Source organism: Diceros bicornis, chromosome 26 (assembly GCF_020826845.1).
Source record: "Diceros bicornis minor isolate mBicDic1 chromosome 26, mDicBic1.mat.cur, whole genome shotgun sequence".
Taxonomy (NCBI): Eukaryota; Metazoa; Chordata; class Mammalia; order Perissodactyla; family Rhinocerotidae; genus Diceros; species Diceros bicornis.
Genome location: NC_080765.1, coordinates 5,571,446 through 5,710,286, shown reverse-complemented (window position 1 = coordinate 5,710,286; position 138,841 = coordinate 5,571,446). Strand labels below are relative to the sequence as shown.

Here is a 138,841-nt window from a genome sequence, read left to right as displayed (position 1 = left end):
TAGATGTAGGACAAGAATAATCAAATAAAACTCAGAAGTTTTGACCCTGCGAGGTTTCAGAAATTTCGAGAGGGGCAGTTAACGAGAAAGACGTATCTGGTTTGAAACATGTAATTTGAAACTTTCAGCAGTCCAAGCGTAAATGCCCTGCATTCTGCTCGAGACCCAAGACTGGAGCCTGGGAGAGCTCAGTACCACACACACAGATTTAAAACTCATTTGCATAGTGGCCAGCCCGGTGGCGTAGCGGTTAAATGCACAGGCTCCGCTTTGCCGGCCAGGGTTCGGATCCCGGGTGCGCACCAACGTACCGCTTGTCATGCCATGCTGTGGCGGCATCCCATATAAAGTATAGGAAGATGGACATGGATGCTAGCCCAGGGCCACTCTTCCTCAGCAAAAAGAGGAGGATTGGTGACAGATGTCAGCTCAGGGCTAATCCTCCTCAAAAAAAAAGAAAAAAAGAAAAAAAAACTTATTTACATAGAGGTAATAGTTGAAGCCATGGGAGTAAATGGGTTCCCAGGATAATGGCACAGAGACAAACTCATACTATGACTGAACATCAAGGAATGCTCAGTTTGGGACTGAGAAAAGAGGAATCATTATGGGAAATAGGAATAATCAGGAGAATCAAGTAAATAAAATATTATAGTAGTTCAAAGATATTTAACATTTTTCATGCAATCGCCCTGATCAGTTTCAGGTCCCCCTGAGACGCTCTGAAGGAAGTCAGGAAGCCTTTTTGGGGCGGGGGAGGGGGTTCAGCATCTGGGCAGAGAAGGGGCTGATCCTTCATGTATAGTGACTATTCATCACCTAGCAGTTTTACCTGTTCAAGGGTCTTTTCCGGAGCTCCACAACAGGAACCTCCACATCAGTGGCCATGCTCAGGCCCACCCCAAAATGTCCTGTCCAGAAGCTCCACTCCTTACCACAGATCATCTGTCCTGTAAGACCCAGCGCAAGTTTATCACCTCCTGGAACTTTTCTCTAACTATTCCATTACTATTTCCTCCTTCTCAGCATAAATTTTTAGGCTCTATCCTCAGAAACTATTTTATAGGTCTGATTTGGGGGACAGAAACCTGCATTACTAACAAGCAGCCTAGTGATTCTAATATGGATAGTTTGTGGTCTACACTTTGAGAAAAAAAGTTTACTTGCAAGTATGTGGTGAATCACGTCAAAGAAGAGCCAAAATGCTGAGTTTCATTATAGCTTTAAGAAATTAAAAACATATTAGATGGTCAATCACAATATATGATCCAAAATTTTTCAGAGGCCAGAGTTCCAGACATTTCCTCATCTTCTCCATGACTGTAACATCCTCCCACCAAACCAAGAAATCTAAATACGCCCACTGCTACCCAGCTTTTGTCAGGGACCCTACCAGTAACACCTTTCTAGTTTGAGTTGCTGGTCCTAAGTATCGTACCACAGAATGATACGCAGCACGTAAAATCCTACATGTGTGTATGACGGTGGGAGCAACTGTCTAAACGATTTAGTCTGTGGCAGTATCTAGAGAAATACAATGGAGTCTCGAGGGAAAGAGGTCATGTGTTTGTGACTAAGAGAAAAGGTCTGTCTGTAAAAAAATGTTTTAACTGAAATAAATCTGGCCCCTGCACAGAAACACACTCCATCTCTCCTTCTGAAAAACTATTCTGTTTAATAGTGCACTTCATTTACGCTACAGGATGAGCAGGATTGGGAAAACTCAAGGAGAGGTCACCCCTTCCACTGGGAAAACTCAGGAGCTCCACCTTCACCCAGCAAGGAGCCCTGCCGCCAGGCTCAGGCCAGAGCCTTCCTTCTCTGGGCTTTGCTCTATGTTCGCATTCATACTCTGCTGCTGACGTCAGAGGCGCGGTCAGGGGAGGGCTGGCTGCGGGGCCAGATGTCACAGGTCACAGGTAACATGGGACAGGGCAAGCTGGTTGAACGAGCTCCTTAAAAGCATCCTCAGTAACTAGAGGCTCAGATTAAATCACTTTTCATCACAGGAGTGGTGAGAGAGAGAAGGGAGGAAAGGAAACAGAGGCCAAGGCTAAATGCTTTTGATCCTCTCCCTCATGTCAGACTCACTGATTAGATGGATTTCCCAGTTAGTTCTGTCACAACAGGGAAGGACAATGGGTTTCCCAACAAAATTGCCAGACTGCTGTTGGAAACCTGGTCTTGCTGCTCCAAGAGCCCTAAACGATAGTCACCACAGAAAGCCTCTCTTGGGCTCTTCCCCCCTCTTCAATAAAATAACAAATCCCTCAGGACCAAATTTCCATGACTAATGAAATCATGAAACAAAATAGCACATTCCTTATCAAAACTTAAAGCTGGATTAGGAATAGTGGCTTTGAAATACAGCCTCCATTTCCCCTTCCTAGCAAATAACAGGACCCAGAACATTCTTTCTACTGCCTCCTGTGCTAACTATACTGACTCCACCTAGAGGAATCCTTAGAATCTTATTCCTACTGTGCTTCCATCCCCACCTCGGAAAGAAAGGCTCCCCTGGTGTGAGAAATATGGTCTAGTGCAAATTCCCTTCCAAATGGAAGGTGACTGGTCCCAGAGCTTCCCTCTACTCCCAGCACTTCATCTGCTGCTTGCCTCCTAATTTTTCAAGGCTGCTATCATTCCTGGGGAAACTGACTAGGTTGCTAATCACGGTGCCAGGATGATTGGCCCAATTTGCCCCATTCTCTAAAGTAAAAGGTCTGAGTTGGAAGGGACACATTCTAAGTTGTTCATACTTGTAAGGCAGGAGCTCTTCAGACTCAGCAGAAGTGAGGAAAACAGGTGTGTGGCTCTCTTTCATGTAGACTCTCTGATATTTAATTCAGCAGTAACTCGGAGAGAACTTTTGCTCATTCCCATTCCATTCAAAGGCTTCTCTCCAGTGTGAATTCTCTGATGGCGAACAAGAGCTGAGCTATACCTAAAGGCTTTCCCACACTCACTACATTCATAGGGATTCTCCCCTGTGTGGATTCTTTGATGCTGAATAAGGCCTGAACTATAGGTAAACTTCCCTCCACATTCCATACATTCATAGGGCTTCTCTCCAGTGTGGATTCTCTGGTGCTGATAGAGGTGTGAGCTCTGGCTGAAGGCCTTCCCACACTCGTTACATTCATAGGGCTTCTCTCCAGTGTGGATTCTCTGATGATGAATGAGGGTGGAGCTCCTACTGAAGGCCTTCCCACATTCATTACAAGCATATGGTTTCTCTCCAGTGTGGATTCTCTGATGATGAGTAAGGGTGGAGCTCCAGCTAAAGGTTTTTCCACACTCGTTACATTCATAAGGTTTCTCCCCAGTGTGGATCCTCCGATGCAGAATGAGGGCAGAGCTACAACTGAAGGTCTTCCCACAATCGTTACATTCATAAGGTTTCTCTCCAGTGTGAATTCTCTGATGCTGAATAAGATGTGAGCTCTGGCTGAAGGCCTTCCCACATTCACTACATTCATAGGGTTTTTCCCCAGTGTGGATTCTCTGATGTTGAATAAGGTCTGAAGTTCGATTAAAGCTCTTGCTACATTCATCACACTTATGGGGTCTATCTCCCATAGGAAGTCTCTGATGTGAAATGAGGTTGGAACTCACAGTGAAGCTGTTCCCCAAATCATTATATTTCTCACTTCTCTCTCCCATGGGGCTTAGCTTTTCCTCAACTGTCACTTGATCAAAATCTTGTATCTTCCTATTCAATCTTTCTCCAGAGGAGCTCCCCAGCTGCCCCTTTAGAGTGACTTCTTGTTCATAGGCTTCTTCAAACTTAAGACCCTGAGAAATATCCTTTTGGAGTCTTCCCAATAGCACCCCATGTGATCCCGTATCTTGAGAAATTTCTTGCTTGTGCTCAGTTCTGGTCTCACCATCTGGCACAATACAAAATACAAATGTCACTTGGTCCTTGTGGAAGAATCAAAACCAGAGGACAGGATAATCACCTGAGTAATGTTTACAGGGCTAAAAGCACATGCCTCCTCTCTGCGTGCAGAAAGGCCCGCCCGGGCTGTGTGCAGCTGAGGCAGAATAAGAGAACTGGGTGGAGGAAACAGGGAAGGAGTGAGGCAGAAAGCAAAAAGAGCTGGAAGTACAGAGAAAGCTGGATATGCAAGGAGAGGAAGACAGATCAGGCAAAGGCAGGGAACGAAAACTAGAAGAGAAAGACATGGTGTTTAATGAGGTGACACAGTCCTCAGAGAGGTCAGAGAGTATATATATAACTGGGGACGTGGTGACTACCATAACAGTTGAAGAATGATAGGGGAGAGCAAATACAGAAAACCAAACAGAGACAGGTATTGAGAAAAGTGGGGAAGGTGATGAGAAACAGTAGCAGAGCAGGAAGAAGCAACAATAGTAAGGCCACTAGTAACCCCTAAGCCCCAGGTGAAAAGAACAATCATGTCTACAGTTGAGCCACACATGCCAAATCCATGGAAATGCGCAAAAGACGGAGTTCAGTCTATCTCTGGGCCCTAGGCCTAGAAGGCTACGCTAAAATGTGAGGATATGTCTGACTTCTCTATTGTCACTGCTTTGGGGTTTCTAAAGGGAACTTCAGGCATAGAGGATAAGGGTAAACGGTCTAGAAAGTTAGTTTTTAATTTGTCAATGTTTTAAAAAGTAAAAACAAGGCAATGCGTGTTAAGGACAGAAATAGCTGTTTCTCCCTCACCTGAACAGGACCTCTCTGCTCTCAGTTCCCTTCAAACCCAGGACCCTCGGCTCTTCCTCTCACTCTAGCCCAGAGATCATGTCAAAATTCAGAAACGGGAACCCTGCTCACAGGGAAAGACATGGGACAAGGTTTATCCTGCTCATACTGAGCAGTCCCAGAGCTCAAACCCAGACCCCAAATCTGCAGGGGACAGAAAGGAAATGTACAGGGAGGTCTCATGGGAGTTAGGAAGACCCCCCTGGCAGTGCTCAGAAAAATGTTCTCCCTGAGAGTCAGTGAGAGACGAGGAATTCACAGTCCACAGACTAAAGGTTAAGAAGCTAACTGCTCCCTAAAACCAGCTGCAATTTCTACAAGAGCAGCAGTGGCCCTAGGTCCTGAACAATGCGACAGGTCCCTAGAGGTAATCCAACAGAGATGGGGAGGAGACAGAGTTCCAGAATGTTCACGCATTCAGGGACCCCAATGTGCTAATCTTTTGGAAGTCTCTGAATTATATGTTAAGTCCTAAGAATAATATGAAAAAAACTACCAGACTTGGAGTCAAAAGACCAGGGCTTGAGTTCTGTCACTCACCAGCTACATCACCGTGTGTAAAGCATTTAACACCTCTGACCTCTGTTTCCTCACTTATAAAAGGAGGATAATTCTAGCTACCTCAATTGCTGCGTTACTGTGAAGATTAAATGAGAATCTATATGTGAACACTCTTTATAAACTGCAGGTTATTGTACAAATGGGAGTTACTATTGTTAGAATTTTCTGAGACTCAGTCAATCCTTAGCTAATTATTTTCAGTAACTCAACTGTTACTAGCAAACAAAGAAGTAAAGAAATGCCAAGGGAGTTTTACTGAGAAAGCGTAACTCCTTACCCAGTGAGAACACATTCCCGTAATTCTCCAGCATCACATCCCTATAGAGGTCCCTCTGAGCAGGCTCCAAACGCTTCCACTCCTTCCGGATGAAGTACACAGCAACATCCTCAAATGTCACCAACTCCTGAAACGAGACGTGTTCGCGTGCAATTTCACGGCAAGGGATGCGACTGGCAGTGCCAGAAAAATAACTCCGGATGCGATGGAACAATGCACATTTGAGAAGTGGGGAGAGGAGGAGGTTAGGATAGAGGAAGAGATGGAGGTCCTGATGGAGGGAATCATGGTTTAGGGCACTGAATGCAATGTCACTGCACAAAGAATTTCCACAAACTGGGAAGGAAAAGAAGAAGGATAAAGGGAACTACAGCTCACCTGGGACTTTGCCTTTAGAAGTGCAGCTGCCAGCATCTCATCCCCCAGGCTGTCCTTGTCGGAAAATGCAGGAATTTTTGAGGAGGGAAGAGCTGAAGAACAATAAAAGGGTCCATGAGGGAGTCTATCTCTGGCCTCCTGAGCTACAGGAAACTCATGGGGTCCTGGAACAACCTCAGACCCACTCCCTCTTACATTTCTAAGTTCCTTTCCTCTGCAGCCACGAAAAGTGCTTACAACAGGCACATCTAGTGTGGGTCCATCCTGTCGGAGAGATGTCCAAAGCCCTGTTAATTCTTGCTTCCAATCTGCTCCAGGTCCTTTCCTTTCTCTCCAGTCACTCTACTCTCAATGAACCTAGGGCCACTGTTAGTGATTAGTGTCTTCTTGTCCATTCTCCGAAGCTTGACCAGAAACACAGACTATCCTGTTCATGTCCCTTCAATCATTCTCTCAACTCAAACTCACAACTGCATGAAGCTCTCTTAGACCAGAGGAAGACTAGGAGCTTCACCTCAATCCTGACTGAAGACATAATGCCCATGGCTCTTCTCCTTTTCCTCCATCCCTAGATCAAATCTACACTACAAATGTTTTCTGTTTCTGTGCTTGATCATGTTATCTTTTCCTGTAATTCTTATGTTAACATATTTGTCCCTTAGAGACTCTAAACCCCTAGAGACACTAGATTGTATACAATCACCCAGAGAAAAGAGTCTTTAAATGCTTTTCCTGAGAAGCATGGGAATACCCATTAGGATTGAAACCGGCTCCAAAGTCAGCGGCAATCTATGAAAGCAAAATACAAACAACATTCATGGCTTCCTATACATTTTATCCTTTTGCCTGTGACCTACAAAGCGATTCCCAAGAGCTTTCCTAAGTGCATCTTCCTGAAGAGCACAAAGCAGGACTATGAAGTCAGCTGTTACAAAGTGCCTGGAAAATGGAATTCAGTGATTGTCACAGTTTTCTTAATCCTGCACAAGGAACCCACAGCCCTTAACAAGGCCTCAGCTCTGAAACCTATCAAGCTGTACATTATTATTGTCTTCAATCAGCCTTCCTCACTAGTGAGCCACTGAATGGCAAGCACTGTGCCTTATGCACGCCTGGACTCTAGGGATTAGCCCAGTACCCAGTGAATAAGAGATTTCAACAGATGATTGCTGAATGACTGAAGAAAAGAATGAATGAATCCCTATTCCTTACCACTCTCAAGCAGGGCCTGAGGTTCCTGAGATACACGATCAGTCTGAGTTTCCATGGGTAGGGCTGGAAGCTCTGGTCTCCTATTTGCAGACTTGGCAGGAAGCAGGTGAATGAGAATGAGGAAGTGCTGCAGAAGCAAAAATTCAAGGTTCAAAGACAATAAAAAAAAAAACACCTCCTGAATACAGAAAGAAGGGAACTAGCAGTTCAGTTAGCACCCAAGAAGAGCAAGAGGAAATGCAGCAACTGGAACTAGTCTTTTAGATCCTGGTGAATATAGACACCTACTCCCTGTAATGAGACTACACGAGGACCACAGAGAGGGCCCAAGGTCCTCAACAACATCCCACCTTTAGGTCCCTCAACACACTGAGTGATATTTGTTAACAACAAAAAAAAGGGAACGCTGGTGCCAAATAATATTAACAGAATGAAATACTAAGCAACTATTGAAGTCACAAATATCAGAGTAAAGTGAAAAAGTGTGTACACAAAGATTGCAAAATGTTATGTATCATACCAACTTTAAAGAATATTTGGGATACTGGATAAAACTAACTGTTTAGAGATTAAAAAAAAAACCTCATAAACAACAGAATTAGTAGAAGGAAAATAAACTTCCTTTAGTAGGTTTCTAGCTGTTATATTAAATCTGGGTGCTAACCTTAGAGGAAAGGGGCAATGAAATAGCCCCCAATAACAGAGACCAGAGGAAGTTTCCACGAGATCTCTGCCTCTCATTTTAAAAACTTGGAGAGGGCCGGCCCCGTGGCTTAGCGGTTAAGTGCACGCACTTGGCTGCTGGCGGCCCGGGGTTCGGATCCCGGGCGCGCACCAATGCACCGCTTCTCCGGCCATGCTGAGGCCGCGTCCCACATACAGCAACTAGAAGGATGTGCAGCTATGACGTACAACTATCTACTGGGGCTTTGGGGGAAAAAAATAAATAAATAAAATTATTAAAAAAAAAAAAAAAAAAAAAAACTGGGGCTGGCCCGGTGGCGCAAGCGGTTAAGTGCGCGCACTCCGCTGCGGCGGCCCGGGGTTCGCTGGTTCGGATCCCGGGCACGCACCGACGCACTGCTTGGTAAGACGTGCTGTGGCAGCGTCCCATATAAAGTGGAGGAAGATGGGCACCGATGTTAGCCCAGGGCCCTCTTCCTCAGCAAAAAAAGAGGAGGATTGGCGGATGTTAGCTCAGGGCTGATCTCCTCACAAAAAAAAACTTGGGGAAACAACACCTGTCTTACAGAACTAGGGCAAATGGTTCAGATCTAGTTAATGAAATCAGATAAATTCTTTCTTCTCTTTCTTCTAAGACAGTTTTCTGCTCACAGTCCCAGTCAAAGGTGGGATATGACTGAGGAAGTGGGGCCTTTCTGTGGTCCTGGAGAGTCTCATTATAGGCAGCAAGTGCAGATATTCATGAGGATCTAAAAGGCTGGGAGTTGGGGCCGGCCAGGTAATGCAGTGGTTAAGTGCGTGCGCTCCCCTTTGGCGGCCCAGCGTTTGCAGGTTCAGTTCGAGGGCGCACACCGACGCACCACTTGTCAAGCCACACTGTGGCGGCGTCCCATGGAAAATAGAGGAAAATGAGCACGGATGTTAGCCCAGACCAGTCTTCCTCAGCAAAAAGAGGAGGACTGGCATCAGACGTTAGCTCAGGGCTAGTCTTCCTCAAAAAAAAAAATAATAATAATAATTAAAAGGCTGGGAGCTGTGTTTCCTCTCACTGGTAAGGTAGCAGCAGCCTTCTTTTTATCTCCCTTCTCTCATAATACATTTCCTTGGATCAGAATGTTATGTCCCTAAAGCAGGGACCAATACTTTTTTAAAAACACACGGTTACTTATTACTTCGTTTTTATCCCTACTAATGTCCCTACTCCCCATTTGCTACGACGATCAAAAGAGGTCTGTTCTCTGTGGCTCTAGTGAATAATATACAACATTAGGAGCTAGACTAAGGTTTGGGTCTCAAGTAGAAGTTTCTACTTCACACTTGAATGCTGTAGCAAGAATCAACAGATCTAGATTAGGTGCAGCAGCCACCAGAGCATCTTTACACTTAGACAAGAGCAAAGAAAAAAAACCTTGGACTTTGTCTACCTCTCTCTATCTATTTATTTGCTCATATAACAAACATTTGTTGAGTACCAACTATATTGCAAAGCACTATTGAAAGGAATAAAAAGTCAGGAACACAAAAAGTATTTGCTTCATCATTAGAGACTGTTGCATTCACATAAGGCATAAAAAATGGAGGGGCCCTGTCTGAGAGCCACTGAGAGTTCAGAGAAGTCCAATCTTTGGGCAACAAGGGGGTACAGAATGCCCACCACTAATGCCATTACACAGTGAAAACCACTGAATCAGGTGTGAGCCAGGCCCACCGGCAACCAAGGTGCCACAACTTCTTGTCACCATCACCCTGCCTGCTGGGTCCCTTCAACAATCTCAGAGCCAGTCATCTTTTTGTTCCTATCAAGCAACTTCACAATTTCCAGGACTGTTTATAAGCAGACACCTCCAATAAATCAGCTCTCAGTCCAAACTCTCCTTAGAGAGGAAAGTCAGAGGCTCTGACTCCAGAGGAAAAAAGCCAGACACTCTCCTCACAGCTGGGTTAACCAAAGCTGGAACTCAAAAGCACATTGTTGAGAACAAGTCCCCAGTGTCAGGATCAGTAAACAATGTTTCTCATAGAAAGAAAAATCTCCATTGTGCCCCACAGCTTCAGGTCCAGGCAGGGCCCTTCTCCTGCTCTGCTGCCAACCCCTCTCCCTGGAGCTGTTCCTGGGCACTGAGAAAGATGACCTGGTGGTGAAAGCAAGTCACCGAAAGCTTTACCTGATGGATTCTTTCCTTCCTTCTTTGGAGTTAGTCCCTAGAAGGCTAGAGTAGCAATTACTGGGAATTTAGCAGCCTCTGTTCAAGTTCCTAGGAATTCTGACTTTAGTTGATGCCAATGCTGTATGATTTAAGGAAAAAAAAGAAAAGAAAAAGGAATTTAAAATATTCATGTAAACTTCACCTCTAATCTACATATCTAAATATTCACAGACAAGAATAAGAGAGGACATAGTCTAATAAACACCAATTAAGACCACAACTTGGTACTGGCACTGCACCCCTGGAGAGAGCTGAAAGGGGACCGAAGGTTCTCCAGGTCAACCTTCCCCCAGTGTAAGAATCACCTTCTCAAGTTCCTACGTTCTGTCAGCTAATTTGCTAGATACTCTCAACTACTTCAGCAGGGAGTCTGTTCCACGGCTGCACAGCTCAGCCATTAGAGAGGTCTTCGGATGGTAAGCTGAAAACCTATCCCCCTGGACTTTCACCTCACAGAGGCCTACTGTCCTACGGAGCTTCAAAGAAAGATCTTCTCCTTCCACATAACTGTTCACCAAACACTGGAAACCAAATGATGCCCACTCTCCACAAACTTCTTGGGGAATAACACCTTTCGTTCCTCTAATTATTCCATAGATTTCAGGCTCATCATCCCGCTTATCCTCTGTGGAATTTACGTACGCTCCTCAGAGCATACACACCGGTCTGTGTTCAATCCCACTTCAAAAGCGGATCAAATCAGGGATCTAACACAATTGGAAACGGGAGACAGACACAGCTGTACCACTCCCCGTAAGAGTCTCGGTTTACAGGGCGCCAGCGGGATTATTCCCGGCAGCTGAGTTTGCACTCCCTCCCAGACCTTGTTCTAACTGCGCGGACGTCGTAGCTCTCCTCACGCTCTGATCCTCAGACCCAGCTAAGTAAAACTGACCTCCTCTCTTGAGGCGGGCGCGAGTAACCGTGTTAAGGTGAAATAAAAGCATCTCGGAGAACTAAGTTAGGGTCGCTGTCATCAGCTGTTTTAAAGAGGGACCCCTCCACAGCCATACTGGAACTTTTAAGTGATCGCGCTGGGCGCTGTTTAAGTCACAAAACCAGACCGGAGCCCCTTTCCTCCCCTCCTCGCAGGGCCCCGTTCGGGGGGCGCGGGGGTCCTCCGGGGGAGCGGAGTCAGGGACCGGCTGCGGGAGAGCGAGCGGCGCCTCCCGGCACCCTGCTCCGGGGGGGCCTGGGGACCCCGCGGGCCGCAGCAGCACGGCCACCACCCCCTTCCCCGGCGACCACAGCCTCCGTCTCACCGCGCGCCCCGGGGGCGGCCGGACTCACCCTGGGGGCAAGGACGGGAGACTAGGGGGGACCGGACACAGACCAGGCCCTGCCGGACCCTGTCACAAACCCACACACCAGGGACAGAACAAAGAACGGAAGTTCTCTCCGTTTCGCTTCCGGGTCGGGCCTTTTCACCACCCACCCCCCCACCCCCGGGTCCCCCACGCCCACTTGTTCTCTCTAGGAAAATGGGAGGTCTTCGCCTCGGTGGTTTGCTGACTCAGGGCCTCTGACCCGCGGCCAGGGCGCAGGGCCCCGAGCTGACGCGGCACTCGGGCCTGACGCTCCCGCTCGCCGCGCCCCCTGCTGGCCGGGCCGGGCGGGACGCCGCGCACGCCGCCCTCAGGGCGCATGCTCGGGCGCTGCGGGCCCAAGACGGGGCGGAGGGCGCGTTGCGGGGCGTGGGCACGGTGGTCGTCCTGCCGGCGCTCGGCTCGGGGTCTTCTGCTGGTCGCCGAGGGCCGTGGAGAGCTCACGGCGCCTGAGCGATCCCGGAGGGCTCTTGAAGGATTCATCGATACAAAAAAAATTCACATTTATTTGAAATTGCTTCCAAATTAACCAAGTTTATGCGTCCAGAGTTTTTTGTTTCATGTAAAAATGCGCCCTTTAAATTACTAAAATCTGAAGTAAACGATCCAGCCTTTCAGGGAGTTCACGTGAGGACAAAACCCGTACAAGTGATGAGAGCAGACAAGACCTGGGAAATCCCATTGGTGTGACTAATGTGTGAAACTCTTGAGGGCAGGGGCGGCGACTCTTCGCGGTTCACTCACGTGCACTCACTGTTACGTCCTCACACGAGAAATCCTGTAAGTGTCCGAATTAAATCCTTACAGATTATATACAAAAGGAAATCTTGTGATCCTGAGTAACCAAGGCCCTCCTGAGTCCCTTATAGGCCCACCTGGCATTTTATCCCAATTTTTACCGCATCCAATATTTGTAGCGCATCCAGTCAGCTCTTCGAAGGCAGCAGACCTTACCCTCTGGTGACTTCAGTCTAAGGACAGTATTTAACCAGTTCCTGTACAATATGGTATGTGCTAGGAAAAGAGGACCAAGAGCAGGGCCCTGTGGGGAGGCAAGAAGACGCTCCAAAAGTGAAGCAGGCTGATGAGGGGAAGGAGAGTGTTCTGCATAGATGAAACAGTCAGTGCAAAGGCCCTGAGGCAAGATAGAACAATGCACAAGTAACTAAGAAAACTTGAGGGTGGCCTGAGAGGTGTGGGTGTGTGACCCATCTCCAGTTCTTCTAGACCCAAGTGAGAGTTTGAGCAAAACTTGGAATAGCCAAGCCACTCAATAAACTCAATCCTCCCCCCCAACAAAACTGGGCATTTTTCCTTTTCCTCTTCTCGATTCCTTATTCTTCCACTCCTCCCTTTAGGACAAGAACAGAGATGAAGAAGGAGGCAGTGGCAAGAAGAGGGAAGGAAGGAAGTAGAGTGAGGCTCCTCAAAGTGGGATTGTTTGTTTTGTAAAAGTTCTCTCAGTGACAATCTTCCGGGAACAGCTCTTAGCCTCCCAGCATCTTCAATACAATTTTATTACTCTGGGGCTAAGTCAATTTGCAGTTTACCATTCGTTTTTGCCACAAAACCCAGCCACCTCGAAAGCCACCCAGTTAATGATTATTCTTCTGAGTCTGTGGTCTGCATAGTGCCATTGTAACCAAACTCAATGGGTTGGTCTCTTGGTGAGTTTGGAGCCAAAAAGCACAACCGAAGCAGACGTAGGTCAAGAAAGGGGTTATTGCTTGTACAAGCAATGGTGAACACTGGGAATATCTCCCAAAGCAGTGTCTCACGGAGATCCGTGCTGGTGGAGACTTTATACATAGGAGAGCAGAGGATAGCAGGTTTATTTGTAACTACTGTGTAACAGCTGTGTTCATTTAGGGCGCATGTGTAGCAGGTAAACATGTTGGTACATGCATCGCATGATCTGAAAATGGCTGCTTAGACCCTCCTGGAGAAGGAGAATTTAAGATGCTAATGAGTTTAAGGTAGCTTGGGGCTGGAACATTTTGCAGGCATCTTGCTGTAGACGTGTAAGTTTCTCCGCAACATAGCAACATCTGCAAAATCAATTTCTGCAAAACTGAACACATAGTTTCTTCTTGTCTGAAAAACATTTGACAGACACACCGTGAGTCACTTGGGATGCTCAAGGCAGTCCACCAAGGTGGGGAAGAAGACATTTATGCTTCCCTTATAGTTCTTACCCAAAAGAAAGATAAAAGGGTAGTAAAACAAAAGTAGGCTTTGTAAAAAAGTCAATAAGAAGAAGGGTAGTATAGTACCGTCCTGGGGGTCTCTTGTCAGACTGTAGCATTCTTCAGATAAACATATGAGAACCCAGATAGGAGAGGTGGGAATTGAGAACACTCAAATCTTCCCAGATGTGTGTGGAGACAGAAAGTTTTGAGAGAATCATATTTCTTATGATCCTTATTTTCTATCTGTACACCTTTAAAGCTGTTTCTCTGGAAAACATCCCCATGGCCAGGCTACCCTTTTTCACGGTTGCCTTCCCCACCTGACAGTAGATAGTCAGGCTTGTCACCCCCAAATCTTACAGCAGGGCCTTTGGGGTGTCACAACTTCTGGGGTACCAAACTAAAGGATTCATTTGAAATATTGCTGCCAGTACTAAGTGATCAGGGGGCCGGCCCTGCGGTGAAGTGGTTAAGTGCGCGTGCTCCGCTGCCGGCGGCCGGGGTTCGGATCCCAGGTGCGCACCCACACACCGCTTGTCAGGCCATGCTGTGGCAGCGTCACATATAAAGTGGAGGAAGGTGGGCACGGATGTTAGCTCAGGGCCAGTCTTCCTCAGCAAAAAGAGGAGAATTGGCGTGGATGTTAGCTCAGGGCTGGTCTTCCTCACACACACACACACTAAAATAAATAAATAAATTAAATAAATAAATAAATAAATAAATACTAAGTGATCAAATCCTTTGTGATTCAAGTGGTTGCCTGTTATTTCCCTCCAGTAAAATGAGAGGAGGACAAGAGCATCTGTTGATAGATCACCATGTGATTTGGGCAGATAAAATTGACATTGCTATAACTATATTCCTTTCACCACTCGTCTACCCATTTCTGTGAGGAGGATTGCTCCATATTTACATCTATAAACACAAAAGGAGGAATTGACTTAATACTTCATTCCGGTAATAACTAATGCCCATCTATTGAGAAAAACAGGACAGTCTCCTCTATCTCACTGAGATAAATCTAATAAAAATAACTTTTTATGTTTGTTAATTTAGATCATTTTGTTATACATTTATATTTTGATAAATTGTGAAGTACTACTTATAATGATAACCCAATCCAGGAGAAAATTTTTAATACTTAAGGCTTTATGTTCATAGAAAACTAAAAATTGATTGAATTTCAATTTATATACAATTTTTTTGCAGCAAATTATACTGTCAACCAATTATCAATAAAGTACCAATTATGTTTCATCTATAGTCCCACTCATCCTCCTCCTGATTATTTTGAAGCAAATTCCAGACATAACATCATTTTATCTGTAAATATTTCGGTATAATTGCCTATATGATAAGGATTCTTTAAAAAAATAAGTGATGCCATTATCACATCTAAAAAATTTTAACAATAACAATTTAACATTATATATCGAGCCAGTGATCACATTTCCCTGATTGCCTTAAAATTTTATTAATTTTGTGTGTGTGTGTGAGGAAGATTAGCCCTGAGCTAACATCCATTGCCAATCCTCCTCTTTTTGCTGAGGAAGATTGGCCCTGGGCTAACATCTGTGCCCATCCTCCTCTACTTTGTATGTGGGATGCCACCCACCACAGCATGGCTTGATAAGCGATGCATGGATCTATGCCCGGGATCCAAACCTGCAAACACTGGGCCGCCGAAGTGGAGCATGTGAACTTAACTACTATGCCACCAGGCTGCCTCTTGAAATTTTATTAATTTTTAAATTAAAAAAAATTTTTTTTTATAATTCTGTTTGAATTGGGAGCTGAATAAGATCAATATTGACATCAGATGATATGTATCTTAAGTGTCGTCTAATCTATAAATTCTCCCTTCATCTTATTTTTCCTCTTTGTGATTCATATATTTAAGAAAAAGGATGGGCCACCCCATGGCTTAGCGGTTAAGTGTGCGCACTCCGCTGCTGGCGGCCCGGGTTCAGATCCCGGGCGTGCACTGACGCACCGCTCCTTCGGCCGTGCTGAGGCCGCGTCCCACATACAGCAACTAGAAGGATGTGCAACTATGACACACAACTATCTACTGGGGCTTTGGGGGAAAAAAAAAAGGAGGAGCATTGGCAATAGATGTTAGCTCAGAGCCAGTCTTCCTCAGCAAAAAGAGGAGGATTAGCACCGATGTTAGCTCAGAGCTGATCTTCCTCACCAAAAAAAAAAAAAAAAGAAAAGAAAAATGATGATTTATCCTGCAGAGTTTCCCGCTGTCTGGAGTCTCCTGTCTCCCTGCGTTGTCCTTTAGCACATTCCTTAGTCCCTTGTATTTCCTATAAATTGGTAGATCCTATACCAGGGCCTAAAACAGTTTGATTAATTCAATTTCTTTTACACTTCTTTAGTTTTGTGAATTTTGAATAATAAAATTTTAATTTTAATTTTTTATTTCAGTCAACTTTTGCCATCTGTAATCAGAGGGATTACTATATATACAAGACTTTTTATCAGCACATATGAGTTGTAGACATAGGGTTTGTGCACACTGCTGTTTGTATGTTATACCTCGGCAGACAATAATAAACAATGGTCGTCACCTATAAAGCCTCTCAAATCTGCACACATAAAATACAATTTTCTAACCTATTTAAAAATATTCCAATATTAGTAGCTGAAATTATTTTGTATATCTATCTACTTTCTCATTATCAGCTTTCCCCCTCCTCCAGCCCTTTTGAGAGGCCTTGAGAGCAGGGACATTGACTGTCTTAGTTACCACTGTGACCCTCCAGAATCTAGAACCCTGCCTGACACTCAGCAAGCCTGCAACAACAACTGTTCAACAGCTGACAAATGAGCAAGTGAATCTTTACCGAATTCTGTGTTTACCTCCATGCCCTCAAATATATACATCCTGCCTAAGTGACCCTAAGAGAGAGGCTTTTTTTAATTGTCATAGTTTAGTTGAGAGAACTTCTTCATAAGAAGTGCAAAAAATTCTTCATAAGAATTATAAAAAATAAATATACATCAAGGTCATGAAAGACAAGGAAAGATTGAGGAAATATTAAAGTCTGGAGGTAACAAGAGACATTACTCCAAACTGCAACGTGGATCCTGGATCAGAAAAAGGACATTAGTGAACTGGTGATTTTATTTCCAATAAAATCTGTAGCCTCAACGACCTGCTTGACCCACTGAAGGTCACAGCCCATCCACAGCACTGGAGCAAAGTCCACAGCCTGCCCCTGGGCACTCTTAGGAGAGATTAAAAAACAATTTTTATTGAAGTAAAATATACATAACATAAAATTTCTCATTTTAGCCTTTTTTTTGTTTTTTTTTCTTTTTGAGGAAGATTGGCCCTGAGCTAACATCTATTGCCAATCTTCCTCTTTTTCTTTTTTTTCTCTCCAAAGCCCCAGTACGTAGTTGCATATCCTAGTTGTAGGTCCTTCTAGTTCTTCTGTGTGGAACGCTGCCTCAGCATGGCTTGATGAGTCGCGAGTAGGTCCGCTCCCAGGATCTGAACTGGTGAACTCTGGGCTGCTGAAGAGGAATGTCTGAACTTAACTGCTATGCCACCAGGCCATCCCCTCATTTTAGCCATTTTTAAGTGTAAAGTTCAGTAGCATTAAGTATGTTCGCATTGTTGTGCAACCATTACCACCATCCATCTTCAGAACTTTTTCATCTTCCCAAACTGAAACTTTGTGTTCATTGAACAACGCCCCAATTCTCTTTCCCCTCAGCCTGTGGCAACCACCATTCTACTTTCTGTATATATTTGACTATTCTAGGGACCTCAAATAATTATACAATATTTGTCCTTTTGTGACTGGTGTATTTCACTTAGCATCATGTCCTCAAGGTTCACCCATGTTGTAGCAGGTGTCAAAATTTCCTTCCTCTTCAAGACTGCATAATATTCCATTGTATGTATGTACCACATTTTGTTTATCCATTCACCTGTCAATGGACACCTGGGTTGCTTCCACCTTTTGGCTATCGTGAATAATGCTGTGGACACAGGTGTACAAGTATTTGTTCAAGTCCCTGCTTTCAATTCTTTAGGGTATTTCCAAAGAGAGATTTAAAAAACATTTTTTGTTTGTTTGTTTTTGTTTTTGAGGAAGATTGGCCCTGTGCTAACATCTGTTGCCAATCTTCCTCTTTTTCTTTTTTCTCCCCAAAGCCCAAGTGCATAGTTGTGTATCATAGTTGTAGAGTTGTAGCTCTTCTATGTGGGATGCCGCCTCAGCGTGGCTTGATGTGCAGTGAGTAGGTCTGAGCCCAGGATTCGAACTGGCAAACCCCAGGCCATCAAAGCAGAACATGCGAACTTAACCGCTACACCACCGGGCCGGCCCCTTATAAAACGTTTTTGTTGTCGTTTTTCTTTAGCAAGAGAGGTGCCACTTAGGGACAGAAAATCCCCATCAATTCCTGGTCTTTGTTAGTGAAGCCCCCAGAGTGGTCTCCCCGAGTTGTGTAAATGTGGGCTCCCTTTGTCTGTGGTTTAGCAAAAGCTTCATCACCCCACAGAACTGGTTGCAGGAGAGGAAGTGGATCAGTTCAGGTAAGAAGCCCTGGCTCTCCAGCCCTGCCTGCTTCCTGAGATGGTTCCAAGGTAGAGAGACCTATCAAGATCTCAGTTGTAGCAAAGGGCACTGGGCCACTGAAATAAACCTAGAATGCTTGGAGAGAGACAGGGCCATTAGGGGAAGGAGGAAGAGGGGGAAGGAATCTTTGAGGCGGCAAACACTGGAACTGGTCCTCTCCAGGCCTCCTTGAGTCCTGGGAAGGGTGTGTATGTGTGTGTGTGTGCGCGTGTGTGTACCAGAAGGGCTGATGCTAAGATTTGGGGCTGGATAATTCCTTGTTGTGGGGGGCTGTTCCGTGCATAATAGGATATTTAGCAACATCCCTGATCTCTACCGGGTAGATGCCAGTAGCACCCACCCCCAGTTGTGACAAACAAAAATGTCTCCAGACATTTGAGACCATTTCAGACCAAATGTCCTCTGAAGGACAAAATCACCACCGGTTGAGAACCACTGGGTTAGGGTGAAAAATGCTCTCCCTGAGCTTAGTTCAGGACGGGTGCCTTCCCTGAAAGGACTGTTGAGGATGAGGAAGGGCACTTTGGCTCCAGAAGTAGCTGCTGGAGCCAGTGACCAGCTTCTATGACCACACTCCAAGCGTGGCTTGGGGAACAACGTCGTTGCTCATACAGTTGGCATCTCCTTTGGGAGAGATTCGACCACATTCCTCAGCTGCCTTACCTCAAGCTGCAGCCCCATTCCTAAGGGACAACTGACATGGAAGCCTCCCCACCTCCACTACTCCAGGGCAGTCTAGCACCCTGGATGTAAAAATAAAGCGCTTTAACCCATCTGTCCGGGAGCTGCCTTCACTGAGTGAAACACTGTGGAGAGGGCAGAAGGCTTGCCTCAAGGCCAGCCCAGGGAGAAAGACCTCTCTCCAGTGTGCTTGGGAACCCCCACCATTCGGCCAGTTGCTTCTCATGGCCTGGCCCCTCCTGTCCAACATCCCAGAGGACTCAAGATATGTATCTAAGTCCTCGGGAATACTGCACAAGTGGAGAGGGTGCAGGCTGAAGCTGTTGAGATAGACAGACAGGACGTCTGGATCACCTTCTCTTACAGCTCTGTGGCTGTAAGCATTGCAGTAAAGGCTCCACCTGGATCCCAAACTGAATTAGAGGGACACTCCGGTTCGTTGTTAGTTGTTATTGGAAATGGATGCATGATTCTATAGTTCTCTTTCACCTTTAAACCAGGTGCCCTGAGACTCTGTATGAAGATGACATTCTCTGCAAAACCTGGAATAAGAGGGGCCTCTTAACCCTTACGTTTGGTCAGAACTGCCCTGCTAATTCCTTTGGATCTCTACTTTACGACACACATCTCCATGGCAACAGCAGCTCCAGGCATCACGGTGTGTTTCCTGCCCAGTAATCAGAGGTTGATAGTGCCAGGGAGTTGTCAGCGCTGCAATCCAGTGCTTCATTGGTGCTTATAATTTAGCCTCTCCAGACTAACTCTAGGGAAAAGTGGAGGAAGGGAGGGTGATGTAGGGCCGTGGAGAACTCACAGAATCTAAAGGCAGGATCCAAGTCACAGTTGGGGCTCACGGGACTGCAAGGGAAGCAGGCACTCTCTAATCGATCTGACCCCTCCTCTGTGGGTCCATTCCGCCCTCCTTTCTGCACACAAGCCCCCTCTGCTTATTCACAAGTATGCACACGGGACCCCAGGATACTTTTGGAGGCACAACGGGGCTCAGCCACACCTTCTTGTCTACAAGGAAGGCTTCCCTGAGGCTAGAGGAAGGGAGGAAAGTCAGTTTTACATCCAGGACTGGTTCCCATCGATGGCCACAGGGCAGGGAGGCCTCAGCTGGGATGTGGGTGCTGTGCTCTGGGGGAGCTGGCAGGTGAGGTCAACTCACTCCGAAAACAATTATTTTCAGCTGTGGCAAAAATCCATATGGGTTTATGCAAATGAAGTTTTCACTTTTGAATAAATAGCCAGAAGCCCCCGTGAAGGCACGTCCAGTCTCTCTGCTTCTTGCAGGTGGAGGGTGTGGCCCACCTGCTCCCAGCAGGTCATCTCCCAGTGGCCACCACTTGGCTGCGGCCCATCCATTTATCTCCACCGCTGCTTGTTCCACCAGGCACGCCGGTAGCCATCGAGTCATGATGCTCCTGCAAGTTGTTCCAATGAAACTACAGGTAAATTTCGTCCTCTAAAGCTACAAGTGAGGAGATGGATATAGATGTATATACCTTCTAGGTCAGGTGAGAGATCAGGAAGTTGAGGTAAATCATACCAGAGAGCCTCGATTTTCCATTAAGCAGGAGGCAGGGCGAGAGTGGAGGGGTCAGGGTTGTGGAGATCAGGGCTTCCCACCACGTGCCCCAGCCTGGGTGCCTCAGATGAGTTACAGGTGAGCAGAGACATCCTTGGTACTCAAGATGGCCCAGCCCAGCAGGCTGCGTGGTTTTAGGGTACTGTCGTCAAAAACAGGAGAAGGTTGGTATGGAAGATTTCATAGAGGCAGAAACAAGAGCACTTGACAACTGATTAAATGCCCAGGACGAGGGACGTGAGGACAAGAAGAGACAATTTTTTGACCTCAGTGCGCTGGGATGGGCTCAGAGTGTACTAGTTCCTACAACATCTAAATACTACTCACTCTCTTTTTCAGATTGTAACTCCTACGGGAGAGGCACGAGGACAAGTTTATCTTTGTACCCCCAGAGCCTTGATCAATTAGAAAATTAATGATGGTTTATTTATAGATTAAACCCTTCTAGCCACCTCCAAGCCTAAATGAAGAGTGAACATCTTATCCTTTCTCAGTCCCTCCTCCTGGGTAAAGAGCGGAGTCATATGTGTATGTGTGCATGTGTGTGTGTAGGGTTTGATGGTGATGGGGGTGTGTGTGTATGGTTTAAGGGTATTGGGATGTGTGTGTGCACGTGTGTGTGTATGTATGTGTGTGTGTGATGGTGGTTGTGGTGGTTTGGGTGGAGAAAGTGCCCACACGCTGTGGACTGCCCACAGATGACCAACCTATTATGGGTTATAGGAACATACTCTAGGCCAGCCCCTAGGACAGGGATTCTGTGAGCTGCAGCTGGCCAGCTCATCCTCTCCTCCCGCCACATGGGGCACTGCCAAAAGTGACTGATTCAGGAGGTCTGTCCAGTCCCAACCCAATAACTAGGCTGCTAGTTTTCATTAATGTGGGCCTGGAGGGAGCAGTCATAGGAGGCCTTTGTGAGACATTGCCCCTCTGTACAAGGCAAGGGTGTCTGTACCGTTATCTCTGGCCAGTGTTGCATGCAGGTGGCCTGCGTGTCCTCTGGGCTGGGCTCACAACCCAGCTACAGAACCTGGTTTCTGCTACAAGCCATCAGTATGGACAGGGTGCTGGGCACAGGGGTGGCTGAGGTGCCAAGGACTGCAGGAATGCAGCAACATGCATCGGTGCAGAAAGAAAGGGTTCCTTGGGCTAGGGCATTTACAGGATGCCAGGAAGTACCACCTGACCCCACGAGGGAGGAGGCAGTACTAAATCGTGAGCGCTGACCCTAAAGTACAAGGACACAGAAGGAAAAAGGCTGACAGTTAAGTCTCCCCTCTGCTGCCTCCAGCATGCCCTGCAGGCCAGCTTCCCTCTCTGCCCTGCGCCCGCAGCCAGGGGGATTAGAGCGGTGTCCTGATGGTTGTTGTTGTAGCCCCTGACAAAGATGAGTTAGATTTCTTGGTCCTTGTTCCTGTAGGGGAAGAGGCGCCTGAATTCAACTGATGGGGTTGGACAAGGTTTGCAGTAGAGAAATGAAGCTAAAGTGATCTTGTGTGGAGCCCGATGTCTTTGCTGCTTCTACACCTGAATATGTCGCAGGAACTGATGGATTATATGCTTGCACTTTTCTAGTCCTTTAAGGGTTAGAGGGGATTTTCCCATTCAGGGACTGCTGTATGTAGAGGGTGACAGTGGGACTCACAGATCACTCCCCAACCCGCCTCTCTTTCCCCTCCCGGATGGTCCAGCATAAACAATAAAGAATACGAGGTTAAATCACAGCTTTTCTTAAAAACTTGATTGCTGCTGCCAGTGTTCGCAGAGGCCATTTCTCAGTGCAATAGCGCCGCCTGTCGGATGCAGACACCCGGTACACCTGCTACTGAAGAACTCCAGGCCTAGGAGGCTTTGTAGCTCTCCAGCCTAGTACCCCCATTTTGGGGTGAATCAAGTCAAACCCGATGATTAACAAGATGGGAAGAGCCTAAAACACCTCGCTAGTCAAGTGGAAATGGTATGCTAAAGAGGGCAGTCAGCGTGACCCTAGAGGAGTTTTTCATGAAAAAATGGCAGTTACCGCTTTGGGAGAAATCACCTAAAGCAAAGACATGGATCAATAGGTCCCTCAGATCTCAGAGGTTCCCCTAAATGCCTGGGCTTTGTTCACTGATGGCTTAGCTGAGTTGAAAACTGCTGGGGCCCATTGGGTGGCTGCTGCTGTCCAGCCTCAGGGCCAACTATACAAAACTGAAAGTGGACATCATCACTCTGCTCAGTGGGCAAAACTCAAGGCCATTCTCAGCCCAAGTCTGGCCAGCACTCCCCTTGATGAACCTGGTTACATTTCACTGACTTGGGTTGTTAGCCAATGGCCTGGCTGCTTGGTTCGCCACTTGGAAGATGACAGATATGGAAAATTAAAGACACATCCTTTGGGGCAGTGAACTATGCAAACACACCTTATCTCTATCTGACAATTGGGTCATTCATGTGGATGCTCATGGTGGGCACCTGGTCTCTGATAAGACTGACTGGCACCAAGCTGCTGATCAAACTTGCACCTTCCAGAAGCTCCCTTCCGCTCCTGGTAAACTGACTCCAGCGAACCTTTGACACCCTTTCCCTAGAGAGGCTCCCCTGGTGCTGGTGTTTTTGTTCCAGTCTGATCTGCTGACTCAGGCCACATCATTATGCCCTGGAAACTAAACTGGTCATGTTTTAGGGTTTGCAGACCCTCTACAGTCTGACATTGGTGCGCCTTTTGTCACAAAAGCCACCCCAAAATGGGCCAATAGTCAGGGTGTTGGATGGACAATCCACACCCCCTACCATCCACAGCATCTGGTTGCCGAGCACTGGAATGGCCTCCTCAAAATCAGCTCTACCTCCTTCACCTCCTCCTGGTCCACACACCTTAGTAAGGCAGCCTGGTCACTGAATGTGGCTGTCTCCTCCTGGTCAGCTACCTCTTGGGTAATGATCGGGATGAAAGGAGTGGGGAGCTGTCCAGACTTATTTTGAAAATTAAAGATTCTGCCCTGACCATTCCTTGGGATGATTCTTTTTTTTTTCTCCTAATGGCTACCACAGGCCAGCCTGGTTGGTAGACCCTCTGGGTACAGCCCGGCCAAAAGAGAGCCTAGGGAATTCCAACTTAAATCTGGTCCAGCCACAAGGATTCTCTTTTTGGACTGACATCGTTCTAGATCGTGAAGACAATGACCACTTGATTGAAGACACTGCTCTCCAGCCCCCCTATAGTGGCCCGCACATGCTGTGGCAGGCTGAACAATGGCTCCCAAAAGATATCCAGGTCCTAATCCTGTGATATGTCACTTTATAGGGTAAAAGGGATTTTGCAGATATGATTAAGTTACAAATCTTCAGATGGGGAGATTATCCTGGATTATTCCAGTGGGCACTAAATGTTATCCCAACTGTCCTTATAAGCAGGAAATAGAGATTTTACTACAGAAGGCAATGTGACAATGGGAACAGAGGGACTTGAGACTTTTTCAGTAGTTTTTAAATACAAGGCACTTTTAAGAAATGCTCAATGAGTTTACTTCCAAGGCATGTATAATCAACGGATTCAACTTCAAAGTCACCTTTAAATTTCACAATAACCATTGCTTTATGAGTTGTATAGTTGTCTCAACAATGTTTCAAAAGCATTTGAAACAACAGAAAGACAAAGGAGTTCTTTAGTGTGTGAAACAGCAACGCAAACTATCAACTTTATTAACACCACAATAATTCTTATCTTTATTTTAGCCTTCAATCTAGCTGACAAGCATTAAATTCCTTAGAAGCTGCCTACCATCTAACAGAGATACGTTTTTCTGACTTCATTTTTCCTAAGAGAAGTGAGGCATATATGCTTTTCTTCCATAACCATCTCAGTTGGCTGGGAGGTTTTACACTGGGAATTAGAATGAGATAAACTGTTTCTTAACTTCCCCTTGACCGGAAGACCTCTCTCCCAGCAGGATTTCTCAGGCCCCTTCCTTTGAGGGTTGCTGGCCCTCGAACTTCCCTTCATCAAGGCTCCTAAATGGAGAGATTGCTTAATTCACATAAGTCACCGTTATCACCAGAAAACATCTCCTGGTACCTGCTAGTTCTGGGCACCAGAATAGGCTCTACAGGATCAGGACACAGGTCTCTACCTGCTTTCTAGAGCTTACACTTTGGGTGGGGTATAGACAGATACTAAATGAGCCAGCCAGCCATTTAGGGGCAGCAGGAGAGGGTAAAGGCAGTGCACACAACTTGCTCGGGTGTAGGAGAGGGGAGACGGCTGGAGTGGGCTAGGTTTACCAGAGGGGAGTTTTGAAAGACTGATGGAGATAGAGAATAGAGACGGAGGTTGAGAGGGGTTAGAAAATGCCGGGGACGTTCCCAGTACTGAAGGTAACGCCAATGCTTAGAAGGAGGAAAGATAGGACATGCAGACGGAGCCACTCAAGACCAGGCTCCACCCCAAACTACTCATTCATTCATTCACTCAAAAATTATTCAGGTGCCCGAGTGTGAGGTACCGTATTGGTCACAGGGGATACAGCGATGAACACGACAGAAGGCCCTTGAGTGGGGCCTGTGAAAGGAACAGACGTGAAGGCCAGCGTGGCTGCACACGGGGACCAAGGGCAGGAAAGCAGAGGCCAGGGCCAGCTGCAGGCAGGGCTAGATCATGCAGGGTCTTGCAGGCCGTGGTTAGGAGCTTGGATTTTATTCTGGGGAATAACATGACATTGCATTCACTCTGCAACAGCCTTAGAAACTAGGCAGTCTTATCCCAATTTTACCGACGAGAACGGTAAGATTGGGGCAAGGTGGGGTTAGTAATTTGTTTAAGGTCAGCCGCAGGCGAGAAGCGGTACCAGGGTCTACGAAAATCTGTTGGCTCTGGGGCTTCGCGGGCCTCGAGCTTACCCCGCCCCGAGTCGCCAGACCAGCCAGCCGAGACCGGGCTGAAGGGGCCGCCGGGGCACTGAGCATGCGCCGCTGCCGTACGGAAGCCGGGAGGGGGGCGGGGCCGAGCGCCGGGCGCGGGGAAAATGGCGTCGGCTGCTGTGACGAACGGGACCGGAGGGAGCAGCGGGATGGAGGTGGATGCAGCAGGTAACGGGCGCGGGGGCGGCTTCTGGAGATGCCCTCTGGGGTGCGTCAAGGCCTTCCTTGCGTCAAGACCTGACTCCTCCGAGAAGTCAGGAGGGCGGGACGGCAACATCGCTCCCTGGGATAACTTGCGGGAGGGATGTATGGCTCCGGCTCTGCTGTCCCCTACTGTCATCTCTGGGGAAGAACGTGGGGCCCGGACTCTCACCCTCCCTCCTTTTCTTCCACCCTTAGTAGTCCCCAGCGTGATGGCCTCCGGAGTGACTGGGAGTGTCTCAGTCGCTCTTCATCCCCTCGTCATTCTCAACATCTCAGACCATTGGATTCGCATGCGCTCCCAGGAGGGGCGGCCTATGCAGGGTGAGTGTTGGGCATAATTCTCCAACTTCCTTTCCTTGGTCATCTCCCTCAAATAGTGGTCTCTTCCTCTTCCTTTCCTGAAGCTAGTTCCCCCTCTCCCAAATCACCGTTTCCCCAGTACTTGGTTCAAACCGACCTCAGACCCTCAGGCGATAATGGTTAGGAAAAAGTTTCAGGATTCCTTACTCTCACCTCTGTGTGTCGTTCTCTCCCCCAGTGATTGGGGCTCTGATCGGGAAGCAGGAGGGCCGAAATATCGAGGTGATGAACTCCTTTGAGCTGCTGTCCCACACCGTGGAGGAGAAGATTATCATTGACAAGGAATATTATTACACCAAGGAGGAGCAGTGTGAGAGGGGCATAGAAGTGGGGGAGAGGAGTGGGAGTCAAGAAAAAGCAGAGTGGGGCAGATGGAGAGGGTTGGGAAGAAGTAAACAGAAGAGGATGAGAACGGAGGAAAAGTCAAGAGAGAGTAGCTGAAAAGATCTCAGAAAAAGAAAACATTCTAAATTGAGCCAGGATTTGGGGGAGAGGGGAGAAACTGATGAAAATATACCAGGAGCTTTAAATAAAGGAAGTATCGTTTAAAGCAATACTATGTTCTCCTGCCCCTTCCTCTCCAGTTAAACAGGTGTTCAAGGAGCTGGAGTTTCTGGGTTGGTATACCACAGGGGGGCCGCCTGACCCCTCCGACATCCACGTCCATAAGCAGGTATACATGCTGCCACACATGCATGCTAGGGGGGACAGAGAATAGAGGATGAGGGGAAGAAAGATGGGCATTGACACTTGTGTCCATCTTCCCTGTCTTCCAGGTGTGCGAGATAATCGAGAGCCCCCTCTTTCTTAAGTTGAACCCTATGACCAAGCACACAGATGTGAGTAATACTGACCCCACGCCCACTTGTCCTGCTCTTCTATCACTGTGCCTGTTATTTTACTGTATGCCATCTCTATTGAGTCGAGTCTCCATTCTGCCACTTAACCAGCTGTGTGACTTTGGGTTAGTCATTTAACCTCTACACTGCATTTTCCTCGTGTGTAAAATGGAGATAATCCCTACTTCACTGGTCCTTGGGAAGATTTACATGAGAAAATATAATGTGAAAGGGCCAGGCCCAATTTTTGTTTCATAATATAGGCTCAGGTGCATTTGATGTTAGTAAGAGCTGTTCTCCGTCTCTCCTTTACAGCTTCCCGTCAGCGTTTTTGAGTCTGTCATCGATATAATCAATGGAGAGGTAATGCCCTGCCCTTGGACTCGCAGAAGGAAATTGCCCCTGGCGTTTCAGGCTTTTGACTCTCCCTGCGTGCCCTGTAGGCCACAATGCTGTTTGCTGAGCTGACCTACACTCTGGCGACAGAGGAAGCTGAACGCATTGGTGTAGATCACGTGGCCCGAATGACAGCAACAGGCAGTGGAGAGAACTCCACTGGTAATGGAGGCTGGAGGGGCTTCCTTGGAAGTGGGGGTGGAAGGTGTGGCCACATGCCTTCTCAACCTTGGCCTGTTCTCGTCCCCATGCAGTGGCTGAACACCTGATAGCACAGCACAGCGCCATCAAGATGCTGCACAGCCGCGTCAAGCTCATCTTGGAGTATGTCAAGGCCTCTGAAGCAGGTAGGACAGGTGTCTCCCTGGCACTTTTACTTTTCCTCTCCCTCCTGGGGAAATGACAGCATCCACATTAATGCAGCCTCTTTTTGTGCTTTTAGGGGAAGTCCCCTTTAACCATGAGATCCTGCGAGAGGCCTACGCTCTGTGTCACTGCCTCCCAGTGCTCAGCACAGACAAGTTCAAGACAGACTTTTATGATGTGAGTGTAAAACCTAGGATGGGGAAGTGGGGTTTATGCGTAGCAGGACATGGGACTCAGCTATTCCCCAGGGCAACTGGTTCTGTCTTTTCCCTCTCAGCAATGCAATGACGTGGGGCTCATGGCCTACCTTGGCACCATCACCAAAACATGCAACACCATGAACCAGTTTGTGAACAAGTTCAACGTCCTCTACGATCGACAAGGCATCGGCAGGCGGATGCGGGGGCTCTTCTTCTGATGAGAGGGTACTTGAACGAATGATGCAAAGGGGTCAGACAGCTGTCCCAGATGGGAGGCGTGCTCAATTCCCTTCACAGAAACCTGTCATTAATAAAAGGGGAGCAGCCCCTCAGCACCCCTTCCAGTGGCTCTGTCCTCTATTAGGCACCACACAGGTTTCTCAAATTGGATCTTAGAGGCCCTTGGTTCCAGCCTTGCTCCGAGGCCCCAGTCCCTTCTTTATCGTCAGCTCTTCTCCACACCCTTCAGCTTGGGAGCTTATTGCCATTTGAAGTGACCCCATGTCCAGTCAGGTAGACTATCTATTGAGCCAAAGCCTGCCTTCCACCTAAGAGAGCTCTGTTCTGCTCTTTAATGTCTCCTTGTGACATCAACTCACAAAGACCAACTCTGGAAATAAGACAAGTGACTCCTTTCCCAAGCTAAATTGTTTTTCACACACAAAAAGGGGAGTGGGAGGGAGAGGGATATTAAGCACATTTCTATCAGGGACATCTCACAGCCTTGATCTTATGGGCACGGTGTATTGCCAAGCAGATGTTTCTCAATTACCACTAACATTTATTAAGTGCTTACTACACTGATAGGTGCCTGACCCATAGGACACCTCAACCTTAGGAGGCAGCAGTACTGGTGTCTGTACTTTAGAGAGGTCAGGAGTTGGTCTCAACACGGGGAGTGTTATATATATATAGTTACTTGTGCCACGTATCACATTTCCATGTGCCACCCTCCAGTTCCCCAATTTTCATCACCCCCTATACAAGGTTTTAGAGTGGGAGTTGGGGACTAGGGAGGTTTGAGTGATGAGATGTCTCATGTCGAGAAGCAGAAATGCAGAGGCAGTGGCTCCGAGAGGCTCTGCGTCCCCAGAACCTGAGGGGCACACAGCAGTAAAGCTCAAATATTTGAGACTAAAGGGAGAGGGATCAGAGTGGAGATCACCCACATAATATCTATACAGTGGGCCTTCTCCTTCCTCACTGCACCCCAGGGTCTGCATTGGTGCCTGGCAGGTAGAATAGGTACTTTACTCAGGAAATTTGTTGAGTGGATGGAGTAAGACAAGCATAAAGAAACAAGATATCAATCTAGAAAACTCACAATACCTTGTTGTAACAGAAGGCAGCAATCTATAAACACTTTATTAGCAAAAGGAATGAATAAGACAAGTGCAGCTCAGGAAAAACAAGCATAGCTCCTTTTCCCTCCAGGGCATCGGTAGACCTTTGAAGGAGGGGGTTAGCACGGTGTGCAGGGTAGACCCCAGTGTCTCAAGCAGGCTGGAGTCAGACAAAAGTGATCCGTGTCCGGGCAGTATTGACCTGCCAGACATTTAGCTCCTCATACTCGTCTAGAGCCGCCTGGAACTGGGCAGGTGTGAAGCCACGAGATATGCAGCGCTGCTCTGCCTCAGAAAACCGGACACTCCGGCCCTCTGAGACCAACTCACGGACAGTGGCAAATATCACATCTGCTGGTCTCTGGGTCCTGAAGGAAACAGGCATGGTGTGTAAGGTCAGGGTACAAAGAACACCCAACGTCGTCAGAGAACAACAGTGGTCAGTGTTAGAATTCTGAGGCCAATATCATATACATGTGGATACAGAAGCCACAAGGATAAGTGGTCTGTCTGCTCAAGGAAAGTCAAGGTGACTCCTGATTTCATCCCTCATTAAACCACTCACCTAGCTGTTTGCCCCTTGTCACCCAGAAGTGAGTCCTTTGACATCTCCATTAGCCTTATGGCTTCATTCACATCTTCCTTCTCCACTGTGTCCACCATTCGCAGGCGCGCCTAAGGGGAAGGTAGGGAGAGATGGGAACAGGAGGAGGGGAGTGGAACAAGGTCAGGGAACCCCCTTGCTCCAGCTTTAAGGCTGGGCAACACATGTGTTGCCTACTCACAAAACAAGTGGAGGTCCCTCCCATCCCCCCAAGCATCCGCCGTGTGGGGCCGGCACTGTCAGACCGAGACAAGTGCAATGCCCGGGGCAGCGTCCAGCAATTGCCCAAGTCTCCGCCTCTCAACACTGGCCAGTCCCGGTGTTCAGCTGTCCTGTGAGGGAGACCAGACTCTTCTCAACTCCACTGGGCTCCCCACCATGACAGATGGAGCTTGGGGAGCTCAGCCAAGAAGGCGATTGGCAGAGAGGCTGTGTCCTTGGGGCTCGGGAAGTGCTAGCTCAGCAGTAGGTCAGGTAATCACACTACCTGCACGAACAGCACTTTGGAGCCCCCAGGACTTAAGGTCCAAGATGTGAGGACAGAAATGAAGGTTTCTAGCACAGGATCTAGGGCACAGGGAGTGAAATTAACCCCATCCATCCCCTCGGTGAGGTCTGAGAAGCAGGGAGGCGGCCTTTCCCTCCATGGACGCTGTGCATGCCCTACTGGAGCAGCAAGTACCCACAGTGCGGTAGCACGGAGAGGACCACTATCTGCACTGTCAGCACTTTAGCCCCGGCAGGGCCTGAGTGGGAGGGAGGAGGCAACGAGAGAGGACAATATTAAGGCAGGCTGCCCAGTACGAGTCAAAACAGACCACCCTCCAGCAGAACAGGGCCTGGCACTCACCAGAGCAGTGGACAGTCGTAGGATAGCCAGCAAAGTCCGGGCAGAAGTATAGGTGGCGTCCTTACTAGCCCACGCCTCTCGCCTCATCTCCACATACGCTGCTGTGATATAGTCAGCCAGAGACTCTGGCACCGTGGGCTGCTTCTCCCGGCACATGGCTATGTACCGTCTGTGGGAGACAAGGTTTGTGGGAAAGCAGAAAAGGGAGATGGGGAAAGTGTGTGTCCCCCACCCCTGAATCCTAGTACATAGTTATATATCCTAGTGGTAGTAGTTCTAATTATTCTATGTGAGCTGCCGCCACAGCATGGCAACTGACAGACAGCTGGTGTGGTTCTGTGACTGGGAAGCAAACTCGGGAAACTCTTGTGGGAGGTGGGGAAGACTTTTAAGTAGGAAAAACAAATTAGTGGATGACTGTTTGGCTTGAATATTACTGATGGGTTTCTCCAAATGGCATATTTCAAATTATTTCCAACTTTCAGGAAAATAGCTTTTGCATGAATAAAACAAATCTGCCTGTCATAAGAGATGGTCAAGTCCACTCCCCTGAACACATGACAGACATGGCTAAAGGGAGCAGAAATATATTTTGTTTAAGAAAACAGGTAAAAGGAAAGAAAAACTTGAGAGATTGCTGGGAGCCCTTGGACAGACCCTGTGGAGAAAACAGTGATATCAAGTATCCACGGAGCAGGACCCAGCTTTCCCTAAAATCTGAACCTGCCTCAACCCTGAGATAGGCAGGCGGTGGAGGTGGTGAGAAAGGCAGGTTCTGATGCCGTGTTCCTCTCATGTGGCCAGCCTGTGGGGGGACCTAGACTCACTGTTCTCAGACCCACAGCATAGTAGAAGGGGGACGGGTGGGAGTGAAAAACACACACCCTAAGACTGAGAGCTTTTCAGGAGACGCATACATGGCCCAAGACATTGCCACACATGACTGCTATTGAAGTACCCAGCTCTCCTACCTCATAAGCTTCATGTCCAAAGGTTCAAACTGGGCAGGGGGCTGCCGGCTGTGCTGGTGCACGTAGGTGATGTGCTGGGCCAACCTGGGAAGGGTGGAGGCAAGTAGGAACACTCTTTTTGGTGTCACACACCCCATGCCCCAACTCTACATCTTCCTCCCTCAGCTTCACCATCCCCTCACAGTGTGGCAGGGACAGATTTTCCCAGGAAACGCTCAGCATGTCAGCCCTGACCCCCACTAAGAACTCTGGACCAGCCCCTGCTACAAGAGAGGAAGGCTCTGGAATTTCCACAAGCAGACAATCTGAGGGATTTTCTAATTTCTCCTCCCCTCCTACAGATCATTACTAAGTGATGTCTCCTTGAGTGTTGAGCTTCATTCACCGTAGGTCATTGTCTCGGTCGGGCCGGTCCTGGATCAGCCAGAGGAGGTCAAATCGGGAGAGCAGCGCAGCAGGAAGCTGTATGTTCTGCTCCAGGCTGCGGCGAGGATTGTAGCGCCCGTAGGCAGGGTTGGCAGCAGCCAGGATGGAGCAGCGGGCGTTGAGTGTTGTGAGAATGCCCGCCTTGGCAATGGAGATGGTTTGCTGCTCCATGACCTCATGGATGGCTGTGCGATCAGCCTCAGCCATCTTGTCAAACTCATCAATGCAGCACACACCTTGGTCAGCCAGCACGAGGGCCCCACCCTCTAAGGTCAGTTCTCCACTCACGGAGTCTCTCAGCACAGCTGCTGTAAGGCCCACTCCAGAGGAGCCCCGGCCTGTTGTGTACTGGCCTGAATGGCAGGGTCAGGAAGAGAAAACAAGCAAACATGTTTAGGAAGAGGAGAAGGAACAAGGAAGGGAGCAAGCAGAGGGCAAAAGAGGCAACAAATGGGGACAGTGAAATGAGGCCTGCACTGAACTGCTCTACTCACCCCCCAGGCCTTCCTAAGACAGCTGAAGATCTGTGGGTTGTTGGCGCTGGCAACACATCCCTTCCCCAACCCTCCCCAATCTCTAGGAAAAGAATCAACATGGTGGTCCTTTCCCTGTCTTCTACGTTCACCTCTCCCAGGTCCGATTACTCACTGCGGGGGGCCAGGCGATCGATGTAAGACAGGAGCTGTGACTTTGCCACACCAGGATCCCCCATCAAGCAGATGTTGATGTTGCCTGAGGAAGGGAAGGAAGCCCTAGCTGACTATTCTTTCAATGCAACTTGTCCAACAGCAGACAAAAATACCTTTGAGGTCTGCTCCCCGATCACACCCAGCACTATTTCTTCTAATCCCATCCTGTGCCCATGAAGCCAAGATGCCGACTTTTACTCTGTAACCTATGGGACACCAGTCCTTGTCATCCTTTCTTCCGCCCAAATGCCTTCCCTCACCCAAGCCTCTCCCTCATTTCCCCTTACCCCTGATTTTCATGCCTCGAGGGGACTGGTCCACACCACCCACTAGCAAGAGCAGTAGCGCCTTCTTCACGTCTTCATGCCCATATATCTCTGGGGCAATGGAGGCTGCCAACTTTTCATAGAAATCCTCCTCTGTGGGAAAGTGAAGATTAGAAAGAATACTTTTTCTGGGGAGAAAAAAAGCCCCAGGAAGAAATTCACAAGCCTAGTCTTCCCCCTGGCCCCTCACCTGCAATTTGCCTCAGCTCCTCCCTGCTCAGCTCTCCAGCCCCTGACTCATCATCCTCACTCTTATTCATCTTCACGATCCGATGGGCTTCCAGGTAAGTTTCTGAGAGTAAACCCTGAAGCAAAAAAAATGCCAGAAGATGAATGAAGTTCCTTTAACTTGCCCATCCATGTGAGTCCCCAAGGAGTGCCTGACAGAACGCTTTGTTCTATTTTGTTTGGTGGTTTGCTGCTGACACTTTTGTCTGTGGGGGTGGTGAGAGTGAGTGGGTGAAGAGGAAAGGGGAACATTTCCCCCTCACTGCAAACTCCCTTTCTTACCTGCACCACCTGTCGGAACCCAGTGCGCAGGATTGGCAAGAAGATACCAGTGACGCTGACGTGGTCCCCGGGCTGGGCGATCCTTGTGTTCTCTCCTTCTATCAGCACCGTAATACTACGAGGGATGTTTCCCACGGGCACTTGGTCACTCTACGGGGGAGGAGGGTACAAGAGGCCAGGAGAAAGGAACACGAGGCCTATGAGGAGCTGACCGTCCCTCCCTAGGCCTACCACTTCTACTTTTTGGCCTGCCCAGCCTCAGGCAAACCGACAGGAGGAGGGAAGCTAAGATGACCTTTACCTCTTCCTAACTCAACCAGAAAGTTCCAGTTAAACTTTCCTCCTGCTCTTGGCAACTTCTCTGCCTCAGCTCTTCCCTTTTGTTCCCCTCTCTTCTAGTCCACGAGTGACTGCAGGATTCGAGTAGCCTCCCAAGCTCCACCTTCCCTGGACCCTGCGCCACATACCCCAAACTCACATGTTCTTGCATCTTCATTTCCTGGAATTTGATGAATTTGGAGCCACGTGTCTGCAGATACAGCCGCCCTCCTGAGCGGTTGGTCTGACACTCCTGGCTTGGGCACATGATCAGAGGCATGAAAGTGGGAGACTGGATCTAAGATATAAGAAAGGAAGTAACACAGGAAATCAGAAGGAAACGAGGCCCTTAGAATCAGTCACTCAAATCATATTTCTTCTTCATGGCAGATACCATGGATTGTCAAGAACATCTTGAACTATTCTGCATCAATATCAACAGGCACCAAGAATAAAATGAACAGAAAAGACCACCACATACCCGAAAAAGAATAAAACGTGAATATACAGGCATACTTTACAACAGAGAAAATGACAAACACCAGCAGACAAAATTACTTCTTGTTCAAAATGAACAAATTTAAGCATGTGCTTGTTTCTTGCTCCATACATACCGGCTGGTAGGTCTCTGCCCCACACTGGTCACAAGTGTAAGTGGCCACCACCATTCTGGGTTTGACTTCAGAAACGCGAGTGACGATTCCACGCACAGTTACCAATTTCCCCACAGAGTCAGCTCGTACTTCCCGGATCACACGAGGCTTGTTACTGGTTGGGCCTTGAAAGTAGAGCTCACTAAGGGAAAAGATAGTCATCAGCAGGGTCCTGAAGGATAAATTCTCACACCCTTCCCCACTGAGACCACTTACAATCTGCGCATGAGTTCTGGAGGGTACTGGTTCTGGGGGCTTCGCGGTGCCCCAGGGTCCCGGCTCCGCTGCTCCATCATCAGCCGATGCTCAATGTAAACGTCCAGGACATCTTTATTTACTACCTAAAGGAAGAGGGAGGAAGATACGAAAAATGAGTGGCAAAACGGGAAAAAGACAGCATAAAAGGCACCAAGCAGAAATCACTGCCCCTCTTTCTGCCAGCTCAGAAACCATCAGTATCTGAGAAACTTTTTAACAGAAACCTAAGTTCCTTGCCCTGCATTATTCTGCAACCACTCACCTCCCTCTCCTTGTACTGAGGCAGCAGCTCCTGTACAGCATCAGCAAAGAGCCGTGCATAGCGCTTGGCATTCTCACAAATCGAGTCCACCAACTCAGGGTCATCCTCAGCTATATCATCTAAGTCTATGTACATTGCCACTTGTTCCCGATGAGCCAGGCGAACCTGCGGTGGGGAAGAGACAGCAACAGAGCTAAGATGACTGTGCTCACCAGTGTTCACAGGCAAGGACCCCATCACTGTGAGCTCAACACATAGGTTCCAGGTCTCCACAGGAGAGCAAGAGTGGTGTGAGACATAGCAAAACTCACTTCTCAGCCCCCAAAAGACAGCCTTCCAACTCCTGAAAACACCTTAGTTATCATGAACGTAGCTTTCTATTCACTTACCAGTATCAGGTATGGTGCTAAATTTGTGTCCCTTACCGACAAATGTAACTGCTGAAATAAGCCAGGCCACCTCTTAGAGCTCCTTAAGCAACCACCCCATTCCCTCTACCTAGTCTTACACTTACCAACTGGTTCCCATACTTGAACTGCTTCTTGCCAAATTCCTCATCCTGGTAAAATTCTTGTAGGAACTTCTTCACTTTTTCTATAATGTAAACGTAAAATCACGACGATCAACCTTTCTTTCTTTCAGATAACCTTACCGTAAACCCCTCTGATAGAAATCTAAGAAACCCACCCCATTTAAAACAAGATCTGTAAACTAATTAATTATATGAACATTTAAATAAGCCTAAATAATTCTCCCCAAACTGGGCAGAACTCCTTTTTAACAAGTCTGTTTTTAACAGGGAAGAATCAGGGGCCCCTGGCAGGAGTATTACCCAACACCCGCCCCCAGGGGAATTCCAGTCTCTACCTTAGTTAGAAACCTTTGCAGCCTATCCCAAAGGCCTCTCACACCCAGCAACACACTCAGCAATCAAGGTTCTCAGCTTTTCTTCCACGCCTATGACTCCCCCTTTTCTTTCGGTCCCCTAAACCTCTGCTCTCTCTGGGATCGAGGCCACTAGGCCCGTCCTCCACCCGCTCTCCCGCCACTGCTTCCGCTCTTAGTAAACAAAGAAGCACATGGGCCCCGATGCCGCCGCCTCACAGCCCGGGATTCCTCCGCCCACGGTGGGAGCCCGTCCGGCGATTGGCCAGCTCGTCCAGGGACACTCCGTACTCCCCCACTATCTCCCCTCTCGGCCTCCCGCTAAGCCCCCCAATTCCAGGCACGCCCCCGCCCTCAGTAGCTCTCTCCGAGGCCGCCGCGCGGAAGGACACTGTTTACACACGACACTCCCTCCAGCCTCGTCGCGCAACTTCCGCCCGCCTTCACTTCCGCTTGGAGGTTGGCCTAAAATGGCCAATCCCGGCGCGCAGCGGCCCGAGACCGCCCACCCCCGGGGCTTCGGCGCGTCTCGGGAGGACGCGGGCACTCAGAGTGCCTAAGGGCGCGGAGGAAACGGGCCCGGGGGTGCCTGAGCCTTAAGCAGGGTCCCCTGATGTCCTGGTCTCTCCTGGGCGCGACCCTCCCCTCTGGAGCCCCAGCCAGGCTGCCCGCACCCCCAGCCCGATCCGTCCTCCCTTCCCTGACACGGTTACAGCTCTTCTCCGCCCTCAGCACCCTGCGCGCCTCCCAGGCACCGTCTGCCTCAACCCACTACCTCCCGACCCTGGCTCTGGTCTCGCCCGCCGCCCCCGGCCCCCCAGGACCCCAGCTCACACCAACAGGTCTTGGCCGGACGCCGCTGCCAGGCTTGCACACCCTTACCTTTCTCGAGCGCGTAGTCCTTAAGCGCCATTACTGCCGAGGGCCGTGCAGCAGCAGTTGGCGACCTCAAGGTTCTCACTCTCGGGATCACAGAGAACGTCCGCGCGGCGGACTGCAGCCGACCAACCGAAATTGGCGCGAAACGTCGCCCCTCACGTGACCGGCGCCACTGAGTGCGGACCAATCGGAGAGGAGGCCCTCCACCCTCCCCACTCGCCGCAGGCCCCCGCCTCGGCCAATCACCGGGCGAGCCTGGACTGAGTGACTGGGAAGCGGCGCGGGTGGCGAGAGGGAAAGACTAGGCGAGGCGGGGCGGGCGCCGGGTTTCCCGCGGTCGGAGGAGACTCGCTCTTAAAGGGCCAGCACGCGCGTCCTTTTGTTCCGCGGCCGCCGGGCGGGGTAGGCCCAACTTTCGCTGTCTCCTTGTCTACTCTTCCGAACGCCTATGATTTCCCAGTTCTTCATTCTGTCCTCCAAAGGGGACCCGCTCATCTACAAGGACTGTATCCTTGACCCGGGGGGCGCGGGGGAGGGGCTGGGTGGGAATAGTGCCCCAGAGCAAGCCTGTGTCGCCCGCTCCTTAGCTGTCCTTCCACCCGGTCAGTTCGCGGGGACAGTGGCGGCCGGGATGTGGCTGAGCTCTTCTACCGGAAGCTGACGGGACTGCCCGGAGACGAGTCCCCGGTTGTCATGGTAACCACTCGTGGAGCGGGAGGGGGCGAGTACTGGGGGGTGCGCCTGGCTGGCCTGGGCGGGGGGCGCCTCCTCCCAGGATGTTTCCCTGAGAGCTTCCACCGGGGGAGTGCATTCTTCCAAATAATATTAACGCAAGTTTATTGAGTGGTAACAATATAGCAGGCACAGGTGCTCACACGTCTCGATCCTCAGCAGTTCTGGGGTAGGTACCATCATTAACTCCCTTTACACATTAGGAAGGTGGGCTCTAGGGAGGTTTCATATCTCGCCTGAAGTCACACTGGTAGTCAGTAGGGGAATCAGGAAAGGAGCCCCAGGCTCATGGGCCCTTAAACAGGACAACTCTCTTTTCCTAATGCTCCCCCCCCCCCACCCCGCCTCTGCCTCAGCACCACGATGACCGTCATTTTATTCACATCCGACACAGCGGCCTCTATTTGGTGGCCACGACTTCAGAAAACATTTCTCCCTTCAGCCTCCTAGAGCTGCTGTCCCGGTGAGGAGGGCAGGCCTGGGCACCTGGGCGTGGGGGTCTGAGAGGAGGGGCATATGCACACTCCATCCTGTCTCCTCAGCTTAGCCACTCTCCTGGGCGATTACTGTGGCTCCCTGGGTGAGGGGACCATCTCCCGCAACGTGGCTCTTGTCTATGAACTCCTGGATGAAGTGCTGGTAAGTTCCAAGGATTTCCCTCACTGTCCCCTGATCCCTGAAGATATATCCTGTGGTTGCGAGGCTAAGTCCACGCATTTTCACCCCCTCCCTCCACTGACCACTCAAAGACTGTCTTTCCCCCGTCCATAGGATTATGGCTATGTACAGACCACATCCACAGAGATGCTGAGGAACTTCATCCAGACAGAGGCCGTGGTCAGCAAGCCTTTCAGCCTCTTTGACCTCAGCAGCGTTGGCTTGGTCAGTTGAGGGAGAGAGGAGGACAAGGAGGGAGGAGGGTTGGCAGGGAGTATCAAACCTGAGGATTGATTGCTTTGGGTGCTTTACAGTTTGGGGCCGAGACCCAACAGAGCAAAGTGGCCCCCAGCAGCGCAGCCAGCCGCCCTGTCCTGTCCAGCCGCTCCGACCAGGTGAGGGAGGGACTGATGGGTTCAGACCCTCTGGCTTTTTTCTGGGACCCCAGGTCTAAGATCCTGGCATCTCTTTTCACCTCTCCAGAGCTGGATAAATCCCTTACCCCCGTGTCCCCACCCCAGGGCCCTGGCCTCCACTATCCTGTCCTTTCTGCCTGTCCACTTTAGAACACAGGCCCTTCAGCCTCCAACCACCCAAATCCCCTCTCTTCCTCAGAGCCAAAAGAATGAAGTGTTTTTGGATGTGGTGGAGAGATTGTCCGTACTGATAGCATCTAACGTAAGTTTAGGCCCCCAGCCCTGGAGCTGAGGACAGATGGTATTTGGAAACTGTGTTAGGGAGGTCACCTCTGGGCACTAACCTCCCTGCCACTCTCAGGGCTCGCTGCTGAAGGTGGATGTGCAGGGAGAGATCCGACTCAAGAGCTTTCTTCCCAGCGGCTCCGGTGAGAAGTCTGCAGGCTGGCCCCAGGCTGGGGTTTGGGACAGGCTCCTTGGTGGTGTGCATGGCAGCATTTGGTGGCCTTTTCTGATGTCCTTTCCTCTGACAGAGATGTGCATCGGCTTGACAGAAGAATTTTGTGTGGGGAAGTCAGAACTGAGAGGTGAGGAGAGAGGGGTCTTTCTCTCCTAGGTGTATAGGTCACTGCCAAAAGTTTCATGGAGTGAAGTTAGAGACAGACTCCCCCCTCCCTGCTTTTCTCTCCCCAGATATGGCTTAGGAGAGCTCTTTCTCTCTTTCCAGGTTATGGGCCAGGAATTCGGGTAGATGAGGTCTCATTTCACAGCTCGGTGCATCTGGATGAGTTTGAGTCTCATCGAATCCTCCGCTTGCAGCCACCTCAGGGCGAGGTCAGGATCGGGGTGGCCTAAGATATTCCATCTGCTGGGGGGAAGGGAGGCAGTTCAAGTGTGAGGAGACCAAACTGACCTCCATTCCTCTCTGGCCTCAGCTGACTGTGATGCGGTACCAACTCTCAGATGACCTCCCCTCCCCGCTCCCCTTCCGGCTCTTTCCCTCTGTGCAGTGGGACCGAGGCTCAGGCAGGTAAGACCATTTCCCCTGTTCCAGAAATTCTCTGGAATCCAAGCTGATACCTATATGTTCTCAAGACTTATGGTGGAGTGGTGGTGGTCGAGGTAATATGGTACAAGTTGGAAAAAGGCATCCTCCCCCGAAGTGCACTCAGCCCCATGAACACTTGTGGCTAATGGAGCCCTTCTCTCCTTCTTGGGGCACTGACACAGCCACGCGTGGGGGCCCTGGGTAGGGGATGGTGAGATGCCAGGAGGGTATGGCCTGAGTAACGGTATTGTACCCTCTCACCCAGGCTCCAGGTTTATCTGAAGTTACGATGTGACCTGCCCCCAAAGAGGTACAAGTCGGGGTGGCCAAGCTGAATTCAGCTGTGGGGTAGGAGACCAGGCCCAGTAACCTGTTGCTTCCCACCTTCAGATACAGCCACCAGCCTCGGAATCCAGTTTAGTTAGAGGCTCTAGAGTTTGGGAAGGGGATGGGGTGGCACTTGTGTGGAACTCCAATTGTGACATTAATGAAGAGTGGGGACAAATCACTACCTTCCTGGGGCTGACTCTGTTCCTTTCTTTGCAGCCAGGCTCTTAACGTCAGGCTGCATCTTCCCCTGCCACGAGGGGTGGTCAGGTTAGTCGTGTGCACTGTGGGGGCTCGGGTGGTTTTACCAGCTTCCCTGGACAATGGCATGGCACTGGGGAGGAGTGAGCTAGGGGTGGGGCTGGCCTGCTCCTGATGAAGGCAGAGGCTGAGCACAGCACCTTTCCTCTCCAAACTCCAGCCTATCTCAGGAGCTGAGCAGCCCAGAGCAGAAGGCAGAGCTGGCTGAGGGAGCCCTTCACTGGGACCTGCCTCGGGTGCAAGGAGGCTCTCAGCTCTCAGGCCTTTTCCAGGTATCAGCTGCTGATCCTCTCAGGCCCTCTCCTCCCACCTCCATTTTCAGCCCCCTGACCCATCCCTCCTCACGCAGACGCTGCATTGTCCCCGCCAGCGTGGGCAGCTTCCTGGCCACTTGGCTTCCCTTGCTTTTTCTCTCTGTGCTTTCAGCACCCCTCCCCCTGCCTCTGCCCCTCACAGATGGATGTCCCAGGCCTCCCTGGCCCTCCTGGCCAAGGGCCCTCCACCTCAGCCCCTCCTCTGGGGCTGGGCCCCGCAAGCCTCTCCTTTGAACTTCCCCGGCACACATGCTCCGGCCTCCAGGTTCGCTTCCTCAGGCTGGTGTTCAGACCCTGCGGCAATGCCAACCCCCACAAGTGGGTGCGACACCTAAGCCACAGCGATGCCTATGTCATTCGGATCTGAGGCTCCCCACACGAGGACGCAGACAGCAAAGGCAGTGGTCTGTGGATTGAGAGGACCAGACTGTCTCTTCCAGCCTTCTGGCCCGTGGCTATGCATCTGGCTGGAAGAGTCCTGAGTCCTAGAGACCAGGTGGGCTTGACTAGTTGGACCCTCCTGTGGTATCTGACCCAGGAAGGACTGAGGTGGATCAGAACTTACAAATCAAACTTTTATTTTGAGGAACTGGCTGTACAATATCTAAAAAGAAAGTAATGTGGGGGAAGCAGAGTACTGCTTCCTTCCACCCATCGTATGTGTGTGTGTGTGTGAATCGGGGGAGAGGAGAAGGTCGGCAGATGTGTGACAGCATCAAGGTGCAGGCTGAGGGGAGCCAGATCCGGGGGGCTGGGAGCCATTAGCCTTTGGAGTTCCTGGAGCTGGAGGGGGGCTGTCCCCAGCTTCCTGTTTCCCCCCACAGAGAGCGCTGCTCCCAAGTGGGGAGGGGGCTGAGGATGGAGGAGGGGCTGGAGAAGAATGGGAGGTGGGGCCTCCTTTGCCCTCCCCTGTCGGGGGAAGAGAGACCACGATGTACTTCTGGACACTGCCTGGACCAGAGGGAGCAGTGCTGGGGGGCGCAGTGGTGGCGGTGGAGACCAGCTTGACAATGGGCTGCACGCTGGGGACCGTGGTGGTGACAGGAGAGGTGGTGGTGGAGCCTGAGACAGGGGCTGAGGTGCTGAGGGATAGGACCTGGGGGGAAGAAAGAAAAGGCAGTGTGGTTGCCTCACGGCCCTCCCCACTCCCCAGGCCTGGAGGAATACTACACTTGTGCAGACCAAATAATTTGTTCCCACCCTCTGAGCCTGTAGGCTGCTGCCACCTGAAAGAGCCTTGCTCAGGATGAGCAGCTACGGCCTTGCAGGCCCCTGGGAAGTGCCCCTTCCAGCTCCTGTCCTTGGGCCAAGAGGTGACTGGGTTCTACTCAGCCGCCTAGGGTGCTCTGAGGTAGCCCGGGCCCCTCAGAGCAGCATTGTGACACTCCCCCTCGTCCCTGGTCCCACACGGCTCCACATACCTGTTGGGTGGATGAGGCGCTGGAGGATGATGACATTACAATAAACTTGGTGGGAGGAGGGGAAGGCTGGGGGGGGGCAGCAGCTCGCGCAGACACCAGTGTCTGGACAGGCAGCGCAATGGAGCCGGGGACCTTCAGCAAGCCAGGGGTCCGAGGACCAGGCTGAGGGGCCTGCGAGAGGGTCAGCGTGGGACGGGGCTGCAGGAAGAAGAGGCAAGAAGAAAATGTCAACAGCTAAGAAAAGGGCTCCTCTGGCTCCTCCTCAGTGGGTCTGCTTGGGGTTGGGGCATCATTCACTAAGAGGGCCTAGACTCCCCCAAGACTGCTGAGTCAGATGGTCCTGCACTTTCCAAGTGAGCGCGCGTGCCTGAGTGTATGTGTGTGTGTGTGTGTGAGTCCCTGCCCCGATGGGAACCCAGCTCTGTCCCAGCCCCGAAGTTTTCTTCATTTCACCTTACCTCTCCTCTCCACTTGGTCACCCTTCCTCCTCCCCACATGGTCACTGACCTGAGTGATGGTCAGAGTGGTCCTGTTGACCTGCTGAGCCTGCAGGGCAGCCTGGGCCCGGGCCTTGACCACATGGGAGCAGAGGAGGGGTCCTAGGGACCCGAATTCTGCCCGATAGGCATCCTGATTGTCAGGCGGTGGGCGCAGCTTTGCCAGAACGGGGGCACAGTGTTTCTGCAGAGAGAAGGCAAAGAAAAGCCTGGTCGAGGGAGGGCTGGGACTCTCAGAAGCAGGAAGGTGGCGAAAAAGATGACCCGTTATTTCAGTTATGTTCCTCTTGGAGGCCAAACTATGCTGGGACAGCAGTGTGTGTAAGGAATGCTGTGGTTTTTCTTTCTAAGAAAACACAGGCTCCCACTGGTGTGAGTGGAGAACTTGCTGAATACACTGGTGACAGCTAAGGGCTGGTTGGTCCGGAGGGCGTGTGCCTTGCACAGAGTAATGCAGAAACACCTCGGGCAGTGCAGTCTAGAAGTCACAGGCTGAGAGTTAAGACCTCTTACTTCTTACTAACCCCTTGGTGCCTCAGTCTTTCCATCTGCAAAACAGTATTGGACCCTGAGGTGTGCTCTGAACGTATGAGACAAAGATGGGATAAGTGAATAAAGGACACCATGTGCTGGCTGAACATTGTACCTGTGTGTGTGGGGAGTGGGAGGAAGTGGGGGGAGGGCAGGAGCAGGGGTCTTTGGTCACCAGGAGGAGGCTCTGCACATGGTCAGCTCCGATGCGGTCGATGTTGCTCAGCACAGGGCCATCCAGGACACCGCGGATCCGTTCCCCCTCCTGCTGCAGCCGTGGCAGAATCAGAGTCTTAATCACCTGTTGGAAAGGAAGGGGAGAAGCCAGGACCCTGGGGTCACCACAGGGTCTCCAAGGTGGGGGCTGTTGCCCGCTATGACCTCATGATGCCTCCCCTCCCTCAGTGCTTCCCCCCGGTGCCTCACATCATGTCCCAGCTCTGCCAGGCCTGCAATGGAGCCGTAACGCGTTGTCCACGGAGTCTTTTCGTCCACCCAGCTCTGTAAGGGGACAAAAAATAGACCCAGATAACGAGGCCTGAAAGGCTAATTGGTAAGGCCCCAAGTCTCTGACAAACACACTTTCCTTGTAGATCATTAAGACATTACAAATCATCAAGTTCCAGTCCCCCTGCCCTCGGCCCCTTGTTTTCAGTGTCATTTCCCCCAGCCACAACTGACCCCGCTGGTTTGGGTGAAGCTCTCACTGTTCTGGTGACAGCCTTGGAGAGTGACGAAACGGCTTACACTCCTCGTTCTCTTGGCTCACCTTGGTGAAGGTCTTGGTGATCCGGGACTGGATGTTGTTAGTGGTTGTGCTGAAATGCTTGCAGATCTGGGCCACCAGGCGGGCGGCAAAGTCCCGGAGCGCCCAGTGATTGTCCACATCTGGCCGCAGACACAGCTGCCTGCTGACGATGCAGGTCATCACAGCCGGGATCAACTCGTGCACCTAAGGAGAAGTGGCGAGTCAGCTAATTCTGACAAATGGCTTCCCATTGGTGGCAGCAAGGTCCCCAAACCACGGAATGAGAGGTGGGTGGGCATGCCCACTCACGTATTTTTCAAGATACAGCGTAGGGTTATCCATCAGCGCCTTCACCATGCGCATCAGATAGATGAGCAGGGCCAGGTTGTTCTGCACCACATTCACACGGACCTGTGGGAGGGAGAAGTGATGGGGCAGCGAGAGCCCTCAGATGAGCCCCCTCTGCTGCCTCCTCACACTGCCCCCACCCCCTGGAACCTCATCCCAGGTCCTGGCCTTCCCGAATCCTCTCACCCCCTCCGAGATGAAGGTGCTGAACCGTGGCAGCATTTGATAGAGCCCTGGGTCTGTTGCAATGCTCTGCAGAGCTTCCTGTGGGAGGAGGGCACCGAGTGAAGTGGGGGCAGATTTCGTGGGGAGGAATTCGTGGGGCCTCCAAGGAGTCTCGGAGTAAAGGCAGGACGGGGGGCCCTCACCGCTCTCTTGGCCTCACATGACCCCACACAGGCTTCGGTGATCTCCTTGTAGTATAGCTGCTGCTCCACAGACAACTCGTGGATACTTCGAGGCTTTAGTCGAAAAGGGGCCCCTTCCAGCAGGGGTGGTGCCTTCTTCTCTTTCCCTGATGGGTTTGGAAAAGAAAGTTCCAGAAGAGGCGTCAGTACCAGACAAACCTTGACCTCCACTCCCCCACCCAGGGAGCCCCGGCTTCCCTTGGGTTTCTTGATCCTTCCTGGGGCCCTCTGGCCTGAGGTCTCGTGCCTTGCCCTGACCTCCCCCACTTCGCAAATGACCATCTGGCTTTGGGGCAAGAGCCAGGAGAGGCCTGGCCTAGCAGGACTGACCTTTGCCATCGGCTGGAGTGGCCCCCTGACCTTTGCCTTTCAAGGGTCCGTCTTCCTCCTGGCCTGGCTTTGTTGACTTGAGCGGTTCTGTGGCCTCTGCCTTCTGCTGCTCTTTGGGAGCTGGTGGGAAAGCGTCACAGCAGGAGTGACGAGAGCAGCAGATGTAAAGGGAGAAGGGAGAGTGCCATAGAGAGGGCTGGGCTCTGGGTGCACAGCCCGGTAACCCTGGTTACCTGGGGGTGGATTCTCCGGGATAGCTGGCTGGCAGCCTTCAATGCTCAACCAATGAGCTGCAAGGAAGGAAGGTGTCAAGTTGAAGCGCTGGACACGGACACTAGGGGGCCACTCCACACTAAGGGATGTGTGTTTTCATGCCTGTTCCCACTTCCTGCAACTCATTCACCAGGGATCTCACACTGAGTTTCTTCACTTGTGAGCTTCCTCAGACCCATATGCATCGCTCCTCCTTTCCCTTCTCCCCACCACCCTGCTCTCCCCTCCCCCAACCTTTGAGGCAGACGTCCAGGGGCACCCGGGGCAGAGGGGTATTGATGATGTCGCTCAGATCAACCTCCTTCTCCTCGTAGAAGTAAAGCTCCCGGCCCCCACCAGAGGCGAAACGGAAAGGAATGAACTCCTGAGCGTGGAAGCCGTAGAGTGGCTATATCAGAAAAGAGAGACACTGGGATGAGAAGCGAGCCTGTGGAGGCGTGGCTGAAGGCAGATGCAGTGTCTGGGAGGACAGCGTCTCACCACCCTGTGGCCCCCTCAGTCCTGTGCCTCCCAATCACCTCGACGTTCTTGAGCTTCAGCGCGTAGTCAATGTCACTGGTGGTGAGCTTCTGTCGCTTCCCCATGTGCATGAACTTCAAGGCGTCCTGGGGGTGGAAGAACAGACGTCAGCCGGAGACCCTGAGGGAGAAGGCGGCCTGGGCAGCACCCTCCATACAACGCAGGGCTGGGCAGAGGGGCCAGGTTACCTGTGCAATCTCCTTGATGCGGTAGCTGACCTCATCTGTCAGCAGCTGGCAGGTCTCCTCCTGAATCTGAGCGATGCCCATTGACTCAGCCACCACCTTCATCGACTCCGAGGGTAGCACAGTGTTGCTGAGCTTTAGCTTCTTCTCCTCAGCCATTCTGGAGCCCCTCCTCCCCTCTCCCCAAGGATGATGCCCCAGGGCGGAGAGATGGAGCCGCTGGCAGGGGGAGGGGTGCGCAGAAGAGATAAAACGTGAGACACAAAGAAGAGGGGCTGTCAAGTCAGGAGAGGCCACAACAAAAGGAGGACAATGAGATGCGAGGGGGGCAGGGACTCGGGGGTGGCTTCTGTTCATCCCCACTTGAGTCAGCACTGGGTGCAACAGAAGGAAGTAGCAATGCGATCCAATTCAACACAATTTATTGAGCTTTGATTCTACTGAGCTCAATATTCTATTGAGCTCTGATTCTATTCTAGAATCTCTAGATTCTATCCTAGGCACTGGACAAGTGCGGTACAGCAGAATGATCTCGGCCTTTAATTTAAATCCTAGCCTAGCACTACTTAGCTGTGTTACCTGGGCACGTTACTTAAATTCTCCCAGCTTTGGGTTTCTTCTCTGTAAAATGTGGAAAATGTCTTTTTTCCTAAGGTTGTTAATGTGCGATATCTTCATCTCTCTTGCCCCTTCTTGCATCATTAATCATGCTTGACAAAAATACAATATTGGTGAAATAGAACTCTCTCACTTGCTCTGAGCCTACAGACCTGTACAATTGAACGTTATGAGAAAACACACAACCATCCCAACCAATTCCCATTTTAAATTCATGGCCGTAAACTTCAAATGGGCCCTTAATGCTGCCAGACAATCACATTGGCCCTCAGTGCACTCAGTTCCCCCTCTGTCTTATTTGACACCTCTTCTCCTCCCTCACTTCGGCCATCAGAAGAGACCTCCACAGACTCCCACCATCACCTCTACCCAGTGCGCAGCACTGGGGCCCACATACTCTGCCTTCACACCTGCTACTGTGGAGAAACTGCTCACGCCCCTCATGAGCTCAAGCACTGCTCCAGCATTTCTCCCATCTCCCTGCAGCATCGATTTCTCAACCTACCAGATCATCCCCATCAGCCTACAAAGTGCAGTGATTTTTCCCATCTAAAACAACAAAACAGTGGTCTATCCATACAATGGGATATTATTCAGCCTTAAAAAGGAGCGAGATTCTGACCCGTGCTACAACATGGATGAACCTTGAAGACATTATGCTGAGTAAAATAAGCCAGTCACAAAAAAGACAAATATTGTATGATTCCACTTATATGATGTTCTTAGAGTAGGCAAATTCATAGAGTCAGAAAGTAGAAGGGTAGTTGCCAGGGGCTAGAAGGAGGGGAGAAAAGGGTGTTCTTGTTTGACAGGTACAGAGTTTCAGTTTCGCACCATAAAGAGTTCTGGAGATGGATGGTGGTAATGGTTACACAATATGAATATTCTTAAACACTACTGAACTGCACACTTCAAAATAGTTAAGATGGTAAGTTTTATGTTATGTGTATTTCACCACAATTAAAAATTTTTTAAAAAATCTTTTCTTCATTCCACTTTCTCTACAAGCTATACTCTGTTTTTCGGATCCCCCTTGCAACAAAACTCCTGGAAAGAGTTGTCTTTTTTTGTGTGTGTGTGAGGAAGATCAGCCCTGAGCTAACATCCATGCTAATCCTTCTTTTTTTGCTGAGGAAGACTGGCTCTGAGCTAACATCTATTGCCAATCCTCCGACTCCCCCCCCCCCCCCCCGAAAGCCCCAGTAGATAGTTGTATGTCATAGTTGCACATCCTTCTAGTTGCCGTATGTGGGACGCGGCCTCAGCATGGCCAGAGAAGCGGTGCGTTGGTGCGCACCCAGGATCCAAACGCCGGCCGCCAGTAGCAGAGCGCGCGCAGTTAACCGCTAAGCCACAGGGCCGGCCCTGGAAAGAGTTGTCTTAACTCTGTTTCTAACTCCTGTCTTCTCCTTCTCTCTTGAACCTACTCCAATCAGGCTTTTGACCCCACTTGGTCCCTGAAACGGCTCAAGGTCACCGATGACTCTACATTGCCAAATCCAAGTTCCACTCTCCTTCCCCATCTCACTTGACGTCCCAGCAGCGTATAGCCTAGTTGACTACTGCCTTCTGAAAACACTTTCTTTACTGCATTGCCACACCACCTTCTCTTTGTTTTCCCCCTACCTCACTGGTCTCTCGGTTTCCTTTACTGGTTTATCTTCTCATCTGCTTAATGTTGGAGTGTCCTGGGCTCAGTCCTCGGTCTTCTTCTGCAGCTACACTTATTCTCTTGGTGACCTCAACCACTCTCACAGCTTTCAGTATAGCTCATAGGCTGATGATGGCCAAATTTATATCCCCAGCCCGGAGCCTTCTTAACTCTAGACTCGTATGTCAAACTGTCTACATAAAATCTCTTCTGAAACTGAACTCCTGATCTCCCCACCTGCTCCAGCCTCAGCTTTCTTCATCCTCAGAGCGACACCATCCATCCAGGTGCTCATTCTTTATGTGAGTCCTCAAATCAAACCCACAGGTAATCCAACCTGAATGTCTCACTCTCACTGCGAGGCCAGGTCACCACCATCTATCATCTGGGTAACTTCTGACAAGGTCTTCCTGCTCCACCACCGCCCCCTACATCTCTTCCCAACACAGCAGCCAGAGTGATTCTGTCAAAATATCAATCAGATTAGGTCATTTCTCTGCTCAAAACCCTGTAATGGCTCCTCATTTGTCATACAGTAAAATCCAAAATCCTTATTACGGTCTACAAGCTCCTTCGTGATTTGCCCTCTCTCCGTTACATCTCTGACCCCCTTTCCTTTCTTATCCCACCTTGATCCAGCCCCACTGTCCTCCTCGCTGTCCAAACCTGACAAGCATGCTCTTGCTTTATGACTTTTGCTGTTCCTTCTGCCTGGAATGCTCTTCCCCCATGTCAGCTTGGCTGCCCATTCCCACCATCCTATTTAATACCACACCTCATCCTCACTCTGCCCTTTTATTCCCCATAGCATTTAAGATCTGCTAATATATATCGTATCATTTCTTATTGTTTATCACCACCACACCTCCCCTTCCCGCACCGTGTGGACAGAGATCTCTGTTATATTCACCAATGTATTCCAAGACCCCAGACTGGTGCCTGAGACACTGTAGATACTCAATAAATATTTGTTGAGTAAACGAATGAATTGTAAGGCTTAGAGATGGAGGTACTCAATAAATACTTCGTACCACTATTATCAAAATGAACAAGATAAAGGCCAAGCTTGGAATCTACTTTGCGGCCAAAAGGAAAGTGGTTTGCCTGAAGCTGGCATTAAGAAGACTACTGTCAGAGTGTTTAGGACTGACTGCGGGTGTAGGTGGGGGACGGCTGGGGCGTGCTGGAGGGCTGGGAAGATGGAAGCGAAAGAGAATCTGGTTTTCTCAAACCATCCCAGGTCTCCTCCCCCAGGTTTATAAGTCTTATCTGCAGGGAACACATTTATTCAACACATACTCTGTGCCTGGAGCCAGGTATACAAGAAGCGGTCGTGTCGCAGTTCCCTGGCGAACTCCTACTAATCCTTCAATACCTCGCGTTACCCTCCGCCAGTAAACGCTCATAAAACACGCTACGACCTCAGGAGCCCCTCAGGTCAGTGGAGTGGGCAGCAAGGCTTCTCAGAGGAGGGGTAACTTGAGCTAGATCTGTGTAGAGTCTCCCCAGCAGAGATGCGGGTCGTTGGTCCCCAGGCAATGGGCACAGCGCGAAAGGAAGCGCAGAGCCCGGCTCATCCCCCCCGACATCCCTCCAATGCAAACACACACGGAGTCCCCACGCGCACGGACACACAACCAACCGTCCTCCTCCGGGTCCCCACACGGGCCCTTCAAAGGGTCTAGCCCCGGGTACCACTCAGACCCGCCCCCGCCAGCCGAGCGTCCAGGGCAGGAAAAGTCTCTCACCGCCGCCAAAGCGCCGCTCACCCGGCGCTCGGCGCCATGTTGGCCCCGCCCCCTCCCGGGAGCAGGTCCTTGCAGAGACGGAGAGCAAGACACTGCCCCTTCCCCGAGCCGGAATAAGTCCCCTAGGCTCACGGTATGAAATGATATAAAAAACACTGTTTCTGTGTCTACATGTAAGGAGCACACTCTCCTGCTGCAATTACTTCAGTTTATTCCTTCACCACCCAGCGGCCAGGACCTTCCGGAGCCGCCACCACATCGAGGCGGGGAAGCCCGGAGCGTAGTGAGGCCCCACCCCCTTTCGGGCCAGCACTGCGCGTGCGCCTCCCCTGCCAGGCTGGATTTAAGTTGCCGCCGACCGACTCGCGATTTAAAGGGCCCGCTGCCTTCCCGAAGTTGGTTAGACGACAAGGGGTGGTTGGTTGTGCACAGCACTTTGTCATGGGACCTGTGCGGCTGGGAATATTGCTTTTCATTTTGGCTGTGTACGTTGCTTGGGCTGGGACGCCGAAAGAGGAGGACGATGACACAGAACGCTTGCCCAGCAAATGCGAAGGTATCAAAAGGGAGTAGCCTCTGTTCGCATCCCTCTGCCCCACCTCCTTCGTCTAGGCCGAGCCAAATGGACCGTGATGGCTGGGTCACTCGACCTCCTTAAAGGCCTGAGGGAGGTTCTGGTGGAGGTTGGCGGAATTCGAATGGGGTCAAGGGAAGGAACCCATAGCGCTACCCCCAAACTATGGCACTACAATTGCCATGAGACATCCAGGGGGAGCCCGTTTTTCCTTGTTGGCTTGGGCCCCAATGGTTTGTGGGAATTGTAATTAAGGGACTATCTGCCCAGGACTGCCCACTCTACTGAGCATCTTGAGTGCCTCTGTGTGTTTGTGTTTCCCCCATACCACTAGACCTAAATCTGGAGAGCCTGCAGGAACAGCGTGTAAGGCTCGTACCTTGTGGATAGCCTCTGCTCCACCCCGGCAGAGACGCTCCCAAATTACAGGCCCCACGTCCTCCTGAGGGGATTTGGGGGTGAGTAAATCAGCCCTTGATGCTCATAAATGAAAGAGGAGGCCACACTACTGGGAGAGGTTCCCCATACGTGTGAGGCTTTGCAGAGGGTGTGTACTATATGGCTTTTACAGCGAGCAGCATCTTCTGTGGCTGCCTCACGTGGGTTGCCCAGCTGGGAGGGGACACTTCAGAGTTGGGCCATTCAATGCCCTGGCTCCCTAGTTTGTTGCCTTCCTGACTTTAATTTCTTCCTTGGATTCTTTTTCCCTTCACCTCGCTCCACAGTGCGTTTCACTATCAGTGTTCCTCATGACTTGGTCCTAATCTCTCCTCTCCTTTCACTTGTGTCCCCACTCTTCTCCCCCCGACCGCTGCCAGTTTTTCTAAACACAGACCCAGTCAGTCCTTGCTTTAACCCCTCTGCAGGCCTCCTGCTGTGGTCAGAATATAGCCAACGTTTTTGGCATAGCATACATCTCTTTGTTGTATGGCCCCCACCTTTCTTACATTTCCATACCCCACCCCCATCCCCAAAGAGTCCAGGCCTCAGCCACAGTGAACTTCTCACGGTCACCAAGCCTGCCCTATCCTCTCGCACCTCTGTGCCTTTACAGGTTGTTTTTCCCTTTGCCTGGAATGACCCTCTCCGTTCTGTATTTGGTGCTTCATGACTCAGTTTAAATGTCACCTCCTTTGGAAGCCTTCTTCCTTTTCTATCACCTCCCACTATGTTATAAGACCTTGGAGGGAAGGAGAATCCCTGGGTCTCCCAGGTCCTAGCCTAGTGCTTAGTGCCTGGCACATTTTAGGCACTTTTGTTACTTGCCCCTGTGTTTAGTTTGCTTGGCCCTTCTGTATGGGCCACTCTCTTTTCTTGGGAGTCACTGTGCCAGGACACGTGCTAGGTGCTGGAAAGACAGTGGTGGAACAGATGCAATGCTCACCCTTAAGGAAATCACAGGCTAGTAGGAAGTCAATAAATGACCATTGAATGAATTTTGCATTTCCTAGTGAGACTAAGTCTCTTGGTTTTAACCCCTAGTGTAGGGTCTATCACACCATATTGTCATCATGTTTTTCTCTGTCCCCAACTACATGGCAGTGTCCCTTGGATAAGGATCATGGGTCTTACTGCTCTCTGTATTGTTATTGTGCATCCAGAAGGAGGTCAATAAATGACTGCAGAACAACAGAAGACACTTATATACTGCTCACTATGTGCCAGGCACTATGCTAGGAGCTTCACACAGATTGACTTATTTAATTCTCACCACACCCCTATGAGGGAGGTACTATTATTATCTCCATTTTAGAGGTGAAGAAACCAAGGCACGGCAGGATTGTCAGCTACTAAGTGGCTGAGTCAGGATTCCAACTCAGTCAGGCTGGCTCCAGTCTGCACTTAGAACCATCATTCTCTGCTGCCTTTGCTCAGCTGCAGAATGAGTCGCTGGTATGTTTGTTTGTCTTTCACATCCTCTTGGACATCTAGTGTGTAAGTTGCTGAGCCTGGAGCTACAGGAAGAGCTGGGTCGCACTGGCCGATCTCGAGAGATGCTGGAGCTGGGGCAGGTGCTGGACACAGGCAAGAGGAAGAGACACATCCCCTACAGCATTTCGTGAGTCCTTCTTGTGTTCCTCCACCTTCCAACCCCTGAAGGAGCCCTGGGAGCTCCCACAGCATCCGGGGACATCTTTGTTTCCCCTCTTTCCACAGAGAGACAAGGCTAGAAGAGGCCTTGGAGAACTTATGTGAGCGGATTCTGGACTACAGTGTTCATGCTGAGCGCAAGGGCTCACTGAGATATGCCAAGGTCAGACTCTTCCCCAAGGCAGGATCTCACTTCTCAAAAACAACACTTGTATCCCCTCGCGCCCATCTTCCCCCAGCTCTGGAGTATCCTCTCCCCATTGTAGACTCCCTCATCTTACCTTCATGGAACTCCCCCCTGAGTCTCCGCTAGTCAACAAAACTGATATGGTGGAATGGGGAAGGAAGAGGCGGGGCAGTGGGCGGGGCTCATCCCAAATTCCCATCTCTCAGGGGCAGAGTCAGACCATGGCAACGCTGAAAGGCCTGGTGCAGAAAGGGGTGAAGGTGGATCTGGGGATCCCTCTGGAGCTGTGGGACGAGCCCAGCGTGGAGGTCACATTCCTTAAGAAGCAGGTAGGAGGGATACTAGCACTGCCCAGGGAGGAGAGAAGGGAACCTGGGAGGGGAGCTAGATCCTAGGGAGGTCCACTTCTAAGCAGGGAGAGGCGGCAGAGTGAAGACTCTGCCATCGGTTGAAGTGGGCCCAGGAGCATATCAAGAAGTAATAATGGAGGCTAATAATATGCACTGTCACTTACTGAGCAGATACTATGTGCCAGATTCGGGGCCACATACTTTGCAGCTGCTGCCTCATTTTACTCTCACAACAACCTGACGTGGGAGGTACTATTACCATTTTTCATTTTACAGGCAAGGAGCTGAGACTCAGAGTTTAATAACCTACTTGGCAGAGTAGGTGCTGGTGAATGTTTGTTGAATGAATGAGGATCACACATCTAGTAAGCCAAGTTTAACCTCCTGGCTACCTGCCTCTCCAAGGTGGGGTTGGGAGACAGGGAGTGAAGTGCAGAGAGGAGGGTTTCCAAAACCCAGCAGAGCAGATACCCTTCTGACCCTTCCATTTGACCAGTGTGAGACGATGCTGGAGGAGTTTGAAGATGTTGTGGGAGACTGGTACTTCCATCATCAGGAGCAGCCCCTACAGCATTTTCTCTGTGAAGGTCATGTGCTCCCAGCTACTGAAACTGGTAAGTGTGTGAGCTGGTTCCTTTCCTGCCAGACTACACCCTCCACTACCCCCAGGCCCAATATCTAAATTGTTTTCTATCATCCAACTTAGCATGTCTCCAGGAAACTTGGACTGGAAAGGAGAAGATCACAGATGGGCAAGAGAAGACAGAAGGGGAAGAGGAGCAAGATCAGGAGGAGGAGGAAGAGGAGGACATGACCAGCACACCAGGCCACCCCAAGCACGACCCAGAGGATCTTTGACTCTTGCCTTTGAGCCCCCAGGCTGGGGCAGCAGTCACAGAGAAGAACCCTCTGAAATCTGAGCTCTCCCTGCCCCACAGCTTTAAGTGTGTGTGTATGTGTGAGTGACCCCACCCCAGAGCTTGTAGCTGTTCTCTCCCATCTGGTGTCAGGCAGGATCTTGGTGGTGCAGCATGGCATGGCTATAAGGAGAAACAGCGGAGCAGTAGGTGGAAGCCCTGCCCCAACAGATGAGCCCTCTGCCTGCCATCTAGCTCCTTAATTGTCAGGTGTGTGTGGTGACAGTATTGAAGGCTTTCCCCTTTAAATATCTCTACTACCCCCCACCCCACCCAGAGGTCAGCGAAGGCATAGGGGTTGTGGGCCTTGGGAAAGTCACTTTGCCCCTCAGGGGCTCTGTCTTTTAGATCTTCACAAGGAAGAAGCCAGAAGGGACATTCTCTACGACTTAGATCCACTGCCTGCGTCCAGGAGGCTACATGGCCACAAACTGAACGAGAAGGGACACTGGATGGGGATGGGGTGATGTTGATAAGTTAGGTGGGGTAGATACTTGGTCTACTTCATATTAATTTCACCGAGGGCCCACCACATAATTTCACAGGTGCCAAATTTTCTATATCGCTAGTAAATTGTTTTTTAATATCACCTGGGCCCGAAGTATGAACTGCTGTGCATTCATCATAGCTGGCAGATATGGCAGCGCCCTGAGAATAGGGCCGTTGGCCGCCGTCCTATTAGAAGCTAATGGTGCTTTGTAATTTTCAGCCCAAGGAGGCTGGCAGGGACCACCCAGCTGAGAACTGTAGTATTTAGGGTGTCAGAGCAGCCCGTCTGCGCATGCTGGAGAATGCGCCGGAATTAAAATTCAAAGGGCGGTGTCATCTCGGCCGCCATACTTGGGCTTACGGGAGCTCGCAGAGGACAAAATGCCACGCGTTTTCCCGATTTCTAGTCTTTCCTGAGTGAGGCAAGACCTAAGAGAGGCGATAAAACTACATCCAAGGTGGAGAGCGGCTCCGGTTAGAGTGAGGTATAAATGAAAAGGACAGCCTCTGGAGGGTGGTGGGTGAGGACCCACTACGCGAGAGGAGCGGGGCGGGGGCCAAAGACGATGAGGGACCGGCGGATTCACGCCGAAGGGAAGGTTGGGCGATACCATTTTCGGAAGGGGGGCGAGAGCGATACCACCATAAGGGTGCGGGTGAGGGGTGGCGAAGAACTGTTTGGAATGTTGCCACTTGGCGGGGCCGAGCGTGTGTGGGAATCCAGAGGGAGTGGACAGTCGCCCACAGCCCCCCTTTCTTTCCCCAGCCCGTCCCTCTCCTGCCATGAGCAGTCTAGTGCGGACCGAGCGGCTGCGTGGGGAGCCCCCTCTGTTGGTGCCTGGTGATCCCTACTCCGTTGTGGTTCTGCTGCAGGGCTACGCGGAGCCCGAGGGGGGCGACGCAGTGCGCGCCGACGGCTCCGTGACCCTTGTCCTGCCCCAGGCCTGGGGCCCGGCCTCCAGCCACAGGGAGTCCCTGTCCGAGGACGGCGAGGCGAAGACTTTCCTGGAAGAGGCGGCCCGTGGCCCCATCCTCGTGGACACCGGAGGCCCCTGGGCTCGGGAGGCGCTTCTGGGGGCCCTGGCGGGGCAGGGCGTGGCCCCCGGAGACGTGACTCTGGTGGTGGGGACCCACGGACACTCCGATCACATCGGGAACCTGGGGCTGTTTCCCGCGGCGGCTCTGCTGGTCTCGCACGACTTCTGCCTCCCCGGGGGCCGCTACCTTCTCCACGGGCTGGGCGAGGAGCGGCCCTTGCGGCTGGGCCCAGGGCTTGAGGTGTGGGCCACGCCGGGCCATGGCGGGCAGCGGGACGTGAGCGTGGTGGTGGCAGGCACGGCCCTGGGCACCGTGGTGGTGGTGGGCGATGTGTTTGAACACGAAGGGGACGAGGACTCGTGGCAGGCGCTGAGCGAGGACCCAGTGGCACAGGAGCGGAGCCGGAAGAGGGTCCTAGGCACCGCCGACGTGGTTGTGCCTGGTCACGGAGCTCCTTTTAGGGTGGTCAGGGAAGCCTCGCAGCCAGAGACAAAGGATCTGGGGAACAGCCGGCAGGATTCCGTGGTTGGAGACAAGGAACCCACAGTGCACCAATAAGCCCTGGGAGAGACTGGACTCCTGTCAGGGAAGCCCCTCAGCCAAGGACTTGACGTCCAGGACATGCAGAGGACCTGGTCAGCCAGTCAGAGGAGTCAAGGTGCTCACTTCCAGCTCTTCTAGGAGGCCGGCTTTCCAGCGAGGACACAGGGCTCTTGCCACTGCTGTCACCAATATCCCTGCTTCTGCAACCAAACTAGCATCAAGGACTGGCTCAACTGTGTGCCACCTCTCGGGGCTTCATTAGTAAAATGGGAGAGTGTTCTTGGGAGGGTCGTCCAAAATAAAAATAGGAAACTGCATCATACTGCGCTAATGTAAATGTGAAGCGTTAATAGCGATAATCATGCAAATGTAATCACCAACTGCAACACTGCAATGAGAACACTTTGGCCAATTGCCTATTTCTTGTAGGATGCCCCTTGCTGAGATAAGGTTAACACCTTAGGCATCTGACTTCATTCATTCATTCATTCAATGAATATTTAACACCTGCCATGTCTCCAGCACTGCTCTGGGTCATGGGGATAGAACAGTGAGCAAGCTAGGGAAACTCCTGTGCCTCATGGAGATTACACAGACAAGTAAACAGCCACAATAATAGTAGTAAACCAAATAATTAGAGGTTGTGGTTAGAGATATGAAAAAAAAAGCAGGGTGAGAAGGGGAGAGAGTGCTGGGGTGGAAGAGTGGTCTGGAAAAAGAGTTGATGTTGTTTGATCAGAGAACTGAATGAGAAGAAAGCAGGCCATATGAGGATCTGGGAGGGGGCATTCCAGGCATAGGAACAGCGGGTATAAAGGCCCTGAGGCAGGACTGCTTGACCTGCTTGAGCTGAGAGAAGTCCGTGGGGTTGGACTGCAGATCCCCAGGGAAGAGTGGCAATAAATGAGGCTGCAGAGTTAGGCAGGGCCATCATGTAGGGCCTCATGGACTGTGGTGGGGGTTTTGGATTTATACCGAGAAGCCTTTGGCTTTTGAGCAGGCTAATGACCTGGTGTCATTTATGTTTTAAAATAATCATTCGTTCTGAGTGGAGAAGTGGTTGGAGTGGGGCAAGAATAGAATCGGCTGGACTAGTAGGAAGCTATTGCAATCTTCCAGGTGAGAGAAGTTGATGGTACCTACCCTTATCCCAGAAGTCCTATTATGGCTGTGGCCTCTTCCCTGCTGTGTCTCAGACCCCAGGCCCTCCATCCACACAACCCCAGGACTCACAGAAGCGCTCAGGTGTGGCAGACAAAGGAGAGGAGGAAGTCCACCTTGTTGTGGACCATGAGTCGTCCTGGGTGGATGTTGTCAGGCAGGGCCAGACTGCAGGCATTTCCCAGGCATCCACAAAGGCCATGCAGAGTTCAGCAAAGGCAGCTCAGAGGAGCTGGTTCATCTACAGGATGAACCAGTCGCAGCCATACATGGACTCGTAGCCCGCACTGGCCAGTTTGATGACCACAAGAATGCAGGTTCCCGGGCCAGCAGTGCAGCCACGGTTGCCTGGATCCCTGTCAGTCGTTCCACAAAGAGGGAAGGTGGTGAAGTGGGCGCCCAGGCCCAGCACCACCACGGGGTGGGGGCCCCTGGCCAGGCTCCCAGCTCCTGGGCCACAGAGTGCAGGGAGGCCACTGGGGTGTGGAGGGAGCGCAGGGGCCAGTTGTGGGCCCGCCAGTGCAGCACGATGCCCTGAGTGGTCTCCATGGCCATCAGGAGCCCTGTATGATATGTGACATGTAGATCTTCCAGCTTCAGGGCTGTGGGGAGGATGAGAGAGGTGGGGGCAGGGGTTATTTAGAACTATGCACTCTCAACTTGTACAAAAAAAATTCCAGTCTCGATTTACTTTCCAGAGCATAGGTCTTCTGCCCATGACTCAGGCCTGGTCATCCAGAGCAACACGTCTCTTTGGCCACATTGATTGTCTCCAGGGTAGATGGGTCACCTAAGTTGGTCCAGTTTTGGTAATCTTAGGGTTTTTGCTGGAGCTGGTGGAAAAAAGTCTAGTTTTTTCCTGCAAGACTGACTCTTGCCACCTTGTTGGAAGAGCCCGCTGCTGCTGGGCCACCAAACGGAGACTGAGAATGAAGCTAAACAGTAGGGGGCAGAAGTGAGCAGTTAAGAAAAACAGACCTGATGACCAGCTTGAGCCCTGAAAGCAAGGTCCACTACTTAACTCTTGAGTCACCTGGGCCAATTAACTCCTTTCCTGCCTAAGCTTCTTTGACTGTGTTTTCACTCACAACAAGAGGAGTCCTGAATGGATACAAACACTGGTGGAAATGATCCGTTAGAGCAAGGCAGGGAGGATGGTGTGGAGAAGGGTTGATATCAGGGAAAGCAGTGCTTAAGATTTTAGAAGGTTAGGCTCAGAGTGATTGTCCTCTTAGAAGTTTCTTTCAAGCTTCTTTGTTGAGCAAACTCTTAGGGAAACTTGAGCTATATGATTAGATTCCTCTACTCATAAATATTCAACGGCTCTGCATTGCCTGTAGAATAACCCAGACTTGCTCGCCCAGTCCTCTTCAAGGCAAACTCTCCACTCCAGTTTGGCTGGACTGCCTGCTGCTCCTTCCAGGCATGCCCACGTGCACCTTCAGATACTCCCACCACTGCCAAACCCTGGAGTCCCCCATCATGTGGATGACATGGCCAGCCAGGCAGCCCAGGGTGCTGTCAACAGTGGAGGAGGAGCGGCCAGAGCAGGACAGCACCACACATCTCAGTGATAGAAGCCAGAAAGTTTTGGGACCAGGAGCTCAGGGCTGCATGGGAGCCATGGGGACAGGGCTATAGGCAAGGGAAAAATGGAACCGGCTAAATTAGTAAAGAGAGCTAACGTTTTTTGAGTGTTTACTCTGTGCCAGGTGCATGTACTATAACCATCCTCTTATACTAGACGGGGAAATTAAGCGAAGTGAGTTGGTAAGTGTCAGAGCAAGCACGAGAATGCAGGCTTCCAGACTCCACTGCTCATCCCTCAACCACTCCAGCTAATCCCAGTTAGGGACATAACCCTCCAGGTGGGCTAGCCTCCACCCCTAACTATCCCAGATGCACTCACTCAAGCCGCTTCTTCTCTTGGCTGCCATCTGGCTGTGGGTCAGAAAGGCCCCGAAGGAGAGCTTTGTCTGTCACATTCCTAGCGAGACAAATGTCTATGACAAGAATGAAGACATGGTGAGAGGCTGAAAGCTTGAGTTCAGGTGGGAGAATGTTATTCATAATTTTAACTATGCCTATTTCCAAAAAGGATTCCAAGTGGCTACCATAGATATATGTATACAATATGGTATAATTAAAAGAGAGATTAGAAATAGTAGAAGGCGAAGATAATTTTTTTCAGGAACTTGCCAATTTTACCAGGACACTTCCTGAAACTGAACATTACATTTGGCCCTAGACTTCCCAGCAATACACACACACAAACCGTGTTTTATAGTTTTCCCTTTCTAGTAATAGGAAACATATGAGCTTGTTTAGAGAGAAATTTTTTCTTGAGTTTACATTCTAAAAGGATCAAGGAGTGGATGAAAACCCAGACAAAAGGAAAATGACAGGAAATATCCAGACAGTTATGAATGTGCTTTAGAAGTTGTCGAATGAATGGGGTGTCAATTAGCTTTTATTGTATAAAAAACCACCCCCAAACCTAGTGGCTTAAAACCACAAACATTTATCATTTCTTACAATTCTGTGGTTCATCTGGACTGCCTTGGCTGGGGCTGAATGGGCTATGATGGCCTCCCCATGCATCAGGAACCTCAGCTGGAACTGATGAAATGCCTAGGGGCTCTCTGCACACAGTTTCTCAACATGTGACAGGCTAGCTCGGGCTGGTTCACATGGTGGCAGAAGTGTTTCCAGCGCCAGGGGCGCTGCAAAGCCACTTGAGGTCTAGGCTCAGAAATTGCACAGTATCCCTTACACCGCATTCTGTTGGTTAAAGCAAGTCATAAGGCCGGTCCAGATTCAGGGATGAGGAAAGAGCCTCCAGCTCCTGGTAGAGCTGCAAAGAATTGGTGGCCATTTTTGCAGTTGCAATCTACACAGTGGGTGTGTGCATGAATTGGTGATGCTAAAAGTTCACCATCTTCAGTTTTAGGTAGGTCTTAAATGCAATCTTTTTTTTTGTTTTTGTGAGGAAGATCAGCCCTGAGCTAACATCCATACTAATCCTCCTCTTTTTGCTGAGGAAGACCAGCTCTGAGCTAACATCTATTGCCAATCCTCCTCCTTTTTTTTCTCCCCAAAGCCCCAGTAGATAGTTGTATGTCATAGTTGCACATCTTTCTAGTTGCTGTATGTGGGACGCGGCCTCAGCATGGCCGGAGAAGCAGTGCGTCCGTGCACGCCTGGGATCCGAACCTGGGCCGCCAGTAGCGGAGCACGCACACTCAACCGCTAAGCCACGGGGCTGGCCCCTCAAATGCAATCTTTTTATGCTTTCTCCCGTTCCCTAAAGCAGTCCTGTCAATCACACCGCACCATTCCTTCCTCACTCCCAGAAGGGGGCAGTGCTTCTGACTTCACAGAGAGCGCAAATACCCTTGCCCCAGCTATCTCTGCTTCAAGACACCTTATCAGAAAATTCGTCAGCATCTGGACCCAGGCTCACATCCAGAAGAGGAGCAGTCCCCTCCTCTCTGACCAGACATTTCCTTTATATCCTTGCTGACTCCTCTTCATCATTTTCCATTCACTGTCTTCCTCAGTTGGGCTCCCACCCTGACCACACCACTGAAGGGACTCTGGATGAAGTTGCTCATGAACGTTGTAATTGCCAATTCCAAAGGACACTTAGTGCTCATTTTACTTGACTGCCCAGCAACACTTGACATTCCTTCTTGAAACTTGCACGCCCCCTTGGCTTCCTTGACCACACACTGCTCTGTTCTCCACTTTACTCACTGCCCACTTCCCACTCAGTGTCCTTTGAGGGATCCTCTTTCTCCTCATGCGCCTAAATAGTCTAAAAAAAATTTTTTTGTTAAATATTAATTGGTCACCAGAGCATCTCTAAAATAAAAGGTACAAAGAACAACAATGCAGCAAACACCAGTGTACTCACCACCCAGTTTAAGAAAAACACACTGTCATTACTTTGAAGTCTCCTTTATGTTTTTCTCTCATCCTATTCCTTTCCTGACCCCTCAGAGGCAACCACTATCTTGAATGGGGTGTTTATTTTTTCCTTGAATTCTTTTGTAGTCTTACCAAATATATTTGCATTTCTACACAAGGATTGTTATTGTATGTTTTTGAACTTTATATAAATGAAATCATATTGTAAATATTCTTCTACAACTTGCTTTTTTTTCACTCAATATTATAATCCTGAGATTTACTCATTTATTGTGGGTAGCTGTAATTCATTCACTTTCACATGTGTAGTGTTCAATTTTATGAATAATGACATAGCGTTGGGCAAACTGGATATCCACATGCAAAAGATTACAATTGGACCCTTGTACGGTACACAAAAATTGGATTAAACTCGAAATGGATTAAAGTCTTAAATGTAAGACCTGAAACTGTAAAACTCCTAGAAGAAAACATAGGGAAAAAGCTCCTTGACATTGATATTGGTCGTGATTTTTTGGATATGACACCAAAAGCAAAAATAAACAAGTGGGATTACATCAAATGCATTTAAAGATATTAAAAATATTTTTGTCATTTAAAAAATTTTTGGAGTTGTTGAGGTATAATTTGCATACTGTAAAATTTACTCTTTTTAGTTAAATTAAAAAGACTCTTTTTAGTGTCTTTTTAATAACTTGGAGAATGCAATTAAAGGAGTACTTACAGGAAATTTTATAGCATTAATGCTTCAATTTGAAAAGAAAAAAGGCTGAAATTGACTGAGCTATATCTCTACTTCAAAAAGTTAGAATAAAAGAGCAACATAATCCACAGAAAGTAGAAAGAAGTAAATAATAAAGATAAAATGAGCAATTTCATAGAAAACAAAGATAAAATAGAAAGGACAGACAAAGCCAAATTGTGGCTCTTTGAAAAGACTCAGTTATCAAACTTCTGACAAGGTTTATCAAGTAAAAAAGAGAGAAGCAGGAACAACACTAAGATACCACCTCACGCCTGTTAGAATGGCTATAATCACCAAGACAAAAAACAACAAATGTTGGAGAGGATGTGGAGAAACAGGAACCCTCATACACAGCTGGTGGGAATGCAAATTGGTGCAGCCTCTATGGAAAACGGTATGGAGATTCCTCAAAGAATTAAAAATAGAGATGCCCTATGATCCAGCTATCCCACTACTGGGAATCTATCCAACGCACCTGAAATCAACAATCCAAAGAGGCTTATGCACCCCTATGTTCATTGCAGCATTATTCACCATAGCCAAGAAGTGGAAGCAACCTAAGTGTCCCTCGACTGACGATTGGATTAAGAAAATGTGGTATATATATACAATGGAATACTACTCAGTCATAAAAAAAGACAAAATCGTCCCATTTGCAACAACATGGATGGGCCTGGAGCATATTATGTTAAGTGAAATAAGCCAGAAAGAGAAAGACAAACACTGTATGATCTCACTCATATGTGGAATATAAACCAACACATGGACAGAGAAAACTGGACTGTGGTTACCAGGGCAGTGGGGGTGGGCACAAGGGGTGAAGGGAGTCATATATGTGGTGATGGACAAACAAAAATGTACAACCCAAAATTTCACAATGTTAGAAACCATTAAAACATCAATTAAAAAAAAAAAAAAAGAGAGAAGCAGGAGTGGGCCAATGTCAGAACTGAAAAAGGAGACACAACTGTGGCTGGTGCAGATACGAACAAGATAACATGTCAGTGGCAATAAATTTCAGTATTTAAACAAAATAGACAAATTTCTAGATAGCTGTGCCAAAATTGACTCACAAGGAGATAGAAAACCTTGTTACTATCACCATTTTACAAAATGAACTAGTAGTCAAACATTTTCCCTCAGGGAAAGCTGCAGGCTCAGCTGGCTTCACAGTGAGCGGTATCTAAAATGTAAGAAACGAATAATGCCTATCTTGCAAACATCTTCCAAATGAGAAAAAAAGGAGGGAAACTCTCTCACTCCTATTGTAAGGCTAGCATTGCCCTGGTCAAATCTGACAAGGATACTATGAGAAAGGAAAATTACAGGCTAATTTTACTCATGAACATAGATGCACAAATTCTAAACAAAATATTAGTAAGTTAAATTTAGCAATGTATAGTAAGGTAGTAGATCCCAACTAGGTTGAGTTTATCTGAGAAATGCAAGCTTACTCTTATATGAGGAAAACAATTTGTGTTGTTCATATTGTCTATATTTACGTGGATTTTTTTTGGTCTGTTGAATCAATAATTAAGAGAAGGATATTGAAAATAACCACTATGGTATTGGACTTGTAAATTTTTCCTTGTAGTTCTAACAATTTTTTGCTTTTTAAATTTGGAGGCTATTTTATTAAATGCATTCTTGTTTAGAATCGTAATATGCGCTCAATGAAATGAATTTTTATTATTATACAATGATCTACACTATTCTTAGTGATTCCTTTTGTCTTAAAGTCTATTTTTTTCTTATGTTACTCTAGTTAAGCCAGATTCCTTTGGTTACAATTTGCCTGACATAGTTTTCCTTTCTTTTATTCCAGCCTTTCTCTATTCTTATGCATTATGTGGATCTCCTGTAAACAAAACATAGCTCAATTCTTTTCAAAACATTTGTTATGGAAAGTTTCATAATATACAAGAGAAGAAAGAACAATACAATGAACCAGCATCAACCCGTTTCAATAATTATCAATTATGGCCAATCTCATTTCATTTATATGTCTATCTCCGTCCCCTCCCTCTTCTCTATATTATTTTGAAGCAAATCCCAAACATCAGACTATTTTATCCAGAAGCATGTAATATTTATGTATTTTATCTGGAAGCCGATATTATTTTGAGCAAATTCCAGATATCATGTTATTTTATCTGGAAGTATCTCAGTACATATACACTGTACTTATGTATACACTAAGTGTATTTAGCGAACTTGTTATATGTAGTGTATACTTCAGTACACGCTAAGAAGACCTTTAGAAAAACATAATCACAATACCGTTATCAGTCTAAAGGATTCACCAATAATTCCTTCATATCATCAAATATCTACTTCCTATTTAAATTTCTGATAGTTTTTTTTTAAAGACTGTTATTTTTTTTTTAATTTTATTTATTTATTTTTTTCCCCCAAAGCCCCAGTAGATAGTTGTATGTCATAGTTGCACATCCTTCTAGTTGCTGTATGTGGGACGGCCTCAGCATGGCCGGAGAAGCGGTGCATCGGTGTGCACCCGGGATCCGAACCGGGCCGCCAGGAGCGGAGCGCGTGCACTTAACCACTAAGCCACGGGGCCGGCCCAAGACTGTTATTTTTTAGAGCAGTTTTACGTTTACAATAAAATCGAGAGGAAAGTACAGAGATTTCCCATATACCCCTTGCCCCCACACATGCATAGCCCTCCATTGTTGACCTCACTCACTAAAATGGTACATTTTTTACCAAACATGAACTTATATTGACACGTCATAATCACCCAAAGACCATAATTTACCTAAGGTTCACTCTTGGTATTTTGCATTTTTGGGTTTGGACAAATGTTTGAAAATATATATCCATCATTGTAATATCGTGTAGAATATTTACACTGCCCTAAAAATCCTCTGTGCTCTGTCTCTTCATCTCTGCCCACTGCCACCCCCTGCCCCCAGCAACCAGTGCTCTTTTTACTGTCTCCATAGTTTTGCCTTTTCCAGAATGTCATATAGTTGGAATGAAACAGTATATAGCCTTCTCAGATTGGCTTCTTGCACTTAGTAATATACATTTAAGATTCCTCCATGTCTTTTCATGGCTTGGTACCTCATTTCTTTTTAGCGCTGAGTAATATTCCACTGTCTGGATGTACTACAGTTTTTTCACTCATTCACCTACTGAAGGACATCTTGTTTGCTTCCAAGTTTTGCAAATTATGAATAAAGCTGCTATAAATATCAGTGCACAGGTTTTTGTGTGGACATAAGTTTTCAACTCCTTTGGGTAAATACCAAGGAGGATGATAGATAGATCTTATGGTAAGAGCGTGATTAGTTTTGTGAGAACCACCAAACTGTCTCCCAAAGTGGCTGCACCATTTTGCTTTCCCACCAGCAGTGAATGAGAGTTCCTGTTGCTCCACATCCTTCTCAGCATTTGGTGTTATCAGTGTTCTGGATTTTGGCCATTCTGATAGATGTGTAGTGGTATCTCATTGTTGTTTTAATTTGCATTTCCCTGATGACGTATGATGTGGAGCATCATTTCATATGCTTATTTATCATCTTTATATCCTCTTTGGTGAGGTGTCTTTAAAGTATTTGGCTCATTTTTAAATCGGATTGTTTTTTATTTTTGAGTTTTAAGAGTTGTTTGTATATTTTGGATAACAGCTGCTTTATCAGTTTTGTGTTTTGCAATATTTTCTCCCAGTCTGTGACTTGTCTTCTAAGTCCCTTGACATTGTCTTTGTGTGTGTGTGTGTGTGTGTGTGTGTGTGTGGAGATCAGCCCTGTGCTAACATCTGCCAATCATCCTCTTTTTTTGCTGAGGAAGACTGGCCCTGGGCTAACATCCGTGCCCATCTTCTTCCACTTTATATGGGATGCCGCCACAGCATGGCTTGCCAAGCAGTGTGTCAGTGTACACGTGGGATCTGAACCGGCAAACCCGGGGCCTCCGCAGTGGAGTGCGTGCACTTAACTGCTTGCGCCACCAGGCCGGCCCCAACATTGTCTTTTATAGAGCAGAAGTTTTTAATATTAATGAAGTCCAGCTTATTAATTATTTATTTCATGGATCATTTGTATTGTATTTCTTTCATTGGTGTTGTATCTACAAAGACATCACTATACAAGGTCATTTAGGTTTTCTCATGTTATTTTCTAGGAATTTTACATTTAGATCTATGATCCATTTTGAGTTAATTTTTGTGAAGAGTGTAAGGTCTGTGTTCTAGATTCGTTTTTTTTTTTTTTGCATGTGACTGTCCACTTGTTCTAGCACCATTTACTGAAGAGACTGTCTTTGCTGCATTGTATTTCCTTTGCTCCTTTGTCAAAGATCAATTGACTATATTTATGGGGATCTGTTTTTGGGCTCTCCATTCTGTTTCATTGATCTACTTGTCTATTCTTTGACCAGTATCACACTGTTTTGATTACTGTAGTTTTGTAGCAAGTGTTGAAGTTGGCTAGGGTCAGCCCTCCAACTTTGTTGTTCCATATTGTGTTGGCTACTCTGGTCTTTTGCCTCTGTATATAAACTTTAGAATAAGTTTGCTAATGTTTATAAAATAACTTTCTGGGATTTTGATTGGGATTGCATTGAATCTACAGATCAAGTTGGTAAGAACTGACATCTTGACAATATTGAGTCTTCCTATCCAGGATCATGAAATGCCTCTCCATTTATTTACTTCTTCTTTGATTTCATTCATTAGAATTTTGTAATTTTCCTCATATAGATCTTGTGTATATTTTGTTAGGTTTATACTTAAGTATTTCATTTTTTGGGGCGCTAATGTCAATAGTATTGTGTTTTTAATTTCAAATTCCACTTGTTCATTGTTGGTGTAGAGGAAAGCAATTGACTTTTGTATATTAACTTTGTATCCTGCAACCTTGCTAAAATCGTTTCTTACTTCCAGATTTTTCTTTTTTTGTCAAGTCTTTTCAGATTTTCTACATGGACAATCATGTCATCTGCAAACAAAGACAGTTTTATGTCATCCTCCCCAATCTGTAGACCTTTTATATCCTTTTCTTCTTTTATTGCATTATCAAGGACTTCTAGTACAATGCTGAAAAAGAGCGGTGAGAGGGTTCTTCCTTGCCTTGTATCTGATTTTAGTGGGAAAGGTTTGAGTTTCTCTCTGTTAAGTATGATGTTAGCTGTAGATTTTTTGTTGATAGTCTTTATCAAGTTGAGAAAGTTCCACTCTATTCCTAGTTTACGAGAGGTTTTTTTTTTTTTTTTTTTTTTTTTGGTCATGAATGGGTGTTGGATTTGGTCAAATGCTTTTTCTTCATCCATTGGTATGATCATGTGATTTTTCTTTTTTAGCCTGTTGATGTGATGGATTACATTAATTGATTTTCAAAAGTTGAGCCAGCCTTGCATACCTTGAATACCTTCCACTTGTTCATGGTGTGTAATTTTTTAATACATTGTTGGATTTAATTGCTAATATTTTGTTGAGGATATTTACATCTCTGTTCATGAGAGATATAGGTCTGTAGTTTTCTTTTTTTTCCTTGTAATGTCTTTGTCTGGTTTTGATATTAAGGTAATGCTGGCCTTATAGAATGAGTTCAGAAGTATTCTCTCTGCTTCTATCCTCTGAAAGAGATTGTAGAGAAAGGGTATAATTTCTTCCTTAAATGTTTGATAGAATTCACCAGTGAATCTATCTAGGCTTGGTGTTTTCTGGTTTGAAAGGTTATTAATTATTGATTCAATTTCTTTCTTTCTTTCTTTCTTTTTTTTTTGTGAAGAAGATCAGCCCTGAGCTAATATCCATGCCAATCCTCCTCTTTTTGCTGAAGAAGACTGGCCCTGGGCTAACATCTGTGCCCATCTTCCTCCACTTTATATGGGACGGTGCCACAGCATGGCTTGACAAGCAGTGCGTCTGTGCGTGCCCGGGATCCGAACCTGCGAACCCTGGGCCACTGCAGCAGAGCGCGCGCACTTAACTGCTATGCTACCTGGCCAGCCCCATGATATTAGTAATTTGTATCTTTTCTCTTTTTTTCTTAGTTGGCCTGGCTAGATGCTTGTCAATTTTATTGATGTTCTCTAAGAACTAGCTTTTGGTTTTGTTGATTTTCTCTATTGATTTCCTGTTTTCAGGTTCATTGGTTTCTGCTCTAATTCTTATTATTTCTTTTCTTCTGTTTGCTTTGAATTTAGTTTGCTCTTCTTTTTTTAGTTTCCTAATATTGAAACTTAGATTATTGATTTTATATCTTTCTTCTTTTCTAATAAATGCATTCAATGCTATAAATTTCCCTCTAAGCACTGCTTCTGCTGCATCCCACAAATTTTGATAAGTTGTGTTTTCATTTTCATTTAGTTCAGAATATTTTTCAATTTCTCTTGAGATTTCTTTTTTGGCCTATGTGTCACTTAGAAGTATGTTGTTTAATCACCATATGTTTTGGGATTTTCCAGTTATCTTTCTATTACTGACTTCTAGTTTAATTCCATTGTGGTCTGAGAGTGGATATTGTATGATATCTATTCTTTTAAATTTGTTTAGGTGTGTTTTGTGGCCCATAATGTAGTGAATCTTCCATGTGAGCTTAAGAAAAATGTGTATTCTACAGTTGTTGGATGATATAGTCTATAGATGTCTGTTATATCCAGTTGATTGATGATGTTGTTGAGATCAACCGTATTATTACTGATTTTCTGCCTGCTGGATCTGCCCATTTCTGAGAGAAGGGTGTTGACGTCTCCAACTATAATAGTGGTTTCAACTATTTCTCCTGGCAGTTCTGTCAGTTTTTGCCTCGTTTAGTTGGACGACCTGCTGTTAGGTGCATAGACATTCAGGACTGTTATGTCTTCTTGGAGAACTGACCCCTTTGTCCTTATGTAATGTCCATCTTTATCTCTGATAACTTTCCATACTTTGAAGTCTTCTTTGTCTGAAATTAATACAGCAACTCCTGCTTTCTTTTGATTAGTGTTAGTATGGTATATTTTTCTCCATCCATTTACTTTTAATCTATATGTGTCTTTATATTTAAAGTGGGATTCTTGTAGGCAAATGTAGTTGGGATATGTTTTTTGACCCACTCTGAAATCTCTGTCTTTTAATTGGTGCACTTAGACTGTTAACATTCAAAGTGATTGTTGATATAGTTGGATTAATATCTACAATATTCATTACTATTTCCTATTTGTTGCCCTTGTTCTTTTTTCTTATTTTTGTCTTCTACTCTTTTTCTACCTTTTTTGGTTTTAATTGAGCATTTTATATAAATGGAGTACATACTACAGAAACATAATGGTTATTGATTTGATTTGATCCAGGGACAGCGGAATGTTAAGGAGGCAGGAACTAACATTTATTAAGTGTTGCCGTGGGCTGGTAGATAGATACTTCCATGCTTGTTCCCTTTGATTCTTTCCATATCTCTGCAACTGGATATTTGCCATTTTAAAGCTAAGAGACCAAGGCTCAAAGGGTTTAAAATTTGCTTAAGACCCATGTCTAGCATATGGCTGATCCGTGTCTTAAATCTAGATCTTTCTGACTCCAAAGCCCATATTCTTTCTACTGAGACAGGTCATCTTTTCCAGAGATTTTTTGGAAATAGAAATTTAGGAGTTTGCTTTGTAAAATGTAAGAACAGATGACCTAATAGGGATCCCAGTTTTATCACTTTTTCATTTAGACCCTAATAAAAAATTTAAAACTCCCCAAAGCAAGGCCCCCATAACCAGCTTGTCTGAGGAAAAAGAAGCTAGAATGGTGCCAAAGGGCCGGACCCCACCAGCTCATCACGGAGCCTGTCCCGCGATGGGGAAAGAAGGGCCTGGACCCCAGGAACCACCGCCTCAAGAGGCTGGAAGTTTCCCCCCTGACGATGAAGACTTCAGTGACCTAGACCTGGACCAACTCATGGAAGATGTTGGAAAAGAGCTGGAGCAGAGGGAGGAGCAGCAGCAGAGAGAGGACGCAGAGGAGTTCCCCATGGCCTTCTTTGAGGAATAGTTGTGTGTTAATGTCTCTTTCCTGCTGTCTCACCCTCCTTCCTTGGAGCAAGAGGGGCAGCCTCTCAGAGGGTCCCTGAGAAGCTGATAAGTGTTGGGGTTGTTCATTGGCCACAAGGTTAACTGGCTAAAGTCAGAGTTGTACAGTTTATGTGTTAATAAAACAGGTTATGATTTAATCGGTTTCAGTCATCTCTAACCAGATGCTTCCTTTTGGCTTCTCTCCCTCCTCCTCCATGTCACTGTGTCACATCATTGTTCCTGGGGAGAGGCGTGCACAGTGTAGGGATCTGGGAAGGCAGTGACACCTGAGTCCTGGGAAGGCCATGGAGAAGGGCAGGTCTGGGTTCAACTCCTGGCTCAGCCACATACTAGCTATGTGGCCTTGGGAAAAGCACTGTAACATTCTGGTTCTTGTTTTCATGCCTCTAGTGAGCATAGCCAATACCAGGTTGTTGATGATGTTGAAATGAGGTGATGCATGTGAAGCACTTAACACGATGCCTGCTACTTATTATCGTAAGGGAAGGAGAGTGGTTAGATTGGGGGTGGCCCTTGGGTTCTGGGCTGGCTACCAGTGTTGGGGATTATTGTTCCCTGGCCTGAGGCAGTCGCTGAACAGAAGTACTGGAGGAGGGATCTTGGTGTGAGCTCTCTAGAGTTCATTTTTGGCGAGAGGGCCGGAGTCGAAGGTGACATCAGTTTTCTCCTTAGACGCATCCAGGCAAATTCTATGGGTACTTTTATTTTTGTGGGCAAGGCTAGGAAGTCGAAGAGGGAATGGAAGCAGATGGCTCTGTCTCTCAGGTCCTTCAACCCCTGCTGGCTTCTGAGTCGTGTATCTGGCCGAGGTTATTATTGGAAGCTGAGACCCTCTGCACAGCTCACTCTAAGGAGGTCATCATTCAGTCCACTCCTTAGGCCTTTAAGTTAGAGTACAGGGTCTCTTCCTGGGGGCTCCCACTGAGAGGGGAGGTGCTGCTGGTGAGGTGGAGCTGGAGAGGGCAAGGGAGGTGTAGAAGATGCCATCATCCTGGGCAGCAAAAGAGAAGGGGGTTAGCCAGTGGAGGGGGGGCTGTCCCCATCTTAGAGCGGCGATCCCACACCTGAGTGCCCACGGAACCACAGTCCCTTTAGTCCTTCCACCCCACCTTCTCCAGCTTCTCCTTAATTCTTTCAGGCCCTAGTCTGAGCTGCTTATCTTATGATCCAGCTTAGGGTCTGTATATTGTCCTAGAAAAAATCAAGATGTGCTGGGGTCAGGTGGCATGGCAGCCAGTGTAGGGAAATGGGCAGGGGGCTCCAGTAGTGAGGTTATCTGCTGGTCAGGACCAGGGTCATGTGGGAGGGTGGGTGAGGAAAGAGGAAAATACTGGGGGCACCTGTGTGGGTAGGGAGTGTGTGGGGGAGAAGGAAGGGCCACAGTGGAGAGTAGGGAATGATGGCAGTAGGACTTACCTTTATTCCCAATATTCTCGTACTTCTTAGTGTTCTGGAAGGATCCCCTGCACGGGAACAGGAGGGCGAGAAAAGTTTTAGAGGCTGGGCAGGAAAGAGTTAAAACCCGTGTTGGGTGGTTCTCTTTGTGGGAGGCTCTGGGACCTGCCTGGACAGGCTCAGAAGGTGAATGCAGTGGTTTAGGCTCTCAGGAGGCTGCCTGGAAGAGGACTGAGAAGCAATTTGCAGTGTAGCCCAGGAGAGGTCGCTGAGTGCCTACTGAAGGTGGATTGTTCTAGAGAAGTGGCTTTTATTGAAGGGGGCAGAGAGGAGAAATTGGCAGGGTGAGCTCCTGTCCTCTCTGCTGGCACTGTCTCCCTAAAATCTGGAGAAGGAAAACCAGCGAAGCTAATCTCAGGTCCTCTGGGCGGGTGCTCAGGCCTTGGTCCTGGGAGGAGACGCCATCCTGGGAGGGGACCCGATGAAGGCAGGTGGCAAGAGTGGGGGAGGGAGAGAAAGGAGGGAGGGGGCTCGGGAAGGGAGAATGTGGAAATGAGAAGAAAGGATGGAGAAGAGGAAGAGGTGGGAGGGTGAGGAGGACCAGGGCTCAGAAAGGAAGGGGAGCCTGGCGTCCAGAGGAGAGGAGGCGAGGCTGGGAGCTGAGGAGGGAAGTTGCTCTGAGAAAAGACAGAGGCAGAGGAGCTGGAGGCAGAGGATCCTTGTGGCCCTTTGCCCACGTCACAGGGAAAGGACAGACTGGACGACGAGCAGAAAGAGGCAGAAATGTGGAAGAGGTCGATGTGCTCGGGAAGGATGACGTTCAAGGTGGAGAGAAGCCAGGATGAACAGAAGGAAAAGCTTAGAAATGGTGACGAAAGGGAGAGGAAAGGGGGCACCAGAGAAAGATGAAAGGGAGACATTCTGGGAAAGAATCAGAGAAAGTGCTGGAACTCTTAGGTCCACTGTTCTCCATGTTCTTTTGTTTGTTTCTTTTAGCAGGTGGAGCCTCAGGAAGTGAAGAGCCTGGCCTGTTAGGGGACATATGAGGACATGGATTGGCAGAGTCGGGGATGAGAGCAGCTGTGAAAGGCTCCCTCCTGCTGTCCTCATAGGAAACTTCCTGTTTCCAAGCCAGTGCCCCCTGCCCACCCCGCCCCCCTTGGAGGTCAAGCACTCACCTGGCTGGGGTTCTGGCTTTAGTGCGCAGACCTGTGGGGGGACACACAGGGTGTCAGTGTGCCATCCACGGACAGTGTCTCTCCTCCTGCTCTCTCTGCTCTCTCCTACTCTGAGACCATCCTTGGAGAGACCAGAGCAGCGAGCAGCTCTGCTGAAACCCAGCTGGGAAGGGCCTGTGACTCAGAGCCGGCACCCACTGGCGCCCTGAGGCCGCCCACTCGCGTCCTGTGATTGTCCTCAACACCAAATCAGGAGAGCAGCTCTTCTCTGCACCCTGCGCCCCCTCCACCCTGCCCACTCTTCTGACCTTTCCTTCTGCTTCCTTCTTTCCTTTATCTCCTGGCCCATCCCCCAACCTGCTCCTTCCACTGCTGAGCCCTGGCCCACCCACCCTCTCCTTCCCTCCCCTTGTCACAGGCACCACCCCTCCCTCCTGCCCTGACACTCCAGCTTCTTGCCCTTTCCCTCTGAGTGCCACGCTTTCTCTCTCCCACCTCATGAACCTTCTGACTGGAGGCCGTGTTTGCAGGGCAGCCCGCTCCTCTCCGTCCTCTTCCCCTGACCTCTGCTGTGTCCCCATGTGCCTCCCCGACACCCCCGTCAAGTCTCTCTGCAGCGTTTCCCAGGGATTCGGCCCCCGGTTCACAGACATCCTCTCCACCTCTCAGCCCTCCTGGGAGGTCTCATCATCCACGGGGACAACCCTCTGAACACACTGGGCTTGCTGGCCGTGCCCCCACCTCCGCCACCTCCACTCCACTCAGCCACACCCTGCTCTTTGTTTTTGATCACCGAGACTAAGAACTCTGAAATAATAAGTGCTGGTGCCATCCTTGGGCTACAGCTTTCTTTCCTTCCAGCTCTCTTTCGTCATCCGGCTGCCATCCCTGTGCTTTGGCCTCACTGAACTCTTGTTCCTTGATAATCCGCTTTCTCCCAGGTCGTCCAGGCTCCCTGCTGAGCCCTCCACTCTCCAGTCCTGCTCTCACTAGCTCCTTGGCCTCCCGTGTTCCGTGTCCTTAGGCCTCACCTAGCTGACAAATCTCCAATCCTGGACGTGTCCCGTGGCAGAGAAGGCTATTTGCTTACCCAATATCCATTCCCTTCTTCTTACTCAGGTACAGGGCCTTGATTCTATTTAGAGTGGCAGTGTGCTCCCCTACAGGTAGATGTGGGACACATGACTAAACTCCAGCCAATAAGATATAGGGGGAAGTTGTGGTTAGGACTTTCTGGAAGGCTCTTTTAAAGGAGGACAGACAGCTGGGGCATAATTGTTTTGGTCCTTTCCTTTGTCCTGCCTGGAACCCAGAAATAATGGTTGGAGTCCTAGCAGCCATATTGGACCATGAGGAAACCTTCAGGATAGAAGCCAGTATCCAGGACAGTGAGCAGAAAGGAAGGAGCCTGAGTGCTAAGGACAGTGGCCTCTGCTGTCTGCCTCCGGATCCTTTTATATGAGGGGAAAAAAGTAAACTCTGTGTATTTAAGCCAATGTTACTTCTGGTCTGTGGTGCTAGCAGCTGAACACAACTCCTAACCAACAAGTCCTAAAGGATTCTAAACCTTCGTGGTTGAATACTGCTGGGAAAAAGCACAGTCACATGCAATGAGGCTTTTACAGATTTACAGTTTCTCTTCCAAGCTAAATCCTTAAATACCACCTCCTGTATCCTGAGTGACTGTGTCACATTTTTTCTTCATCTCTGCCCTTATCCTCACTCTCAGAGGACAACCATGGTGGGTTTTGCTCTGCAGAATTAAGGAAACAATTTGTATGTAGTTAAATTTATCAATATTTTTATTCATAGCTTTTGGTTTTATGTCATAATTAGGATGGTCATCTCCATTCCATGGTTATAAGATAGTCTCACATGCTTTCTTCTAGAACGAGGGTTAGTTTTTTCCTCATTTGATTCTTTGATTTCCATGGAATTTATTTGGTGCAAATTCTAAGGTGGGAGATAACATTATTTTTCTTGGACGGCTACTCAATTGTTCCAGCACCATTTATTTAATTAACCATCTTTCCCCACTGATTGGAAATGCTACCTTTTAACCTACTAAATTCTGCGTATATATGGGTCTTTTTACATCTTGCCTATATTTGGGGTTTTCTCTTTTCCTCCATTGGCTTATCTGTGTATTAATATGAGAGTGTCAAATCATTTTAATTATTGTAGCTTAATAATTACAATTGTAATGCTCATCTAGTGCTTACTCTGTGCCGGGATCTATTCTAAGTGCATTACATTTAATCGTTACGACAACCCCTAGGTAAGTACTATTATTCCCATTTTACTCATGAGTAAGTTGAGGCACAGATAATAGCGTGTGCCAGAGTGCACCCCGCTAGGGTGTGAGGCAGGATTGACTGCAGGCGGTTCACATTCTATGCTGATCACCTCTGCGCTTTAATATCTGATGGAGCTAATCTCCTCTCATTGCAAATTTTCTTTCAAGTAATTTCAAATCCATTTTGGAGGGTGTTGGGGTATAAATAATTTATGCCTCTATCCCTGTCCTCTCTTTGAGCTGTGAGAGCATACATCCAAATTTCTGATGGACATCTCTGCTCAGATGCCACACGGGTATCTCAAACATAACATCCCAAACTGCAGAATCATCGTTCTCTTGACCTCCCATGTTCCCTAGGATGCTTGGTGGTTCCATCACAGCCTCATTCACCCAAGTTGAAAACATGGCACTCATCCTCACTCCCTTGCCCCACATCAATCCAGTCACCAAGTCTCACTGGTTTCCCCTCTTCAGCTTCTCCAGGATCTCGCCGTTCCCTCCGTCTGCACCGCCAGTGCATTGGACTGACCCCAGCCTGGCCCACCTCCGGCCCCTCCACCACAGACTGGAGTGTCTGCGAGGCAAAGCTGAGGCTGCGACTTCACTGCTTGACGTGGCCTCTGGGACCACAGGCTCTTGGGTATGATTCACAAGGTCGTCTTCTCCGTCTCCTGCCTCCTCCGTGGCACTGAGCTGCTTACAGGTCCCAGTGTGGTTTCCTCCACCTGATGGACAGTGACCTCTACAGCACCCTCACCACTTGCCTAGCTAATTCTTTCTTGTGCTTTGAGACTTTTTGCAGGTGTCACTTCCTCTGGGAAGGCCTCTCTGATTCTGCTTCTTCCTCCCAATCTGCCACAGCTCTTTCCAAATGAGGCAATTAGCCCTCGAGACAGCTCCCTCCTCCTCCCTGCCCCGCTGAGGTCCTTGAAAGCAGGGCCTATGCTTTACTGACTTTTATATCTCCAGTTACAAGCCAGGCCCTGGAAAACGGGCGCTCAACCAATGCTTGCTTAGCTGAGCCAACTTCCTGTCCCTTCTGCTTCTCCTTACTTTTTCCAGGGCAGACCCTCCCCTCCCCATGAACCAAAAGGTGAGGACTGATGAGAAACGATTAAGTCAAGAGACAAGAGCTGGAAAATGATCAGATTTGTGGGGAGGGCCTGGTCTGGATCGGTGGTTCTCCAACTTGATCATGCACACACTCTACTTGAGGACACCATTAAAAATGCAGATTCCCAAGCCCAGACCTCAAGCCAGCAAGGATCTGCATTTTTATCGAGCACCTGGGGTCATTCTGATGCAGGTGGGTTCTGAGAAACACCCAGTTGGGAAGCTCGGAGAGGGCGGGGCTGCTGGACCACTTACCTTTCCTTCTCTTCCACCTGAGGTAGACCATCAGTCCCAAAATCACAGTTATGAGCACAGCGCAGGCCAGTGCCACCCCAATCATGGCTCCCAGACTCAGGGGCCAAAACTCTGAGCTCCTTTTGCCCTCTGAGACCCCGAGGCCAGCTGTGGTGGTGGTGGCAGTGTTGGTGGGGCCCGGGGTGGTCGTCTTGACAGCTGAGGAGACATGAGAAATAAGCAAATTCTCCTCTGGAGGAGGGGAGGTATCCGAGTGAGACTGTCACATCTTGTTCCCTAGTTGGGGGAATATGGGGGTGGGGAGGAACTCCCTGAAGCTCTCACACAGGGAGGGGAGTAACGGGAAATGCTGAAGCCTTAGAATCCAGATCACTCGGTTTAAATCCTGACTCTACCACCTATCAGCAGTGTGAACTCAGAACCTCATTTCATCACCTACAAATAGGGATGAAATGGCTAAATCACAGGATTAAAAAAATTTTTTTATTGTGGTAAAAGACACATAAGCTAAAATTTATCATTTTAACCATATACGAGTGTACAGTTCAGTGGCACTATGTACACTCACATTGTTGCACAACTATTACCATCACCTGTCTCCAGCATGTTTTCATCTTCCGAAACTGAAACTCTGTCCCCATGAAATACTAACTCCGAATTCCCTCTTCCCCCAGCTCTGGGCAACCATCATTCTACTTTCTGTGTCTCTGAATCTGACAACTCTAGGGACCTCGTTTAAGTGGAATCAAACAGTGTTTGTCCTTTTACAGGATTGTTTTAATGTGTGAGAAAACATCTGTAAAACATCTAGTGTATATTGGAATGTGCTTTTAAGGTTGAATTAATATTTAAGTTCAACAAAAAGATGGTACCTTCTTTTAATGGACCATTAAAAAATTGACCAAATAGCCAAAGGAAAAAAATCCAATTCCAATAAGATCTTCAGGTTAGTGTGGACCAAATTTACTGTCCACTCTTATTAGAAATTAATAATAAAAGTGTAAATACCATTCCTCAATTGAAAAATAAAAAATTAATCAACGAAAAAAATATATACTAACATGCCAGATAAAATAAAATGATAGTAATGCATGTTAAAAGCAAAACAAAACTAAAGCTATACTCAAAGTTAAATTCATAGTATTACACACTCATTATTTTAAGTGTGAAGAAATTTTTTTTTAAATTTTTTTTCCCCAAAGCCCCAGTAGACAGTTGTATGTCAGCTGCACATCCTTCTAGTTGCTGTATGTGGGACGCAGCCCCAGCATGGCCGGAGAAGCGGTGCATCGGTGCGCGCCTGGGATCCGAACCTGGGCCGCCAGCAGCGGAGCGCACGCCCTTAACCGCTAAGCCACGGGGCCGGCCCGAAGAAATTTTTAAAATGAATGAAATAGTCAATTTCCAATGAAAATGTACGAAAAACAGAGAGGAGCCAGCCCTAAGGAAATTCAGAGTTAGAAAGTAATGAAAACCTATGTTGGAATAAATTTATTAGGAAACAGAACAGTGGTAGGAATAACAAATGCAAGAAGTGGTTATTTAGGGAAAAAACATACAAGAAAACAGACAAGACTCTTGCGAACCCAACAACAACCAAAGAGACTGTTGAAATCATGAGTGAGTGTATGCTCAATTACTGGTTGATAAATCTAAAGACCTCTATGAAATGGATGATTTTCTGAAACAAACAAAAATTTTAAAAAGTGGATTTAAGAAGTAGTAAACTTTAATGGATACACAAAGAAGAAATTGAGAACACAAAGAACTACCTTTCATAAAGTTTTCAAGCTCAAGAGGTTTTCTGGATAAATTCTTGTTAAAGTTTAAGGAACAGCTAATTCTCAGACAGAAGCTTCCAGAACATATAGAAATACAGAAACCTATGCAGTTCTCTCTTTTCATAAAATGATAACATAACTCTGATGCTAATATCCATTCATAATTTTCAAAAATGCAGATTAAAACAACAAGAGGCCGGTTTTCTTACTGATCTGAGTGGAGGAAAATACCCAGTACTAACAAGGGTTTAGAGAAAGAGGAACCTCACACACAACTGGAGTATAAGTTGGTACAGCCTTTGGGAATGCGTTTGGGAATATCTATCAAAATGTAGAATACCAGTGCATGCCCTTTGACCCACTGATTTCAGTGCTGGGAATTTCTCTTATGGAAATGCTGCGCTCGTGTTCAAAGGCCCGTGTTTAAGAGTGCTCTCTGCAGCTTTGTTTGTGATGTGGCAACAACCTGAATGTCCTTAAATAGGAGACTGATTAAATCAACTATGATACATCATACAATGGTTCACCAGGCAGCCGTTGTTTAAAAAGGCACAGATGTCTGTGTACCGAAACAGGGAGATACTTGAGGTACGTGAAGTAAAAATAGCAAGTTTAGAGCAGAATTGTATGAGTTTGATTCTATTGTGTTATATATCTACATATATATATATCTATATCTACATTTGTATCTATATTCCTATGTATATCTATATCTACATCTACATCTGTATCTATATCTACATCTGCAAGATAAACATTTCCACAGAGAGAGGTAGTGGCTGGGGAGATAAAGTGGAGAGGAAGGATTTTATTTTTCATTTTACTCCCATCTGTGTTGTCTGAGCATTGTTTTATTATGTGCAAGTATTACTAGTATCTTTATTATTTTAAAATGTAACATTTATTTATTTATTTTTATTTTTTTTGCTGAGGAAGATTTGCCCTGAGCTAACATCTGTTGCCAATCTTTCTCTTTATGTATGTGAGCCGCTGCCACAGCATGGCCACTGACAGACAAGGGGTGTAAGTCCGTGCCCGGGAATTGAACCCAGTCCGCTGAAGTGGAGCACACTGAACTTAACCACTAGGCCACAAGGGCTGGCCCAACATTTATTTTTGTCAAAGTTGTACAGGCACCTAATTTAAAGAGTCAACAAATTCCACGCAGCTTATAAAAACAGCAACGGTGCATAAGCCTCCTCACTCCCTTCCACTCCCCAGAGGCAACAACTTTCAGCACGTTTAGCTATTTCTTTTGGCATTAACCTCATATTTCTAGATCACATGCACACACTGCTGTTGCTTGATTTTGTTGTTTTAGGTATATCTATTCACTTCCAATACTGAAATTGAGGATTTCGGTCTCTTACTCTCCCATATTTTCCATCTTACTCAACTTCTCAGCATTTGATATTCTCCCTTTCATGAAATGGGTCTGCACTTGGCTTCCGGGACACCATTCTCTCTCTTGGCTCCTCTCCTGCCTCCCTAGCAGCTCCTTCTCAGAGTCTTTGTTGGTTCCTCCTTGTCTTCCCACCTGTACAGCCACAGCTCAGTCCTAGGAGCTCCTCCCTGTCTGCACTCACTTCCCAGAAAGCCTCATCCAGTCCCAGGACATTAAGTACCAGCGATATGCTGATTACTCCCACATTTACATGTCCCGCCTTATCTCCCCCTGCGCTCCAGACTCATGTCTCACTGCCTACTCATGCCTCCGTCCGTTTGTCTGATAGCATCTCAAATTGAAGATGTCCTGAACAGAACTCTGGACTCCCTCCCAGACCCGTTCCTCCCCCATTTTCCCTCTCGGTAAATGGGAACTCCATCCTTCAAGCTGCTCGGGCCAAAAGCCTTAGAATCATCTTTGGTTCTTCTCTCTTTCTCACCCCCCACATCCGATCACCTGCAGATCCTGTCTGCTCCGTCTTCCAAATATCACCAGCATCTGGACACATCTCACCCGCCATTGCCATCGCCTTGTTCAAGCCACGTTGTCTCCCACCAATCTCCCTGCTTTTGACGCTGCTCATCTGGATAGTCTTGTTACCAAACCAAAAGTGGGTTCACCTCCTGGGGAGTTAAAATCAGACTATCGACCAGAAGTAGTTGTCACACAAAATAGAACCTATTTGCAGCAAATAGGAGGCCATGTGGAATCATTTCCAAAGTCGTGGCTGTCCCCAAACAAAGGGAAGCAGGGACTTGTTATTTCGGATGGGGAATGAATACTCAAAAGGGAGAGGTGTCTGTTCGCTTGCACAGGCTCAGCTGGAAAACATGCTTCCACATACACTGCAGGTAATAAGGCCTCAGCTCCTCCCAGAGTGGAGATCTTAGCATTAAAGATGAGGCAAAGGTCATGGGTGTTGCCCTTGCGCTGAGGCTTGGTCTGGTTCAGGGTGGCTGGTGATTGCATCTCTTAAACAGTTAAAGGCTTCTGAACCCACCCTTGAGTTCCTGTGGGCAATTAGTCGGTGACAGGCTTACTCTCCACCGACAGCCAGAGTGACACTTTTACCATGTAGATCAGATCACGGCACTCCTCTGCAGGGAGCCCTCACTAGCTCCCATCGCACTCAGAGTGCAAGTTCTTTCCTTGGCTTTCAAAGCCACACAGGACCGGCCTCCACTGCTGTTCTGACCTCGCCTCCTGCCACCCTCAGCCTCTTCATCTGCTTCAGCCACACTTGTCCCACCTGACGGCCTTTGCCCTTGCTGTTCCCTCTTGACTGGAATATTCTTCCCCAGACCTCTCCCTCACTTCTTACAGATCTGTGCCTAGGCTAGATTTTTCTGCTGGCTTCTCTAGATCCATCCCCCAAGTCTTCTCTACCCTGCTTTGTGCCTTTGAAGGCTGGTCTTGGTGGACTCTATCCATGGGCTCTCTTGCTGGCTGGTTCCTATTCAGTGGCCAATGGGAGTACCAGCAGGAGACAGAGGGGGAGGGGAGGGTAGGTCAGGGCATAGCCCTTGGCCCCCTCCCTGACAGGTATTGTATTAGTCAGGGTTCTCCAGAGAAATAGAACCAAGAGGATACACAGAGATCTAGAAAGAGTTTTATTATGAGGGATTGGCTCACGCAATTATGATGGCTGAGAAGTCCCACAATCTGCTGCCTGTAAGCTAGAGGCCCAGGAAACCCCATGGCATAGTTTCAGTCCAAACCTGAAGGCCAGAGAACCAGGGAGGTCAATGGTGTAAGTCTCAGTCCGGTTCTGAAGGCCCGAGGACCAGGAGCTTCAACTTCCAAAGACAGGAGAAGACTGATGTCCCAGCTCAAGCAGAGAGCAAATTTGCCCTTCCTCCACCTTTTTGTTCTGTGTGGGCCCTGAAGGGATTGGATGATGCCCACCCACTGCTCATCCCTTTCTTACCCCTCATAGACACAACCAGAAACAATGTCTTACCAGCTATCTGGGTATCCCTTAGCCCAGTCAAGTTGACACTTAAAACTAATCACCATGTTGACTCCATCTCCCCAAAGGCCAGAGCTCCTCTCTGGGCCCTCTCGTGTACTCCAGTCCTCTCCGGGTTCCAATACCTTCTCCCTCCCCTGCTCCTTAGGCCTGTGCTGCTCCCAGGGGTCTCCACCATCCTGACTGGTTTCTCTACCCCGTGTCCCACTCAAAACTTTCTTCCATTACCTTGATTGAGTGGCTTTTCCTGCCGGAACTCTGACTAATGTCCCAGAGGCCTTCCCTGTCCCATCTGTATAAAGTAACACCCTAGCCACCTCTGTCCCACCGATTCTGCTTTGCTTTCTCCTTTTCTCTTTCACCACCACCGGACAACTGGACAGAATTAATTTCTTTGCTTTTTTTTTTTTTAATAATTTTTATTTATTTATTTTTTTCCCCCAAAGCTCCAGTGGATAGTTGAATGTCATAGTTGCACAGCCTTCTAGTTGCTGCCTGTGGGACGTGGCCTCAGCACGGCCAGAGAAGCGGTGCGTCAGTGCGCGCCCGGGATCCGAACTCGGGCCGCCAGCAGCGGAGCACATGCACTTAACCGCTAAGCCACGGGGCCGGCCCTTCTTTGCTTTTTTTTTTAGTCTTCTTCCCACACTCTAGTCATTGAGTCCATCCATCATTGAGTCTATTTTTGTTTTGTTTTGCTTTTAACTGCTGTTTGCCCAGGGCCCAATTTAGCACCTGACACACAGTAGGCCCTCAATCAGTATTTGTTAAATGAGTGAAGGAAATAATTTTTCTTTGGAATTTCAAGGCATTCAACCATTGTCTTCAGCTTCCTGTGTTGCTGTCGAGACAGCTGAAGCCATTCTGATGCTTGAATCTCCATATGTGGCCTCTTTCTCTCCTTCTTGGAAATTGGTTGGATCTTCTTTTATCCCTGCTGTTTTGAAATTTCACGTTGCTGTGCCCTGAGGTAGCTCTTTTTATTTTTATTCATTTTGCCTGGTTCTTTCATTCTGAAAAATTTTTCGAGTAATTTCATTGATGTTTTGTCCCCCACGGCCTTCTCTCTTCTCTGTTGCTGGAACTCCCATTGATCAGAGGTGGGACCTGTTGGACCAATCCACAATTTTTCTAATCTTTCCTTATAGTTTCTGTATTACTTTCCTGTGGCTGCTGTAACAAATTACCACAAACTCGGTGACTTAAAACAACAGAAGTTTATTCTCTCACAGTCCTAGGACAGAAGTTGGAAATCAAGGTGTCAGCAGGGCCGCCCTCCCTCCCGAGGCTCTGGGGCAGAGCCTGTTTCTCATTCTTCCAACCTCTGGTGGCTGCATCACTCTAGTCTCTGCCTCCGTGGTCACATTGCCTTCTCTTCCATCCGTGTCAAATCTCCCTCTGTTTCTCTCTTCTAAGGACACTGGTGTTTGCATCTAGGGCCCATCCAGTTAACCTCAGATAACCTCCTCATCTCAAAGTCCTTAACTGAATCACATCTGTTACCATGTAAGGTAATGTTCACAGGTTCTCAGGATTAGGATGTTGACATATCTTTTGGGGGCTGCTGTTCAACCCACTACAGAGTCCAAATCTTTGACCTTTTGTTCTACCTTCTGGGAGATTTCCACAAACTTCCTCTTTCCACCCTTGTATTGGAGTTTTCCATCTGTGCTATTACGTCTCTAATTTCCAAGAGCTCTTTTACTGTTTGGAAAGCTCCTTTGTAAAGTACTCTTTCTTGTGACATGCATGCGATCTCTTAACTTCCTGAGAATGATAGTTATTTGAAAGTTTTATTCTCCCTCCATTGTTTTGTTTTTTTCCAGCTCCCCCCACCCCCATTTCTTTTGCTCTCTGCCTTCGTGGGAGAAGTTTTCCTTAAATGTTTAGTTTAAGTATATTTGAAAATGGCGTCTCTAACCTGAGCATCCAGGCACAGCTGAGGTGAGGGTGCATCCTCAGTGCTGGGGGATTTGTTGGGAGGCCGAGACCCCACTCCCCTGCACACTTGGCTCCCAGCATGCAGAGCGCCGGCTGATTAGAAGCTGTGTGAGTGGTATGGGAGAAGGTGCTTGTCAGTTAGTGGGCTGTAGGGTGATCTGTTAGATTTCTAGATCTTTTTTGGGCCCATCAGATAGATTTCCCAGAGAAGAATCCCCTAGTCTTCTGCCCACGGTGGGGGGATACCAGCCTGGCTGCCTGAGTCCTGGGAGACATCTGAGGGGTCGAGGTGTTTAGGGTTTGTCAATTCACCAAGTCGCCAGTTTGAAGAACTGAACCCTTGCCCCCAGTATGCCCAGGGTACTCCCCACAGTGTCCCTCTGGTTCATCCTTTCTGGAAAGCAAATCTCCAGTCATCTGCCGGGTGGGGGGTGAGGGCATGGAGGTTTCCTGCTTCTTAAATAGATTTTTAACTGGTCCTCCAGTTCTCAGACCCTTTCACTCCCGCATCCAGGGGTCCTTGGGGCCGCCATTCCTGCCTCCCTGCGGGTGGTTTGGTGGTGTAAATCGCCTTTCTTCTGGGTTTCCCCACTGCTGGCTTAGGGTTCAGCTCCTCTGGTCTCCTAAGCCAGTTACATTAGTCTATCTGTGTCCAGCTCCCCAAATCTTGTTCTTTTCAGTCTAGCTCACATATTTTTTGTCCTTGTAGATTTTTGTTTTAAAAAATTCCCTTTGCTGTCATTTTAGTAGATTTTGGGAGGCATGGAGGTAAACATGTGCAAGTAACCCACCAGCTTGGACAGAATTTATGCATTACTTTTACAATGAAAATTATAAAAAATAAACATTCAAAAATAATGTTGCACATTAATAATAAAAATACAGACTATATAGGAAAAAGTCTTGTGAGACATTTACATAATCTTTAGAAGAACACTTCCAAGGTTTCCTGAGCGACATAAAATAGGACCCACTCCTGGGTGGGAAGATTGTATATTACACTTATTTCCATTTTTTGTCAATTGCTTTATAGGTTTAACGCAATTCTGGTGTAAGAAATCTGCATGAGTGTTTTTCTGAAAACTTGGCAAACCTATTCTAACATTTATGTAAAAGAATAGGCAGGCAACAATAACAAAGTTTTTGAGGAAGAAGTAATGTGGTTGAGATGGAAATAGTCTTATCAGCCACTGAAACATGATAAGGTTACAATAACTAAAACAGTGAGGGCGTGATATAAAAGAAGACAGACAAGTGAAACAGAAGAGACAGACCAGAAATGGTGCTATTCTACAAAAGAACTTAAAAGCCAGGCCTATGAATCAATGGAGAAGAGAAAAAATATTCAATGAATGGGGTGGGGACAACTGATTTGTTTCTTGATATAAAGATCAATTTAATTCTTTACCTCACACCCTATGCCAGTGTAACCACGGGCCCTCCAGGACCAGTTCAACTGACCCTGTCTCTTATCAACAGAGTGGTTAAGATTCAGAAAACCTGCCAAGTCACATAGCCAGGGCATGTGCAGTAGAAGAAATCCTGACCTGAAACGACCTTGGAACCAAAGATCCTCCTTCTCACGGAACCCAAGGACGGGGACACGACCAGAACTTGAAAGTCAGATTCTTATCAGAGTGAGAGGTCCCTCATTCAGGAAGATCCAGTGTTAAAATTCCTTTCCCACCTCATCAAAAATGTTTAGAACCCCATCATAAATGTTTATAATTTTATTTATTTATTTTCCCGCAAGGCCCCAGTAGGTAGTTGTATGTCATAGCTGCACATCCTTCCAGTTGCTGTATGTGGGACGTGGCCTCAGCATGGCCGGAGAAGTGGTGCATCAGTGCACACCCGGGATCCGAACCCGGGCTGCCAGCAGCGGAGCGCGAGCACTTAACCACTAAGCCATGGCGCCGGCCCAAGAACCCTATCATAAATGTTTAAAACCTTACCATAAATGCTTGAAGCCCACCATCAAAACCTGTCCCACCATCATTTCCACGTGCCAGCCTGTTCTCTCTAACCTCTTAAATTTTTCCCCAATTCTTGAATCAGGGAGACAGATCTGAGGACACACACCCCCGTCTCCCTGCAGATTGATCTCATAGAATAAAGCTGATCTCTTTTCCCAAAGGCTGATGCCGTAATTAATTGGCTTGGTTATATGCATCAGGCAGAGAACCCTAATTTTGTGTGGTAACACCAATAGAAATTCTCACTATATTAAAGAGTTTTATTGTGAAAAGAATTAAATTATACAAAAATTAGAAGAAATTAAGATATTTTCAATCCCTAGTGGGATATGGGATTTTGGGCTTAGAAATAAAAGAGAACAATTACAAAGGAGAACAATTACATTTGGCTAAAAAAATAAAACATCTGTATGTAAAAAAAATCAACAAGCCAACCACAAACTTATCAGTTGTATTTGCTACAAATCTTCCTTTAGTGTGATATTCTTGCACGGTGGTGCTTCACTTGGATTAAAAATGTTTCTTTTTATTACTTTCCCATATTTTTGTAAAAATAATGAGCATGAATATCCAATTAATTGCATTAACTGTAAAAATTAATTTATTGATGGAAAAACTTGTAGTGAATTTGACTTAAAGGAGAAATGAGGAAAGTGAGGAAGAATCGGGAAGGAGGCAGAGGGATCTAAGGAGAGGGAACATGTCTCAGAGGCCACTTAAGGGAACACGGGGAGGCGCGGGCAGCGTAAATCCAAGGCTGTCTGGCTTAGTTCAGGGTGAGCCACTTTCTATTTGCCCTTAAACCAGCTGGGTGGTCCAGACGGGGCAGGGGTTTACCAAGGGGGAGGCATAGAGAGTGTCCTTCCCGCGGGAGCAGAAATGCAGCCCTGACATCCTTTAGAATTGGCAGCCAAAGTGATTATAAAAAGCAAACCGACTTAGTGGATCTTTATTTTCTAAAAGATTTTCTACAGACAATGCACTCCTATTTCCTGCCCCTGGAAGAAAGCCCCCCTCTCCCCTCTGCTCTGGAGACAGATAAACCCAGGTTCAAGTTCCCACACCCCACTGAGAAATAGAGGAGGACCTATTTTTAGGATTATTAGGTTATTATTATTAGGTTATTAGGATTATTAGGTTAAAAACAGGTCAGGACGACAAGATAATGCAGTCAGTACATGAGGCCGAGGGATTAATAGTTAAGAGGGGAGGCTCCAGGGGTTAAACTGGGTTCAGATCCCGCCTGCACCCTGAGGGCGACTTTGGGCAGGTGTTAGGTCTGGGAGCCTCGGTTTCCCTATCTGTAAAGGGAAGATGAGAGCAGCACCTACTGTTACTGTGGGGTCATGGTGCAGGCTAATTGGGGTGATGCACACCCGGATGTTCAGAGGGACACAGTGCGCAGTAAGCGGGAGCTGCCGTTATTGCTGCTGCAGACGTGCCTCTTAATGACCAGGACAGAGGAGCAGAATCACCGTGGACGATGGGGACAGTGTGACTGAGCAACACAGGGAGAGGTGGGGCTGGGGGTGGTGAGAGGCAAGCAGGGTAAAGAGGATGGAGATGGGGGAAGAAGGAGATGGGAGAGGAGAGGAAAGAGGAGGGAGGAGGTGGGAGTGTTGAGGGCCATGTTCTGGGGGGCAGGGGGGAGGAGGAAGCGAGAAGGTTGGGTAACAGGTGATGGGCGTTGCCAGGGTATGGGGGCTCCTCAGGCCTACCGTGTGTGTCTGGCTGAGCTCCTGGCTGTAGAGAGATATAGATATGGGGTGAGCTGGGACTCCGCACATGGACTCACGACAAGGGGAGGCAGGCCACATCTGGAGAAATCAAGTCCCCCAATGTGGGGCAAGGGCAGGGGGCAGGGCTGGAGTCCCAGCTTGGAGTAAGAAGGGAGGATAACTGGGGAGCCCAGAAGATGCTGAGGCCTGGGGAGGGGGGGTGGGGGCTGGATGTGGAGTGAGCAGTGAGCAGGAGGGGTAAAGAAGGCAGGTTTGGGGAAGATTAAGGTGAAAAGGAGAAAGTTGTCAGAGGCCTGCAGAGGAGTGGAGGGAAGGAAGAAGAGTTTGAGAGAAGGGTCAGGAAGAGGGGGGCCTGGGCCAGGCCTGGGGGACAAGGGCGCCAGTGGACTTCAAGAGCCTCTGGTGGGTGCGGCAGCGGCCAGGGCAGCAGGACTCACCGTGGGTGATGATGAGTGTGGTCCCCGGGATGGACTGCCATTGCTGCTCGCCGTTCATCAGTGTGTTCAACCGGACCCGGCAGAAGTACGTAGTCTGGTCCTCTTTCCGCAGGTTGGAGATCAGGAGGGAGCCGGTCTTCCAACCCTCTGTCCAGTTCAGGAAGAGCCGGTTCTTGTAATCCTCACGGATGAAAGGCGGGGTGGTGTTGTAGATGTACTCCCCAAGGAAGTGCCTCCGTCTCCAGGCTATACTCACCCTGGGAACCTTGGCTAACTCCCAGGGGTAATAGAAGGAGAAGGGGATGTGGATGGAGCCACCCTCGGGGGCTGAGAGGTGCTGTGGTTGGTTGACCCCAGAGCCAACCTTTGGACTGGATTCTGCCCAGTAACCTAGAGGTGGGAGGGAGAGGGAGAGACTTTGAAGCCACCGGGAGAGACAAAGAAGATAATCCCAGATCATCTGGCACCCTCACCCACGGGCAGTAGTGTGACAGGTGGTAGGACTGTCCCTCTGGCCTGGGTGTCCCCCTCTCCAGGCTTGGGGTAGGGAACAGGTGAGGGGTTGGGGGGACCCAGCACTATGGGAACAGCCCTTGGTTAGGCATGGGAGGCCTTGCCAGTTACCCTAGCAGACCCCTTCTCCAGACATCCGGCCACAGCCCCTCCTGGGAGCTCCTCCCGTGGCCCTGGGCAGAGCCAGCATGGTCCTGGCCACTCACCAGCCTGCAGAGATGCCGGCAGCAGGGGCAGCAGCGGCAGCAGCAGGGGCAGCCCCATCGCCCTGCTCTCCTCCAGGGGGTTGAGCAGACAAGCAGCACCGTCAAGGACAGAGAGGAGGCCCTATGGAGGGGCCACCTCGGGGAACTCTTGGGCACCTAGAGAGTGACAATCAGGCTCCTTCAGAGGACAGAGGGAGGATGAGAGTCTTCCCTAAACCCACCCTAACCCAAGTGACCCAGCACTTCCTTCATCAATCTGGCTTCCTCTTTCCTATGTTGCAAAAGGGCCTCCCATGTGGTCAGTGCAAAGAGAGCCGTGATACAGGTCCCCAGCCCCCATCTTCGTACTGAGGGACGTGGTCCTGATCTTGGCTGGCTGAGGCCTCTGCTCTCCCACCTCAGCTCCCTGCCTCTGTCAGCGCCCCCCGGCATCTCCTTAGGAGTCAGTCTCTGTCTCTCACTCTCTCTTCCTTTTCTCTGGTTCTCTGAGTGTCTCCCAGGCCCTGTCTCTCTCTCATCCCAGGGGAAGGGGCCGCAACAGGACAGCTCAGGCTCTGCAGGGAGAGGAAAGCAGCCACGAGCCTCTGCCCAGCTACAGCCCCTTAGAGAGAAGGAGGAGGATGCTGTGGTCAGACGCCCTCAGCCCCCAGCCCCAGCACCAGTGCCAGCAGGGTATCCCCTACGGTCCCCAGGCAGAGCCAAGGCCCACCAGCCCCTTCCTGCCCCTGGTCTGCTCCCTTTGTGCAGTCTCACACCCTCCCTGGGGTTAAGAGGTGAGGGTAGGCCGACATTCCCACCTCTCCAGAGAGTGGACCTTCTGGAGACCACACCTCGACCCACAGAATCAGAGACTGGATCTGCGGGTCCCTCTGTCCTCACCTCTCTGCAGACGAGGAGACCAAGGTGCACAGAAGCCTTGCCCCTGGTCCATGACTCCCAAGTGGCCAGTCTAGGACTCGAACTCCAGTCTTGCTGAGTCCACAGAGCCTCCTGCTCCCTCTGGACGCTTCTGCCTGGTTGCACCACAGAATCTCTGGGCTTCAGCTCCCGAATGCAGAGTTCTGGGGGGTGAATGTTTACAGTGCTCCTTAGGTGACTCCACTCACAGCTGTGAGAGTCCTGGCTAATCCAGAGCCTTCCTTGGACAGAGCGGGAAATGAAGGCTCACAGCAGCAATGAGTCACCCTGGTGACAGTCCCTGGGACTGTCTGTAACGGAGGGCCTGCCAGCCTGTGACTAGTAGTGGACCGGGATGAGAGATTGGGGCCTGGGATCACTGGTGACCTACAGGGCTGGCTCTGTAGGAGGCTCTGCCTCACCCCCTCCCCAGGATGAGGCTGGAATCCGCTTACTGAGTAGACGGTGGGGGTGAGATGACCTGATTTCATCAGAGGAAGCTGCCTCAGTCTTCTGGAGGTGGAAACAGGCAGACCGACTTCCTTTCTCCCTTTCTCAGTTTCTTCCCCATTCTGAATAGTGTTCTTCCCCACTTCTCCCACAGCCAGCCAGGCACCCCCACCCTCTCTCACTGTCTGCTTTTCTTGCCCCTCCTCCCAGGCCTGAGAAGAGAGGTTCTGCATTTTCATGGAATCCCCTTGTCTGAGTCAGGCCTTAAACATCCATTGCCTCATTTTCAGCTTTAGAACATTCTGTGGTGGACATATCATTACCTCCATTTTACCCATGGGGAAACTGAGGCACAAATCATTGTTGTTGTGGAGTCCTCTGGGCTGTGAAAGCTGCTTGGGTGAACTGGGAACAGCTGGAAATGTGGGCAGACGAGAGGAAACCATTGGTTTCTCGGCAGGACCTCCAGAGGGTAGCCTGCCCTGTCTGAGGAGTGACATCTGGGTTCCATTCTTGTCTTGCCCCACTAGCTGTGGGACCTGGCTGGACCGTGTCCTCCTTGCCAGGCCATCCTAGGAGGGGGCTGACTCCACCAGGGGGCGTCACTGCTCATTCCGTTGAGCAGCACAGAACTTTTGCAGAAGACGCTCTGGATAACTTTCACATGGTGCCTGCTGTCAGGGGCCTCAGGCCCTGCTGTTCCCACGTACGGTCTCCTTAGACACAGGCTGCACATTTCCTGTCACGTTTAGGCCCTTGGACCCAGTTGGATCCCATGAGGCTAGAAATCGTGAGGCGTGATTTCTGCTCAGGGATGGTGTGTGGTCTCCCGGTTTGTTCATCCTCCTTCCACCAGCAGAAATGAGAGGGCCTGGGAATCAGCCTTGAGCTGTGGCTCTGCTCGCAACGGGGGCTTCCAGGAGGATGAGGGCCTGGAGTTTTGTGATTCAGAGATGGACGGCGCCTAAATGCAGCCCTTTAGACCAGCGGGTGCCCATGGGAGAGGGGTCAGAAGCAGTGTGATCAGGAGCAGGGCAGAGCGAGGGCGTGAGCTGTGGACCACATTTCGAGAAACACTGTCTCAGATCTTCGCCGAGTTCCCCCAAGCTTCCATTCTCCCTTCCTCATTGGCCACATCCATCACTGCCCCAGCTCCTTGCCTGTCCATGGCACCTCACCCTCTCCTGTTTTCTCCCCACGATCAGGAGTCAGTTGAAGACACCTGCTCTCACTACCTTCATTCATTGTGTGGAAGGATCTAGCTTATGCAATAAGGTGGAAAGAAATATTCTGTATATATGTATTTGGCATCCATTCAAAACAGGACCAATTGTATTCACTATTTTTTCTTATTTTTGTATTGTTGATGCTCTGCCATTTGTGCCCTCACCGACCGGGGAGAGACTGCTCCTCCCAGTGCTAGCCAATTCTTAGAGACAGCAGAGGGCTCTCCTGGGAGCATGCCTTTCATAAGCAAACTAACCAATCCAAGGCCCACAGTCTAAACCACCTCCTTTATGTAACTCACACACCAAGGCAATATATCCCCTGCCCTAAATCAACCCTGGGCCAGGTGCCAGGCAGCTAGAGACAGCACCGATAGCTCAAAGCCCACCAGAATTAGTCAAACTAGCCAGTCCTGATCTGTTTCCCCTGTCCTGCCTTGCCTTTCCAGCAGAAAGCACCATAAAGGCTGTGATGTATGATTTCTCCTTGCTCTTGCTTCTGTCTCCTGACTGACTCTACTGCTTTCTCAGATGACCTTGTAGGGTGTGGAATGCCCCCTTCCCTCGGGAAATGTAAGTAGTAAAAACTGTCTTTCAATGGCATTAGCCTCTCTGTGTCATCATCACTCAGTCACCTCTATAAACTAAAATCTTACATGTACGACAATCAAGACAAAGGCATCCAGATTGGAAAGGAAGAAGTAAAAACTGTCTTTATTCACAGATGACTAGATTGTTTATGTAGAAGATCCAATGGAATGTACAAAAAAGCTACTAGAGCTACAAGTGATTTAAGCAAGGTTGCAGGATACAAGGTCAATATACAAAAATCTTATTGTGTTCCCAAATACTAACAACAAAGAATTGGAGATGGAAGTGAAAACAATACCCATTTATGATAGTATCAAAAATACGAAATACTTAGGAATAAATATGACAAAATTTGTACACTGAAAACTGTGAAATATTGGTGAGAGAAATTTAAAAAGACTATAAATCCTTACATGAGTGGACACAATACTATTATGATGTCAATTCTCCCCAAATTAATCTGTAGATTTAACATAATCTCAACAAAAATCCTAGTAGGCTTTTTTGTAGAAATTGAAAGCCAATTCTAAAATTCCTATAGCAATTCAAAGGACCTAGAACAACCAAAAGCACTCTGAAAATGAAGAACAAATTTGGAGGGTTTACACTACCTGACTTCAAGACTTAATATAAAGCTATTGTAATAAAGCTGTGTTGACATCAAGATAGACAAATGGATCAATGGAACAGAACAGAGAATTCAGAAATAGGCCCACACATATATGGTCAATTAATTTCCAACAAAGATGCAATGGAGAAAGGATAGTCTTTAAATAAACGGTATGGAACAACTGGACATTTATATACAAAAATGCGGCCGGCCCCATGGCTTAGCGGTTAAGTGCTCGGTCTCCGCTGCTGGCGGCCCGGGTTCAGATCCCGGGCGCGTACCGACGCACCACTTGTCCGGCCATGCTGAGGCTGCATCCCACATACAGCAACTAGAAGGATGTGCAACTATGACATACGACTATCTACTGGGGCTTTGGGGGAAAAAAATAAGAAAAATAAAAAAATATATACAAAAATGAACTTTAATCCATACTTTGCACTATATACAAAAATTAACACAAAATGAATCATAGGCTTAAATGTAAGACCTAAAATTATATAACTCTAGGAAAAAACATAGAAGAAAATCTTTGTGACCTTGGGTTACGCAAACATTTCTTAGATTCAACCTCAAAAGCATGATCCATAAAAGAAAATATTGACAGATTGGAATTCATCAAAATTAACAACTTCTGTTCTTCAAAAGATATTATTAAGAAAATGAAAAGACAAGCTATAAACTGGGAGAAAAGATTTTCAAATCACATAACTAGCAAAGGACTTGTATTCAGAATATACAAAGAACTCTCAAAATTTGATAAAACAAAATCTCAATTTAAAAAATAAGCAAAAGATTTGACTGGATACTTCATCATAGAATATGCACAGCTAACTAAAAAGCACATGAAACGATGTGTAACATCATTAGTGATTTGGGAAATGCAAATGAAACCCACAGTGAGATACCATTATCCATCTATTAAATGGCTAAAATTAAAAGACTGACAATACTAACTGTTGGTGAGGATGTGGAGGATACGCTGGTGGGCCTGTGAAACAGCACAACTACTTTGGCCATTCCTTCCAAAGTTAAACCCACACCCACCACGTGACCCGGTCAGACCACTGACAGGTATCACAGTGTTGACCAGCAGTCAGCATCACCCGGGAACTTGTGAGGAATGCGAATTCTCAGGCTCCACCTCAACCTGCTGAAGTTTGAGGACCACTGCCCTGGGGCAAGGACACCGACACTGATTGAGGACCTGCCTCAATCAAGATGAAGGAATTTATTCCCACCTGACAGAGGAAGAAACTGAGGCTCAGAGAGGCCACCTCACTTTCTCCAGTTCCTTCCATGGGGCAGGTCTGGAGTTTGGGTTACACTCAGGTCTGTCTGCCTTGTGAGGTCTGTCTGCTTACCCAAATGATCGCCCCTACCCCCAACAGTTTAACCTCCCTCCCCTCCCATCACCTCCCACGACTGTTCCCAGAGAGGGTTGTTCATCGGTGCTTCATTCAGCAGGCCACTTATCAAGGCCTGGGGAAACAAAGGCTGGAGGGATGTGAGCGTGACCCTGAGGCGAGGCAGGCCACATGAGACATGGAAAGATGACGATGGACTGTCTGTGTGCCTCTGCTGACACCAGCACTCTGTTTATTTCCTTCTGGTTTCCAGCTGGAGGAGGAGCCCAGAGAGGATTTGTCCTACCCCTGGTTGGGCGCAGGCATACAGGAAGTCCTCCAGGAATTAGAGTTCAGCTGGGAAGGAAGACTCATTCATGTGAAACAAGTAGGGATAGGCCCAGGCCCCACAAAGTTAATGTTGAAATGGGTGGGGATGACATCTCCCACTTACTGTGTGCTGGGTGCTTTGCAGTTGTATTAACTGTGTTCCCTCACTTGCTGTATTCTTGATGCTCTGAATCTGGGGCATCACTGACCAGGGAGAGACTGCCCCTCCCAGAGCTAGTGACTTTTCTTTTTTGATGAGGAAGATTGGCCCTGAGGTGACATCTGTGCCAATCTTCCTCTATTTTGTATGTGGGATGCCACCTCAGCATGGCTTGATGAGTGGCGTATGTTCACATCCAGGTTCCAAACCTGCGAACCCAGGCTGCCAAAGCAGAGTGCACCGAACCCAACCACTATGCCACTGGGCTGGCCCTGGGCTAGTGAATTCTTAGAGATAGCAACTGACTTGCCCAGGAGCATGCCTTTCCTATGCAGACCAACCCATCCAGAGCCCACACTCTGAATCACCTCCTCTATCTGGCTCTCATGCTCCAGGAGGCCAATATTCCTCTGCCCTGTTCACCCCAGGGCCAGGTACCAGATGACTAGGGACAGCTCCTAATCCCCAGAACCCACAGAAATTATTCTAACCAGTTAATCCTACACCTGCTACCCAGCCTCGCCTTGCCTTTCCCATGGAAACTACAGCAAAGTCCTCTCCTCACATTTCCCCTCACTCTCTCTGCCTCCTGACTGACCTGGTGCCTCCCCTTATGGCCCTGCAGGGAGTGCCATGCCTCCTGCTTCTAGGGATCTGTAAGTATAAACTCCTTCCTTCATTACTGTCATTTCTGCATCTGTGAGTCTTACCGCACTCGATTTAAACAAATCCAGGTTGTATTTTAAAATAGCGCTTAACTCTCCCAACAAGCCCAGGAGGCAGGCAGGGTCTGTTATGGTCCTCATTTACGCAAGAGGAAACTGAGGCCCCGAGTGAGGTTATGAGCCTTGACTGAGCTCACGTTGCCAGTAAACATCTGCTGTGGCATTGGGTGTGAGCCCAGAGCCCGTGCTCCTGACCACTTCCCTGTGCAGTGACAACAGTCAACAGTCCTCTGGGCCACAGTAACAGTGAGTGTCCCCTTTTCTGTGTTGTCTTCCTGCTACACAGGGAGATGCTTGAGGACCGACTGGGGCACTGGCTCATGCAGCTTTGCGTCCTTGTCACCTGGCTTACTGGTGGGGCAGTCAGTGCTGACCAAGTGTGGGTGGAGAGAAAGAATGGAGAGGCGTTTAAAGGGTGGGTAGCAGGTGAAGATGATGCACGTAGCTTTCCAGGCAGGGGGCAGCGTTGTCTGTGTTGCCTCACTCTGTCCTCACTCAGACTCTCTAAGGGAGGTACTGTTATTATCCCCCCTTTGCAGATGAGAAAGCTGAGGCTCGGAGAAGGGAAGTCATTTCCCCAGCAGTCTGACTCCAGAGTCTGCCACCTTGGTTTCTCCCTCTGTCATCTTCACAAGTTTCATTTGTCGTGCAACCGAGACTTCCTCACCTGTCAGCCTCCTTCTCATGCCACCAGGCTGCATTTCAGCTCCTGATCAATCTGACAGATGCTGACTGAGCTTCTAGAAGATGAGAGCAGAGGGCTGAGGACTGGGAAGCAAGGCTGACCCCTGACCTTGCTGAGCTCCCACGCTGGGAGAAGAGAAAAGATACTCACAAAGAATAGACACAAGAGATGGTCGTCTCCCTTCCCCTCAGAGCAGTGGTGTGCTCGTAAATGTCCAACAAACAGCTCTCCAGAAAAGCAGCCCTGATTTGTAGCATTTGCCAGTTTCCGTGGGGTAAATATTCCCACAATACTGATAACAACTCCTGTAGGGACTGAATGTTTGTTTCCCCCCAAATTCATATGTTGAAGCCCTGACCCCCAGTGTGGCTGTATTTGGAGATGGGGCCTCTAAAGAAATAGTTAAGGTTAAATGAGGTCAGGGGGAGGCTGATCCACTAGCATTAGTGTCCTTATAAGAAGTGACACAGAGTGCTGCTCTCTCTTTCTCCATGTGCGTGTGCTGAAGAAAGGCTATGTGAACACAGCAAGATGGCGGCCGCCTACAAGCCAAGGAAGAGGCCTCAGAACGAAACTACCCTCCCAGCACTTTGATCTTGGACTTCCCACCTTCTAGAACTGTGAGAAATAAATTTCTGCTGCTTAAGCCACTCAGTCCGTGGTATTCTGTTATGGCAGCCCAAGCAGACTAACACAACTACCAACGTGAAGTCACTGGATGTGGAGTTGGCAGGATGTGCAGTAGCACGCCATTACCTAGTGTTTCCACTGTGCAGACACACAAGCATAATAACCTCTAGTCACAGAAAATAGTAAATATGGTAAAATAAGCAGGAAGTCATGGGTTCCATCATTTTTTATAAAATTTATTTAATTGTAAGTGTATATTATTTAATTTTTTCTTGATTAAAAAATTTTTTATTGTGGTAAAATATACATAACATAAATTTTACCTTTGTACCATTTTTAAGTGTACAGTTCACTGGCATTAGTACATTCAGATTGTTGTGCACATATTATCTAATTTTTAATAATGGTTTTGGTTAATAACTGGCTCACAACATTACACAAAATTTAAAAATTGGCTTCAGTACACCCCTGTCCGTGGGGTCCCACAAGTGGTCCTCAGGTGGCTTGACAAATTTATGAAGGAAAAGCCGTGAAATGCTTTTGTTTATGTGCATTTCACAGAATTCAAATTTAAATGAATTGTTTGACATGTAAATCCCCCTTTTTCCTTTCTTTCTTTGCGATATGTTTTTAGTAAACTTTCACTCTGAAAGGCTGAGCATGTCCTTTCGGGGCCTGGATTGGCAAATGGGTCTCATCTGAGCTGAGAGTGCAGTTCATCTCAGCCAGTGAACTTCATGGCATTGCACGCCCCTGGCCCCTCGTATTATTTATTTATTTATTTATTTATTTTTGGTTTAAAACAGAAGTTTATTCTCTCATAATTCTGGAGGCCAGAAGTCCAAAATCAAGGTGTCAGCAGGGCCGCGCTCCCTCTGAAGGCTCTGGGGGAGGATGCCTCCTGCCTCTTCCCGTTCCTGGTGGCCCCAGTACTCCTCGGCATTCCTTGGCTTGTAGATGCATCACTCACGCTCTGCCTCCCACGTCTACTCCTTAGTGTTACGACTGGGCTTCACTGTATTCACAGTTCACAAAAGTGGACCAATGGCTCTAGAGCTACCGGTATACTGAAGGGTAAATAAGAATTGCAAGGAAAATAGTTAACACTGAAATGCAGACAACGCCATGCAGGTAACGGTGAAAGAGATCCGGAGAGGACGGAGAGGGAGGTTGTATCTGCTGAGAGGAGTAGTGAGTGAGTAAGGAAAAAGGCTTCGCCAAAGTCCAGGGATGATCTCTGCAAATGGGAAGTTAGCACCCTTGCCATCCTTGTCCCCAGTACATAATCTGTCATAGGACTTTATTAAATTGTGGTCTCTGTAGAAAATTATTTGGTGCAAGCAAAAAGCAATGTTCCTCAGTACAAATCGGTAAATTTTGTTTCTAAAGGTGAAGATAACGAAAATCACCGGGCATTACTCAGAGTTGTGCTTCCTGTAGCAAAACAGGGTACAAGTCCCCCTGTTCCACCTTGGATGACATCCCTGGCTGTGATGTGTTGGATGTAGCCCATTTTCCCTCCCACTCCGACCCTGCACGCTTGTCCCGCCTGCTCTTTCTGGGGCTCATAGACTGACTCCCTGTTGTGCTCAGACAATGGGAGCCAGGGCAGGACCCTGATCAGAGGGAGGCAGTGGAGGGAAGTGGCCCGAGGGTGTGTCCTGGCCCCCTGCCTGGGCATGCCCTGCAAGGTTGTGGTCAGGGTCACTGTGAGCTGGGCACCTTCCTTTTGGACAGTAGGTTTGCCCTACCAGTGGGACCCAGGCCAGAGCACAGCCAGAGGCCCACATACCTTACGTCAAAATATTTTAAAGTTATCAATCAAGCTCATAATCTGCTTAATCACATGCTCTATCTGTCTGCCCTGAGAAGTATACCTTCACAATACGAAATTGAGAAATATGTGTTTTTTTAAGCATGAAAGTTAGCAAAACAAAGACAACTGTATTTAATTATTATTCCAGGAGACTGGATGGTCTATTAATGGGCTGGTGATAGTTGCAGGATTTTAAAGACATATGGAATTCTTAAACTATTATATATTTTGTAAAAATTATTTTTTTAACTTATCTCAGTGATACTGGCTCAAGACAAGGTTGACATGAGGGAAGCCATATCGTAGAAAAGAAACTCTATGGTAACTTTGAATGACCTCTGACAAACTAACCCAGCTGGATATGCACCCTCCAGGAGATCTAACTGCTTGTAGATTTTACGACCGCTGCTGTGCATGTACCTCCCAGCTGCAATAAGATGATAACTTCGTTCTTTTGAGTTCTTTAGGAATGTGATGACCCCCGAACAAGGAGTCTATGCTGATAGCCATCATCAATGAAAACTGAAAGATCTGGTGTGGCGACTCCCAGTCTGTAACACCAGAAGGTCAACATTCCTAACCCCCTCCCCTATAACCCACCGGCCTATATAACTGCTGTAAGATTTTGTGCCCCCGAAGATGGTTCTTTTGGACATTAGTTGGCCATCTTCCCCCTTACTAGCAAGCTGTAATAAACTGCCTTTTCTCTGCCACTATCTTGCCTCTTGATGATTGGCTTTTGTCTCACCGCAAGCAGATTGTGCCCTTTGTGCATTTACATCAGTAAAATCATTAAATACGTGGTTAAAATCAATATTTTCACATAATTTGTTTTCTATTGTCAGTAATGCCAAATTAGACAGGCTTTCATGAATCACTGTAGTTCTGAAGTTGTTTTATTAATTTCCATTTGGAGAACTTTCTCTCTGTCTAGGCAGCGACAACTGGAATTGTCAATTCTATTCTTAAAGGAATACTCAGATTTGGAAATGTCATGCATTTTGCACAACACATTCATGTGTTGCAGTGGGGTCACATATCAGAAGTGATTGATATTGCAGAAAATATTACAAAATGTTTTAATGTAATGATTTAAATTATCACTTCTATCATGATTTTAACCACTTTTTAAAGCAACGTTGGTAGCTTGCTTCATGCATGATATGTCAAACCCATATGTATTATATATGCTTATTTAATGCATATATGTACACACATATGCATATATATAGATATGTAATAAGAATTGTTTAAAGTTCTGCGGCTGCCATTTGCAGTTGTTATGCACAGCATGCTAATTTGTGTCTCAGGAACCATGAATTGGAACATGAGAAGAAAGAAAGCAGATGTTTGACTCAACTAGGAGACAATTATTATTATTATTTTTTTAATTTTATTTATTTATTTTTTCCCCAAAGCCCCAGTAGATAGTTGTATGTCATAACTGCACATCCTCCTAGTTTCTGCATGTGGGACACGGCCTCAGCATGGCCGGAGAAGCGGTGCGTCGGTCCGCTCCTGGGATCCAAACCCAGGCCGCCAGCAGAGGAGCGCGCGCACTTAACCGCCAAGCCACGGGGCGGGCTCAGGAGACAATGATTTGTTATGCAAAATCTATTGCATTCAAGTTATCTGAGGGAAAGATTTCACAACTTACTTAACTTGTCTTTTCTGTTACTTACGTACCTCCTCTGCTCGGTTCCTTCACACAGGCCCATGCAAAGACAGTCTTCCATGTCAGCGAGGGCACAGCCCCCAGACCCTTATGGCATTTGGGTCCACTCCCCTTTGCGCCAGAACACGGGGCAGCTGTGGGGAGAAGCACTTCTCTGGGGCTTGAAGGGTGTCAGGCATGAGATCCCTCCTTACACGTGACAGGTTCCCGGGGCAGCATTGGGTGCTGGATTGCAGCTGACCCGGATGTTCATGTGTCTTCTATAAATTCGCTTGTGCGTTTACGTTCAAGACTTTCTGGAGCCTGGCGCCAGGGCAGGGTCGCTGCTGTCTGCCTCTCGGGGTGGTGCCGGTCACGGCCCGGTCAAGCAGCCCTCTGCCTGGAGCGCGCTCCCTCTCCGCTGCCCCTCCCGCTCTTCCTGTCGGGATTCCGACCTGGAGACATAACTGCAGACTTGCTGGACGGGCCTTGGGCCACCACTCTGTCCCTTCCAGTGTTCCGGCACCCTGCCCACCCCTTCCTCTATACGTATTCCCTTTCCTGAGCTCTCTTCCAATTGCCTTCGTCTGAGAGAGCCGTCTGTTTCCGGCCGGGACCGCCCTGCTTCGCGGCTGGACCAGGGCATGCGGAGCGGGAATGCGCTGTGGCCGCCGTGCGGCCGACACAAAGGGAGAAGTGCCCCGAGGCTCTCTGTTCTGTTTATTGCTGAAAAGCCCGCTACAGGAGAGCAGAACCACAAGGTAGACAGGAAGAAAAGGGGTCTATAGTCAACAAAAGAAATAGCTTATATCTTTTCATTCTCGGACCCGAGGCGCACGGGATAAAGTAAATCCCAGTTCTGCTGTAACAGACAAGCCCCAATGCCCGTGGATCAACACAGTGAAAGTTCCGTCCTGGATCGTACGGCATTCCAGTGTGGACGTTCCTGGTCAAAGGCTTCCTGGGCATCTCTCTTCCAGTCGGTGATTCAGGGACCCAGGCTCCTTCCTCTTGCAGCTTCACCTCCTCGAGTTCCTTAGGGTCCTCTCCATTCACCTGGCAAGTGAGGAGACAGAGCGTGGAGGACTGCGCGAGAGGGTCTTCCAGCACTCCTCTGGAGGTGACACACGCCGCTGCCTCCCACACTGCACTGGCCAGAAATCCGTTGTCTGACCCCCCACCGACCTGTAAGAGAGGGGGAGGCAACGAGGCACTCGGCTCAGACTGAAGATTTAAGGGGATGCCAAAAACCTAGGAGATTTTAAACGTATTATTGAGTTTGCTTCCATTAAAGCCAGGAAGGCAAATTTATAATAAACTCTGTTTTTGGTGTGAATAACATATTTAAACTTAAAATAGTGTTGTGAGTTTTTTTTTTTTTTTTTGTGAGGGAGATCAGCCCTGAGCTAACATCTATGCTAATCCTCCTCTTTTTGCTGAGGAAGACCGGCTCTGAGCTAACATCTATTGCTAATCCTCCTCCTTTTTTTCCCCAAAGCCCCAGTAGATAGTTGTATGTCATAGTTGCACAACCTTCTAGTTGCTGTATGTGGGACACGGCCTCAGCATGGCCGGAGAAGCGGTGCGTCAGTGTGCCCGGAGATCCGAACCTGGGCCGGCAGCAGCGGAGCGCGCGCACTTAACCGCTAAGCCACTGGGCCGGCCCTCAGCTATTCTGTTTTGTGCCTGAGACACGGCTAAAATTTTTAAAATCTCTGTTTCTGTGTATTTGTGTGTGTATGTTTATGTATGTAAGTCTCTCTCTATATATATTTGTCTGCCTCCAGATGGTAAAATTTCTAAAGGAGCCCAGATGTCTTTCAAGTTAACATGATATAAAAATGATCTTTGGTAAATAAAAGCTTGTTTAAGTTTGTTGGTTTAATAAAAACAGGCATGTCTTCAGAGTTATCAACATTAAAAATAATACAAACACACGTTTTTCTGTCTGGGTTTACTGGTCAGATGGGCTCGTGCTGTTTCTATTGTGGAATCTGTCAGCAAGGAAAATGACTTGGGATGATGGTTAAGTATTTAATGTCTAATCCAAACATAATTGTTAAAAATAAATGTAAATAAGAAGTTAAACTAAATAATAGATATTCATTAAATATCTAAATCATTTCTGGATAGGATGGTATATACTGAGACATAGATTACTAAACATAAGTTTGTCTAGTTTTGGCTTTCTAATTTTTTTTACAGAGACGAACAATATTTGGGTCTATCAATAGACATGTTTTGTGCCACATTAAAAAGTTTTCTGTAAAGAGAAATATGCTTCTAGAAATTATGAAATGTGTTTATGGGTTTGCTAATCTACTACCGGATGCTAATGTATGATAGATAGTTCACAATTGCTTGCTTCCTAGTTTTCACTGGAAAGCAAAGAATACAAATAGTTAAAATTTTTAAAAAAAGTTGGAAAAAGCTGAAAATACAAAAGAAATGAAAGAGAAATGTCAGAACACTTACAGTAATAAATGTAAATTAACTTTGTGCAGACTGGATGCACTGATGCTGAGAGAATGCAGACGAAGCAGCACGAGCCCCTTTGAAAGATAAGAAACAATGGAAGTCTCATGAGAGCTTTCTCCTACTATGGAAGGCTTTACTGTCACTTCTTAGTTTTCAAATTAAATTATAAGTAACATTTATTTAAATAAAAAATGTACGTGACATCTACACTTATTGTTATAGATAAACGGGTACTATATATTTTCAATTTTATTTATAATACATAGATAAATTTATCATAAAATCTGTGTATTTAAATAGAAGAAAATGATTTCATAAAATACATGTATGGCATATATTGTAAAGAAGAAATACATGTCAGGGCCAGCCCAGTGGCATAGTGGTTAAGTTTGTGCTCTGCTTCGGCAGCCTGGGGTTCATGGGTTCAGATCCTGGGTACGGACCTACACACTGCTCATCAAGCCATGCTGTGGCAGTGTCCCACACACAAAATAGAAGAAGATTGGTACAGATGTTAGCTCAGGGACAATCTTCCTCAAGCCAAAAAGAGGAGGATTGGCAACAGATGTTAGCTCAGGGCCAATCTTCCTCACCAAAAAAAAAAAAATACATGTTAGTTTATTAAATTTTTATTTCTGTTATTTATATGATTTTATATACATATATATATGTATCTGCTGGACCATAACATACACTATATTTCTTACTATGGAATGATCCAACATGTTGGAAAGCCACTGCTCTTATACCACAGTAAACTGAACAACAGAAGGGTCTCTGTGGCCAGACGGAGAAACTAACAAAGGACGACCACGATTTCTGTCCTGCACACACAATGACAACTCCTCAAGGCCGAGCTGCAATCACTCTCTGACAGGCTCAAACTCTTTTGCCTTGTCTTTTCAGAATTACAGCCAAGAAACAATCTTTGTTTAAAAGTACTTCCCCCATTTCTTATAACTACTTGGAGAGCTAAAAATTCTGGTGGTGGCTTTCCAGATATCTGTAGCTCTGCCATCAGTTTAAAAGTTGTTATTCCATCTTTCAAATCTTTATTCTGCTTACTCAACTCAGAGCAACCCTCTTTAGCAATAATGTGGGGATCTTCTTGACTCTGCCTATTCTATCATTCCTTGTTTGGCAGAACTATAGACATAAGTAAATCTCATACTGTAATTTCCAAAAAGTGTATGGTCTCTTTTAACTATACAAGAGAAATTTATGTTTATTTAATGTAATGCATAGGCAATTATGCTATCCTCTAAAAGTAAAATCTGTAATTATTCTGTAACAACTGCCTTGAATCATTTCTTTTCTAGATGAACTTCATAAGGTTTAAAATTGAGAAAATGGCTGCATATTAAAAGTAGACAATAAAATATGTGTTTTCAGTAAGAAAGTATAAAAAATGGAAATATTTTTGTTTGTTTTGCTAAGACAGAGAAATTTGTCTTCAAGCACTAGGGAAGAAAAAAAGGAAAGAAGGCATGGGACAAATTCTGAGTGTAAAAAGCAAGTGACAAAAGGTTTGTGGAAGTAAAACCGTGAGGAAAGAGTTTTGTGCATGGTCAAGCTGGCTAAGATTAAAATAAATTTATTTAAAAACAAGTTTTAAAATCAAAAGCAAGCTGGCACAAAAATTAAAATTTGGTTTTTCTCTCTATTAAAGGACGAAGTCTTCTTAGGTTATTGGTCTGCTCTTAGTAAAATATTGCAAACAAAATTTCTTTACCTTTGATATAATCTGCCTAGAAAACAAAGAGTCTGTATTTTGTCTTTATCAAGTCTTCAATTACTCAGAAAAGCTGGGGTTTGCTCAGAACTATGCAACTTTCTATGCTTGCCTTTAAAATCTCTTTATCACTTTGGTTAAATTGATAATTAAGTATTGTTTCATAAAAATCTGTGATCCTTTTTGATCAAATATTTTAAAACCTCATGATATATATATATTTTTTTGTGAGGAACATCAGCCCTGAGCTAACATCCATGCTAATCCTCCTCTTTTTGCTGAGGAACACTGGCCTTGGGCTAACATCTGTGCCCATCTTCCTCCACTTTATGTGGGACGCCGCCACAGCATGGCTTGACAAGTGGTGCCTCGGTGCGCGCCCGGGATCCGAAGGGGGGCCGCCAGCAGCAGAGCGCACATGCTTAACCGCTGTGCCGTGGTGCCAGCCCCCCTTATGATATTTTTAACAAACTTCCCCCAGGGTTCAAATCTTAGGTAAAATCTTTCTTTTGACTTAAAAACAAACTTTGAAAATTTCCAATCAGACCTGGGATTTCTCAAAGAATTTATTCTCTCTTTCTTTAAAGAGAGAGATATTAAACTAATTAGACTTGTTTGATATGTTAAATTACATTTTGTTGTGGGGCCAGCCTGGTGGCGTAGTGGTTAAGTGTGTGCGCTCTGCTTAGGCAGCCCGAGGTTCACAGGTTCGGATCCCGGGCACGCACCAACACACCACTTGTCAAGCCATGCTGTGGTGGCATCTGGAATAAAGTAGAGGAAGATGGGCACAGATGTTAGCCCAGGGCCAATCTTCCTCAACAAAAAGAACAGGATTAGCATCAGATGTTAGTTCAAGGCTTATCTTCCTCACACACACAAAAAATTACCTTTTGTTATGTCTTCATAAATATATGTTGTAAGAGTTCCAGAAATTATATGAAATTCCTGAAAATCTAATATGTCCCTGTATAAAATGTTGTCTGTCATCAAAATTGAGGCTCACACTGAATATCAGGAAAGCACCCTTAGCTGACTTTCATACAAAAGCAGTAACAACAAAATCTATAAAGGTTATGAAACATATAGATAAAGTGCACTCTGTTTGTCTTGCAAAAAAAAATTGACCCCTCATCGCCAGACTTTTGCCATCCTGATGTCCTTGTGACATGGCAACAGTCTGTTCCTAAATCAGAAAAATTCAGATAGGTCAACAATGGCTGTAAATTAAACAGTCAGGGCTATGGGAAACCCAAGATGGCTGCTTGGTTCTTCCTGGCTCCCTGGCAAGCCCCATTTTTTTGTTTTTACATTCTTTCACCCACATAGTGCATTAAGACAAACTATTTCTGTCATCAGAGGCCTCAGAACTCCTCCATATGGGTCCTTTGAGCACCTGCAGCTAGATTTCATTCAAATTCTACTTGGTATGGGTTGTCATTATGTTCCTGTTATTGTATGTATGTTTTCCAGATGTTAAAGCCATCCCTTGTCACAAAGCCAATATAATTTCACAATGGCAAAGAAATTATTAGAAAATGTATTTCCCACTTGGGGTATACTTTCGACAGTCTTCAGTGATCGAGGCACCCATGTCACTGGGAAAATCATATGAATCATAACAAAAACCTTTTAAACTTCTTGGTTTTTATCATCCTCAATCATCAGACAAAGTTAAAAAAACTAATGAAAAAACTGGATTCAAGCAGAAAAAATATTAAATTACATGGAACTACATGAACTGGGAAAGATGCTCTAATGTTTCATTTTTCCAGATTTAAAGAAATATTTTTTCTTAAGCTAACTATGACTTATAGCAATTTGTAAACAGAATTGAAGCATTTATCTTTTTCTCCCTACCTGATCCCTCCAAAATTTAAAAACTTTTGATAAGTGAGTATCTTTATTTTCATGGCAATATAGTTGTTTCTGTAAGTTCAGTAAGAATCTGTTCTCCTTATAGCAGGACACAATCGGAAACACTGGTTATATTACCAAAACTTTGACTGGAATGTTGTATTTGAGACAAACATGCATGAACTTGGATGTGACCAAACAGCTTTGAGGAACAAGGATTGACGTCATGGATCACATAAAGCCACTTGGAAATATTGGCCTGCTACCTTTCTTACAGGGTTCCCAGCAACTCTACCAGGTGACTGAAGAAGGTCCCTTCCCTGGCAGGTGCAAGAACCTCAGGGTACTTGGGGGACCTTGAGAAGAGAGGAATTCACCCAAATCTGTAGGTATTACAGGCAGAGTCTGATGACAAGTCCTTGGCTTGGCTTTCCTGGCCTCAAGAGGCTTTTAAAGTTCAATCTCAGATTCTTTATAAAAAGTTCCAGCAAACCAGATTTAAAAGAACCTATATGATCAATTACAGCAACTATTCTTGCTGTACTTATGTAAATAATTGGGCCAATTTTATTAAAACTAGACATTTTGCAAACAAATGAGTCTTAATTTGGCTATTTTTGGTAAAAGTAAGGGTAATTATAGAGAAAAAAATTATGTTTCTCAAACTATATTACACATTTGTGGATAATGGGTTCTAGTTCTATTAATTATCTTTGAGGTTTTGGTTTTCTACCTGTGAACAGGACTGTATCCTAAATTCTTCTAGTTTCCTCAAATATCTGTTACAAATCTCCAAGCTAATATTTTCAATTTTTTCCATCCTTTTCATTTGAAATCATTGCAAACTGAGGCCACCCTTTTTTCCTGGGGCCCTGCAAACTGAAACTGGATAGCTTGGTATAAACTTAAGAGAGATCATCATGATGGCCCATGTTTAGACACTCTTCATGCCTGTTGCTGTATAAGCCACTCAAAAAGTTTACCTGAACACTCCATGATATCATCAGAGACATCTCAAACTGCAAAAAATGCTTTGACCCTGACATATAGAAATTTTCTTGACTGGCCATCTCCTGGGCTCAAGAATTAATTTATAATTTGCTCCAACCATTAATCTTGTATTTCTTTTTGTTTCATCAAATTTCACTTGAGTTTCCAGGCCCTAACATTGATTGGTTTACAGGCCTCTTCTCCTGGATTCCCCAAGGATTGAAGTCTGTTATGGAGGAGATTCTATAATTTGGGCTATTTTGCTAATATATGTGGTGATCTATGTAATTATAAAATATGGACTTAAGTGTTGTTCCAAAGCCACTGATCAGAGTACTAAAATATTAGTCATAAGAACATTCCTCACTCCCCTCACCTGGTACCCAACATATTTTCAAATAAAGGTAAAACAATTTCACTCCTCTGACCCTGATCTTTGCCCGTTCGTAGCAGGAAGTAGCTAAAGAGATCTTTGTCGCCATTTCCCAAGATTGAGGAATGATCATAAGACAATGGGATTGAAACCAAGAAGGAAGGAATTAAAATTTTCCCTGGATTAGGGTAAAACTGTGCCTCATACCTACAAGGTTGACATGGGAAACAAAGTAACCAAAGTTTCTAAGCTTGTTTTGCAGAATAGCAGGACTGCTGATAAGAGAGCAGCTTGCTGACAGTTCTCCCCCTCACCTGAATAAACATTGCACAGTGATATCTGGATGCCACCCCACCACAGGCAACCCACTTGATGCTGGGTCAAGCCACCACCTACGTTCAGCCCATGCTGCCCTCTGATGCCTCCCATGTGGGACTAGATGGAACCCAAGCAGCCAAGGGGGCCCTTGGGCTCTGAGGGACCTGAATACTCTCCAAATTGATCAAAGGTGTTGCCTTGGCAAACCTATGATCAAAAGGGAAAATGATAAAAGAAAGAGATAAGAACAAGTCCAGAGTTGACATGATGGTTACCATAACCAACTCAAGGCTGAATTATGGGCAGAAATAAAAAATTACATTTTAACCTTGACTGTCTACAGATGGCTGGAGAGCAATGCAGTAGTCTTTCTCTGCAGTTAGGACATTTAGAAAGACCCGGACACAAGGTACACTGTAGCTGGGAATGGCGACCAATCTGAACTGGACTCAGCCTTAGCCTTGCAAACCCTCCACTTTTTGCCTTTAAAAACTAGCCACCCAAAGACCAATGGAGGGGCTCACCTATCAACTTGCGGGTTGAGGTATACTTCCCTGGTTTGCAAACCTTTTAATAAAGGCTCTTTTTCTTTGAAATTTCATTTTTGCCTCGTAAAGCTGCTCATTTCGGTTAACAGGTAGGAAAAGGATCTAGGTTTTGAGGAACACATAACAGTCTCTGCCAGACCCCCACACTTTATTTTTCATTCTTTATTTATTTCATTTTTTGACTTTTCTTCTTTAATCAGGATTGCCTGTAAGACAGGACACTTTCTCTGCATACAGCTCTCATTGTGTCCCCAGGTTATGGTAGGACATGTTTTCCTTCTTGTTGCTTTCCAAGTGGTTGGCTATTTCCTTTTTAACTTCTTTTTGATCCACAAGTTAATTAAGAGTGTCTCTTCATTTCTAGTACACGTCGTTAAGACTTTTTGGTCCCATTAAAAAAACAACAGTTATCTCTTATTGAGATATAATTCACATAGCATACAATCCACTCCCTTAAAGCGTACAATTGACTGGGTTTTGGGATATGAGATTATTAACTTTTAAAACTTGTGGTAGGGCTGGCCCCGTGGCTTAGCGGTTGAGTGCGTGCGCTCCGCTACTGGCGGCCCAGGTTCGGATCCCAGGCACGCACCGACGCACCGCTTCTCCGGCCATGCTGAGGCCGTGTCCCACATACAGCAACTAGAAGGTTGTGCAACTATGACATACAACTATCTACTGGGGCTTTGGGGAAAAAAAGGAGGAGGATTAGCAATAGATGTTAGCTCAGAGCCGGTCTTCCTCAGCAAAAAGAGGAGGATTAGCATAGATGTTAGCTCAGGGCTGATCTTCCTCAAAAAAAAAAAAAAATCAAAAAACTTGTGATAAAATATACATAGCAAAATTTTCCATCTTAATCATTTTTTAGTGTACAATTCAGTGTCATTACTTACACTCACAATGTTGTAAAACCATCACCACTATCTATTTACAAAACTTTTTCATTACCCCAAACAAAAACTTTGTAACCATTAAGCAGTAACTCCCCACTTTCCCTCCCCCCAATCTGTGGTAACCTCTAATCTACTTTTAGTCTCTATGAATTTTTCTATTTTAAGTATTTCATATAAGTGGAATTATACAATATTTATTCTTTTGTGTCTGGCTTATTTCACCTAACATAATGTCTTCAAGTTTCATCCGTGTTGTAGCATGTCTCAGAATTTCATTCCTTCTTATGGCTAAAGAATATTCCATCAGGTATAGATACCACATTTTGTTTATCCATTCATCTGTTATAGACATTTGTGTTGTTTCCACTTTTTGGCTATTGTAATAGTGCTGCTATGAACACTTGTGTACAAGTATCTGAGTACCTGTTTTCAATTCTTTTGGGTATATACGTGACCTGGGAGTGGAATTGCTGGTTCATGTGGTAATTCTATGTTTACCTTTTTGAGGAACTGCGTTGCAAGATATTCCAGGAAAACCTTATTCATTCTCCATCCCAGACTTGGAATCAGGCATTTCCCCAATTAGCCCTGGTTCCTTTCAGTGGGAAATGATATTTCAAGACTATAATCTGGGCTCTAGGAGTACCCATTCCACATGGTTGGTCATGTCTCCAGTCACTGTTTCAGTGGACACAACTATAAAATACTTTAATTTTTTAGCTCAAAAGGCATCATGACTTGATACTGATACTTCCAACTAAAATTAAAGCTTACAGGGTTTTTACTTAACCGCATTGATCTTACTAGCTTTTCTAAAACTCTGACCATCTTCCATTTAGTTATTTATTTAATTTTTTGCATTTCTTGTGATTATTTGGATTGTTTCTACTATCTCATTTTAAAGTTTTAAGTAGGAGGAAGAGTGGAAGGTTAAGTTGGTATATATTCACCTCACCTTTATTCCTTAGCATTACTTCATCAGTGAGGCTAAGGATTTATAAACTGCTATAAGGTGGTATTTTTATCCTTTTTGGTTTGAATTTATTTTAAAAAGTTGTAGCAAGAACAGAAATAAATCATTGAAGAAATTCTATCAGATGACTAACCCAAGAAACACCTTCTTTTTTAAAAACTGAGATATAATTGACATATTATATTAGTTTCAGGTATACAACATAATGATTTGAATGATTTGATATCTGTATATATTGCAAAATGATCACTACAATAAGTCTAGTTAACATTCGTCACCAACAGTTAGTAATTTTTTTCTTGTGGTGAGAACTTTTAAGATCTACTCTCTTAGCAACTTTTAAATATGCAATATAGTATCATTAACTATAGTCACCATGCTGTACATTACATCCCCATGACTTTATTTTATGACTAGAAGTTTGTGCCTTTTGACCACCATTTCACTCACTCCCCCTTCCCCTGCCTCTGGCAACCACCAATGTATCTGTATGTATGATCTTTTTCCTTTTTTTAAGATTCCACATATAAGTGAGATCATATAGCAATTGTTTTTCTCTGTCTGACTTATTCGACTTAGTATAATGCCTTCAAAGTCCATCCTTATTGTCACAAATGGCAAGATTTCATTCTTTTTTATGGCTGAATAATATTCCATTGAATACATATACTACATTTTCTTTATCCATTCATCCATCAGGGAACACTTAGGTTGTTTCTATATCTTGGCTCTTGTAAATAATGCTGCTGTGAACATGGGGATGCAGATATCTCTTTGAGTTAGTGTTGTCCTTTCCTTTGGATAAATGCCAGAAGTGGAATTGCTGGATCATATCAGTAATCTCTTGTTTGACTGACTTGTGTCGTTCTTTACGAAAGCCAGCTATATTTCCTGAGTTATTGCGTACTTAAAATGTCTGTTGCCTTTGTACCTGAATAATACTTTATCTGAGTGTAAAATTCTTGGGGTTTTTAGTTTGCAGGCTTTGCAAGCACTGTTCCACTGTCTTCTAGTGTTGAACGTTGCTGCTTAGTAATTTAAGCTAATCTAAATTTTTCTCTTGTAGATGACTTAAATCTTTTTTGCTTACATGCCAAAAGGATTCTTTCTTTATCTTTAAAAGCCAGTGATTTTACAAGTGATGCCCTACACTGGCTGTTTTGTGTCAGATTTTCTGGTATGCATGTAATAACACAGACTCCAAACATGTGAAAGAAAAATGGTCTGAATTACAAGAAGTTGAAAAACCCACAATTGTGTGAAATATGACATGGATTAGCTATGAATTACAGAAACAAAAACAAACCTGGGAGCTTAAACAAATTAGAAAAAAATCATTTTTCTCACATAATGAGAAGTCTGGAATTAGGCAGCCCAGGCCTGGCACAGCAGATCTATGACACCAGATCTGTTAGGGACTCTGGATCCCTGTATCTTTCCTTTCAACCAACCTTAGCACGTACTTTGCTTCTTATGGTCACAAGATGCCTGCTCCCCTCCAGAACCATATCTGCATCTTAGGAGGTAAAGAAGAGAAAGAGAAAAGGGCAAAAGACATACACCAGCCAAGTATCTCTGCCTGTTAAACAACTTTCATGAAGCCCAAATCAGAGATGTCAGCGTATATAGGTCATTGGCTAGAACTATGTCACATGGCAACCCCTAGCTGCAAGAAAGTCTGGGAAATGTGGCTTTTTCTCCAAGCACTTGACTACTCTGGAAAAAAAATCAAGATTTTGTTAGTAAGTAGGAAGGAAAGAATGGACTTGAGTGGGAAACTATTAGCGTCTGCCACATCATCCCTTTAATTCAAGCTTTAAATAACAAAAGATTAAAAGTTCATATGGAAAAACTCCACATTGCTTTGTGGTTCTTTTTTAATCAGGAAATATAACTCAGCCACATAGGGACTGTGGCAGCCATGAGAAAGTGGCTCGCAGACCCTCAACTACAGGGAGCATAACTGACCAAGGGTCCCAACTGCCATGCTCTGAAAAAGCCAGTGGTTCATCTGCACAGGTTTGAATACCAGTCCAGGTATGGTTTTCCTGTTTCTGCCCACAGAGCCTAAGCCAGGACTACTATCCTGGGGCTTAGTGATTGTCTGATCCACTGGCATGGAATCCCACATGGGTCAGCATTCAAATAGGGGACCCACTTCACAGAAAAGGAGGAGTGGGACTGAGCCCCCGACCGTGGGGTCCGTTTTTCTTATCACATACTGCATCACTCAGCCAGCCTGCCAGTACCCTGGGATGGTCTTCTGAAGGTGCAGCTGAAGCCCCAGCTTGGAGGAAACACTCTAATAGGATGGCATGCCATCCTTCAGCATATTTGTTAGATCAGAGACCCCTATGTGGTGCTGTGTCTCCAATAGGAATCAAGGGTTGGAAGCATCACTCCCAATGACTCACTGGGGGATTATATGCTTCCTCCAGGGTTGGAGGTCCTGATCCCCAAAGGGGGCACACTCTTGTTTGGGGATACAGCAAGGATGCCATTGAACTAAAGTTACCGCTGCCATCAGGGCACTTTGGACTCCTTGTGCAAGACAAGTCACCAACTTGGCAGAGATAATTGATCTTGATCAGCAGGAGGAGAGAGGGCTATTTGCACAGTGTGAGAGCAGGGAGGAATCTGTGTGGAATGCAGATGATGTCCTTGGCCACTCCCTGGTACTCCCACACACCACTGCAACTGTGAACAGACATGTGCAGCAAACCCAGACTGAGACAGGCATGATTATCAATGAGTCAAGTCCCTTAGGAATGAAGCTGGGGGCCACACCACCAGCTGAGCCACCAAGACCTGCCGAGGCGATAGTTAACGGAAAAGGAATGTAGAATGAATAGTGGAGGAAGCAGAAGATGAGTGCCAGTTGCAGCCCGGAGACCCACAGCAGCAACAGGGGATGTGTGTCATCTCACTAACCTCCCTCTTCTGAGTTTTCTCTCAGGAAGTAAAGCCCATGGGAACTATGGAGGAGCTGCTCTCTAAACCTGTATGGATACATAGATCTGCCCAGTGCAAGGGGTGTACTGTGTGGCCATGAGAATGCCTTGTTCAACCTCTGACTACAGGGGTCACACTTGATCAAGAGCCCCAGCTGCTACACTCTGATATCCCTCCTAACAAGGCCACTCTTGCCGTGGGCCGCTGCCAGCCAGTGACTGAGCATGGCTGGGGTGTTGAGGCTTGCCTGTTCCTGAGAGATGCAGGACTCCTCTGATGGTCAACGTGGATTCAAGGACTTCCCAATGGTATTGCCAAGCTTTTTTAGACTGCACAGTGACCTAGAATTCTGCTACCCAACCTTCTTTCCCTCTCTTCTTTACTCCAGGTCAGCCTTGCATCATGGTCTGATGACTCTCCCAGCCTTACCTGGCTACCTCTCCATTACCGCTCACTAGTGTTTCCTCCAAACATATTTGCACTTCTAATCCTGTCTTGGCGTCTGCCTTTTGGAGAACCTGGACTGACCAAGGGGCGCATCAAAGTCCTCTTTAATGTCCATTAGGACCTTGGAACAAGCCCATCTATATCTCAAGTTTAAAAAAAACAAAACAAAAAGGAAGAGGGATAGAAAATTTTTGGACATTGAAAAAATATTGGAGATATATGTACTTCAAAAGTGATTATCTTCCAGTCATGGGATTCTAGGTGATTTTTATTTTCTTCGTTAATTTTTTAGTACTTTTTAAATTTTTCTACAAAAAGCATGTATTAATTTTTATAGCTGGGAGAAATATTTTGTTTTACAAATCAGTCTATAAAAGTCTTTATATATATAGGCAGGCTTTCCACTAGGGTGGCTCTGATAAACTGAAATGGAATCTCTCTCTCACATCTTTATTGACTCTCTAAATGGAGACCCCAACACAGAAAATCACAATCCTCGTATGTACTGATGTGATAGATGTTGCTGGCTCTGTCCCCACCCTCAGCCCCTCAGCACTGCTTTTCCATGTGGCCACTAAACCTCTCAAGATGCATTGGACCACTGCCAGGCTTCTGTCTCCTGCCACCACCCACATCCCAATTCTTGCTGGTTGATTTTATGCTTGTGCATTAGATAGAGGTAAGAGAAGCAGTATAGGCAGCTGAGGGGAAGGGTTTCCAGGCTTGATCATTGCACTAGCTTCTCCATCCACCCAGCCCAGGACCCGCAGAAGCGCTCAGGTGGGGCAGACAAAGGAGAGGAGGAAGTCCACCTCATTGTGGACGATGAGCTTCCCTGGGTGGATGTTGTCGGGCTGTGCCAGATTGGAGGTCATTTCCCAGGCGTCCACAAAGACCACACGCAGGTCAGCAGCGGCAGCTCAGAGGAGCCGGTTCACCTGGAGGGTGAACCAGTCACCGCTATACACGGACTGGTAGCCGGTGTTGGCCAGTTTGATGACCACAAGAGTACAGGGTTCCCAGGCCAGTGGGGCAGACATGACTGCCTGGATTCCTGCTGGTTGTAGCACTAATATGGATGGAGGGAAGGTGGTGAAGTGTGCACCCAGGCCTAGCACCACCACGGTGTGGGGGCCCCTGGCCAGGCCCCCGAGCTCCCGGACCACGGAGTTCAGGGAGGCCACTGGTGTGCAGAGGGAGCGCAGGGGCCAGCTGTGGGCCCACCAATGCAGCACGATGCCCCAAGTGGTCTCCAGGGCCATCAGGGGCTCCATCTGATATGTGGCATGTAGATCCACTGGCTTCAGGGCTGTGGGGAGGACAAGAGAGGAGGCTTAGGGATTAACATAGGACAGTACTTCCTTATTTAAAAACACAAAAGATCTAGGATCACTTTCTTCTTAGACCTCAAGTATCCTATGGTCCAATCACTTGATTTTGCTCTCTCTCATCTATAATATTGCCAATGACCTCCTAGTTACCAAATCTGAAGGTCTATTCTCAGTCCTCAGCCTCCCTGGCTCCTGTAGCCTTTTGTCACATTGACTTTCCTTTGGAAACCCTCTCCTTCCTTGGCAGTGTGCTGTCACTCTCAGCACTCTCCTATCTGACCAAGCACTCCAACTCAGATTCATCCATTGGCTCCTTTCAGCCACCCCTGGATAAAGACTTGCCCCAGGCTACAGACTCAGGGATGTCCAGTTGATGTCCTTGCACAATGGTTGCCAGCCTAGGGGGCCAGTGGCTCCTGAAATCCAGTCTATTCCCTTGGTTGTGTGCCCTGACAGAGAGCTGGATGCATCTGCAGAAAAGGCCCTTTCTTTGCACAAAATCCCTGCCTGCTTGCCCCACTGTGTGCTCCAGGGCTATGTGGGTGCGGAGGGCACATTTCTCTATTTCACAGAAAGGTGCCAGATCAGCTAGCAGAGGCTCTGATTTTCCCAGCCTTCTATCATGAGCTTCTATCTATCTTTAAAAACATCTCTGGCTTAGGAAACTTATCCTTTCCACCCTTCCATGAGCAGAATTGTCCAAAGAGACCCTAGGAGGTCACTTGAGGTTGCCTAAACCTTGAATTAGCTGGGAATGGAGCTTCCTTTTTTCTCAAAGGGAGGGGCTGCACCCAGACTAACTTTCCTGGGAGGCTGGGGGCTTTGATCCCTCAAGCAGAAGGGTAGACAACATCCCACAGACCTCAAGGTCTCCAGGTGGGGGCAGCTGGTATTCTCAGACAACTTCTGTAAACAAATGGCAGCCCACATCCGGATGGTTTTGTGCCTAGAAGCCCAATAAGGTGGCTCTCACACTTGTAGGCAAGAAGGGAGGGCTGTTGGTGGTGGGGGTGGGGGGGTCCCTTCCATGAGAGCACAGACCCACTTGTGGGCCCTGCACCTCTCTGCGGGATGATGGGAGGACAGGTGGGGGAGGGGGCTGGGTGCTGGTGTTCTTTTTTTCCTTGGCTCTCATGTTGCCCCTTTCCCTAATAAAGCACATTCCTTAACCTGTGTTATGTTATAGTGTGTAATTTGTGTATGAAAGGCGATACTCAGGTGGGACTCACCTTGCGTGACACTCTCACCTCTTTAAACTTATATCCTCAGGGGGATAAATACCAAAACTGTGTCTGAAATCTGACATCTCATTTCAACTCCAACTCCGTGTCTTCAAATGCCTCATCCACATGCTCCCCAGAAGCCGCTTCCCCACCTCTTTAACCCAATATGAAGAGATATAAAATAAATAACCAACTTCTCCCATTCCTGTACCTTGCTCCCACAGCCGGTCAGGTACCCCACTAACTTCCATTTTGAGTTCACTTTCTAGTTATCCATAGTTATCTGGTCATCTCCCTTCGTTCTAGAACCAATCAGTCAGCAGGACTGTCAATTCCTCCAATAATACTTCTTTTTCTGCTTACACTCTATTTCTTTACCAATCTAGCCTCTCATCACCTCGCATGTTGACCATACAATTGTCTTATAACTGGTCTTTGGTTTTCTTTTTTCAATTCAATCAGCCCAATAAACTGAAAACTCTGCTTAAAAACATTCAGTGTCTCCCAAATGTCATAAGATAAACCCCTGGTTTTCTCTATACTTCTTTTCTTAAATTCCGACCCTATTCCTCCAATATCTCCTGGCAAATACTCAGTTCCAGCCAAGGTTATCTACTCATTGTTGTTCAAATACATCTACTCTCCTGTTAGAGCCCCTGACCATCTACTTAACTCTTGAGATTATGCATAATCTGGACACCTTGTTTCCCACCCCTTCCCCTGCCCCAAACCCAGGCATCCTTGTCCTTCCACATCACGCTCCTGAAATCCAGGCATCTTGCCTCATCGACAAGATAGCTGTGTTCTGCCTTCTCAACGCACTAGTTGTCCTTTTCTCTTAGGAGTCCTGCCCTCTTCCCTCACGGCCACTCGCAAGGCACGGTGTCACACAGATACTCTCACCACTGCCGAAGTGTGGAGTCCCCCATCATGTGGACAACGTGGCCAGCCAGGCAGCCCAGGATGCTGTCAGCAGTGGAGGAGGAGCGGCTGGAGCTGGAGGGTGAGTGCCACACATCTCGGTGGTAAAAGCCAGAGGGCTTTGGAGCTGGGAGCCCAGTGCAGGGGACAGAACTATAAGCAATTATTTGTAAGCAAAACAATCAGTGGAGACAGAAGAGGCTACAGCCTCAGGCATAGAATAAGTGTTGCCTTTTCTGCAGGCCCCAGTGTCACTTATCCAGACTCCTGTTGCTCTCCCCGGCCACCCAGATTATAGAAATACCCTGAGGGAGGACCTTGAATGCCATATTCCTGAAGAGAAACCAGTTGGCAGGAGGGGAGCCCTTAACGGAAACGTGTATAGAAAGGAATCCTGGCTAAGTTGAAATGGGGGTTCTTGGAAGAGAGGAAGTTCTCAAAGTCAAGGGCATCCGTCCAGTGTCAGGGCTCCTGGGAGATGGTGAGGGCTTGGGGGCAGGAGAGGGATTGGAAGCTGGAGTTCAGGGATCCAGCTTCTTTGAGTTTCCTGGCTTCAGGGATTTCATCAGTGCAGAAAGCAGAATTGTTTAAAAATGTAGCCAGGATTTGGGTTTTGTTGAGGCATGGTGGGGCCAACAGATCAGGAGGTGTTTGCCATTGAAAAGACAGTGTGTTACTCACAGTTCCTGAGAGGTGGGGCACACGGCCACATGGGGAAGCACCAGTCAGTCAAGAGGCATAAAGAGCAGGGGGCAAATGTGGACAAAAGCCTTTATTGTGGCTTCTGCAAGAAGGAATGGGCGAGGAAGTGTCAGCAGCTGAGCAGGTTTAGGAGTGAGTAGTTTGAATAACTTCGGTGGGCTCTGGGGTATAGAGGCGGTCTCTAGCTGTCTGGTAGCTGGCCCTGGGGTGATTTCAGGCAGGGAGATGGTGTCCTGGCTGCAAGAGCTTGATGAAAGGAGGCGGGGGTGGTGGCGTGGACTCAAGATTGGGTGGGTTGCATATCAAAGGTGTGCTCAAGGCAAGTTGTTTTGCTACCCTACGAGTTAGCTAACTCTGGGAGGGGCAGTTCCACAAGGCCCTAAGATGTCAAAGCATCACAAAATACAGAAAATATAAAACATGATGAATACCAGAAAGTGCTTGGAGCCTTTTGCAAGAAGTCTTAACTCTCCTGTTGGTCTCACTGAGCCCATTCCAGTCGGTCTCACACTCCCACCACTCCCAGAAATGGCTAAATCCAATGTTAGTTCTCAGCTCTTGTCATCCCTGGCCATCATCAGCCCAGTGTCGCTCCCTCCTCCCTGAGATGTGCTCTTCTCCGGTGCCAGGACACCTCCCTCTCCTGGTAGCCCCTTTGCGAGCCCCTCTTCTCTCCAACCTCCTTATATTGGAGCATTCAGGCTCAGACCTCGCTCCTCTTTTCCATTCACTCTCCCTCCTTTGGTGGTCTTAGCCTCCTAACTTTAACTTCCACAGTTAGATCTCCAGCCCAGACTTCTCTGCCAAATTCCAGATTTGTGTATCTAACCATCTGCTCAACATCTCTGCTTGATGTCTAATAAACATGACCAACCTCCTGATCTGCACCCCCACATATCCCATTTATAGCTTTCTCCACTTTAGGATGGCAACTCTGTCCTTCCAGTGAGTGGGCCCCAAACGCTGCAGCCATCTGTGAGTTCCCGCTTTTTGGCACATTCCACATTTTGTCTCTCAGGAAATCCTATAGGTGCTGTCTTCAGAATATATCCAGAAATGAATCACGGTAGACATGTCTACTACTGCAACCTGAGGCCGAGGCCTCCTACCTTTCAATCTCTTTGCTTCTTTCTTAACCTTTTGCTGTCCATTCTCAACACAGTAGTCTGAGGGACCCAAAATGTATATCATACCATGTCCATCTTCTGCTCAAAATCCTGCAATGGCTCTCTCTTCACTTACGGCAAAAACCAATGTACTTACAGAGCCCTTCCTGGTCATGCCATGTCCTTCCCTTAACCTAGCTGGTCTTTTCCCCATCGCCTTCCCACCCTTGACTCCATCCTAGTTACTTGGCTTCCTTGCTGTTCCTCAGATGCACCAGGCACACCATTGCATTCCCTCTGCCTGGAACCCTCTTCTCCTGGGTATATCCTTGGCCAACCCTTTCATCTCCTTGAAATCTTTGCTCAGTTGTCAGCTTGTTAATGAGATCTACCCTGACCCTCTATTTAACATTGCAACCTGCCTGCTGCCATGCTCCTAATCCTGACCTCCTCTATATTTAAAATTTTCCATAGCATGTATATCCTTCTAAGAGCCTATATAATATACTTACCGTTAATGTTTATTGTTTATCATCCCTTCCTCCTGTCATATGTAAGCTTTACCAGGGCAGGGTCCTTGTCTTTTGCCCACTGTGTGAAAGAAACACCGACCCCTCTCCCTGGTCTAACAGGCAAATCTAGCAAGCCAGCTACATAGGCTTAAAGTCAGTACAGAAATCCATGCTGTCCTGTGACGCAGCCATGCAGGCCTCATAAGCCTGTGTCTAAATGACCTTGCAACCCCTCGTCTCATGACTGAAGACGCTGGCAGGATGAATCAGCAACAGGAAGAGATAACAGGTACCTCACTTTCACATTTCCCAGCTGCATTTCTTAGAGATTGAGGGAAAAAGTAACAACCCTGGTCCTTGCCTTCCTCCACACATAGATAACACCGACATCCCAAGCCTTGTTTGACATATAACCAAAAAGTTCTTGTTCATGTTATCTTTGAAGTATGTGACTATTATAAAGTATATGATTATTATCTATTTTTAGACGTGTAAGCCCTTTCCTGCATGTACACTGCTTTGTTAAAAGGTATATAAATTGCACTCAGACCTGTAGACCTTGGAGCAATGCCTCAGAATATTCCGTTGGACTGTTTCCCGGGACTCAATTTCCTCACTTTGATTATTTGAATAAACTCCTTCATTTAACCTTTACCTAGAATCTTTATTTCATTCAATAAATTGGCCACCACAAAGGGACCCAGAGGGACTGCCTGAGACCACTTGGAGCATCGAGAGGACTCGGCACCGTGGTACCAGCAGGGCCCTTTGAGCCCATCCAGCTCGCCAGAGCTCCAGCTGCAGCAAGGTAAGTCTTTCCAGGGTCTCGGATCTCCTGATCAACAGTCGAAGGTCCTTGAGTTTATTCCATAATTGTTTTGCGCTTGTCCAGATGGGGCAGGTTACCCTTTGTGTTCACAGAGAAGAGAATTCCAAACTTGGTGCTCAGGTTTTCTGGCCTTTTGAGCCAAGAAAAATAAGGAGAACAGCTGATGGCTTGAATCAGAGTTTCCCCTATTTGCCTCCTTGACAAGTGACAATTGGTTCAGCTAGTGCTGAACCAGAATGGGAAATAAAGCATCAAAAACTGGAAACTGTGGGACATCCAACAGCCAGCCGCCTGCTAGTACGCCCGCAAAAATACATATGGAGCACATGCTTGCAAATGGCTCCCTTCATAGGAGGATATCACTAAATGAGATCTCACTTTAATGTGGCCAAAATGGGCAATTTCAATTTACCCAAATTCGTGTATTTGCATACACAATTGGAGAAAGCCAGCCATAAAATTAAACAACCAATGGGAAGCCTATTTTAATTTTTTGAGCCTTCTAAATGAAATCAAGAATCCTTTATTGCCTCTCTAAAAAAAAATAATTAGGGGGCCGGCCCAGTGGCATAATGGTTAAGCTTAGCACGCTCCACTTTGACAGCACAAGTTCACGGGTTCAGATCCTGGGCGTGGATCTACACCACTTGTCAGCCATGCTGTGGTGGAGACTCACATACAAAGCAGAGGAAGATTGGCACAGATATTAGCTCGGGGCTACTCTTCCTCAGAAATAATAATAATAATAACTAAATCAGAGACATGCCAGATTAGAGAATGACAGGCACACCAGCAACCAGGCTAACAAAAATGAAACCAAATCTGCTGTTCCTCTCCCCTCTTTTGCTGAGCTCCCCTACTTCAACTGCCCCCAAATTCCTGATCTAAAATTAAGCAAGTGGAAATGGGTAAACTTTTGAGATAATTTGAAGTTATAATGGCCATTCTGGGGAACCTTTGTTTCAGATAAATCCACCTTAAAGTTCACCCTTAAAAGAGAGGATTCAAAACCTCTCAGAGACAATGGAATGCCTTCTTTGATTGATATGCAGAAGCTTGTAAAAGACAAAATGACTTCAAAAACAGCTCTAAAAAGGATCCTTACAGAAAAAAAAATCTTTAATAAGAATCTTTAGCCGTCTGAGCAGGAGACATTAACGGAGTCCATCTGCCAGAAACACAATTTGGATCCAACTATTCTTTTGAGTTTTGTACCTGAGACATTACAAGCTTTGTTTGACATATAACCAAGAAGTTCTTGTTTATGTTCTCTTTGAAGTATATGACTGTAAAATGTGTGAGCCCTCTCCTGCACATACACTGCTTTGTTAAAAAGTATATAAACTTCACTCAGATCTGTAGACCTCAGAGCAGTTCCTCAGAATCCTCTGTTGGACTGTTTCTCAGGACTTGAGTTCCTCACTTTGATTATTTGAATAAACTCATTCATTTAACCTTTACCTAGACTCTATTTCAATCCATAACTGTGACATTCCCAGTGTCAACAGCAGGGACATGCAGGTAACAGGTGCTCAGTATGCATCTGCTGATTGAAGAGGTTGTGTCCTAGGAGGAGAGGGGAATTTGCTTTCAGGGGGAGGGGAGTATGAGAGAATATTCCTGAAATCTGGAAAGATGCCTGCCTGTGGCCTGCCCTAAGAGTTTTGGGGTCCTAGTGCCCCATAGAGGTGACAGAGCTTCAGGAAGCAGGTGAAAGATGATCCCAGGGACTCTGGACCCAGGTGGAGATGCCTGCCCCCACCCCGCCAGCAGAGCCCAAGACCACACAGGCTTGGACAATGGACGCTTAGGGGTGACCACTGTGGACAGAGGACTAAGGTAGGATCCCTGATGGTCGCCACACGTGTGGTTATCTGTTTAATGCTTGTCTTCTTTCGGCACTCTGTTAGCTCCCGAGAGATGGGGCCATTCTGCCCTGCTCTCCTATCCCCGGGACTTCCAGGACTTTGGACAGTGTCTGGCACAGAGTGGTGGTGGGGAGCATGCTGAGCACCAGCAAATGCCTGAGATCAGATTATAAGAACTGACAGAGCCCACTACGTACTTCATGCTAAGCACTTTACCTACATTAATTTGTTTGTTCCTCACCACAACTCTATGAGCGGGGTACTATTATTATCCCCCTTTATACATGAGAAAATAGAGCTAGAGAGGTTAAATAACTTGCCAGAGATCACGCAAATAGAAACTGGCAAATCGCAGCAGGTGGAACAGGGCTTTGAGCCCAGACAGTCTCACTCCAGAGACTATTGGGCTTTACCTCCAAGCGACGTCCTGAGACGGCTCCTGTGTCGAATCTCAGATTTATTTCCAAACAATCAATGTAAAAAGGATATGTGGTTCTCCTTTTCTGACCAAATGGAGCAGAAAAATTGGTCTGGAAAGACCAAGGTCTCCTGGTGCTAAATTCTCACGTTGAGAGTAAATGTTAGTGGGAGCTCCCAAGAGGCAAGAAGCCTCCAAGATGGGCGTCTGGCAGAGCTGGCCCCTTGGGGTTCTCCAGCCCAGCTTGCCTCAATTCTTAACAGTGGGCTCCTCCAGTCCTCATCAGAGCCAGTGATAAGTTTCATGCTTGGGGCCATGGAGCAGCAGCCATCTCACCTGCCAGCCCTCCCACCTGAACACCTCTGCCTCTTCCCACGGCCTCTTCTCTCCCTTTCCCCTCAGAGGAGGTGTCCCTCCACCTCTGCTCTGCCCCCGACTCAGCCATCTTCTGGGACCCTGTTTTTTTGCCTCCTTCCTCTACTCTCTCTACTGGAGATCAGATGCCCAGGTCTCCATCTTAAAAAATGCCTCCCTCCTGCCTGGGGTCTCTGTAGCCCCGGCCCGGCCTCTGATCTCAGGGACAGTAGGGCTCACTGTGAACCAGTCTGTTTTCACTGTCTGCTCTCCCTCACTCTCATTCTCTGTCCATCCAGGGAGGCTTGCTTCCCTGAGACTGAGGGTAATTCTCTGCCTTTATTTGCTTGGCTTCCAGGCTGCAGTCTCTGCTCTCTTCTCACTCAGTGGGGTCTCATCCATTCTCCCTACTCCCTGACCATATATGCTGGTGATTTCCAAATGGACACCTCTCCTTGCAGGGGCTGTCAGAAGAGCAGAGAGGGTTGGAACACTTCTCTCTTGCCGGAGGTCTGTGGTACTCCTTCCAGCTTCAGCCAAATTGTTGCCTACCCTGACCACTATGGGCCAGGTGGCATGCCCTTTCTCCGTGTCCTCAAACCACTTGGTGCATACTACAGTTAAGCACTGATCACATGGCAGGTTTTAAAAAGTCATGTGCCTCCTTATTGAAAACTTGTAGAGGGCAGGGATGCCAAGCATTATGTAAAAGTAGTCAGCACTTAGCATGAGACCTGGCATATAGCAAGCGCTCAGGAAACGTGTTCAGTAGAAGTGGGTAGGTAAATGATAGGGTAGGGGCTCAGGAAGAGTAATCACAGGGATCAGAACTCAGGGCTTGGGGCAGACACCCCAGACGATGCTGGGTTTCTCACCACACCTGCAGGGCCTCCTCGTGGAGTGTGGTCACATTGCAGTAACATCCACTTGAATGTCCTACCAGTGAGTCACAGGGCAGGATGGGGGGTCGAGCGCAAAACCAGAGCTTTCCCAAATCTTCACCTCTGTAGTGACAGGTAGACTCTTCCTCCCCAATTAACGGGGGGATAACATTACAAGTGACAATTTCTTCATATCCTGTGGGTCCGTTGAAATAGCCCATGAAATCGACTGTGGCCCACTGGTGTCTCCAGATCCCTCGCAGAATCCCAACTACCTCACTGGAGTGGATCAGCCGCACTTGCACCTCAGCCTGCCCAGCCCAGAGCAGCGGGAAGGACAACAGGAATGTGCCATTCTCCAGATCCTGGACATCCCCAGGGACCCCGGCCTTCAAGTCAGGACCCAGCTGCTGCACCCAAAACAGATCCCCACCATGGGTCTTGGGCCTGCCCCGGTGGTTTCTGGCTCTAAGGGTGGCCTCCAGGTAGCCTCCTAGGGCATAGCTGGTCTGGGCAGGATCTCACAGTTGGTAGGTGGAGATATGGGGGCTGGTGGAGGCCAAAAGGTCACCCCATCTCCCAGGGTCGGAGGTCAGTGGAAAAGATGGGTTAGGTCTGAGAGCTCCCGGGTGGGAAAGCCAGAGGACTTGCAGGCAGGGCAGGGCCCTGGGGGCAGAGGGACAGTGCTGTCAGGCCAAGAAACTCTGATGTACAAGATCTGTGGGTAGAGAAAAAGGAACCTATCAGTGGTTTGTGTCTCTTCATTTTTCTTCTGGGAAGGAGTAGTCAATTCACCAAACTTAGTCCTCCTCCGCCTGGTAGGTCTCAAGCAGGAGTCCTACCTGCCCTGCCTCATGCTGCTTCTGACCCAAAGCTGGTGTCTGAACCGCCACCACACATCTGCAGACACTGTCTTGTGTTAAAACCATATGTCTGCGGATTTTGCTAAATTCTACAGAGAATAAGTAGCAATCTTTGTCTCCTGGTCCCAACTGGCTTCTGCTCCACCACCTGCTCCCCTCTGATGTACACACTCTTACTGCCACTGGACAGGGGTCCAGGCTTGGATCCACCCTCCAGTCTCTAGCTCGCCCCACCCCTTACAAGCTCTTCTCTTTCTGGACTCCAAAACCTGGAGTAAGTCCCCTACTCCTTTCCCCCTCTTGTTTCCTCTTTCCTCCACCTGGCCTCTACCATCTCCATTCCAGATTTAGAAGAAAGATTTCCTTTACACACAGAAGAAGGAGCTAGAGGCCCACCTCAGGGAGCAGTCAATGGAATTGGACACGTGGGGACCCAGGGCTTCCCTGCACAAGAGGCAAAATGGAGAGAAGTGTTCAGGTAGAAGGAAGTGCTGGGGAGGGAGTGGGCTGTGGCTCCAGCTCTCTCTAGCCCCCAACAAAAATTCAAGTCTCAGGTAAGCACAAGCCTAAGTTGGCCTTTCCTCATGGGAAACATCCATATGGTTCAAAATCATAGCACAAATGCTCAGCAATTCCTCCAAGGGAAGGAAGTCAATCCAGTTTCATGGCCCATCAGCATTTGATGGTCTCTAGCCCTTATCTACCTCACATCCGGTTTGTTCTCTGACTACACCTTAACGTCAAGGATCTTGACCCCCTTGCTCAACCTTTCCTCACAGCACAGACATTAGGTGATGTATACACACTCCTGGCCATTGGATACTCCCAGGTCTCACCAGGGCCAGGGCACAGGGGATACCCAGATGCCTCCCCTTACATAGCTCCTGGATAGAGTCAACATGAACAGGAAGCAAGATTTGGGAGGTACATCAGGAAGGAAGGACTGGTATAGAGGTCAAGGGGCAGAAGGAGATATCGCCTTCATGCCGATCATTGAGAACTGTCCTGGAGGCACTTAAGCCCCTGGAATTTGAAATTTTCTGTACCACGTCGTATGAGTTGTTGGCGTACGTAGTTTGTGACTGAGAACTGGGGAGGCCACAGTCTTACCAGGGACCCATGTACCATGGGGCCAAGAGGCATATGCAGTTGGGGAATGGGACATGATGTGGTGCAGTCCTATAGGAGACCAAATCAAATCAGCTGAAGCCTTGGCTAAACTTGGCCAGAGGGGACAAAGGAAGAAAGGAAGGAGCAGAGGAGGAGAGCTTTGAATTGGATACGAAGTTGAAGTTTAAAACGAACAGAACTAAGTCTTAGAGAAGCAAAATAAACTGATTTAATAACCAAAATTGACTTTAAAGTCATGGAGTTAGACTGAGATATGATTAAGGAAGCCCAGGGAAAGGATGGCATTCTACAGACACAGTTCATAGCAATAACCAGAAGAACTGAAGTTGTTTCAAATTTATATTTCAACACGGTCCTCCCGAAGCTGGTTGTAAGTGCTTAAGTAAGCACGAGCCTGCAGTCTCTGCAGGCTGTAGAGACCCACATTGTGGTTCACGGCTGCAGTCTGGCAGCTGGATTTTCATTGCATGGGCTTCACCAAGCAAAAACTGGGCGTCTGATGTTGACTTTGATCTAAGAATCTGCTCCTAAAACTGGGGCTAGAGTACCAAGACAGGAGAACATATGATTTTGTTTGTTTTGTATTTCAAGAGCATACCACCTCCACCCAAGTCAACTTGAGGGGGTTCTTCTGTCAAGGGGTAGATGAGGATTTGTTAAAAAGGAGTGCAACGAAAAAGATGACATGTAAAGGCTGTAACGAAGGAGGGGAAAATGGACTAATTTTAAAAGCATGTTAAAATATTAAAAGCACAGTTGAAACTTTCTGAAGTGATCAGGAAACAATGGAGAGGAATATAATGCCAAAGACAAACCCTCTACCACAAAAAAAGATGTGACACAGAGAAATATTTTTGCCAACTTCGAAGTAACACAAGTTACTGAAATACTGGAAAATTCAAAAGCAGAAGAAAGACAAATGTGTTTGTTAGAAATTACTTTTGGCCAGCAGTAACAGACACTAACTTCAGTGGCATAAGCAAAGAAAGATTTACTTTTCTCACAATGAGTATCTGCAAGCAGACAATTGATGACCTTGGTTCAATGTCTTAAGGATGTCAGGGCAAGGTCTCTGTGATTCTCTTGGCGTTTTTCTCAGGGTCCCAGGAAGGCTGCTGGAGCTCCAGCCATCTCATTCACTTTTTGGCAGCAGGAAGGAGGAAAAGTAGAGCACCAAAATAACTGAAGAAGTCCCACCCAACAAGTTTTGTTTATATTTCATTGACCACACTTGCCTGTCATGGAGTCAGGACATATAGTCTTCTCCCCTTTCCCTGCTGAGCACATTACCCAGGTTTGGGTTAGTAGGAAAGAATGGAAGAATATTTCTAAAATGAGCAAAATCCTTGGAACCACCAGACTGAGTTCAGGAATCTGCTGAGAGAGAAACTGCCCCCAGGAGGCATGTTTCATGGGAAAAAGCAATTCCTGTGCAAGAAGCAGTGGCCACAGCCTTTGAACAGAGCACAGAAGATGCCTACACACAAGTTATGGCAATATATTTCTTTCCATTGTGCCATTTGCAGAACCCACACCTTATGCAGCAATTGGATATCAGGACCAGGGAACTTAATAGGCATCAGGAAATTAAGATGTTTTAAACATACATGATACGGGGAAAACGGACCCCTCAAGTCAGATCTGATGATGAAGCTTTCGTTATTGCATATTTCTGCATTTTTCCAAAAGAAGAAATTGCCCCATACCCCACTCTCTGGAAGAGAAGGCAGTGTGCAGAGGTGGATTTTCCCTACTGCTAATATATGCAGAGGACATGATCACTCTCAGTGGGAGAAATTTCCCAATAAAATTTAAGTTCATAGGTTGTGGACTTCAGACATCCAGTGCAATGCCAACCAACTGGTGATCTGGCGAGGCCAAAGCCAAGAAGCTTTTCTCTTCTTTGCCTACTAACTTGCCTTCAGATACCTCTGAAGCCCAGCTTTGGCTTTGGCGAAACCAGATACTTGATTGTATTAAGTGCTGAGCTCTGGGAACACTGTTTTCTGGGTTAACTGCTCGGAGGGGTGGGAATTTGCTATTATTTTGTAAATCTGGTGGGTGTGGGTCTGCTGCAGTGATAATCTCAGAGTCCTGTTGACTCTGGAGGCCTTTCTTGCCCTTCTTGCCCTTCCTCCATCTCTGAACTCTCAGGGCCTGTGTATGTAAGATGGTGCTTCTGTATAAGTGTGTCTCTTGTGTGGATCCAGGCTCTCCTGCAGGCGGGCTTCCCAAGGTCTGGACCTGAGGAGGGTGTTTGTGACAGACACTGTTGGTTGCCTATCCAATATTCCACTTTTTAGGGGGGCAGAATATAGCCAAATGTGTTACATTGTTACCACGTGACACATTACTAGCGGTCTGAGCCGATCATGACATTCACACTCCACACTTTCCCAATCTTCTTGAGAGTTTCCTGGTTCTGGCTGATAAGACATGAGAAGAGGTCTGATGAGAGACCTCAGGGACAGCTTTCTCTCGCCTAATAAAAGGGCCCAATGAAGCTGATGCTGTCTCTATTTTATTTCCACCCGGGACGTGGATTCAGTGTCTGGAGAGGCATCAACCATCTGATAAGAAGAGAAAGGCCGTTTCAAACCGCCTTTCTCCTCCACTACCCACATACTTCTGGTGCTGGGTATCGTAGGAAACATTCTTGTCCCATAGGACCTCTGACATGTGATAGGGCTGTGTCATGATGCAGGGTTGGCACCTTGTGGGGAAGGAGTGTTCCTGGAAGCCATTCCTTTACGGGGACGTTTAGCTATAACTTAACTGTACACAGGAATAGACTGCAAACCACTTTAAATCAAAACTAAATGTTCCTCAATTCAAATTTCCCTTAATGGGCTCTAAAAAATGCCTGTGACCCCTCCAGCATCACCTGACACGGAAGAAGTTGTAGTAGAAAGACACATGGCCTTAACAGATTGAGGTTAAAATATTGTATTATTGTAAATTTTACAAAAACACATGACATTGTTAGTGCCCCTCCCAGGGACTTGGAAAGGATCCGTGCAAGTGAAGGATTCTGAAACTTAAGCCTCACTGGCTTCCCGGCAAACATGCCTCAACGTACCTGTGTATTCAAGCTTGAGAGAGAGAAATCATGCATATAAATCTCCCAGCATGCAGTAGTGACTTGACAAATGTTAATTCTCTTTCCCCCTTCAGTTAACTACAACTAACATATAATGAGCCCTACTATGTGCTAAGCTTTGGCAATACAAAGATGAACAGGAAGTGGCTCTACCGAAAGGTGACAGACAGGAAATAGGTGTTTATAGTACAAAGTGGTGAGTAATACAGTAGGGATTTGAGGTAAGTAGTCTCTAAGGGTGATGTCATTGTCGCTGAAGGTTGAGAGAGAGATTGTCGAGAGGTGGGTATTAGTGACCAAAAACCAAACGAGGCAAAACCAAATGAGGCTTGGATTCTAAAAGACGTAAAAACAGTGGATGAAGAAACTGAATTTCACCTTAGTATGGAAACACCTGGTTGATGGGGAGAAAGCAAAGAGGTCAGAGAACAGTTCCTGGGATACAGCAGGATTTACAGGGACCAGAGGGATGCAGGAGAGAACACAAGTTCAGGGCAGGGTGGCCTAAGGGCTTGTGGCTCTATAGTCATATCAGGAAATGCCATCTCTTGGGGTAACATTTTCCTCTGCCAGGCTCATGTCCCTAAGATATCCACTCTATTCTGAGATAGCACTTCTCTACCGAATTCCTATCTCCTGTTCTGTGATAGAGAACTAGAAAACAAGAAAGGATGTTCTAAGGAAACATTCCCAGTTTCACCAGAACTAGTCACAGCAACGATATAAACTTATCCCAGGTTACACAGTGAAAAGTTTGAACAAATGCCCAGAAAAAGGAGCTGTGAAAGCAACTCAGTTTGAAAACAATTATTTAGCTTAACTTAAGTGATTTGTCCTTTGTAAATACACAGATTTATATCTTTGAGTTTTCTTTTGCTTTTTTCCCCTATTTATTTCTGAATAAGCTTCTTTTTGTAGAATTCAACTTTTTTCAGCAGAATCAAGGGGAAAAGGAAACTTCTACATATGCACTGAGGTAGAGAGGGGGAGCCAGGTAGCCTTAGAGACAAGGTATGGAGGTAACAGTGGCCTTCTCAGTTTTAAGAACTGGAAAGGAGCCAGGTGAACCGGAGCAGAAATATAACAACGTAGGGAAAGAGAAAGCATGGACAACTCAGGTTTCTGTCTTCCCTTCAAACAAACTCTTTTGGGCTAGTGTTTTGGACTCCCTTAAAGCTACTCCCACCTGATACAATGTGCTCATTCTCTTTCTAAAAACTTGTCCCTCCATGACACTTCTGTTCTTGGATTAGAAATAGGAAAATGGAATGACAAAACGGAGAGCATCTCTCGGCCTTCTTCTCCTAGATGAAAGTAACTGGTTCAAGCTCTATGGATGAATAGAGATAAGTGGAAAGAGGTATAGTCACACAAATTGCAATGACTGATCCCACAACCGCAATCTTGTGCCACTTGAACTGTCTGATGAATACGTCTGTGGAAGCCTGGAGTTTTTTACTAGACATCTGGTATGTGATCAAGACCCTGTGTAACAGTGTAAAATCCGAAGGAGTGACATCAGAAACATGGTGAAATAAGAGTTTTCTATCATCTCCCTCACAAAGAACAACAATCACCCATAGGTTAGAGGGCTTTTGTAGAAGTTCAGGTGTCTAGTGGAAAAGTTCCAGCACAACCTTGGAGCAATTATGATCCAGCAATTCTATTCATGTCCACAAAAAACTCATATGAGAATGTTCATAGTCGCATTATTCATAACAGTCCCAAATTGAAAAAAACATATTCACCAATGAAAGAATAGATAAGCAAGTTTTGGTATGTTCATACAATTGAATACCACTCAGCAATAAAAAGAAAACTATTGATAAATCCAACAATATAAACGAATCTCAAAAACATCAGGTTGCATGAAAAAAGCCAAACACGAAAGATACATATTAGGGCCGGCCCCGTGGCTTAGCGGTTAAGTGCGCACGCTCCGCTACTGGCGGCCCGGTTCGGATTCCAGGCCTGCACTGACGCACCACTTCTCTGGCCATGCTGAGGCCGCGTCCCACAAACAGCAACTAGAAGGATGTGAAGCTATGACATACAACTATCTACTGGGGCTTTGGGGAAAAAAAAGGAGGAGGATTGGCAATAGATGTTAGCTCAGAGCTGGTCTTCCTCAGCAAAAAAAAAAGAGGAGAATTAGCACGGATGTTAGCACAGGGCTGATATTCCTCACACACACACACAAAAAAGATACATATTACATTATTCTTTTAGTAAGAAATTCTAGAAGAGATCAACTAATTTATGGTGACAGAAATCAGAATAGCAGTTGGCCCTGGGGTGAGGGGTGGCCTGGAATGGGGCATGGGGGAAACTTATGGGGTTCTGGAACGTCCTTTATCTTGAATTGGGTGATGGTTATATAGGTATATACATTTGTCCAAATTAATTATACACTTAAGATCTGTGCATTTGACTATATGTAAACTATACCACAATAAAAAGGAGGAAAAACAAGGACAAGAGAAAAGAAAAATATGTATATTCATATAACTCATAACTAAATTCTAGATAATATCAACATAGTAGAGATGGTGCATGGGGTAAGATTAAGAGATGTGAGAGTATACTAAAGTACTTGTATTATTATTATTATTTTAAATTTATTTATTTTTCACCCAAAGCCCCAGTAGATAGTTGTATGTCACAGCTGCACATCCCTCCAGCCGCTGTACGTGGGACGCGGCCTCAGCGTGGCCGGAGAAGCAATGCGTCGGTGCACGCCCAGGATCCGAATCCGGGCCACCAGCAGCGGAGCGCACGCACTCAACCGCTAAGCCACGGGGCCGGCCCATAAAGTACTTGTATTATTTAAAGGGAAATATACAGATATTGATAGACTCAAGAAATCAACAGTGGTAAGTAAACATAAGTATAAGTAACCAATATAAGACTAAAAATAGAATGTAAAATGTTTAAATCATCAGAAAAAATTAATTCATCCATTGGAAAGTTGGGAAAGAGAAAAAAAGAAAGTATAATAAATAGAAAATTTGAGACACGTGGAAGAAACAAGTCCTAATTTATGTACTGTCATTGCAATAAGTGTAAATAGATTAAGCTCGCCAATTAAAAGACAGTGGAGTGCAATCGAGAACATATGCTCTTGGTAGACATCTCACTTCCCCAGAAAACATGGAAAAGGTGGGGCTGGGCTTACCACACTCAATCTCTCCCAAACTAAAAAGTGTACTTTCATGGAGGAATTATCTTCCTCCTTTGAGGTTGGACCACAGAGAAGGGCAGGATTAAGTGTGGCAAGGACAGGCATATGCCTAGGTACTGCCTTGGTGGCTGGTGACATGTTTAAGTAGAATAGGACCAAGGACTTGAGGCAGAGGCTAAAGAAGGACCTGGTGGCCCAGGAGCAAAGCCGAGGGAGGGCCCAGGGGACTACTTATATGAGGCTTGGGGACTCTTTCAGGTTGTCTAGAGTCAGAGAGAGATGTTTTGCCTAGAGCTTGAGAACTGGGACTTCCACCATCCAGCATGAATCCTGGGAGCAGCAAAGAGCTAACGCTGCCAGACTCAGTGACAACCCAGCTGCTGGTGAGGACGGGGGAACCATCAAGCTGAGGATAAACTCAGACTCCTCTTGACCTTATGCATTAACTTCTGCCTGTTCTCTGACCCAGAGAGGCAAAGAGCCCCGGGCCAGGTGGCAGTACAGCAAATGAGTGGTGTTACCCATCTCATTGTAATTTTCCATATTATTGTCTCCAACAGAGTCCATATGGGGATTGAGTAAATCTATAATGTGCAAGTGCAGTTAAAGTTATGAGGACCCATAAAAATATGAAGCAGGAACAACAGCAGTAAGACAGTAATAGCAACACAGGACAGCTGGGCAGATTTTTAGCTTCCACTCAAGTGAGGATGGGAGGTAGGGGGAAGCGTATGAAAGAGATTCAGTCCCCTAACTGCTATTACCAACTCCAGATACACTCCCACTTCATCTCTTCTCTTGGAACAAGGGGGTCTTAGCCCCCAGTTCCACTCATCTACTCACCTCTCTCACCTCCATTAAGCACCTAGAAATTTTGCCACTGCTTCCTTGTACCTATAATATTGGACAGACTTCCTTAAGATCTAAAAGCCACCGACACTGCTCTAGTAAATCCAGTCATCTTACGCCGTGAGGCATCTGTTTCCAGCATGACTACCACGTAAAGTTTATTCAACATCTTATAAAACCTAAGGGAAATATTAAGAAGAGAATTTGTTAGGACAGAGCCAGTTATCTCTTCTCTGCCTTCATAATGCAGCTGCTGCCTATTCTCTTATTGTTGCCCTTCCAGGCCCTCTTTTAGTAGAGAGCTTATTTCCACCTCAGCACTTACTTCTTGAGGCTGATGGAAGACACGGGAATCCAGGCCATTATTCCTTAAAAACTGCAGACATCCTACCATTCAGTTGACCCTTTTCACTTCTGGGACTAGGTTGCAGGCTCCATATTCTCCCCAACACAGCCCTAGGACCCAGGCAGATACATTCAGCTAGAGAAGACCAAGAAGAGGAATCAATCTACCTAATTGTAAATGATGCCCAGGGCAGCGTCAAGCCCAAAGTGATGTCAGCAAAGCCATCTCCAGGAAGCTTGCTCAGTTGATGGGTGAACAAGTCACTGCCATACATAGACCTGACTTTACTGTTGGAATTTAGGTGGCAATCAGTGAGCATGGTTCCCCAGCCAGCACTGTATTCAGGACCATCTAGATGATTGCTGTGCATCGGGTAGTGGTCAATAGAGGCAAAAAGGGAAATTAGAACCACAGTGGTTGGGTTCTCTGCTGCTGCCCAATGCCACCTCTCTCTCCTGTTTGGCCCAGTTCATGGATGAGAATAAGCATGCAGGGAAACCATGAGGTAGGCTACAGAACCATAGGGTCAGCTAGGGGCCTATTGGTATAGCACCACTCCAAGATACCTCAGCCATTTTCTCTGGTTCTGCCCTGTTGGATGCTGGCTACCAGCTTTCAAGGGGTGGACACCCAGTATCCTATCCTACAGACACTCCACATCTTCTAGAAACAAAAGATCCATCTCACCTCCTTCCCAATCATGAATCTACTCCCAGTTCTCCTCTAGGTTGCCAGTGGTAATTGTCGGGTCTCTTTCTCCATTATCTTCCTCAAGTTCTCAGCAGTATTTTAAACTGTTGACTGCCTTCTCCTCCTTGAAGCCCTATGCAATCCTGGTTTTTATAACTACCTGAGTCTCCTGTCTTCCTGATCACTCACATGCTACCCCATACCCCTGTCTGTGGACGCTACCAATGTTCTATTTGTTAAGCCCTGAACACATCTCTTTCTCGAAATCAGGCACCATGTCTCATGTCTATCTTTGTATTCCACACAACATTAAGGCCCAGATTGTGATTTTTTTTTTTTAGGAAGTTTGGGGGGTGGTTATTGGGGTTGTTGCTTTGCAGGGAAAGATTTGCCTTGAGCTAAAATCTGTTGCCAATCTTCCTCTTTTTTTCTCCCCAAAGCCCCATTGCATGGTGGTATATCCTAGTTGTAAGTCTTTCTAGTTCTTCTATGTCAGCCGCCGCCACAGCATAGCAACTGACAGACAGGTGGTGTGGTTCTATGACTGGGAAGTAAACCCAGGCCACTGAAGCGGTGAGCACTGAACTTGAACCACTAGGCCATCAGGGCTGGCTCAGCTCAGATTGTGATTTTAATCCATACTGGTTGCTTGACAAACAGACTAAATGCCTTGTTCCCTAAACCTGAGTCTGCCCACGTGCCCACTTCCTCTGCTCACATTTCCTTTCTGAAGCCTAAGCCCCCTTACCTCATCGCAGGATACCTCTCTTCTTGTTCTTTCTCAGCTTCCTCTATGAAGTCCCCCAAGTCTTGTTTCCTCTCCTCACAGCAACTCACAGGGTGATGTCCTGCCAATGCTTCAACTACTGCCAAAGTACAGCATCTCCAAACATGTGGATGATGTAGCCAGTCAGGTACCCAGAATGAGTCAAATGTGGAGAGAGGGCAGCTGCAGTAGGAAGGAGAGAGCCACGCTTCTTGGCAGAAGAAACTTCGAGGCCAAGCACACAACAGCAAAGAAGAAATATGGGAATAAACCTGCAGGAAAGAGGAGCTTAATCGCTGTAGAACACTGTGGTCCAAATCTCCAGACAAAGAAGAATAATCTCCTTTTCCCACTCACCAGAAAGCCTTTTCTACTGACATCTGTAGAACAAAGCAGTGTCCTGGGGAGAGGGCCATGTGTGTCTCCTTTCTAGAGGAAAACTAGACTTGAAGTCCATACCTGAGCAGATGAGGGAAATGTGCACGGGATGATATATTGCGTTCTTGCTTGAAGACTGAGGTGCTTTTTCCCTGAGTCTGAATTTTCCTTGTCTTCTGTGTAGCATTCAGCACTGAGAGGGGAAAAAGGGCTTGAGCTGAGGGCTGGGAAGAGGATTCCAAATGCCATAGCTGTAAGAAATGAGTGAGAGATTGGGGGAAAAGAGAAACTTTGAAATCCAGATTTCACATAGGAAAACATTATTTCTATTCTATTTACAGAACATGTTATATACAAATTATTTGATTAGACAAGATAAGAAAGATCAATTTACAAAAAGGAAAACTCAGAAAGCAGGGAGGATAGTATATTAGTCAGGGTCCAGTGAGGAGACAGGAATATACACCCAATTTTAACAGAGAGAATTTAACATAAAGAATTGTTGACTGGGTATAAAGAGTTGTTCATAGGTAACTGAAAAAGCAAAACGGAACATTCAGGTGTCATGTAGGTTGCAACTGCAGGAAGCAGCAACCACTCTTGGGGCTGAGGAAATGAAGTGAAGAGGTTAGAATGATGCAAACTTAGAAGAGGAATCTCATGGAGATAAAACTCAGACCTCTGGAAAGAGGTGCTGCTCAGCTGGTTCTGCAAGTGTTGGAAAAACTACAAACTAGATTCAGCTTCTGCTCCTGGCAGGACAGATGCTGCCCACGTGAAGCAGGCTGCTGATGCTCACAGGAACAGGACACAAACAGCAATCCCAGAAGAAGCAGACAGGCAAAATAGAAAGTGCTTTTATTTCCTCCAGGCTTGCAGTCTCCCTCTAGCATCCTCTATTGGAAGATCTGAATAGGGAACCAGCAAGCAGAGCAGAAATGTTTGCAGAGTCCCAGCCTCAGACTCACAAAGTAGAGCATAGAAGGATATGTTTGAAGCTGAGAGACAATAGCTTAATTACTGGCAGAAGTAGATGAACCAGTAATTAAACTTGTTGCTTAGAAGTTGCCCCAGGTGAGCAATAAATTAGCTTTAATTTTTCTAGCAGCAAGGTTAACACTAAAGAATATAAAACCAGGCTGGCCCAGTGGCATAGTGGTTAAGTTTACATGCTCCACTTCAGTGGCCCAGTGTTTGTGGGTTTGGATCCCCAGTGCGGACCTACGCACCGCTCATCAAGCCATGCTGTGGCAGGCGTCCCACATATAAAGTAGAGGAAGATGGGCACGGATGTTAGCCCAGGGCCAATCTTCCTCAGCAAAAAGAGGAGAATTGGCAACAGATGTTAGCTCAGGGCTAAACTTCCTCCAAAAAAAAATAATATATATATATATATATATATAAAAAACGTTTTCTTTCCCAGTAAAGTAAGATAAAACTTTGGAGAAAAACTCCCTGTCAACTAAACTGTAGAAGACACAAGGAAAGGAGTAGAGTTGTTTGGGGGAGAAATTGAGATAACAAGGTCCCTGAGGGAATGCAGTTTGGCTGAGTAGGGTCATAGTTACAAGGACCGAGGGAGGGGAGTCGTGCTCAGGGGTTTGCAAGGTAAGGATCCAGCATGCTGGTTTCTTTCCAGGTCAGCAGGTTCCTTCATGGGCTGTGGTCACCTTCAGCCAGCTGTTCCCTGAGTGTTCACACAAGATTGAGAGCTGAATACAAAATAAGTACTCGCCTAAAACCATTTCCAGGTATTGTCAGGTATCTACCTTTTCCTGGGGTCTATGTTGCAAGGCATAGGCTCTAGCCCTGCTAGTAGTTCAGGAAACAACTTTGAGCATGGTAGACAAAGCCCTAGGGGATTTGTTGCTTAATTCTGCTGTCTCACCTCTTGCCTCATCCCATCCCCAACACAAAAGCATTGCTGTGTGATTTTGAGCATCCCTGTTTCCCAGCCTGGAATGCCCTTCCGATACTCTGTGTCTAGCTAATCCACAATCCTCTTTCAGAACTCAGCTCAGGTATCTCCCTTTGTGGAATTCTTCCCTAGACTGCAAAGGCTGGGTTATATGCCTATCCTGTGTACTCTCATAGCTCACCTCTATTATAGCACTTATCACATGAAACTGTAGTTGCCAGATACACCAGGGGCAGCATAATCACAGAAATGGAAGACAATTCTGGCTGATTAAAAGTAACAGGCATTAATAAAAGGATCCTGGGTAGCCCATATACTGCTGGGAGCCTGGATAAGCAGGCTTAAATGCTAAGCTTCCAGGAACTATGCCCTTAAACCATACTCAGAACATGCCTGAGGAGGTGCTCACCACCACTGTTGCTGTCCACCTGAGCCGTAGGAGAAATTCCCGCTGTCGTTTACACCACAGATGCCATTTTTGTGCCAGGAGCCTGACCTTGCAACCACCACCTCTATTGAAAGCCAGGTACCTCTGATACCACCCTCACTAGCAAAGTGGATTCTGTGTGGACCTCATTTTTCAAGTTATTCACGTCTGAATTGAAGGATGTGGTATTATGGAAGCCAAGAGAAGAGAAGATTTCAACAAGGAAGGAGTGGTCCATGATGCAGAAAAAAACTAAAAGGTAAGGACTAAAAATTTTTCATTGGATTTACCCTCAAAGAGGCTCTTAGTTACCTTGGTGAGAATAGTTTTTGTTGATTGGAGGGGAAGTGGATTGAGAAGTGAAAGAGAGGGAACAAAGTTGAGGAGACAACTCTTTCAATAATAGCAGCCTTGCAGCTTGAAGAGGTTCTCACTGGCCAAATCTGCAGTAACTTGAGAATCAAAATTAATAATGGTGATAATTGGTTGTAGACCATTGAATAATGAGTCCCTATTGATATAAATGAATGAACAAAGAAACAAATAAATGGGAGGAAACGGAAAGCTCTTCCTTACAGTAGAATGCCAGCTAATAAACACATGTAGAAGGAATGATGGATTGAGAAAATCACCATTTGCAACTATCAAAGTAACAATGGTTTTAGGCAAGAAACATAAATGTGTGCTAAAACTGGTAGAGGAAAGCTTGAAGAGGAACATGGTGTTTACATACTCTCAAATATCTCCCCACAAATCACTTATTAATTGCAAAGGGAAAATAGTAACTTTACAATGGAAAAAGCTAGTGGAGACCACTTTAGTTAAGTGGTCAAAGTAACATCACCAATATTGGGACACACCGACACTACGTGCTTCCTGGTGAGATGAACTGAGAAGAACACTGCATCATTCCTGTGGTCTTCATGCCAAAAAATGCATAGCCTGAAATTAATCATTAGGGACATCAGATAAACCCGAATTAGAGACAGTCTACAAGATAATTGGCCTGTATACTTCAAAAAATTCAAAATCATGGAAAATTTTAAAAGGCTGAGGAACAGATGAAAGGAGACTAAAGACACACGGCAACTAAATGCAGTGCATTACCTTGATTTGGATCCTGAGCCAGGAAAAATAATATCTATAAAGGACACTATTGGAGCAATTTATTAAATTTTAATATGGACTGTGGACAAGATTGTATCAATATTAAATTTCCTGACTTTGATAATTATACTCCAGCTATATAAATAAGAGAATATCTTTGTTCTTAGGAAATTCATACCAAATTATTTAGAGGAAAAGAGGCATGATGCATGCAACTTCCTCTCAAATAATTCAGAAAAAAATGAAACACTAAAAAGAAGATTGAAAGTTCTGGGTGTGAGGGCAAGGATTTTGCATGGGTTTCAGATAGAGTGATTGAGTACAGATTCACCCTTATCACAGGAGACTGTTCTGATATCAACATTTAACTTGTTTTTCTTACTCTTACAGATTTTATTATTATTTCATATGGTTCTTTAAAAAGTGTTGTCATAAATTTTTACTACCAAATTAATCTTTATTCATTCTTGTACATTAGGTCTTCCAACTGGAGTCATTTTACTTCCGACTGAAGTATAGTCTTTAAAATTTTTCTTTAGTAAAGACCTACTGGTAAAGACTCTATTAGTTTATGTTTGTCTGAAATGGTTTAATTTTACTTTTTTGTGGACTGAATTGTGTCCCCCTAAAATTCAGATGTTGCAGCCTTAGCCCCCAGTGTGACTATATTTGGAGATAGAGCCTTTAAGGAGGTAATTAAAGTTAAATGAGGTCATAAGAGTGGCACCATAATCTGGTAGGACTGGTATTCTTGTAAGAAGAGGAAGAGACACCAGAGATCTGTCTCTCCACGCATGCACAGAGACAAGGTCATGTGAAGACACAGTGAGAAGGTAGCTGTCTGCAAGCCAGGATGAGAGACCTCACCAGAAACCAACCCTGCTGGCACCTTGATGTTGGACCTTAGCCTCCAGAACTGTGAGAAAATAAATTTCTGTTGTTTAAGCCAGCCCATTTGTGGTATTTTATTATGGCAGCCCAAGCAGACGAATACACCTTATTTTATAAAAATTTTTTTTCTGGTCATAGAAATCTGCATCAAAGATATCATTCCACTGTCTTCTGACTTCTCATTGCTGTTTGAGATGTCAGCTGTCAGTCTGCTATTCCTTTGGAGGAAATCTGACTTTCTCCTTACCTGGTTTTTAAGATCTTTTCTTAATGAAATGTTTGGATGGCAATTTATCTTTTGATAAATTTTCTTGGACTTCATTAAGATTTTGAACCTGAGAATTGGTGTCTTTTGTCAG

General features: G+C 47.0%; 8 protein-coding genes and 1 pseudogene across 16 annotated transcripts in view; 4 read left to right on the top strand and 5 right to left on the bottom strand.

Moving 5' to 3' along the window:
- Positions 1-11,432, bottom strand: part of ZNF3 (zinc finger protein 3) — an 11,629-nt gene extending 197 nt beyond the window's left edge. The window contains exons 1-6 of one of the 2 annotated variants that reach the window (XM_058569187.1): positions 11,345-11,432; positions 10,013-10,133; positions 7,164-7,290; positions 5,952-6,043; positions 5,574-5,700; positions 1-3,890 (exon numbers count right to left, since the gene is read on the bottom strand). The exon at positions 1-3,890 is cut by the window's left edge and continues 197 nt beyond it. In XM_058569187.1, coding sequence (XP_058425170.1) covers positions 2,821-3,890; positions 5,574-5,700; positions 5,952-6,043; positions 7,164-7,218 — 1,344 coding nt within the window. In that variant the 5' untranslated portion in view covers positions 7,219-7,290; positions 10,013-10,133; positions 11,345-11,432 and the 3' untranslated portion in view covers positions 1-2,820. Of the gene's footprint in view, positions 3,891-5,573; positions 5,701-5,951; positions 6,044-7,163; positions 7,291-10,012; positions 10,134-10,949; positions 11,310-11,344 lie in introns of those variants that run through there. The other variant, XM_058569186.1, reaches the window with a different exon arrangement.
- A 13,991-nt stretch (positions 11,433-25,423) lies between these two features.
- Positions 25,424-28,043, top strand: COPS6 (COP9 signalosome subunit 6). Its single transcript, XM_058569185.1, has 10 exons — positions 25,424-25,508; positions 25,740-25,865; positions 26,083-26,214; positions 26,489-26,577; positions 26,681-26,743; positions 27,059-27,106; positions 27,187-27,301; positions 27,394-27,486; positions 27,582-27,682; positions 27,783-28,043. The coding sequence occupies exons 1-10, from the start codon at positions 25,445-25,447 to the stop codon at positions 27,921-27,923; spliced, it is 972 nt and encodes a 323-aa protein (XP_058425168.1). The 5' UTR covers positions 25,424-25,444; the 3' UTR covers positions 27,924-28,043.
- Positions 28,044-29,052: 1,009 nt separating this feature from the next.
- MCM7 (minichromosome maintenance complex component 7) lies at positions 29,053-36,814 on the bottom strand. Of its 3 annotated transcripts, none has more exons than XM_058569179.1 (16): positions 36,683-36,814; positions 35,430-35,509; positions 34,916-35,080; positions 34,612-34,736; positions 34,357-34,537; positions 33,903-34,040; positions 33,425-33,574; positions 33,105-33,219; positions 32,876-33,007; positions 32,548-32,631; positions 31,859-32,252; positions 31,474-31,557; positions 31,022-31,072; positions 30,503-30,671; positions 29,614-29,723; positions 29,053-29,416 (listed from the first exon to the last, which is right to left on the bottom strand). In XM_058569179.1, exons 1-16 carry the CDS (start codon positions 36,711-36,713, stop codon positions 29,215-29,217), a joined length of 2,211 nt encoding a protein of 736 aa, XP_058425162.1. In that variant the 5' UTR covers positions 36,714-36,814; the 3' UTR covers positions 29,053-29,214. The 3 variants fall into 3 exon arrangements, with proteins under 3 accessions (XP_058425162.1, XP_058425165.1, XP_058425163.1); XM_058569182.1 differs by lacking the exon at positions 36,683-36,814 and adding an exon at positions 35,783-35,968; XM_058569180.1 differs by lacking the exon at positions 31,022-31,072 and having other exon boundaries at positions 36,683-36,813.
- On the top strand, positions 36,400-41,093 carry AP4M1 (adaptor related protein complex 4 subunit mu 1). Of its 2 annotated transcripts, none has more exons than XM_058569183.1 (15): positions 36,400-37,185; positions 37,287-37,375; positions 37,768-37,874; positions 37,954-38,050; positions 38,183-38,293; positions 38,383-38,463; positions 38,684-38,746; positions 38,846-38,912; positions 39,018-39,071; positions 39,212-39,318; positions 39,420-39,514; positions 39,798-39,842; positions 40,079-40,129; positions 40,281-40,392; positions 40,547-41,093. In XM_058569183.1, the coding sequence occupies exons 1-15, from the start codon at positions 37,128-37,130 to the stop codon at positions 40,799-40,801; spliced, it is 1,392 nt and encodes a 463-aa protein (XP_058425166.1). In that variant the 5' UTR covers positions 36,400-37,127; the 3' UTR covers positions 40,802-41,093. The 2 variants fall into 2 exon arrangements, with proteins under 2 accessions (XP_058425166.1, XP_058425167.1); XM_058569184.1 differs by having other exon boundaries at positions 36,403-37,185; positions 40,577-41,093.
- Positions 40,996-49,747, bottom strand: TAF6 (TATA-box binding protein associated factor 6). 5 transcript variants are annotated; one of them, XM_058569177.1, is made up of 15 exons: positions 49,711-49,747; positions 45,697-45,912; positions 45,508-45,594; positions 45,224-45,377; positions 44,950-45,006; positions 44,717-44,836; positions 44,348-44,493; positions 44,166-44,243; positions 43,941-44,042; positions 43,653-43,835; positions 43,310-43,384; positions 43,059-43,184; positions 42,363-42,536; positions 41,856-42,053; positions 40,996-41,530 (listed from the first exon to the last, which is right to left on the bottom strand). In XM_058569177.1, exons 2-15 carry the CDS (start codon positions 45,850-45,852, stop codon positions 41,150-41,152), a joined length of 2,037 nt encoding a protein of 678 aa, XP_058425160.1. In that variant the 5' UTR covers positions 45,853-45,912; positions 49,711-49,747; the 3' UTR covers positions 40,996-41,149. The 5 variants fall into 5 exon arrangements, with proteins under 5 accessions (XP_058425160.1, XP_058425159.1, XP_058425161.1 ...); XM_058569176.1 differs by lacking the exon at positions 49,711-49,747 and adding an exon at positions 49,262-49,694; XM_058569178.1 differs by lacking the exon at positions 49,711-49,747 and adding an exon at positions 49,605-49,684.
- A 328-nt stretch (positions 49,748-50,075) lies between these two features.
- Positions 50,076-54,418, top strand: CNPY4 (canopy FGF signaling regulator 4). The gene is made up of 6 exons (XM_058569173.1): positions 50,076-50,266; positions 52,217-52,343; positions 52,442-52,538; positions 52,769-52,891; positions 53,409-53,526; positions 53,619-54,418. Exons 1-6 carry the CDS (start codon positions 50,152-50,154, stop codon positions 53,768-53,770), a joined length of 732 nt encoding a protein of 243 aa, XP_058425156.1. The 5' UTR covers positions 50,076-50,151; the 3' UTR covers positions 53,771-54,418.
- A 76-nt stretch (positions 54,419-54,494) lies between these two features.
- Positions 54,495-56,221, top strand: MBLAC1 (metallo-beta-lactamase domain containing 1). The gene is made up of 2 exons (XM_058569172.1): positions 54,495-54,803; positions 55,085-56,221. The coding sequence occupies exon 2, from the start codon at positions 55,102-55,104 to the stop codon at positions 55,912-55,914; it is 813 nt and encodes a 270-aa protein (XP_058425155.1). The 5' UTR covers positions 54,495-54,803; positions 55,085-55,101; the 3' UTR covers positions 55,915-56,221.
- A 7,397-nt stretch (positions 56,222-63,618) lies between these two features.
- LOC131422179 (paired immunoglobulin-like type 2 receptor alpha) lies at positions 63,619-88,201 on the bottom strand. Its single transcript, XM_058569171.1, has 6 exons — positions 88,010-88,201; positions 87,291-87,680; positions 76,001-76,198; positions 72,334-72,364; positions 71,177-71,223; positions 63,619-70,751 (listed from the first exon to the last, which is right to left on the bottom strand). Exons 1-6 carry the CDS (start codon positions 88,065-88,067, stop codon positions 70,747-70,749), a joined length of 729 nt encoding a protein of 242 aa, XP_058425154.1. The 5' UTR covers positions 88,068-88,201; the 3' UTR covers positions 63,619-70,746.
- A 25,265-nt stretch (positions 88,202-113,466) lies between these two features.
- On the bottom strand, positions 113,467-127,526 carry LOC131422899 (NXPE family member 3-like; annotated as a pseudogene).
- Between the last annotated feature and the right edge of the window lie 11,315 nt (positions 127,527-138,841).

Excerpts from the sequence above, each read along its gene's own strand:
- COPS6 (XM_058569185.1), top strand. The coding sequence starts at position 25,445 with ATGGCGTCGGCTGCTGTGACGAACGGGACCGGAGGGAGCAGCGGGATG. Across the intron at positions 25,509-25,739 it reads GATGGAGGTGGATGCAGCAG|TAGTCCCCAGCGTGATGGCC; the intron begins GTAACGGGCGCG and ends TTCCACCCTTAG. Across the intron at positions 26,215-26,488 it reads TTACACCAAGGAGGAGCAGT|TTAAACAGGTGTTCAAGGAG; the intron begins GTGAGAGGGGCA and ends CTTCCTCTCCAG.
- MCM7 (XM_058569179.1), bottom strand. The coding sequence starts at position 36,713 with ATGGCGCTTAAGGACTACGCGCTCGAGAAAG. Across the intron at positions 34,041-34,356 it reads GGGCAGAGACCTACCAGCCG|ATCCAGTCTCCCACTTTCAT; the intron begins GTATGTATGGAG and ends CTTATATCTTAG. Across the intron at positions 31,073-31,473 it reads TTGGACATGAAGCTTATGAG|CCATGTCTGTCATGTGTTCA; the intron begins GTAGGAGAGCTG and ends TGCTCCCTTTAG.
- AP4M1 (XM_058569183.1), top strand. The coding sequence starts at position 37,128 with ATGATTTCCCAGTTCTTCATTCTGTCCTCCAAAGGGGACCCGCTCATC. Across the intron at positions 39,319-39,419 it reads TGCAGCCACCTCAGGGCGAG|CTGACTGTGATGCGGTACCA; the intron begins GTCAGGATCGGG and ends CTCTGGCCTCAG. Across the intron at positions 40,130-40,280 it reads CTGCCACGAGGGGTGGTCAG|CCTATCTCAGGAGCTGAGCA; the intron begins GTTAGTCGTGTG and ends TCCAAACTCCAG.
- TAF6 (XM_058569174.1), bottom strand. The coding sequence starts at position 46,050 with ATGAACAGAAGCCACCCCCGAGTCCCTGCCCCCCTCGCATCTCATTGT. Across the intron at positions 45,378-45,507 it reads TGAAGCTCAAGAACGTCGAG|CCACTCTACGGCTTCCACGC; the intron begins GTGATTGGGAGG and ends TTTCTGATATAG. Across the intron at positions 44,494-44,716 it reads CACTCCAGCCGATGGCAAAG|GGAAAGAGAAGAAGGCACCA; the intron begins GTCAGTCCTGCT and ends CAAACCCATCAG.
- CNPY4 (XM_058569173.1), top strand. The coding sequence starts at position 50,152 with ATGGGACCTGTGCGGCTGGGAATATTGCTTTTCATTTTGGCTGTGTAC. Across the intron at positions 52,539-52,768 it reads GCTCACTGAGATATGCCAAG|GGGCAGAGTCAGACCATGGC; the intron begins GTCAGACTCTTC and ends CCCATCTCTCAG. Across the intron at positions 52,892-53,408 it reads TCACATTCCTTAAGAAGCAG|TGTGAGACGATGCTGGAGGA; the intron begins GTAGGAGGGATA and ends CCATTTGACCAG.
- MBLAC1 (XM_058569172.1), top strand. The coding sequence starts at position 55,102 with ATGAGCAGTCTAGTGCGGACCGAGCGGCTGCGTGGGGAGCCCCCTCTG.
- LOC131422179 (XM_058569171.1), bottom strand. The coding sequence starts at position 88,067 with ATGGGGCTGCCCCTGCTGCTGCCGCTGCTGCCCCTGCTGCCGGCATCT. Across the intron at positions 87,681-88,009 it reads GCCGGCATCTCTGCAGGCTG|GTTACTGGGCAGAATCCAGT; the intron begins GTGAGTGGCCAG and ends TCCCACCTCTAG. Across the intron at positions 76,199-87,290 it reads CACACTCATCATCACCCACG|CTGTCAAGACGACCACCCCG; the intron begins GTGAGTCCTGCT and ends ATGTCTCCTCAG.